The sequence below is a fragment of the Sus scrofa genome, chromosome 11 (assembly GCF_054392235.1).
Source record: "Sus scrofa isolate SSC_HxYL_T2T_F1_AM1 chromosome 11, Sscrofa_HxYL_maternal_Yorkshire_Landrace_v2.0, whole genome shotgun sequence".
Taxonomy (NCBI): Eukaryota; Metazoa; Chordata; class Mammalia; order Artiodactyla; family Suidae; genus Sus; species Sus scrofa.
This window is the reverse complement of record NC_139393.1, coordinates 30989889-31134067: the sequence shown is the minus strand read 5'-3', so window position 1 is coordinate 31134067 and position 144179 is coordinate 30989889. Positions and strand designations below refer to the sequence as shown.

At 34.5% G+C, this 144179-nt stretch overlaps 1 protein-coding gene and 1 long non-coding RNA gene across 12 annotated transcripts; one reads left to right on the top strand and one right to left on the bottom strand.

The window, feature by feature from the left end:
• Positions 1 to 24204: 24204 nt before the first annotated feature.
• Positions 24205 to 125138, bottom strand: PCDH17 (protocadherin 17). 8 transcript variants are annotated; one of them, XM_084982454.1, is made up of 5 exons: positions 124588 to 125138; positions 120071 to 124477; positions 87060 to 87118; positions 86753 to 86925; positions 24205 to 28913 (listed from the first exon to the last, which is right to left on the bottom strand). In XM_084982454.1, exons 2-5 carry the CDS (start codon positions 122639 to 122641, stop codon positions 28231 to 28233), a joined length of 3486 nt encoding a protein of 1161 aa, XP_084838580.1. In that variant the 5' UTR covers positions 122642 to 124477; positions 124588 to 125138; the 3' UTR covers positions 24205 to 28230. The 8 variants fall into 8 exon arrangements, 6 of the variants coding, with proteins under 6 accessions (XP_084838580.1, XP_084838581.1, XP_084838579.1 ...); XM_084982455.1 differs by having other exon boundaries at positions 86753 to 86922; XM_084982453.1 differs by having other exon boundaries at positions 120071 to 123187.
• LOC106505305 (uncharacterized) lies at positions 88072 to 108870 on the top strand. Of its 4 annotated transcripts, none has more exons than XR_014820044.1 (3): positions 88072 to 88120; positions 99084 to 99179; positions 108743 to 108870. It is a non-coding gene; the product is annotated as an uncharacterized LOC106505305 (long non-coding RNA). The 4 variants fall into 4 exon arrangements; XR_014820042.1 differs by lacking the exon at positions 108743 to 108870 and adding an exon at positions 103053 to 105433; XR_001299590.3 differs by lacking the exon at positions 108743 to 108870 and adding an exon at positions 99367 to 101829.
• Positions 125139 to 144179: the final 19041 nt, after the last annotated feature.

Here is a 144179-nt window from a genome sequence, read left to right as displayed (position 1 = left end):
CACTGCACCACAGAAGAAGTCCAACACTTACACTTTTTTAAAGCAGGTTATCAACTTTTAAAGAGACCAGGACATTTCCTTTTAAATATCCTGTATGCCGAAATTGTCTGATTGTCTGCTTGTTTCTTTACTGCTTTGCTGAATATATTCCTCTTATCACTGGCATTTCCTGTAAAGTAAATGTTAGTTCTGAGGTCTTGATTTACATTCAAATAAAACATTCTAGGTAAGGATATATCATATATAATCTAGGTCCTTTATATTTTATGTACTAGGAGTCACATGCCATCAGATTATCTTACTATTAGTGAGACTAATTTTATCACTCAGTTAAAGTTGTGGAAACAAGATCTCTTGAGAAGGTTTTTTATTTCTCTTTGCTAGTAATAAACAATCTATGAGAGGACATTTTTCATTGTAGAAATATTCTTTAATTGTTTGAATAAACCACTGTATTGCAGATTTTAAAATTGTTTTTCCAATTGTATTATTTCTTCTGTGTATTGGTATTCTTCTGCAGAAAAATGAATTTCTTATACTCTGGGCATAAATTAAAATACTCATTTTTTAAAAAAGGACAGGGGAGGAGTTCCCGTCATGGCTCAGCGGAAATGAATCCGACTAGGAACCACAAGGTTTCGGGTTAGATCCCTGGCCTTGCTCAGTGGGTTAAAGATCCAGAGAGCATTTTCATGAGCTGTGGTGTAGGTTGCAGATGCGGCTTGGATCCCCAGTTGCTGTGGCTATGGCATAAGCCAGTAGGAAGCTATAGTTCCCATTTAACCCCTAGCCTGGGGACCTTTATATGCTGCAGGTGTGGCCCTAAAACCAAAAAAATAAAAGGCAGGAGAAATGCTTAATTATTTTAATGTAATTAGTGATTTTCAAAATTTGTGTAATGCTTATATTTCAATGATAACCATTTTTTCCTTTCTCTTTATTTCTTTACTGTTTTTTGAGGATCTCATAGATTTTGTTTATTCAACATGTTATGCTAATTACTGGAAGCTATTACTCTTTCAGAAGGTCATACTGTCCTGAATTTGGCCAGTGGGTCTAAATCCCTTCGACATCACCTCATTTGTGGATGATGTCTGACATAGTAAAATGATACAATCACCTATTTTATTTACCTTTCCCCAATCTAAAAACAGTAATTCCTTCAAGAAGCCCTGGTTCCTTTATTTAGGAGTGGTGTTTTGAAATCAAGTTCTAGGGGAGTTCCCGTCATGGCTTAGCAGTTAAGGAACCCGACTAGTATCCATGAGGACATGGGTTCAATCCCTGGACTCACTTAGTGGGTTAAGGACCCAGCATTGCCCTGATCTGCAGTGTAGGTCTCAAAAGCTGCTTGGATTCTGCATTGCTATGGCTTTGGCGTAGGGCAGTGGCCATAGCTCCATTTGTACCCCTAACTTGGGAACCTTCATATGCCGCTGGTGAGGCCCAAAAAGACCAAAAAAAAAAGTAAAAAAAAAATAAAAATAAATAAAAATGAAATCAAGTTCTAGGATCTAGAGATTTCAGTGCACACAGTCTATCATTGTTCCCATACTCTTATAATAAATAGCTTTAAGAAATACATATTTTTCCATGTGAGTTATAGACAGTGGATTAAATGTTAAAAATAAAATTATAGATATTAAATTAAGTTTACATATTTATTTGGGTAGAACTGACATTTTTATGAAGCTTAATATTCCTATTAAATAACATGGTATGTCTTTTTCAATTATTCAAGTCTTCTTTTTTATTTCATCTTATATTTTAAATTAAATTTTTAATTGAAGTATAGTTGCTATAAAATATCATGCAAATTACAGTTGTACAATATAACTATTTACAAGTTTAAAGGTTATACTCCATTTACAGTTATTATAAAATATTGGCTATCTTCCCCTTTTTGTGCAACATGTACTTGCAGCTTATTTTATACCTAATAATTTGTACCTTTTACTCCTCTATGCCTCCTTCTTTCCCTCTCCCCATTGGTTTGTGCTCTGTATTTCCGAGTCTGCTTCTTTTTGGTTATATTTGCTAGTTTGTTGTATTTTTTTTAGATTCCACATGTAAATGATATCATATAGTATTTATAACCTGAAAGTTATCCTTGAATCTCTGTCCTCTTTGCTTCATGCTTTCACTTTCTTTCATTCAATCCCTCAATCCCTTAAATTTTCAAAATAGATTTCAATCCTGTCCACATCCCTCAGCCAACATCAACACCAATCTGAGCCACAATCATTTTTCTTGTGTACTAACTATAATAATCTATTAAGTAATGCCCCCGTTTATATTCTCAAAGCCATACAAATCATTCCTATAATAGCATCCAGAATACTTTTTTATAATTTTAAGTGGATCTAAGGATTTGGCCCCTGGTTACATTTTGATTCTTAAACTATATCTTTTATCAGTTGCCTCTTTACTCCATTGACTTAATTTTTTTTTTGACTTTGCCAATATTGTCCCCACTTTGAAAGAAATATTCTAGTCTTCTGTTATTTGGATTATTTTTCTTTCTCTTCCTTCTAATTACAGCTCAAATAATACCTTCTCTGAAAGCTTTCCTTGATCTAACCATCTAAAATGATACCCCATCCCCCACATTAATCTCCATTATAGCACTCATTTCATCATCTTCATGGCATACACCACCATTTGAAAATATCTTATCTGTTTGTTTAGTTATTGTCTGAGCAAATTAAAATGTCAGTTCCATTACAAGAGAGCCTTGTCTGTACTGTTCACAATTTTATCCCAAAGACCTATAACAGTATCTGACAATTTGTAGGCCTAAATGGAGAATGATTGAATAAATGTATGGCCTTCTGAATGAAGAAATGCACATAGTTGGACAAGCAAGAAGTTGAAAAACTGAAAGAAAAAAGGGCCAAAATGGAAGCCTAAAAAAAAGAAAAAGAAAACTTGGTAATTACTAAAAATTTCTACCTAAATAATATTTTAATTCTAGGCAGGTAACACTGAGGCTATTTATAACTTATACTCAATTTATCTCTATGAGTGATATTTTTAGTTTTAAAAAGTTAACTAAAAAGTTACGAAAGTAGAGAGTTCCCATTGTGGTATAGTGAAAATGAATCCAACTAATATCCATGAGGATGCAGGTTCAATCCCTGACCTTTCTCACTGGGTTAAGTATCAAGTGTTGCCATGAGATGTGGTGTAGTTTGCAGACACGGCTTAGATCCTGTGTTGCTGTGGTTGTGGTGCGGGTCAGCAGCTGCAGCTCCAATCAAGTTAACCCCTAGCCTGGGATCTTCCATATGCTTCGGGTGCAGCTCTAAAATGCAAAAAAGAAAAAGTAAATTTACTGTTTATTTTTTTTAGACTTTTGTGTATCAGAGCTCAGGATGACATAAATCTTCATTAGTTTTACAATACTCAGGTAGGAAAGATTTGTTATCCTTACCTAACTATTATACATCCTGCCTGACTCAATTTTGACAAACACAGAGACACCCATGACATACTTTTCATCAAAATCCACCAGTTGCTTTGCTCTATTCTTATCTTTTGTGCATTTAAATGGAGCCAGCCGAGTAGAATATTATCTAATCAGCTTCTCTTCTTAAATTATTTACTTGCTAAAGTCATAATCATAATCTTCCAAGTTGCTACATGTTTATTTAATTTGGTTGTTTTGAAGTTCAAGTTCATTCAACAACTGTTTACTATAGATCCATAATATTCGAGGTACACTATTCTAGGTACTTAGGATACAAAATTAAGAAAGGAATATAAAAGAAAGCAATAAATAGATCCTCTGCCCTTAAAAAATGTATCTTCTATGGATGAGATTAGTCAATAAACACAAGTAAATTTTTTTTTCCTTTTTTTTGCCACCCCACAGCATATGGAGTTCCTGGGTCAAGGATCATGTTCAAGCTGTAGTTGAGACCTGCAGCTTCGTGCAAGGCTGGATCCCTTAACCCACTGTGCTAGGCTGGGGATTGAACCTATATCCAGGCACATCATCAATTCCATTGCACCACAGCAGGAACTCCAACACAAGTAAATTATTATTTTAGAAACTTATAATTCTTAAGAAAAAATAAGAACAGTGTACAGAAAATATGGTATGCCAGAGAATGTAGGTTGGGTGGTAGGATGCAATATTAAGTAGGATAATAAGGATAAGTCTCAGTGACAAGTTGAGAATTAAGCCAAGCCTTTAAATAAGTGAAGGGCTCAACCAAAGTGACATCCAGAAGAAAGAATCCAATGCACCAGAAAACAGAATATGAGAATGGCAGTGTGTAAGATAATAGAAGTGAAGAGAAACCTCATCTTGTAAGCCCTTATAAGGTCTTGATTTTTTTTCTCCAAGTGGCATGGGAATTATTTGCAGATTATGATTTCAAAGGGTCACTCTGCTTTTGGGTTAAGAATAATTGCTTAAAAGAGCAAAGCTAGATTATCAAGTAACTTCGGCTAGAGAAATGGTGTCTTGCACTGGGGTAGTGGAAGACATGGAAAGTGGAAAGTTTATGCATATTTTGAAAGAAGTAGCAACAGGTTGCCTAATGGCTTGAAAGTATGTTTGAAAAAAAAAAATTAAAAGACGCCTCTGTATTAAGGGCCTGAGTAACAGAAAGTTTAGAGTTGGCATTAACTGAAATGCAGATGGTAAATGGGTTCTTTTTGCTTTGTTTGTTCCACTTTGTTTTAATTGTGAAGATTAGACTTCAACTTTTTTGAGATGTTGAGTTAGACATAGTAAGTGGAGATATCAAGGAAGGAATTGGATATGTGGAATTGGGATTTAGAAAGAGAGGTCTAGATTAAATAAATTTAGGAATCATTTTTCTCACACTGATTAAATCCATGAGACCAGAAGAAACCACAAGAGGAATGCATATATGTAGAGAATATAAGTGATATAAAGATTGAATTCTGGGATGCTCCAAAATTAAGAGTTTGTGAAAAAAAAGAGAATCAACAAATGATACTGAAGAATCAATCTATGTCAAACAAACAAAAAACATGAGAGTCCTGGAATTCAAGGTAAGAAATATATCAGTGAGAAAGGAGTGATCAACTCTTGAAATGTTGCTACTGTATTCAACATCCTGGAAATCAGCCTTGTGATCAGCAACCTTCTACAAGAGCAGGACTTTGAGAAAGTAGGAGGGAAAAAAAGCCTAAGTGGATTGTATTTCAGAGAGAACAGAAGAAAAGGATTTGATGAAATAGTATAGAAAATTTGTTCAAGGAAAACAACAACAAAATATGCTAATAGGACAAGTGGATCTGGAGAAATGTGTGTGTATGCGTGTGTGTGTGTTTATAAATAACAACACATTTGCTTGCTTATTGCAATGCTCAACAGAGAACCAACTATCGATAATTCAGAACCAGTTCAAGAATCGCCAATAGTGCAGTCCCTGAGAAGATGGAAATTGGTGCAGAAATGGGACATTGTTTGCTTGGGAGAACAGAGGTCTCAATCATGGTGATATTGGTGGAGTCAGAGATTGCGGGTACATGTCCCATTTTCTCTTTTGATTATTTCAATTTTCTCCTGAAGTTGGAAGCAACATTATGAAATTTGAGAATGTATATTGATATCTGTAAAGGACTTAGATTATTATAGTTTCCTATCAGGACAACTCCCTTATCAATTCATTTTATTTTTTACTCTATCGTGCATTATATTTCTGATGGGCAGTTTCAAAAACCTTTCATTGTCATCTGTAGTAAGAAGAACAAACTCATAGCATTCAAGTTCCTCCAAATCTAGTACATATGAATATCACATTCTGCTTCATTCCTCCCTGTTCCATATTTCAGTCACATTAATGTACTTCCCAATATCCAATGATATATAAAATATCAGCCATATGTCCCTTTTCACTTGACGGTTTCTTATTCTAAAAATTTCTTCCATTTCCCTACCCATTTATTTTCACGAAGGTCTAGTTCAAATGGTACAGGCATACCACTGGAGATTTTTTAGTTGGTTCCAGACCACTTCAATAAGGTGAGTATTGCAATAAATAAGCCACATAATTTTTTTTGGTTTCCCAATGAAAAAAAGTGTTATATTTACACCATGCCATAGTCTATTAAGTGTGCAATAGCATTGTGTCTAAAAAACCCCCAATATTTATACCTTAATTAAAAATACCTTATTGCTAAAAATACTATCATCTGAGCCTTTAGAGAGTCAACATTTTCACTGATGGAAGATTTCAAATATTTTGAGAATTACCAAATGTGACAGAAACACTCATGAGGTAGGCAAATGCTGTTGGAAAAAAACAGCACCTATAGACATGCTTGATGCATGGTTAAATCAAATCTTCAATCTGTTTAAAAAAAAAAACTGCATTTTTTGCAAAGGCAGTGAAGCAAAGCACAAATTAAATGAGGTATGCTTATATATTCTTCAAAATGTGAAGGTGTCCTCTAGCCCCTTGGGTGGAATTCATCCAGACAAAACAACATATTGGTGAGAAGGTATGTATTTCAAAACTAGACCTTGGTTTAATCCTTCAGTTTTCTTACTCATCAAAAAAGGAGGCAGTGGGAGTTCCCATCGTGGCTCACTGGTTAACAAATCCGACTAGGAACCATGAGATTGCAGGTTCGATCCCTGGCCTTGCTCAGTGGGTTAAGGATCCAGCATTGCCATGAGCTGTGGTGTATGTTGCAGACGTGGCTTGGATCCTGCATTGCTGTGGCTCTGGACTAGGCCAGTGGCTACAGCTCCGATTCGACCCCTAGCCTGGGAACCTCCATATGCTGTGGGAGCAGCCCAAGAAATGGCAAAAAGACAGTTAAAAAAAAAAAAAAAGGAGGCAGTGATAATAATATACAACACATTATTTTTTTAAATTAAATGAATTAAAATTTTTTATTAGAAAAATTGTTTGTTGCTTTTCATCTTCCTTAGTATTTCCATATTCCCTCATGTACTTAAGATTCTATTTTATTAGCTATCTTTTTTATTTTACACAGGAACTAACATTTTTCTTCTTTAAAGCCAAATAAGTTTTTTACACTTTGAAGTGACTTATTAAGAAGTAAAGTATTTCTTAATAATCAGCACTAACATTTAAAAAGAAATTAAGGAGTGTCCATTGCATCTCAGTGGGTTAAACCAGACATAGTATCCATGAGGGTGAAGTTCAGTTCTTGGCCCTGCTCACTGAATTAAGGATCCAGCATTTCCACAAGCTGCAGCATAGGTCGTGGATGTGGCTCGGATCCAGTGTTGCTGTAGCTGTGGTGTAGGCTGACAGCTTCAGCTCCAATTTAGCCCAGGAACTTCCGTATGCCACAGGTGTGGCCCTAAAAAAAAATAAAATAAAATAAAGTAAAAAAATAAAAAATAAAAAATTAATATGAGCCAGGCCAGGAAATACATTGTATATACATTTTATCATAACGATTATCACTTTCCTCTTCATAATAACCTAATAAAGTCAGTATAATCATACAAGTGAGAAAATGTAATTCAGATCATTTATAAACTGTCTAAATTCATCCAGATTACAAGAGTTTGAAGATTTGCACATATATACCTCTGGTTTCAAAGCTTATGCTCTTAGCACATGATCTCTAATTACATCTCAAATTTGAAGTGGAGAAATTTTTAGATGAGAATAAAGAAAAGGAATGAGCATTTTATGATGTATTACATACTGAATTTCAAATATATTCATTTTTCTTCTTTGCTTATAGCCTGAGAGTTGGACCTCTGGTGAAATAAATGTATATAGATATTCATGTTGTGGAGCATACATTAATGTGAACTCAATGTTTTAAAACTAATTCTATACAAGAAATACAAAATTTAAAATATGTAGGGCAAAGAGAGAACAGAGAACTTTCCAAAATTTCTATCTCACAAATGAGATCTATGGCACCAAGCCAATAATGGCAAAGGTTATAATTTTGATAGCATATAAATATTTGGTAAAAACCTTCACTCAATGTAACACAATGCACTAGTTTGGCATAAATATTTTTTTTCCTGAAATGTTCCCTTAGGGACTACCAGATCTGTTGTTCAAACACTGCCACCCACATCCATATGTATCGTCTTCCCTGCCAATGTTTTTTTAGTTAGTTTTTGCTTTGTTGTTTTGCTTTTGGCCACTACGTAGACCTTAAACAGCCAGTATATATACATACACGTATATCGTGAGATATATGTAGCACTTAAGACATAACTTCAGAAAAAGTACTTTCATTAAGTGTAATTCGGCAATGCTTGCCATTTGAATTCATTGCTAGTTATCAAGTTTCTTGGCAATATCAAGTAAGACCTTCTAGAATCTAGATAATTAATACGAATAACACATTTGGAAAACACACCAAATTATCACTTCCTTTTGAAGGAAATTAGGTATTTCCTTGGAAAAATATCCATCTTTGTGGAATAACTTTCACTAGTTTTAGCACGTTGTTTTAGCAGTTTATTAAAACTTTAAGAGGGAGTCATACAGATTAGTCGAAATATCTTATTTTCTTTAGCACTAGATTTCTGTTAAAACAGAACTTATTATCTTCATTCATCATCATTTGACTGAAAGGCTGCTGTAAGTCAAAAACAGTCAAAACTTGAGGAATGTATAGTAATTGAGAGCAACAGTAAATTACATTTTAAGGGCTCATCAAGGTGAGAGTGAGACACTTCAATGCCACTTCTTGCTTGCTTGTTAGGATCTTTGCCAAAGTGGAGAAATTTAAAGACTCTCTAAGCAGCGCCTTATCTCATTGACCTTTCTTCATTTGGAAGATTATCACTCCACCTAAACATGATCTCTGTTGTAGACGTTCCCTGGATGGCAGTGACTGTCTTTTTTCAACTCAATCATAAAGTCATTTCCATGGTGCTTTCAGTTGCATCTCACAATTTAATGCTTACATTCTGGAGAAAAAAAAATATGAGGAACAGGATAAGGAGAACAAAAATATTTTGGACTCAAAAATATCCGAGGATAATAAACAACCAGAATAAAATACTCTTTGACAATAATTTCTCTCAAGGCCCAAGCATTCTCTTGGGTATGCACACATATCCTTGAGTGTCAGAATATTTTCTGCCAGAGCTTTCAAAGTATAAGGTTTCATTTTTAAAATCATAAGATTTTAGTTATATTAATTTTTGGCTGCACATGTGGTATGTGGAAGTTCCCTGGTCAGGGGTTTAATACTTGCCACAGCAGCAACCTGAGCCACAGCAGTGACAACTCTGGATCCCTAACCCCCTGAGCCACCAGGAAACTCCTAAAATTTTAGACATTAAATTAAGACCTATCAACATTTAATTTATTTCAGTGGGCTAAAGAGAAAAGAACAGAGATAATTAATATGTAAATGAATTCTTCATTTAAAAGACATCAGAGTTATGTATTAATGAATGTTGTACAATAGGTCAAAAGGATATAAGTGTAGATTGGTGTCATTATAAAATGCACAGGAGTTTAATGATGCCAAACTTGCAACTACCTGCAGTCATTCCCTGAACAGAACATTATGCTGTATTCATACACATGTTTCTAGGGGCAATTTAGTTTCAACAAAACACAATCATTTACTATCTTAAATTAATTGTGGTTAATTTGAGATGTATCGCATTTGTCTTCCTATTTGTATAAAAATTACCAATTTATTTTTTCAATTAAAAAAAATGCATGTTATTCATAGTCAGTTTTGTATTTGCTTTTGTACACAATTAACTAAGATAATAATACAAATAATTTGTTAGTAACTCAGGACTAAAAATAGGTTCTTCTTTAAGGAAGTAGAAGTGCTCCAAGGAAATATTGAGAAATCTTCCTAAATACCACATTTGCCAAAAAATCATTTGATGAGCTGATATTTTTGACAGTAATCAATCATTCTAGTATAAAGTTTCCTATAAATATAAGTTCCTAAATATATATATATATAAGTCCCTAAACAAGTCTGTCTTTTGGGCATCCAGGTTTTGTAGGCAGTGCCTTCATTTCCTAGAATTCCATTCTTTCCATCATTTCTCTGTCCCTTCATTCACTGTACAAAGTTCTACTTAACCTTTAGAATGGTGAGTTATTTCCAGTGGCAACATTTTTGATGGACGTGTCTGACAATCCACTTGTACACGCCTTGGACATGAGACTAATTCATGTCACATTTCCCAACATGGTCTATTACTGTCCTAAACCAAAGCTTCCAGTAAGCACATTAGCTCCAAGCACAGACAATATTATGGTACACCACTTTCATTAGAGTTATCTAGAGAAACAGAACCAATCCTTAAAGACAGATAGCCTATCCTTATAGATAAATAGATGATAGATAGCTAGAAATAGATAAATGGAATTATCACATAAAATTAAAATTGCCCTCCATAACTAATTCAAAATAAAAATATTATGTAAACAACCTGTTTGGAGATCCTGTCTATTCTCCCCATAATCAAATTGATCCTTTAAAAATATTGTGTCACACTTTAAAACTTTTTTTTTAAATGACTGCACCTGCGGCATATGGAATTTCCTGGGCTAAGTGTCAAATCAGAGCTGCAGCTGAGGTCTACACCACACCCATGGCCACACAACCTGTGCTTCAGCTTGTGGCAATGCTGGATCTTTAACCCACTGAGCAAGCCCAGGGATTGAATCCGCCTCCTCATAGAGACAACATCTGGTCCATAACCTACTGAGCCAAGATGAGAATTCCTTAAAACTTACTTTTAATATTTATAATGTTGATGGTCTTAACACAGGCATAATTTATTCGCTGGGAGATCTGGATTGAATGCACCATCTATACCCACAACTGATCTTCCACATTCAGATTCATTATGTTCTCAAACACTTAATATTGTTATAAACTGCGTCAAATTTAGTTATTATTTATCAAGATTTCTAAAATGAAACCATCATGAGAATTCAATAGGTATAGTTTCCTGAGAAAATCCTAAGCCAAGATACTGAAATGAAATCAATAAAAATAGCAAAAGAAACTAATGTTTAATAAAAGATAGTATGTAGGCTTTTAGTGTATGACTCTTAGGTTGTCAAGTATTCAGTTGAGTTTATTGCGGATATTTAAAAACGCAGTAACCTGAAGGGTCTCTTTTTGTCAGGCAAGATGTGGAGCTCTAATTTTTTTTTTTTTTTTTTTTTTGGTCTTTTTGCCTTTTCTAGGGCCGCTCCCGCGGCATACGGAGGTTCCCAGGCTAGGCGTCGAATCAAAGCTGCAGCCACCGGCCTACGCCAGAGCCACAGCAACACGGGATCCGAGCTGCGTTTGCAACCTACACCACAGCTCAGGGCAATGCCGGATCCTTAACCCACTGAGCAAGGGGCAGGGATCGAACACGCAACCTCATGGTCCCTAGTAGGGTTCGTTAATCACTGAGCCACGACGGGAACTCCAAGGAGCTCTAATTTTTAATTTGACACACCCTCTCCTCCCCTCCCCCAATGTTCAGTAACACCTAAATGTTTTCCAGTTGGCAGAAAAGAGAACGTTGTAAGAACTGAAGAAGAATATTTCTGAGAATACTGGTTTTCTTGGGTGGTTTTTTTTTTTTTTTTTTTTTTTTTGACACCCTGCTGCTGGCCTTGTAGGCACATGCACATTGAGACCTTTATATACTTAAGGACAATTTGGTTTTAAAAGAAATTAAAAGGACTAATTTTATTTAATAGAAGTATTACTAAAAATATATATATCTCCTAAACCTAATTTGTATCTTAAATTTTTAGGGTAATTTTTCATACTTGATATTCTTTTGTAAAATACTATTGAAAGTGCATGGCTATATTTCATTTCATTTTGGGATTAAAGAATCTTTCATTTAACTTTTTGTTTTTATTTAAAGTGATTCACATATAAACTGTTCCAGTGTGGACTATGACCAAGATTTCTTCCTGTGGAATCCTAAAAGTTCAGATATGCTAAAAATGCAAGAAAGTTCTTATGGGAATTTTGTTCATTCTGAATAAGATTATAAGAATATTTTACTTATCTATGAAAAACACAATGGAACAGGCATTAGGTTTCAAGATTTAGGTGAAATCAGAAATTAAGTTGCATTATCCAGATTAGATACCGATTTTTTAAAAATAATGCTGATTTTGCCTGTGAAAATTTAACTTAATCCTGTGCCATTATTGCATATAGGCAGTAAAAGCTGTTTTAATGAGCTTTGCAAGAAAAAAAAAAAACTCAGCACTTGCAATTTTTTTCCTTGAATTTTCTCTCATTTAGCATCTTTTCTACTTATTTAAAAATAAATTTATTGACCCCTAGAAAACTTCCTAAACTTTATCTTTTGGAGCTTTAAAAAAAATTCAAAACAAAGAATGACTTATTTTTCTTCTAAAAAATTGTCTCTTCTCTAGTTGTTTTTAACATCCCCACCCCCTCTACCGCGACCCTTCAATTCTAGGCAAGTCTGTTCAAATTCTTACAGTTGCCTCCTCAGGCATTTGTGATCCTGCTGTTAACTTCCAGGTGCTTGGTTTCATCAGTTGCATATGCTACACAAAACTAAAATCACCATAATCAAATACTTAATACAGTACTTTCTGTGGAACACAATTATAAATGATATTGAGCGTAATCTTAAGAAAGTTTGATTCATTATTTTAAATCAGAAATAGTTGCAATGGCAATACATATTTTTCTAAAATTCCATTACAGCAATATTGTTTGCTGGCTGTTGATTTGACTTTGAGAAAAAAAATCCATAGTTTTATCAACTATCAGAGTTACATAACAAGACTCAATTACACCAGCTATTATTGACCGATGTATTTAATAATGTAATAAAGATGCCAACCATGACAGAACTGGTTTGTTTGATATTAGGGCAAAATGTAATTTCTTCCACAAAGTTGACTAATGAAAATATTGCCTACAATATGATGAGACCTGTCAAGTAAATTTATGGTATGTAAAATACATAAGCTCTCAAGTTGTTTTTTTGTTTTTTTGTTTTTTGTTTTTTGAGTCTGGCAGAATGGGCAGCCTATAGTGTAGTTTCTGTGTAAGAAACAAACAAATTGAATGGAGGGTGAGCTGGCTAGCAAGCAGTCTACTTTATAAGTAATTAAGTGGAAATATTTCATGTCCTGTATCCATCTTTTATCTAGAATATTCTTCTTTGGAGAGTTCTATATATCACATTAAATTTTTGTGTTCACGTGCAACTTTTCTCTAGTCCCACAATTCAAAGGGTCTGTTGAAGGGGAAATTAGAGGCTGTGATTCAGAATTCAGTGAGTCTAGTCCCTGTAGAAACTTGGCAGAGGATAGAATCAGTTCTTAGGATGCCAAATTGAGTGGCCCTGGGCCAGATGCTAATTTTGAATGCATGGCACACATCACTTTGTGTCTCGATTAAGCCATGTCTGTGAATCCCATGCAAGCCCAGCAACAGATTTTATGCAACACATGCATTAGCGTTCAACACAACATAGATTTAATTCTGGCTTTAAACATGTAATAGAAATCACTTGTTTTAGACTAGTAATTCTACGTCTTTAGGAAAAAAATGAATAAGGAATTTGATTGACTTTTTTTCCATGATTCCTTATTAAAATATAATAATATCAATTTTGGTAATTTCTTAAGAAGGCGTATTCAAGAAGAAAGAATTAATCATACGCAAATGTAAAAATATGATAGAAATAGCATAAGATTATTTCCCACTTACTTGCTTCTTTGGTACCTATTCGACAGATGTGTATTCATGAATTTGGATTTGTTCATTAAGCTAATTCAATAGTCTTAAAAAAGGCTAATAAAAATTATGGAAGAAAGAAAATGAAATGTCAATGTATAAAACTGGATTTAAAAGGTTTGTTTGATTATCAGTATTTTCACCTTATTTGAATCATTTTGCTATTTTTATCACCTGGCTACCTCACTAGATTTCTCTGTTTTCTATTTGGGAAAGCTAAAGCTGTCAGTGTATATGAGCCTTTAGAACCATGACCCTTGCCATGGAAGCAGTTTTGGCATAGTTCTTATTTGAAGTAAGCTGTAAACAAACAAACAAATAAATAAGTAAATATTAATGTAAAAAAAGTTAAGTTACTAGTATAGATTTTTTTTAAAGATGTGACTTGGAGGTACTGAGTGACGGAGTGGATTAATGTGCTGTCTTAATGTACTGACCTTGAACTGTGCCAACTTGCTCTGTTGTCAGCCAGATTAAAAAAGACTCAGATGAATCAGATACAGCTGGCTCTGTGAGTTACAATAAAACATAATATTCTTGTAAATCTATTGTCTGAGAGGTACACACAAGGGTTTTCTGTCTATACTAATAGTTTTAAAAAATCAACCAGTATATGAGAAACCCTGACCTTTTGTTCAGGGAAAAAAAAGTCCATTAGTTGGATGATTTATTTTGTGCTTAATTTTTTTGTCTGCACCATTTTATTTCCTTTCTGTGTTCCTTTTTGTTTTGCTTAATGCCACTCTGAGTATTTAGTCACCATTGGATACTTAGAGAAAGGAGAGGAAAAAGCAAGGATCAAGTTAGAAAGTCTTTTTGAATTGTTGGCACTTACTCCAGCCAATCTTCTTCTGGAGTCAGAAATAATGCTGCTTTTTTTTCGGGGGGGTGGGTAATGAAGGAAAAATAAAGAGTTTAGTGTAAATTATATCATTATTTTATAGCATGCTTGCTTTGGTCTAAGGGAAACACAAATTGAAATAGAAGAAAGTTTTGAAGCAAAATATAAAAAAAATCTTGTTTTCATCCATCACTGGTTTGATTTTGAATGGATCTGGTCTAAATTGTGGGTACTATGGTCATATATAATGGAGATGAGATTGGGGAGGTCTGACATCTCTTAATTTATTTATTCTACCATCGTAATGCTAGCCACCTCCTGTTTTTATTATACCAATTTAATGCCAGCCATTTCCTGTTTTCATTAGACCATTGTAATGCTAGCCTCCTACTGTTCTCATTAGTGCAGGACTGTGTAATGGCAGCCACCTCATGTTTTCATTATAACAGAGCTGTATGGTGCCAGCTGCCACTTGTTTAACTTTGCTGAGAAGCATTTGACCATGGACTACATACTTCTACAAGCTAGTGGCAAACAAGGTGAAGGCATCTGAGTTCCAGTAAAAGAGTGGCGAGTGCTTAAGGGACTTACTAGCTATTAATATGCAAGGAAACATTGTTGGTGATGACTGGGAAACTACAGTAACTGAGTAAACCTTTGAACTGCTTTGATAGTATTGCTGTTTTGCTGTGCTTTGTTTTATAAGAATCTGACAAAGACTGTCAATAAGATTTAGACATGATGTATTGTGGTTATGTGTGGATAGATTGATATTACTCAGAAGGAGTCCATTTGCAGCAATAGATAACATTCATTGAGATTTTACTATGCATCCAAAATGCTTCTAAGCTTTTTATATATTAGCTGATTTATTCACTACCAATTACCTTAGGAGTTACTCTTACTTTACAGATAGAGAAGCTGATGGATATAGTAGTTATACAATGCACGTTTCCTCTGTAAAATGCCAGATAGCAAATTTTTTTTCATTTACTGGCCCATACAGTTTTGTCTCCACTACTCAACTCTGCTGTTGTACTAGAAAACAGCCACAGACAAAATAGACACATTAGACAATATAGACAGTATAGACAATAGACAAATTAGTGTGGCTGGCTTCCAATCAATATTTATATACAAAAATAAGCTAGGGCTTGGATTTGATGCAAAGGTCATAGTTTGCTTACTCATGATATAAGGTCACATTGTTAGAGAGCAGTAGGTGAGAGCTATGACTCTGAGGTGATTCAGCTGCACAGTCCATGACTTTTAACTACTATCCTCTATTTCCTCTCTGTAGCTCTGTAAATGGAAATACTTCCAATTTCCATTCTTGTACAATGATTAAAGTTTTCAAGGAAAAAAAATACAGTTTTCTTTATATTTTCATAGTCTTGTCCCTAATGTTTTTATTTATGAAGCATCTAAGCATTCTTCTGAATAATCACTTAAATATATACTTTATTATTGAAAATAAATGGAATCCTTCCTGTGGATAAAACAAATTTTCCAATATAATTTGACCTACATTTTCTTCATGCAAAAATTTATGGAATATTTTTTTTTTAAAAAATCCATCACTTCTTCACCCTTAGATCGCTGCATTATTAACTTTACCAAGTAGGGTAATTGACAGATGTGTATGAGTTTGTTGCAATGATGAAAAGCTGTTAAGAATTGTAACCTGTCAGTGTTCCCTGGGAAACAAAGTCCTATCCATCTGTTCAGGGACTCTCTAAATGACTGTAATGAGTCACCTTTAAAATGGCAGCTGTCACCCTAGGATTTGAACCTTGAAGCCCCCAAAGAAAATGCATATATATAATGATGCATGTGCTTCAGTGAAAAGGGAAAATGTATACCCGAGTTTCATGCTCTTGATCACAGAAGGAGGTCAGAAAGCAATGCTTTGTTCCATTAGACTGGGATCTACACTTAGCACCCCCATCTGTCTGAGGCCAATAACAGTCAGGCAAGCAGGAGTGATGTTGAAGTTTGGTAAGACACTCTACGTCTCACTTGTCTTTTATATTTCCCAAAATGAATATACCCTCACAGTGAACTTTGTAGTGTTCAACATCACCTGTGGAAATTAACTTTATTGAACTGCAAGCACTGTCAAGACAGAGAGAAGATGGAACAGAAAGTCAGTGCCCTGGTCATGAGGGTTGAAAGCATCGGGGTTTTGCATGTTCTCTTCGGGTTGCTGGGTTCAGTGTTGCCAAGTGGGGGTGAGTGGGTGAGAAGTTTCTCATATGCATTCTCCTCTTTAACTGTTTCTATTTTTCCCTTAGTTTTGGTGTTTCATCTAAGATGGGGCAGGTGGTGTCATAACATTTGCTGTGAAATAAAATGCAAATTCCACTATTCCAATAGACCATTAGAAAGTAAATTAGTTTGAAATGTAGTGGTATTTCAGTAATTATACTGCTTTTTAATATAGAAAGATTCCTGCATAAATAAAACCCAGCAAGACTGTGTATGGTTGGGAGGTGACAGTTTCCTCTGGAAAGAGCACCTCTGAGGCTGGGGCCACCCCTCAAGTGCTGTTCAGTGTGTTCCTGGTAACACCAGCATTCACTACAGTGTATAATAACTTGGTTTTAACACACCTAGGGCATATTCAGCCCAGTCATACCAAATAAAATCTCTACTGTGGATTGATTAGGGTAACTACTATTTATATTAATTATTCTGTCAATGTGCAGACTTTCAACTTTGCCCCTGGAGTTCCTGTCACCCTTTTAACATATTACCATTATTATTTTTAAACCAGAGTCATTTCAAGTTCAAATTCATAAAATGTGCGTCGGAACCGCCCACCTTGCATTACAGAGGGGTAAAACAGAATATGTGTCAAGAGAAATAAAACTTTTAAGAAACCATTTGCACTCACCTTCCCTTCACCTCATTTAGAAAGTCAATCTGACATTTTTTGGCATTCTACATATTACTTTGAAACAACTGGAATCAAGTAGGAAGATGCTTAAGATCAATAGAGGCATTCATTCTTCAGCATCCAGACATATTCATGGTCACCTAGCTTCTGTTTGAACATTGTCATTCCTTGATCTGACACCTCCCACCATCATCACTTTTTACTTTTTCTCCCACCTGGCCCTCACAAACTCCCAATGCCATGGGAATGGCAGATCCCATATACCTGTTAAGGACAGGTGATGAGATTGGAGGCTAAATTGATATCAATTGACATCTAATGCAATAATAGACCACACCTTTGAGATAGTCCCAGAGGCAGATTCTTCCCTCCGCATACAGCTGGGGAATTTTGTTTTACCGGCTCTTCTTAGGGAATCAGCTTTTGACTGCTTCAGGAGGAGTAAACTGTCATCCCAAGCAATATCTTTCTTTTTCATCCCATGGAGATTTTTTTCTAAATATGTGTGATTGGTACTGATTAGAGTCTAACACTCACAGCTGCAAGAAGACACTGGCCCTGCCAAGCTCCAGAGCAGAATATACCCACAAGAAGTTGGAAATAAATCGTTATGCTAAGTAATTTAGGAGAATTTCCAGGACTCCTCTCAAAACTCAGGAAGAAAACATGCCAATCCATTTAATATTCAATGTCCATTACCCAAAGCCCAATGATATTCATTCCTCTTTTCCTAACTATATCCTTTCTAAGGCAGGATTTCTCAACCTGGATATTACTGACATTTTCCACAAATCTTTATTGGGTGGGGGGTACTGTACTGTGTATTGCAGGGATTTTTAGTACTAACTAGATGCCAGTAGCAACCCAACTCTCCCACCTCTTGACAACCAAAATTGCCTCTATATTCTGCCAAATATCCCTGGGGGGGGGGGGGAGGCAAAATTGTCCCCAGTTAGGAAGCACTAATCAAAGGACATTATTCCCCATTTCAGTGCCTAAGCAGTCAATTATAAGCTCCTTTCTGATATGCATGGGACATTGTGGAAAAACTAAGATAGGACACCTATATCAGCCTGGAGGGCCTTGGGACAGGGGACACAAACATAAAAACTTTAGAAGGAGAGTTATTCTGCCTAACAGAATTCACACAGATACCAGGAGATGCCTGAAAAATCTGGGAATGTTAAAAAGCCACTTTTCCTTGGGATGAAAATCCTCTATGCTCTCAGTCTTCTCCTTTCTCTTCTGTCTCTTTTTGCCTAAAGCCTCAAACATGATTACAGATTTCAAAGGAAGAATTATTTCTGGGAAGCTGGAAACATACACATAAATACTCTGCTGAGGGCTTGAAGCTCAGAACTGCAAGATTCAGCAAAGTTGGCATTGCCTCTAGATGGTTGGACCCGACCCAAGAACAAGGTGCTATTAGGCAGCATCTTATAAAGGATGGATCACCAGGCAGCAGCAAGCTGTCCTAGTGTTATTTTCCTGAATTCACATTCAGCTTGGCAAGACTTTCACAGAGCTCTCTCAGCCAGTGAGGTCTAATTCAGGTACCCTGGAGTTTCTTCTTCCTTAGAAAAGATATTCATAGGACATGTCATCTTAGCATTCAGTACAATCCTCACCTTGATCTAACCCAACTTCTCAACCCCTTCTAGCTTTCTAATCAGAAAATATTCCAACTTTATTTAAACCTTTGCACACACTGCCTCTCTCCCCTTCCAGAATGCATTTCCTGTACACCTCTGCTGCCAAAATACTGTCCCTACCTTAAATGCTCAATTCAAATGCCGCCTTTTTCAGGAAGCTGTTACTGATTCCCTTCCCACCTCTCATTTCCTCATCCGAAAAAATTTTCTCTCTCTCTTTCTCTCTCTTTTTTTACCCACTACAACTTGCACTTCTTTCATAGTGCCAACTACAGACTGCATTAGGGTAACTTCGTTTCCCAGTATAATTTAAATTCTATTGAGACAGAGACTGCATTTTGCTAATATCTGTATGCTCCATTGTATTACAAAACACAATACATGATCCATAAATTAATGTTGAATTGAACTGAAATGTCACTTTCTCAGGAAGTAAAATCGTCAGAGAAGCCACTTTTGACCCACTCATTTATTTCCTTTTCTCCTTTGGATCATGAGCAGAGAGTAAATTTTTGTAGTTATCCAAATGAAATAAGTAATGAAACGTACATAATAGTTGATTTTGAGATGTTTGGAGAAGAAATGCAGATTGTTAATCATAAGCATACAATCTCAGAAGTAAGAATCTTTTCTTACCTTCAGTCAGAGCCAGACATTTCACATGATGAGCTATTAAAATGAGAATTTCTTAACATATAGCTATTAGTAATAAGTAAGATGATTCATTTTTTATTATTTTTCAGTCTTCCAGTGAAGTAACTAGTTTCTCTTGCATAAATATTTTAACTAAGACCTTGCATCCTAACCTATTTACCACTCTGTATACCTCTGTTATGTTTTATTATGCATTTCATTAATTGTTACTCTCTATGTAGGTTATCTAAAAAAGTTAATTTTCCTATAGGCTAAAAAAGCAGTTTAAACATTTTTCACCTTAATGTAACTGTTGAATGAGACATCGCTAATGGATCCATTGATATCCAGACATATGGAAAAAATGTACATATATGAACATATTTAGTGGAAAATAAATAGACAAAGAGACCACATGATAATTGATATTTGGAGATAATGATGAAATTAATATGAACATAAGAGATCAGTCCCATGCAAGACAGCAGATAAACATAGAATGTTTAATTTTTTTAAGATATATAGAAAATATCTAATTTTTAAATGCAAAGAGTAAACAAAATTTCAAAAATATTATGTTAAAGCAAATAATTATATTGAAGACACAGTTTTTCAACTGTAAAATAAAGGAAATAATTTCAAAATATGATTTAATAAGGCCGAAGAGGTTGTGCTGATATATTTAGCTGATCAATAAAATGAAGGAATGACTATCACATCTATTTGAATTTAAATTTCCAAAATGTAAAGTAGCCTATTAGTGTTAGAAGGACATTAAATTTTATTTCTGGACCTGTTAAGAACAAGTTGGCTTTCTGTAAATTGGAGAGATTTTTAAAGATGTTATAGTAAGCTAAATTCAGGCAGAATCAAAACACTTCACTTTGGATTAACCAGCCAGAAAATGACTTTGATAGGAATCACAATCTCTCATTTTCATTGGATCATTGACGATGGCAATAATATAACATTTTATTCAACATGGTTGAGGCAAGTCATAAATTAAAAAATGCGTTGTTCATTCCTCAGCCATATTGTTATTATTTAAATTCCCTCTCTTTATTTTGTGATACTGGCTTTCGAAATGATTGGACTCTCATGCCTTTATATGAATGTACATCAATTTATACGGGTGGATATAACATAGCAAAACACCTTCGATATTACTAGAGTTTATGTAATTATTTCTAAGAAGCCAATTAGTAATCCTATTAATTTAGAAATGTGAAATTTCATGATATAAAGGAATTAAAGTCTATATAATTTCTTGTAGGTGAGAATATACCAAGTTCACAGAAAAACGGATCTTTCATAATACTCTTTTAGAATATTTTGGAGGCCATACCATCAGTACTGTGAAATATTTTTTATACATGACAGTAAAAAATTAAGGATAATCTGAAGAGAGGCTCAATTCTTATGAAGTCTTTTTCTTAGAGACTACAATCCCTATTCTCTTTTTTTCAAATTATTTAATGTTATAAACCCTTAACATAGAGATAACATAAATTATATGATGTGACTGTCAATTTAAAGGGGAAAACATTGCTGGCATCATTTAATGCTTTGGGAAAATAAATTTAAGACACGGGAGAGGCAAGCTATTAAATAGGGCAAGATCACAGAATTCACAAAATTTAGAACAAATAGAGGAACCTATATTCAAGCATGGGATAAACTCTTCCAAGCTAGCTGCCCTTGGATAAGTCCATTTACCCCCTTAACCCTCAGAATTCTTAATTCTATAATGTCTTGTAAATTTGTGAGAATTCTCTGGGAACTGGAAAATTCTCTACAAACAGAATTTATCAGTATTAATTTAGGTTTGTGTAATTATTCTTTTATTTGGCCTGCCTGATGCTATAAACTTTCAGGGGAAATAATCACAATTTTCATATGAGGAGTGCTAAACACCAGTATTTTACACAAAATACACTGATAATCTGTGAAAGGTGAACAAAAAGAGGGTTCCAAACTTGGTTCTTTTTGTTCCTTGACAATCTTTGAAAAAATTCTCTGGATTGTAATTTTAAGAACCTGGATTTTAAAATATAAATCATGATCAAAATCATTTATTAGCATGCTATAGATTATTTACAAGTTGATGCTCTCAAAGTGAAATGTTGCACTTGTAAGACAAAAAATAGAGCATCTATTCAATCTAATGGATGATACAAAAAACTGGGTGATACAAAATTTGTAAAATCTCACAAAAATCTTCCTTCCCTTAATCAAATGTTGTATGTAAGATACTCATTACCATGTAAAATAGTTTGAAAAGACTGTTATTTGGATAATTTTTTGAAATATTGAAAGGGGAAAACAATGAAATAAACTGCACCATCTTTTATAAATACTGAGAATTTAATCCCTAATATACAATGGGTTGTCTCATATTATTAATGTCTAACAGGAACAGAAAACAATATATTTCCTTGGTGAACCATGTGCAACCATCTCCAAAATCATGTAATAAAGAGTTAGAAGATGGTCCATTAACTTGATGATCTATTTCTGCGTGCCATATTGATGCTCTAAGGATGTTTAGGAATTTGTTCTCTTCAGAGCCTACAAATCATTGTTCTCTATGATTGTCAAAGAATTGTACCTTTTGGGCATATCTACTTAAAAAAAAAACCATAATTTGAAGGGCTCTAGTAGCTCACTGACCTGGAGTTGAAGTAAGCCTGTGATACATGGTCCACTCATGACTTCATGGTTACATCCTGGCCAGGCAGGATTCTTTGTTTGAATGACTCCCTGTTCCCACCACTCTGATTAGGTGGTTCAGGTGAGTCAGTTAACAGCTCTCACACTTGAAAGCAATGAATGGCATGATAAACACCTGGTTTTACTTTTTTTTAAAAGTGAAATTATTTTTCCTACAAAAGGGTAATAGTGTCTAGGCAAAATCAGGTCAATTCTTATGTTAGCATATATCACCTAGACACAAGATATAAGTACTCAGAGGATAAAATGTAATTGGCTTAGTCCTTTGTACCTTAGGATCCTTGTATGGCACCTGACACTTAAGTGGTGCTCAATGAAAAAGAAACAGACATGTTAACAAATAAATGAGTAAAATAATGGATAGATAAGCCATTTAGTCTATCCCAGTAAGTCTAAACCATAAATATATCCTTGAATATGAAAAATCAATGCACTCTTCTTGATTTAAGTTATACTGTCAGAAGAAAAGCAAAATTAAAAAAAAAAAAAAAGAGGAGTTCCCCTCGTGGCTCAGCGGAAACAAATCTGATCAGCATCCATGAAAACGCAGGTTCCTTCTCTGCGCTTGCTCAGTAGGATAAGGATCCGGCATTGGGAGCTGTGGTGTAGGTTGCAGACAAGGCTCGGATCCCGTGTTGCTATGGCTGTGGCATGGGCCAGCAGCCCCAGCTGATACCAATTTGACCCCTAGCCTGGGAACTGGCCCTAAAAAAACAAAAAAACAAAAAATAAAAAAAGACATACAGGAACAGGATATTATGTTGGTTTGTAATTTATGATATGCCATTCAACAGAAGCAAGATGGCAGAAAAATGAAATGTGGGGAGTAGTTGAGGGAAAATACAAACAAGCACATCCAATTTATAAACGGTAATATGTATTAGAACTTATCTATTTCTTTCTCCCACCAGGCTGTGACCCAGGTACCATCCTTGTTTACTGTTTACTCCTGAGGCACAACACCCAGGGAAAACACACAGTAGGAGTTCAATAAATGTGTGTTAAATGAGTATAAACAGAGGCTTTTCTACTTAAAACATTATTTTGATGCCACAATAAATATGTATTTACTTTAAAATGCCATTTATGGAGGTCCCATCATGGCTCAGTGGTTAATGAATCCGACTAGGAACCATGATGTTGCAGGTTCGATCCCTGGCTTTGCTCAGTGGGCATTGCCGTGAGCTGTGGTGTAGGTGGTGGACGCAGCTCGGATTTGGCTTTGCTGTGGCTCTGGTATAGGCCGGCAGCTACAGCTCCGACTGGACCCCTAGCTTGGGAACCTCCATATGCTGTGGGAGCAGCCCTAGAAAAGGCAAAAAGACAAAATAAATAAATAAATAAATAAAATGCCATTTATAAATACATGGTTTCACCAGTCATGTAAGATTATGAGAGGTCTTATAAAAATGACTTTTCTGACATCCTTTAAGATTTTGTACCAAATTATCTTCAAACCAATTATAAATAATAAAAGCCACCAATACCATTAGGCTTTGATCCGTGGTAATTATTTGACTATCCAACTTATCTAAGCAACCTGGAAGACTGATAACCCATTCCCACTGAGAACCTTTTGACATTATTGTTAAATAAAACTTTCCAAAATCTTATTTTACTGGCAAATAAAGAACTAACAAAAACAGTTGTGATACCATAGTTGTTTTCCAAAATAATTACGATCAGGGTCCCTACGGTATGCAGTGTAGTAATGAAGTCAAGGGAAGGCACACCACTATTAGTATAAGCTTTTTATTCGGAGTCCTCATTTTCCAGATAGGTCACATTAAACACAGCCATTTAACAATAGCGTTGAGATAAATCCATACAATGTATGCTGCTTTGTTGCCGTTGTCCTTGTTCACCAATCACTTGGTGCAGCTAAGAACCTTATGGAGTGATGGGGCTGATAAATGGGAATAGCCAACCTGCAAAACACTAGGGCCAGGAAAAGTCAGACTTTATTCAGGGCTCATTCAGTTACGTTTCAAATCAACACATCTTGATAGCCAAACCTCTCATTTGAATTAACGCTCCGATAAATGCTGTCTGTTGTCAAAAGAATATAATTAGACAATAAAGAGTGGGCATATATTATGCCAAACCTCAGTCTACTTGTTGACCTCAGCAACTTCTACTCCATTAGGCAACAAACAGCTTTTAACCTGGTTCTAATAAAGCAGACTGTTCTATCACTACATGACTTTTTTTCTTTATGGTGTCGTTTTTTCAATTGAACCGTACCTAGATTCTTTAAATGGAAGTCATGTTTTACAAGATCTCAGCTAATTTAGGAAAAACAAAATGAGTCAATTTCCCTACCAGGCATTCAATTAATTTATGGAGTAGTGAGCCAATCTTTACATGTTGCTTGCAATAAGGATAAGGATGTCAGGTTAAGAAATAATATGAAAGCATTCTTTGAAATTGCATGATACGTCTCTTTAATGTTTACTTTGGTATAGGTATAACTAACACTGATTCTCACTACTTCTAATTTTGATGAAAAGATCTTTTATCACTGACATTTTATGAAAAGATTGTTTTGTTACTGATATTGTTTTAGTTCAACAACAAACAATTTTTAGAACTTTGACTTTCTTATGAAAATTTCTATAAATTATTTTTCTGTGCTTGACTTCAGTTATTTAAGGACGTAAAAGACAAAGTATTATTATTCATTTTGAATGTGTGGGATTTTTAGTAATCGGAAGATGTGAACTAAGGTAATTTTTTCACATTCTGAATTATGCTGAAACCCCTTGACATACATCACTGTTTGATCATGCATCACCCCTTTGAGCGAGCTTCTCCCCAAAGGGGTAATTTTGGCATCTCATAGACTTCCTTGGAAGCCAAGCACCAGAGGTCTGTGATAAAGGCAGTTGTCAGCCAAATGAATAAAAGCGAGATTCCCTCAATTCAACTATAAAAGCTTAGAGTCCTGACTGCTGAATTACCACCAACTTGTAAATAAATAATCACTACTAAATACAGATAATGTATTAAACAGCTAACACTAGTAAATCACTGGTGACAGAGAGCCTAAAGGTAATCCCTCACACATTGGCACAACCAGTTCTTAAAATCTGATATTATTTTAACGTCTTCAGACACATATAAGAAATTGAACAACTGGTTACTCAGCGTTAAGAACATTTTAAAAATAAATCCTACTCTCTTTGTTGATTTCATTTACATAGTGCCTTAGATTTTACTACTTGGCTATCTGGCTAGTAAGAGAGAGGCAATACTTGGTCAGACTAAATGGAAATTAGTTTTCCATCGAATTTCAGCTATCAAGCTAAATCAACCTGTAGTCTCCTGGCAAAAAATAACAGCATATAACAGAGACAACACATTTCAGATACATAAATTGTCCAAAATATAGAGAGTCAATTAGGTTTCACATGTACAAGATCCCTTCTTTTCTAATTTAAACATTTACGAATAAAAAAACCAAGAGTAGAGCTTTGGAAAGGCTGTAACTAGGAACCAAATACAGTTCTCAAGAGAATAAGGCTGATGGGAGTTGTCCACTCTTCCCTTTCAAGCAGTTTTGCAAACGAGGTACAGTCTAAAATCTTGACGGCATTTGACAGAAATATTTTCAGTTGGATTTTTTGAGGTTGAAAATTACAAAAACTAATTCATTTCAATGTTTGTTTTTGCTTTTGTTTTTGTTTTTAATATAAGGATTTTATGACATTTATGCTGTTTCTACACTGGCTTGGTGGCCAGGAAAGAAGGCACAGAATTCTCCACCAGTTTGCAAATAATGCATTTTTCTGCTCCAGTGCACAAACAGCCTTTATTTAACTCAGCACCACATTTTCTAAGGTATGGGCTGGAAACTGTTTGTCATGAAGCTGTAAAATGCCAAAAATTTTAAATGCTGAAGAAAAATGTCAATCAAGGCATTTTCCCATCTGCTGCTACTTCTGCAAGTACTAATTTTATTTTTCCCAATTCCTGAAATTTGAGGTTTCCTAGCCTCATATGGAAGTAAGTTTGAAACTTGCTAAATGTCACAAGGAAAGGTGCAACCAAATGAAGGAATAGGTGTATTGTTCTCAAAGGACACCAATAAAAAGAGGCAGAAGAGCAGTGAAAAAAAAGGCAAACCTTTTGTTAAGACCCAGACCTCTTATAAAACACAACACAATGCAAGTAACCAGTGCTGGTACCACACATGCATTAAAGCATTTTGCATGGTTTTGAAATATAATGGGAACACACATCTTGAACCACTTAAGATACTTTTTAGAACCAATCAACAGTATGATATCTACAAAGGCAGAAGCTGTTATGTTACTGAAAAAATGTGAAGAAGTTTCAGGTATTGGTACAGATGTAATTCTTGTGATATAGCATGATTTTAATAAAAGCTTCCACAAGGACTTGCACGTAACCATGACTGACGGATGTATTTTTTGACCTTTCAGTTAGCTCCATCAGCTCACTCAAACACATTTTGAACAGATTATGTACTGTAGTACTTGGTAGACTATACATTAAACAAGAGACTTTGCTCTGAGGCACTGCTTCCAACACTCCATGGGGAAAAGGAAGCAGGAAAAAACAAAACTCATAGAGTTCGACAGCTACCGAGGCAACACTTGCCATTTACAATATAAGCCCAAATATTTTTGCAACACAACTATATATTAATTTAATAAAATACACAATATAGCTCTTATACACTCAACAATTTGGCTCATATGCACTGAATCTGCAATAAATCAATAAAAAATATGTCATTTGATGTAAACACATTGAATCTTCTTACATTTGCACATTTAAATGGTCATGTGATTTGTGTATGTCCAAGACATTTTCACTTTCCTGAGCTATTTTAGTGTCCACAAATGAATAAAACATATTAATCATGTTAATTGTCTCTGAACATCATCACTCAATGGTAACTGATTTTCAAACTTTTCTAGGTCATATTTAAAACATATCCATGACCATTTATATGTTTGTTGGACACTAAAATGCTAAAGAGCATTTTAAACCTTTAAATCTTCTTCTCCTTTAATGAAGTGAATTAGTCTGTGTGTGTGCAGGACAAAATGGACTATATCTTTTTACATTTAACTTTTATACGACATGAGGTGTTTCACAAATGACCCAGTTTTTAAATTTTTGTTCCGACTAATGACATGGAATGTTCTTTGTGTTTATGTGTGTGGCAGGTAACTTTATACAGAAATGTTTACCACAAATATGTGTTAATGTTTGGTGTAGCTTGGACTACTGCAAGGTCTTTTCAGGACTTTCAGTAGAAGCCTGCGGTGACTGCTAGAAATCCACCACAGATCACAAATTATGACCCTGCTTTGTATGGGGTTTATAGGTAAACAGTTAAAGTCAGCATAAATCACAGAGGACAGTCTCAGAGTGATCAGAATAAACTTCCATTTTCACACTGCATACCTTCCTAACAGATTGTCAAAAGGTAACTCGCCTCCTCATCCTCCTTTTTCTTCTCTCCTTCTTCTCTGTTTTTCTTTTCTCTTTGAGCATCATTAATTCTGTCCTGATATAAGTTTGGTCAAAACAAAACCATTGTTATCTCTGAAATAGAAACAGCAGTGAAAAGAACATACTTGTGGGCACTTCAGATGTTCACTAAAAGCCTTAAAGCAGCATCGGTCTTTCTTTATCCCTATAAAATGGGGTTGTCACCAGGAGGGATCATTTTTAAATTGACAGAAGAGACAAGAAAATGCCAATGCTTTTTTTTTTTTTTTTTTTCTTCACTTTCTCACAGCCACAGGGTCATTTCCCCGGCAGTCCTGCAGAAGCTTATCAATTTCTCTCACGACTTCCTCTGCATCCACCGACTCTCTGCCCAGATCCCTGCTGGGGTGGTCAAGCTGCTCCAGGACAGCGCCCATCTCACTGGAATCCCGGCTGGCTCTTGAATGCACATCTGCAAAGACCCTTGCCATCTGCTCAGAAGCCAGGAAGGGAGGGTCTCTCTGCTGCTTGCTGGGGGACAGGTACTGACTGTCAGTGGGCAAGTACTGGCTGCTTGCCTCGGCCAGGGCTCCTGGTTTTGCTTCACAACCATCCAGGGAGCCTTTCATTGAGGTGCAAGGCTCAATGCATGCCTTGGTTGGGCTGCTTGATGCTGAGGGGACCTCTTGGAGGAGAGGGCTCAGGGCACGTTTGGCTTTTAAATAAGGTTTCACATTGGCAATGAGAATCGTGTGCTCTCGCTTGTCTTTTCCAAATGTACAAAAAGTCTTTTTCCCAGTGGGATTCACAGTTTCGTAAGTCTCAGTCTCAACGTTAGCTTCAACTGTGGGTACAAAGAGATTTGTGCGGTAATCTGCATTTTCAGCCTGATTGGTTGCAGGGAACTGTGGCATCCAACACCTGTCAGAATGACCAAGCACTCGGCATTCATCTGTGCAATTAACACACTCTTCGGGTTCTGCAAAGACAAAAGAGAGAACAGCAAATCCAATCATTAGGTTTGCTTTTACATTTCTACCGAGAGACTGTGATAGGCTCTCCCTGGGTTTGCTTGACCTCTGGTCTCTTAATTAAAAAGGAAAAGAAAACAATAATTAAAACATTTCAGGATGGTTGCATAAACCTGCTGGTTGAGACAATGGTTTTATTTAAGTCTATTCTCTAGATATTAACGAATTCCCATAGCCTGGGAAGAAGTAAAAAGTGGCCATTGGAGAATCATTCTCAGTAGAATAGAGCATCACTGTAAACTAACCTCCTGAGGCTATCAGTTAGTCTTTGTTCTGTATAACCCATCCTGGAAACAGCGAACTTCGAAAAGGATTATGAGGATTAATTTTTCAAATCAAATAACAGTGCAAAAACTGGGTTGCAAACTTCCATGACAAGTACTAAGCTGCTTTTTCTTTTTTTTTTTTTTTCATATTTTATCCCTATTTTGCTTGTAATTGTTATTTTGGTGACAGTCATGAAATAAAAAATTTCCTTTAAAAACCAACTTTTCCCACAGAGAGTAGGAAATGGAATTTTCTATCAGAATGTGTTATGAATAAGCTTGTCAAAAAGTGCACATTCCTATTGTATTAGATTTGCGTATTGATCATGTAATCAGTTTTCTTCACTTCAGCTTTTTGTTTTCGGTGTAAGTAGGTGAAAATGGATTTAGTCAACTGATATAGTTCAGAATGAATGACAAATCATGATTCTTATTCTAAATGATGATGCTTTCTGTGAGAATTTTTGCTTCTCTCTTTTGCAATAAGTGTGGAGATAATCTGAATAAAGCATTCTTCAATGATCACTATTTCAAAGATGCTGAACAAGAACGAAAGAAAATTCCGTCAATATGACAAAAACCACATAGGTCCATGACCTCAATATTTTATATTATAACCTTGAACTACATCTTCCCAATTGTCCCTTTCATCTACAAATGGTTGTTCTCCTTAAGTTTAATGATTGTTTTTAAATCAGAGACTTTTTTCAGGAGAGGATATTTACAATTTACCTCAATGTGATGGGAATAAAATTCCCTACACATTTGGGAACCCTTGGGATTGCCATTTAATTGATGCGAGAGGATCTCTACAAATGGATAGTGTCCTACACAAGGAAAAAAAAATCCTCATAAAGATATTTAAAATAGAAAGCAGTACATTTAATAGCACTGATAAATCTACACAGTTCCTTTTCAAAGTCACATCCCCAATCTGAGTTCATATTTAGAACACATAAATAATTCCTTATCCAGAAAGAAAAAGAAAATAAACCACAAAATGTTTTAGGATAAAATAATTTCCTATGAAAAAAACTCTTTTATAAAAGAGTGAAAATAGTGTTTTAATAGAACAAAAATCCTACGATATTTCATAGTATGTATCATTCACATGTGAAGTGTTAAAAAGTATCTAGAGGGTTTGCCTCTATTTTAATTTTGTCATATTTTTGAAAATATATTTACCTATCAGTGATTAAATACATTAAGTTTATTATGTAATGAAGGTAAGAATGTTTGAGAAATGTAGCCTCAAACAGAACTATCTACCTACAGACTCAAATACTGTCTATGATTTGAAAGGTTGTCATACAGATGGACACAAACGGCAGAAGGATCTAGCCACATAAAATTTTCTAGAAAGCATTCCTGGGTAAATTTAAAGTAGAGCAAAAATTAAGCAACAGGATATCTGAAAAGCTTAATGTCAGGTATCTGTTTATATCACCTAATCTGAAAAGGAATTGTAAATGTTATGTCTCTATATTTCTGTCAGTAAGTGTTGGAAAAAAAATAATATGTATCATTTCACTTAACCAGTTTTACCCTTCAAAAAATACAGTAGGAAAATGTCCTACTTCACTTGGTAATACTTTAAATGTGCTATGAAACTTGGTAATACTTTGTATCTTTTAAAGCTGTGATTTTTTAAAAAATCCTTTATAAGCTATACAGTTTCTTTGAAATACAACATAGCTTTATATTTCAATATTGACTGGCCTCAATTTCAGCAATTTGGGTAGCCCAGCTCTGAATGAATCTGATATGAGTTTAAAGAAGAAAGTGAATGATTTAGAATAATGCAGATATATGAAAGTATAAATCGACCTTGAATTTGAAACCATCAACATAAGATGATTGTTTGCACTTCACTACTGAAACTCTGTGGCTTTTTACTCTGTCACATCCTAGGGAGCGAATTTTGAGTATTGATTATGATACATTACCTTACGATTAGACTGTAATTTTGACAGCAGCAGTTCACAGACAGTGAATAAAATCAGCACTTTTGTACAAGCAGCAGAAACTATGAGCATAAAGTGGACAATGTAACTGCCAAGGGTCATATTAGAATTTATGAAAGAGTGGAATTATTGCTGAAGAAATATAAATAAATAGATAGTAGATAGGTACATAAAAGAGACATAGGCAGTATATAATGAGTGACTAGTTAGGCCAAAAAAAAAAATGTACAAGGTAAAAAAAAAAAAAAAAAGAGAGAGAGGAAAGAAAGAAAACTAAGTGAAGGGAGAGAGGGAAGGAGAGGAGGAGGAAGGGAGAAAGGAGGGGGAGGGAGGGACGAGGGGTTTAAGGGAAGCGTAGTTGTATTGAGGATATTTCTACTATGCATGCCTTCTATTATTTTTTTAACTCCCCTGAATTAACCAAGTGTGTATAATAAAAAATAACAGTGTGGAGGGCTTTCTCAAGCCCTAGAACTAAAAAGGTAGATAACAAATCTTTTTTCTGTACCTAAGGGAAAACTCAATAGATATGTTGAAGTATAAATGATAGATATGAAAAAGAAGCAGATTATATAGATAGCCACTATTTGCACAGATTAGATATTTGCATCAAAAAACGTAATTAGAGATGCTAGGCAGAAAACAAACTTGGAGACCCTTGATCCAAGATCCACTTTTTCTTCTGGACCAGTCTGGGATTACAAAGAAATTATTTACCCTCATTCTCATCCTTTCCTTTGGTATAACAGGATTACCCTTTCACAGAGTGCACCCTTTGCCAAGAAAGGCAGGATAATCCAAAAGGTATATAGATGAGAGAAACTAAGAGATAAGTATGTTTATATTGTAAAATGAAAACAATTCTGAAGTCCAATAGCTGGAACTCTAGGCAGTTCTGTCAGTGGAGGAAGTTTACAGTGTCTAGTCTAATCTTGTAAATCTATAATTTCCTGAAGGATCTTGTGACAATCAGATAAATTTAAATACTTGTTTAGTATTAAGAATCATTTTCTGTACTACTATAATCACATCTGACTATTACACAAGCTGCCAAGAGGGGAGATCTAAACACAATCATCTTACTTGTTTCAATTTTGCATCTTAATTTATAGGATTTTTTTTGCAAAAGATAGAGTCACTCAGATGACTATAAGCACTTGCAATTCAGGTGCCCACCATAAACCACACACACATAGACACACATACACATGTATAGATCTTTACAAGTGTGTAATAAAATTGAGCTTTCTCCAGGAAAGAGTCCAAACAAAATTTAAAAATTCAGATGCAAAGCCAATGTACTCCTAAAAATTAAAAATCAGTAACTACCATAAGAGAAATACAGGTAAATGAATAAAATGCACAGGAAAGTTTCACATTTATAATTGTAAAGAATAATATATATATTATATATAAACATTTATAAATATAAAAACATATACAACTTACATATACATAATTTTTATTAAAAATCTCCAATAAAAATATTTTAATGTTTTTCTTTGCCCTACAACTATGAACGTGAATTCTCAGATTGGATAAAAAACTTGACTACTTCTGATTTTAAAATTTTATATAATTCAAATCGATTTAGACATAAAAATATTTGAAACCTACATATTTACATTGGCTGACAAATATAAAAGCTCTGTCTCTTTTTTAACCTAGACTAAGTTGTTTTAAAAATTTAATCTTTTTTATAATGATTTTTATTTTTTCCATTATAACTGGTTTATAATGTCCTGCCAATTTTCTACTATACAGCAAGGTGACCCAGTTACACGTACAGGCATACATTCTTTTTTCTCACACTATCATACTCCATCATAAGTGACTAGATATAGTTCCCAGTGCTATACAGCAGGATCTCATTGATTATCTATTTCAAAGGCAATAGTAAAAACTTAATATTAAAGATATTAAGAAAACAATTATTTTCTTTCAAAAATATACCTTCAAAGGAATAGTCATTGTGAATGTTACATATATATGAGGAAAAAAGATTTAGGTAAAACATCAAATTATCTGCCCCAACTATATTCAGTTTCCTGGGATACACCATATTGGAAAAGAATATTAAAAAGAATGTACAAATGTGTATAACAGTCATTTTGCTGTACAGCAGAAATTAACACAACTTTGTACATCAACTGAACTTCAGTAAAAAAAAAATTAATTAAAAGTATAACTTCCCTCGAATTATTGGATTTTAGCGCTCTTCTGCAAAGGTTATCAAAATTTAATATTCACAATGTGATCCTAACCCTTGAACTGTCAATATATCATTGAGTGCTCAGTCATTTCAAGATGGAAAAGGGGCACCAAAAATTACTATGTATAAAATTAAAATTTGAAGTCAAAACACTCTTTAAACTAGCAAGGATTAACAGAGATAAAGGGGCCTTTGTTTAACATAGTTATTTGGGGAAAAGTCAGGGAGAAAATCTTTGTGTGTAATGACTCAGTGGTGTACACTGCAAAGGAAACAGGGCGAGGGACCAGTCCATACAATATCTTATTTCAGAGTAAACCATCTCTTTATTCTAATCTATCTCAGTCTCAGGAAGAAATTTATTACAAATCAGAAGATAAGCTTATTTTCCCTGTCTTCAAAGCACTATACCACACCACCCAAAGAGAGATACTTGGCAATTAATTTGTTAACACTTAGGGAAATATTAGAAGACATGAAAGGATTTCCTCCCCTTAATTTCAAATCTGACTAATGCCTCTGGAGCCCACATATTTGTACATCTTAAAACATGCATATAGTTTCTAGAATAAGAGTTTCAAATATGCATCTGCTTTAATTTTTATAATGAAGAAATAAATGTCTGTGTCTTAGAAATCTGAAAACCAACATCCGTAAATCAGAACATCAATGAGGAAGTTCTAAAGTGCTGTGGCCATGGGGGAAGGATATTTGAGAGTTTTCTGTGCTTTATGACAGTCAACAAAATGGTCTTATTGCCGCTTTGTAAATAGCTTTAAATAGCTTCTATTAGTGTGGTGGTTGCTACTGTTTCTAACAGTATCTTAAAATTAGAGTTGTTTCCAGGTAGACAACTCTATAAATGGAAGTTCATTTTTCATTTGTTCTCATTTTTCTTTTTTATTTCTAATTTACCTTCTTTCACCAACGTAAGCTTTCATAACACCTAATTAACTGTCTGGGAAAGCAGAGAGCTGGCACCCATCTCTATTTATGGCTGGCCACAAGTGTTCTGGAGAGTAACTCTGCAGAATCTAAAGTAGATGCCCATCACAGATGATCTACCAGTAAACAATGACAAGCCAGGACCTTAGACTGACAGTTCATGTGTACCAATTTTCTACTGAAAGGTTTTAATGACATAACTGCAGCTTGCTATACTGCCTTTTTTCTATCTTCAGCACACACACAAACACACAAACACCATTTCACACATATATACACAATTTTGTATGAGCACAACAAATTACAATTAGTCTCAATATATTCTAACATATCAGAGAAAAAATACAAATATGAAAACAGAAATCTCATTGGAATACAGTCTACCAAACCTCTAATAAAATGTTGCTTTCAGTAAATTTACATAATTTACAACCTCCTGTGAACAGACACTTTTCTACCATAAATAGTTCTTTCCCTTTTTGGCAATGTTGATCATTATTGACTTCCCTTTACCATCCTCTAAACACCTTACACTTGTCATGATGATAGGCTGAGTCATTCCATATAAATGGCACCTTAACAATGTATATTCATTCAAATGACTTCTATTTATGATGTCTATGTCCCATTTGCGAGTATATTAATTAAAAAGAAAATTTCAGACCAACAAAGACCTACTGTTCAGTGTAGGAAACTACTCAGTATTCTGTAATAACCTATATGGGAAAAGAATCTGAAAAGAATGGATATATGTATATGTATAACTGAATCACTTTGCTGTGCACCTGAAATGAACACCGCATTGTAAAGCCATTATACTCCAACTTAAAAAGTATGCAATAAAAAATAAACCTACTGATTTCACTTTCTCTGACTCTGAGAGGGGTAAACATTTCAGTGTCAATATTGTTTCTAGAGACAGTCTTGGACCATTGTCTCAAAAGTTTTTGCCCTGTATGGAAAAAAACGGAAGGGAGTAACTCAATGTTATAATTTAATCACACACTTTTCTTCCTGCTAGTGTTCATATGACTTTCAGGCTTAATTTTAGCACAATTTTTAATAAGTTTGGCATATCACTTATGCAGGGAAGAAAAGGGAAGGGCAAGGGAAGATATGGCATCAGAGAACAATCAAATTTTTAGCTAAGCAATCTTTTACCTTATATTTCCCATGTATCTTACTTGTACATGGTGATCTGGGGTGTTTTACTAATCAGGAAACTGATACACAAATACGCACATATTTTGTTACAATATACTCATTTGCTCATTTCATGAGGAGGCTTGTACACACACTGACAGTGATACAATGACAAAACTTTAGAGGGTAGAGGACAACAGGAACTTAAATAATTTCCCAATAATTGGCCATAAGAAATCAGAGTTTAGAACCATAGTTCACATAATAAAAATACTGTGAGAGAAACGTATATATTTTTAGGTGAAAGCACTGCCAATCTGGCTTCCAGATTTTACCTTGGTTGTGAAATGCCATTCTATCTGCTGCTGATCGGCGGAGAGCATATTTTGAAGAAGAAGTTATTATAATGCCATCAAATAGTCAAACCATGGCAGCTTTGAAATGCCAATCCTCTGGCGTGCACCTGCAGCACACAATGCTTCTGAACGTGTCGCCACGGCTGCATTCAGACACCAGAAACCACTGCCCTCTATCACATTCAGCTGAATCCAATTGCAGCTGGGTATTTGGAGCGCTTGGAGAATTTGAACTTACAATTCAGTGCACCTGCACACCTTCAGGGATGGTTTCAAGTGTTTGTGACCCTTTGGACATAACAATAGGTGTACCAGAATGAATTTTCTGGCATGTATATTGACAACCATATATAATGCTCTGAGATGAAGGAAAATGAAATGAAATGGAAACATATGTTAAGGAATGAAAGCAAAAAGATATAAGGAAATCTGATATGAAAGCACCAGAAATATAAGGTGAGAACCTAAACCATGCATGGGGAAACTATGGCACATATATAATTGTGTCCTCTGGCACACTGTTCTGAAATTAACATTCAAAATTTAGCGGCTTCCCTCCCACCCCAAACCCATACGTAGACGCAGCCATCACCTGGGGCAGCAGCAGATGCTTGGGAGTGAAGGCACAGATAAATGGGGCCATGTCTTTCTTAACAGGTACCCAGAAGGGAACTGGCTGTACTAAATGGAACAGGTCTCATTATTATTATTATTATTATTTTTGAGAAAGAGACTCTGAAATAACCTCTCAAAGAAAAAATAATACCACCCAATGCCCCACCAGAGTAAAGACAGTTCAGATTCAGTGGGAGAAACATATGCATATAATTCAGCAGTTAAAGAAATTGCACTCAATCATTCACAAGGTAAGGATGAGCTAAGCACCAAATCTGTGCCTGGAAAGTTTTTAAGTAAAGATGTCTTCTATAGAATATTGTGGAAGAGTGCTGTGTCTGGTAAAAAATTGTGGCCAATGAATCTATGTCTACCCATCTCTAAAATGCCTGAGTCTGGAAGAGTGTATCTCTTCACCAAGGAGTTTACATTTTGATAGGAAATTAGAAACTTCATGTAAAACCAGCATAGGGGTATAATTCATGATCAATTACATTTTGAACTGTGTAATATAAATGTCAAGAAACAGAAATACAGAGAAAAGAGTGGACTGTAATAATGTGAAAGGCTTTACATAGGAGGTGGTGTTTGATTTGCAATTCAAAAAATGATTAGGGTTTCAACAGATAGTGGAGAGCAGGGTCAGGGCACCCCAGGAAAAGAGATGAGAAAGTAAAACAGTTGCCACCTAGAAGTGTGCATTTCACAGGGTAATAAAGAGACTAGCTTTATAGATTGAAGGAAGTATGTTGCAGTGCCAAAAATAAAATTATGTAGGGAAAATCGGTTAGAACTTAAAAGAAAATGGAAAAGTTCTGAATAAAAGACAAATTTAGTTAACAGGCAATGGAGCACTAACATAAGTATTTGAGTAGTTCATTGTAAATCTCAGAAGATTCTTGAAATATGCAGGTGATTCATTGGAATATATGCAACAGCATTTAAGAATATAAAAAAACTGGGATGGCTGCAGGGCAAGGAGTATTCAAACCAGCATTATTTCTGGAAACAGATATCTAGAGTTTTGTTCCCAACCATGATATTTCCAACAGAGCACAAAGAACCTGGCACAGTCATTCCAACTCCAGTGCTACCCATTTCTGCTTGAATCTCATCCCACTTCTCCTAAACGAAAGAAAGTCTTAATGTATTCAACTGATATTATACACTAAACAACCTAAGTCCTGCACTTTGTAATTTTGCATTTGAAACAGATTTTTCTTCCTACATCTACTTTACCTGTCTCCCTGCTTTCTTGAGTTTGCCATTATTATTAATCAACCATAAGACTGCATATGATTATGTATGATAAAGATTCAAGGATTCTAGAAGGCCAGAAGAGGGAAAGTCTGGAAGAAAGAAGATCGTTATAGGTATCTGTGAGAGAAGTAATAACTACTCCTACAAGGCAAGGAAAATGGCCACGGTAAGGAAAATGTTGACTCTCCAAAGATTTTCAAAGTTTATTCTGGATATCAAGAAGTATAAATAAAAAAAAGAAAATTCCTGAAAATGTTCCCCCAAATAAGCATTTCCATTGTGGACAAAGATAATGACACCAATTCCCTATTGAATTAGATGTTCTAGTGTTGCTCTCTAACTCTAGAAGTGTTTTTTTTTTTTTTAATCTGTTTGCCTCATTGAGTTCCTTATACCCCTTGAGAGTCAAGATCATGGTACTTCTTTCATGCTCCATTCCTTGAGAACACACATTAATAGTCATACTACTGAATTTGAACAGAATGATCTCATTGATGTAAAGGATGATTAACTACAAATTACTCATTTCAAAACCATTCATTCATGAGGGTATAATATCAGTTTTCAGAATGACCCCAGGACCTAAACAAAGTTATACATAACAGCGCTCTTTTGCTATGAGATATATAACATTTCAAGTAACATCAAATTTGCTTGTTGAATACCATAGTCATATACAAATCCAAAGCTCTCCATTTATTATTGAGGGTTTCATTTTAAATAAGATAAGTAATAAAAATAAATAAATTAATTAAATAAATAAATTAAATAAATCCCACCTGACATGTATCCACTAAAACATGGAGGTCGGACTATTTCCCGCGAGGGAATTTTTTTTTTTAATTAGTGACACGGTTATTTGAAATTGAAGCCTATATTTGAGTAATCATCTTTTTTATAATTTTAAATTATGGAAAATATTGAGTATCCTGAAAACATACATCTCAGCATCTGTAAGTTTCCTTCTTCGTTCTTGGGTTTTCTCCTTTTGTTTTTTTATTTTCTCCTGCATTGTTGGGTCAAATGTGCCAGGTTCTCTCTTTTGTTTTAAGGTAGCTGCCTCTGTATTTCATACTTTATCTGATAGCTGTCATCAATATGTGAATTAATTAAAAGTCTTTGTCATTTTAGAATCTTGTATGGGTTAAAGGAGCTTCCGTAAAGTCCTGACTTATATGCAATGAGAAAGCCATGTTAGTAAAAGCTGTTTGGTTTACAAGGACAAATTTAAAATTCCAGCAACTTAAATAATACTGTGAATTTCAGACTCAAGACTATTTAAATATGCTGCTATGGAGAAGATGTTTTCCTTATGCTTTTATTGCCTGTGTATGCTAACCCCATCTCTGATAATGATACCATTTTTGATGACATGGATGAATACATCTGAAATTCAAGTCATTCTGCTAGCAAAGTGGTAATCCTGTAAGGAAGGTCAATGAAAACATGCCTATTAAGCCAAACTCTTTGTAAGAAGCAAGATTGTGTTATTAGGGTTTTTCTCTCCTGACTGCTATCTGATTTCTGTTGGGATATATATCTATTTACCAGTTTAAATCCCACTGTTCGCCATGTGTTTAGCACTTGTTTGTTTTCAATTGCTGGAGACAAGCAAACAGAAATGGAATCATTTTCAGCAATCTCAGAAAACAGTTAATTCAGATGCAACTAATCCTCTGCTACTTATTATTTAGTAATCAACGCCTGCCAATAGGATTTGGGAGTTCCAGAAGATGGAATTTTTAAAAAGATTTTAATACTATTATATTTTTAATGACATTCTCATCTCCAAAAGCTTTTCATTAAGTTCATAGACCTCTACTCTAGAGATAGATCTAAAGTTTCAGTTAAGTTTCCTTAAATTAAGTGGACATGATTCCAAAAGAACAGATGGGTGCCTCATTCAGATCAGTATTTTAAAAAATGTAATTTTTTTAAAGAAATAAGTAATACAAAAAATGTTTTAAGATTTAAAGAAGTGGAAATATATATATGAAACTCTACTTTTCCATAAATAATTCCTACAAAAGTTAATGTTATAATAATTTTAAAGTAAATGGAATCTAAATATCCTCAGTATGCACTTATGCACGTATACAAATGATAATAAATGCGCATTTTCACCAAAAAATGCCTCTCGTGAAATGAAATATTTTTGAGAGAACTGCTAAAATTGATAGTGTCCCAAAGATAAATTTAGAATAAAATATAGGCTGTTTGAACCTAAACAATTTGACCTTGATTTTACTAAGACAATTTCTACCAAGTTGCTAATACTACCACTATTATTGCTACTGTTATTATAGTATATATGTTTATATGTTTTATATATTATAGTATACACGCACACACACACACACACACATATACATATATATGGAAAGGAGAAATAATTTTGGCATTTTAAGTAAAGACAGTTCTTGTAATTACTTCTCTAAAGCCATACAGTTATTATCTTCACTGTGCTGCATTTATTGGAAGCCAGTGTTTTTTGCCCTGTATGAATGGGTCATCCCAAGAATGAAAATTTAAGCAAAATCAATATACTCAATATCCATGTGCTACAGTAAATATACAGAAGTATATCTTGTAATGGGTTTTACTGGCAATGACAAGCCATTTTTCTAGTAACAGCTTTAATATTTTGCAATCATTAAAACACACCGAATCAAAGAAGAAACTGAGTAAAAAAGGTCAGGAAACCCCCATATAGAAAGAGGCCTTCTGGATCATGCTGCTATGTAATCAAATCAAGGGTCAAAAAGTTATTGGAGAAGACTGTCCTTGAATTAGAGCAAAGATTTTATTAAAATGTGTTTTAAAAGGATATGAAAGCCTATCCATACATAATGCAGTTATAAACATCAAAAGGTGTTTACAATGGTGTGTTAAATACTTTCTTATCTTGGAGAGCATTTTCTGAGATTTAATTGATAATCAACTAGACCCAGAGAAAAGAACAGATGATAAAAATAAAATGCAAGCTCCATGAGTAGTAATAACAGGGAAATAAATATAAATATATGAGAATTTATTTTATTTTCAGATTTATAATCTAAAACTACTTGAAAAGGAAATTCATATTGACATCTCAAGGAGATTCACTGAGATAGTCTTTTCTAATTTGGGCATGCTATATTTGAGTTCTTCCCTTTAAAAATATGTATGCTCAATCTTAGAAAGAAGTGATCCTTTGTGCTGTCAAATCTATTTTTGAGTAGCTGCCTAACGATTTCCATGGTCATAATGAAAAAGGTTATAATCTGAACTACTCAGTTTGTTTTTCAAAGCCCTCCGTAATCTGACCCAAACAAATCTGCTAGATAATTCTATCATTAAAAAAAGAACAAATTGTAACAAGTAAATTTGCATACATTCTTTCATAGAAAATCTTTTTGTAAGCTTTAAGAAAACGGCAGCAATCTTGTAATTGAGCTCTAAAATTCCTTTAGAGCATTGCACAATTGAAGTCAGTTGGAGAATGCAGAACCTATTACTGGATATATAGTTAGGATTACAACATATCTGCTTGAATTTGAGAAAGTATCATCTTAACCTTAAATTTTTAGGTAACATTTTAATTTTTCTGGTTCACATGAGTGTGTTTCTTTATCTAAGATTATCTAGCATTAGCATTAAAATCCAAGATGCATGCTAAATTAAAATTCAATTTAACTTATTTGACCTGCCAAATTTCTCATAAAATATTTATTTTAACATTTAGTCAGGGAATTGATAAAAAGTGTACATGATCACAAAAGAAAATTACCTAACTAATTATTATTGTAAATATAGTAATTGAGATACATAATATTATAAAATGGAAAAACTACTAAGTAAGATGTACTTGGAAAACAGAACTCCTATTTACTGCGTGGTTGTTTTGTTTTAAACATATATATATATATATATATATATATATATATATATATATATAATTTTCCATTAAATTACAAAGATAAATGATGTGAGTTTAAGCATTTATTTAAAAAGTACAGTCTAACATATATAACTCATTGAACCACCTGCTGTCTGTAAATGTAAAAACTGTAGCTATAGAAACCACATATTTGGGAAACAGTGATTTAAACAAAAAGATACAGTTATTCTGATTATTTTATAACATACATACATGATGATTATAATATATAATTATAGTATAATGATAATCAAGGAATAAAATCTATATGCAGAAAAAGATTATACTCGATAAGCTCCAATAATTGAGTTCTAATTGAAGAATTTTTTACAGCATATATGTTAATGGAAAATGTTCACAAGCTTCACTAACTTGATACTTTAAAATATATATATTAGTCTGAAACAGTAAGATAACTACAATACGTCAGACAACTGTCAACAAAGAAATACAACTAAAAAGCAAGCATGCATAACCTTATGCATGCCCCCTTTGTGCATGTGATAAAAAACACATTCCTATACCAGATAGAAATGAATGGAAAGAGCCTTGCCTCAGAGAAAATCCTTTCAAGAATCATTTAGTGGGTATTAAACAAAAAAGGCCTAATGCACTTAATAACACCTTCTGGTTTTCCTCAGCCACAGCTCCCAGATGGCTCTGTATTTCAAGTTGGAAGCTGGCCATGGCAAAGCACAGGTGTGTGCCTGTGTGCATATACACACATAAACTGGGAGTATCAACATGAACAGAAATCGGAGCTCAGAATAGGAGAGGAGATATTTAAGACTACCTAAAATACTAGACAAAAATTGATATTCTAAAAGCTAAAATGCAGAGTTCCCACAGTGGTACAGTGAGTTATGAATCCAACTGCAGTGGCTTGAGTGACTGCAGAGATGTGGGTTCGATCCCTACCCCAGAGCAGTGGATTAAAGGATCTGGCATTACTTCAGCCCCAGAACTTCCACATGCCATGGGTGTGGCCATAAAAAAAATAAAATAAATAAAAATAATAAAAGCTAAAATGCTCTATGGATATAGATATTATCTTTGAGTTTAATTTTTACAGAACTGAGAAATAAAACTCTTTTTCCCCACTAATTATAATTAAGTAAATATGAAATCACAATTATTTAAGGGTAACAAGGCAGATTTTACATAGGGGTGTGTGTGAATGTGTGTGTGTTTGTGTATACACACCCACATCATAAACATCCCAGCTCATCCTCCAAAATCAGAATCATATAAAACTTTTTTGACTCCAACGTTATGTGTCTAAGGCCTTCACTTTTATATTGTCTCCAATCTCCACTCATTTCTACAGAAAATAATACAACTTCTTTTCTTTTTCTGTCATGAATAAAGCTACGCCAGTAAATATAACAATGGTTGTTAGACTGCTATACCAGACATGTATATTTTATAAGCACAGCAATATTATATATATAATGTATACATGAATCTATGTGAGGATGATTTGTAAAGATTTTGCGAAGTACTGTGTAAAGTTGTCTTTAATATACGTCTACAAAATAACAGTTAATGTGAAGTGTAATTGCAGAATTTAGGGAATGAGTTTCTCGGGTGATACAATTCTTCAGGATATAGAGGTTTGCTCTATACCCACAACTAACATCCAGGAACAATAATCAATTCCCCTTTCCTCTTCCAGCCCACTTTTCATTCCATCAATTTCTTCCTTAGCATTTCCTACACAATATCCAAAGTGAAATGAATACAAGTGATAGATTTTTTATACTAAATAATTAAGAACTGAGCCACTTAAACTCGCTTAAGAATAATAAATATGAAAAAACCAATATAAGTGAATATTTAGATTCTCTTTTCAACTCTTAACATTACACAGCTTTTTCCTGATAGACTAATAATATCAACACAGATATAACAGGATAAATACTTATCTACTATGCTAAAAATAAAGCCTACAAGTTCTGCATATATATATATATGATATAAGGATATATGTGTATATATCTATATACGATATAGATATACATATATATTATATATATAATGTATGTGTATATAGTCCTATGAGTGCCATCATCTAACAAGTAAAATTCGGATTACAGAGAAGAAAGCTAGCAGATGAAGAAATTGCTCACCTGGAGGAAGCAGATCAACAGACTGAAGTCTACTTGTGATGGTGTGTAGGGTGAGGATAGCAAAGGAAAGCAAAGTCGGGAATGCTTGAAAAATAAAATATTTTTAGTTAACAAATAGAAAAGCCAAGTGGGAAAATAGGGCCAATTGAATCAGGAATCCTTCTATATAAATTTCAAATTGTATATTAAAATTCTTTAGACTGATCAGTCCCTAAAGAGATGGTTTATTGGTATTTCCCCAGATACAAAAGAATTAATCTTATTGGAAGAAAATTACTTTGGGGGAGTATTTCAGTTTAGATGAGATAAAAACAATGCAAATTAACTATATGAATGCCTGGGTCAATGGGGAAATACTTTCATGATAATGACGGATACATTTTTCCTAAACATAACTTTTCAATAGTAAGTAGAAGTTGTAAACAAGCAGGAACCAAAACTAAACTTGCAAACTGTCTAATATCCCTAGAAAGCAAGGCTTTAATAATTTTTTTTTCACTGCATCTTATTCTTAGTTACACAATGTGTATTGTCTGGAACTTGAAACAACAATTTGTAATTTATTTAGCATTTTACTTAGTTGCCTAGAAACTTTCAATATTTTAAAAGAATACTGACATTAATAATGAGAAATATATATGTTTCTGTAACAACGTCTCCTCTTTTTTCACCAACATAAAACAGTTAAGTAATATGAAATTAAGGGAAATGCAGCATTTTTGGTTTTGTTTTACTTTTTCTGAACCTTAAAGTTAGGTATATGATGGAAGTGTATATGATCACTTTCTTCAACTAAAAAAAAGAACATTTTGTTTGCATTAATGTTATTGAAATGTATAGTGAACATATGAAACCGAATGATGATTAAAAGGCCTGCCAAAAAACACCTCTTGGTGAGCAAAAGTAGATTTCCTAAACAGTCTCCTTTTCTTATTTCCAACCTTGATTCAACATCTGTCCTTTGCCCTTCCCCTGAAATGTAATTATGCAGGATTCCAATGTAAAACAGGTTGAATACTTAATAACAGGCAGCTCAAACATTTTCTCCACACTGCTGCCCTACAGATGTTTCATTTTCTTTTTCTTTTTTCCCCTTGGCTTCGTGTTTAATTTGTTTATGTTTCTTTCCTACTCTTAAAGTATATTCCCATAACAGATAGAAAGACCTGAAAATAAGCCTGCCTCATGCACATGTTTAAATAATGCCTATTGTGGTATTTAACACAGTAGAGAGAATAAAGATACACAGAATATGTGTTTAGGGAAGGAAAATAATTAATCTGTAAGTTACCTTGTTACTATATTCCATTTTAAATTCTGAAGAGAGAATCTAATCCTTGCCAAAGTCACAGGAGAAAAAGTTACAGTCTACAACTTTCATTTATTCATTTATTTTTTTAGGGTTGTACCCACAGCATTTGGACATTCCTAGGCTAGGGGTCTAATCAGAGCTGGAGCTGCTGGCCTACTCCATAGCCACAGCAGGGTGGGATCCAAGCCACATCTGCAACCTACACCATAGCTCAGCGGGCAGGATCCTTAACCTACTGACCGAGGCCAGGGATCAAACCCATGTCCTCATGGTTACTAATTGGGTTCATTACTGCTAAGCCACAATGGGTACTCCCAACTTTCATTTATTTTTATGTTACCAGACTCATTTGTCTTTTTGCATTTGACATGATTCTCTTACATTTTGGGGCCTACCAGAAATTGGACTTTTTTCTCTCCACTGACCATTTTACTATGTAGCAGGTACTTTACATTCACTTCATAATGATCCAATCTCAGAAATCAATATCTCACATTTTTAGATAGATTCAAAACATATCTTCTATTTCTTAAAATAATATAACCAACGTCACATAAGTTGTAGGGCTTCTTTATTTAGAAAAATACATCTCACCCAAACTGGGAAAAAAAAAAAGTGACTAGAGGTCATACAATGGGTTGGATATTGTTCCCTAATATAGAACATCAGAATTAGGGTACTTGCAGATGAAATTATTTAAGATGAGGTCATCCTGAATTAGAGTGGGCCCTAATCCAAACTCTAGGGTCCTTGTAAGAGAAGTAAGAGACACAGAGACTGTCATACAGGGGTAACACTTCCATGAAAATGGAAGTTAAGATTGGAATGGTGGTAACCACCAAAAGCTAGCTAGGGACAAGGAAGAGTCCTTCCCTAGAGCCATCAGAAAGGATGGCCTTGCTGATGGCTTGATTTTGGACTTCTGACCTCAAGAAATGTGAGAAAATAAATTTCTATCGTTTTCAGTCACTTTGTTTATGGTATTTTGTTGTGGTAGCTTTAGGAAACCCATGCTAATTTTGGTACCAGATATGAAATGTTACTATTAACAAACAAATACCTAAATATGTGAATGTGACTTTGGAATTGGGCGATGGCTAAAAAGATAGAAGAGTTTTAGATGCGTGTTTTTTAAAAAGCCGACATTTTCTTAAGGAAACTGTTGGAAGAAATATGGCCAACTTGAAGAGAAAGAAGCAGATATGGAATGAAATGCAGGTACAATGACTCTAAGGATACCAGGATGGTAGGTTAAGGTGGGGAGGGTTAAGAAACCTTAAAGGACAGAGCATTAAAACACAATAAGACATAGAGGATCATTTTTAGACCTTGAAACCTCTAAAATTGACCTTCTGTGTCACCTACTTCCTTCAGACTAGGAACCCCTTATTCCTGTCATTTTCTCTTTCACAATGAGGGTGTCTAGCCTGTGTCTGTTCCATCACTGTATTGTAGAAGCAGGTAACTTGCTTCCTAGTCTGATTGGTCTATGGAAAGAAAGAAATGCTGTCCTAGGATGGACCATACCATACCTGATTTAGATTTGGGACGTAGAACTTATGCTGGAAAGAGTTAAGACATTTGGATGATGTTGAAAGGGGTGAATGAATTTTGCAAATGGGATGGAGGTGAATTGAGGGCCAGAGGGTAGACTGGGTTAAATTAGCATCCCCTGTCCCCAAATTCATGTCCACCTAGAAAATCAGAATGTGATTTTATTTAGAAAGAGGATCTTTGCAGATAGAATCATTTAAGAAGAAGTCAGTGAATATGAGGGGAAGTCCTAATTGAATGACTGGCATCCTTATAGGAAGAGAAAAAAGAGACACTGTGACAGTTAAACAAGGAAAACACCATGAGACCATGGAGGTAGACATGAGAGTGATGTGTCTGGGATGGCCAGCAGCCACCAGAGAGAAGAGGAGAAGAAACGTCCTCCCTGGAGCTATGACAGCACATGGCCCTGTTGACACCTTGATTTGAGGGTGTAGTTCCAGAACTGTGAGGAAATTAATTTCTGCTGTTTTAAGCCACCCAGTTGAGCAGTATTTTGTTACAGTAACCCCAGGAAACTAATGCATAGTCAAAAAGCAAACTTAAAATATAAAATACCCAGATAACTGTCAAAATAGTAATGGGGCAAGTTAAAACAGATTCTAGAAAAGTAAATATATGTATATACAGAGAGAGAGATACAAATGAATTAAAATACTGTCTTCTATATTAAGGTTCATTAATAAACTAAATTTGGTATATGAGATAAGCACTTAAATCAGTAAAATTGATGCTGCAGGGTAGGAGACAACTGAAATCACCCAGGAAAATGTGTGTGTGTGTGTGTGTGTGTGTGTATTTGTGTGTGTGTACACATGTGTGACTTCCAAATCTTACCAAAAACTTTGAAACAGAATATTTTCTTAAAATTCTTGCAAATTAAAAACTCTTTGTGCTTATTTCCTAAGATTGCTAGGATTTCTCTTTACAGTTTGTATTACTCTTAATTTTTATGTATATGTATCACATTTTAATACCATCTGCATCACAACTTTACTTAAAATTTCCATGCATATTAGAGGACTAATAAACCAAATGTGTTGCTGTAGGTACATGGATGCTTGTGCATGAGTATTTGGATTAACAATGAAAAGAGAAACAATGTCTTATAAGACGAAAATACATCTCCATATTTGGCTTCAAAGACATGTATATTTTAGTGAGAAACTTACTGTGGATAATATGAATAGATTATTTAAATCCACAGAGAGTCAGTGTTATCTCAAGCCATATATTAATAAATGTTTTTGCTTTTTGGGAAATGAATATGTAAACATTTATTGAAAGGCATTTGAATACACTTTTCATTTAAATAGAAAAAATAAGGCAGAAATATATTTCCTTTAAGAAATATGATGCTGTTTCACCAAAATATACTGTACTTTAGCAAGAGATATATGCATTATTAGGAAAAGCATTTTAAAGTAAATTTAGTATACACATGCACATTGTGTTTTTTAAGACTTTATGTCCCCATATATTAATATCAAATCATTTTTTGCAGCAACATAGATGGACCTAGAAGTTATCATACTAAGTGAAATAAGTCAGACGAAAATACATATCATATGAGATCACTAATATGTGAAATCTAACAAAAATGATACAAAAGAACTTACAAACAGAAACAGACTCAAAGATTTTGAAACCAAAGGGTTACCAAAGGGGAAATGTGAGGGAGAGGGATAAATAAGGGGATTGGGATTGACACACTACTATATATAAAATAGATAAGTAATAAGAACCTACTGTATAGCACAGGGTGACCTATTCAATACTGTGTAAGAACCTATATGAGAAAAGAATCTACAAAGGAATCAATATATGTATGTGTATAACTGATTTACTTTGCTATACTTCTGAAACTAACACAACCTTCTAAATCAACTCTACTGCAATATTTTATTAAAAATTTTTAAAAATTGCTTTAAAGTGTCATTGGGACTTAGATATAAATTGCATTGAATTTGTAGATTGCTTTGGGTAGTATTAACATCTTAATACTATTAAATCTTCCAATCAATGAAAAAAATATTAAATCATTTTTTATAAGACATATTTCTCAATTTGCTTGGATTGCTATAACAAACTGCTACAGACTGGTACTTATAAATAGCAGAAATTTATTTATCACAGTTGTGGGAGCTTAGAAAAAGTCCAAGACCAAGGCACCTGCAGATTTGGAGTCTGGAGAGGACCTGTCTTCTGGTTCATGGAAGACTGTTTTATTCTCTGTCCTCACATGTTGGAATGGTGCCTCTTTTATAAGAAAACAAATCCCATTCATGAGGGCTCTACCTTCATGACCTAATACTTCCCAAAAGTCCTACCTCCAAACACATTGGGCCTCAAGTTTCAACATATAAATTTGGTGGGGTTGGAGGGGTACAAATATTCAATCCATAGCAGCATTTTACGTCATGAAATAAAAGAAATGACCTGGGAGAGAATAAGATTAAATGTCATAGACAAAACAAGAAATTGAGTGAATTTTTCAATTTGTCTGTTGTGGAAATAAAATATGCAAAAAAAATCCCAATACACTTACATATACATATATTTGTGTGTGTATGTATATATGAATATGTACACGCACATACATGTGTTAGTTATTGAGTATTTGTGTGCCCTTTGCAAGTGCATATCTTAAGAATCAATGCATTTAAGTCATATAATATCTCTCAAAGTAACTGAATCTAAGGATGTGTAAAAAAAGTGACATCAGTACTTTACACATAATGCAAGAATATATCTATTGTTTTGTGATATTGTTCACAGTAGAATCTTTCTGCGATGTTATTTCAGTTTCTTTAAATGAAAAAATCAATGCATGCTTTTTTGTAGCATAGCAAATTACCCCCTGTCACTGTGCTTCAAATAATATCTTCTAAGCACCATATTCACATCTCAGGTTTCAGTGGGTTCTTGATAGGAAATTTGAGTCACTGAACCAGGCTTTACAATAAGGAAACAGCTATTAAATTTTTCCTGATATTTAGCTCTCAATCTTTATACTGACATGGAAATACAATGCAAATTTAGTTTTTAAAAAAACAAATATATTATCAGTACTATAGTCAAAGGGAAAAATGCTTACTACACTTTTACTACAAAGTTTCTGCAGACTTATCGGATTACTTTAGTGAGTAGATTTGGAATCTGCAATGCCCACCAAAAAGTCAGGAAAGCAGGAGATCCAGTTGTGGCTGAGTGGTAACAAACCCAACTATTATCCATGAGGATGCAGGTTCGATCCCTGGCCTTGCTCAGTGGGTTAAGGCTCTAGTGTTGCCTTGAGCTTGGTGTAGGTCACAGATGTGGCTTGGATCTGGCATTGCTGTGGCTGTAGTTTGGGCCGGCAGCTGCAGCTCTGATTCATCCCATAGCATGGGAACTTCCAGATGCCGCACATACGGCCCTATAAAGCGAAAAAAAAAAAAAAAGTCAGGAAGGCCATGCAGTCATCATTATCCTTGACAATGGCTATAGAGAATGGCTATAGACAATTAATATATGTCATCATATATTAATTTGATGACAACACAAAATGGCACACTGACAAGTATAGGTCAGGTTGTAATTAAATCTCAGAGATTACAAATTTACACATTCATTTAGTCTTGAAATCAGAAGACAGGTATCTAAGAGTATTAAAACATCCAACTAAAACAGAATAAATCCTATCTGAAAATTTCTTTGTGAATTTCCCTAACTCAAAACAATAACAGTTAAAAGAGAAAGATGTCAGCATTCTTATGACAGAAAACAAATATCACAGTGCATATCCATGCAATCAAAATTCTGAGCTCATATATATTCCACAATTGCAAATGAGTTATGTTCTGAAAGTTTACTTGTAATTCTCACTTTGGGAATTCAAAAATGCATTCCACTACATTAAAAAGTCATAGTGAAATAAATGTTTAGTTTACAAAGACGTACTAAACTCATAGAGGGCTGAACTATAGTACTCTGAATACTAATTCTGGCTTTAATTTGAAGTCCTAGCAATAGGGAAAATAAAACATAATAGGAGGAGGAAGAAGGATATAGGAAATCAAAGTTGATTTTACTCCAATCTCCTTTGTCCTCCTTTATCTTCCCTCCACTTAACACTCTTTCTCTCATCCCTAAGTTTATTAGATTTCCTTTATTCTCCCAATTGGGAAGTATCACCTTGGCCAATTGATCCCCCCCAATAAGTTCGCTATGCCCCAAATTACGTATAGACTCTTCCTTCCACAAGAGAACTTTCATGCCAAGCAGTTCATATTTGTTATATGTTATACCTAAAAGTGATCTACTAAATTATGTCTACATTCATGCAACTTAATAAACATATAATTATGTCAAATTTTAGGAAAAAAAATAAGACAGCTTTAATGAACTATTTAATAGCTTCCTGGCCAAAGAAATCCCAACTTACAAAACTAGTTAAATGTCTCAATTGTGAAATTTTAATAAAAGTAAACTGGTGATAGAAAAACAGTATCTCTAATAATTAGTGATGTTGAGCAGACTTTCATGTGCCTGTTGGCCATCTGTATATCTTCTTTGTAGAAATGTCTACTTTGGTCTTCTGCCCATTTTTTGAATGGGTTGTTTATTTTTTTGTTGTTGTTATTGAGTTGCATGAGTTTGTATCTTTTGGAGATTAAGCCCTTGTTAATTGTATCATTCGTAAAGATTTTCTCCCATTCTGCGGGTTGTCTTTTGTTTTTTTTTTTAAGATTTCCTCTTCTATCCAAAAGCTTTTGAGTTTAACTTGATCCCATTGGTTTATTTCTGTTTTCATTGGCACAAATGTACCTATCCACAAAACTGAAACAGACTCACAGACATATAGAACATACTTGTGGATGCGAAGGGAGAGGGAGTGGGATGGATTTGGAGTATGGGGGTTAGCAGATGTAACCTATTTCATTTAGAATGGATAAGCAATGACACCCTTCTGTATAGCACATACTGTACTATGGGGTACTACATCCGATCTCTTGAGATAGAACTTGATGGAAGAAAATAGGAGAGAGAAAAAATATGTATACACCCATATGTATACATATGTATGCCTGGTCACTATGCCGTACAGCAGAAATTGGCATGGCACTGTAAATCAACTACATTTTAATGAAAATAAATATATAAAAATAAGAAAAAACAATACCAAGGCAAAACACACAAATTCTCATGTGCATCTGCACACACACATGCACACACACATGCACAACATATGCATATGTATAAGTCAGAGCCAGCTGCACATATACTGCTGTGCCCATTCAGTACTAGGAAGGGAGCACACCAAAGGCAATGACAGAACCATCATACCATATTTCGGGGATTGAAAATGTCACTCTCTGTAGCAGGATTCTTACAAGTGTAAATAATGTTTGGTAGTCAAACTCTTTAGGCAAGGCAGAACTGAATATAGCAAACTCCAGAGCTGGATCTGAAGACTCATGTATTCTGGGAAAAATCTCTTAACTTCTATATTTTTTCACTTTCTCATCTGTGAAATGGGAATATCCTCATGGCGTGACTATAGGGATTAAATGAGCAGATGCATAGCAGATGCACACAAAGCACTTAATTCACAAAAAACACTCAATGAATACTTTTATTATGTTAGAATACTAGAGAGGGGTTGGCGAGTCAAGGAAAGCACAATAGATTTGAGACATAACCTCAATCTGAATGTAGAGTCTCTTTCAAGTAAAAGCCATTCATTTTGACTCTATTTTATCACCTCTATTTTATCACCTCAAAGCAAAACATTAAATTGTCATTTTTGTTTTTAATATGCTCAATATAGTACTTATCATCCCAAATTTAAGCATATGTGTAAAATGCATACTCTTCTGAGGGGGATATTTACAGGGGAGGTGAAAAAGCAATAAATGTGCCCAATTATTTCCCTCTATTTTTGTAATGATGGAATCAGAATTCCAGAGCTGTCAATCATCTATCCTACACTTCTCTAACAGAAAATTGTGTTCAAGATATGCAAAACCAACAGTAGACAATACACATGTTTCTTTAGAAAAATATTAATAGATGGAAATTATCTGTAAAACAAATATTACCGTAAAATAGAAAGCAAAATTATGGATATGTTTAAATTAGAACATGAGAATAAAACACCTTCAGCATTTACATTTACTGTCTTCTGCTTTAGGGATTGTTTAGTGGAAACATCTGAGAAATACTAGAAAGATAAAGCATTTGACAAGGGCCAAGAGCAAATTAGAAATAGGGTAGATAACTAATAGGCACCTACTGTGTAGCACTGGAAGGTCTACTCATTGCTCCGTAATAATCTACATGGGAAAAAAGAATGGAAATGTGTGTGTGTGTGTGTGTGTGTGTGTGTGTGTGTGTGTGTGTGTAACTGATTCACTTTGTTGTAAATCTGAAATTAATACAACATTGTAAATCAAATGTGCCCCAATAATTTCTTAAAACAATTTAAAAAGAAGAAAACCAACCAGTTAGAACAAATGTCCCATAAGTACAATACAGGGTTTTTTCCCACCTTCTACTTCTACAATTTGTGCAACAAAAATCAAAGGGTCAAAAGAGATGAAGCAATACTGTGACAAGGTAATTTGATAGACTATGAAAAGTAGTGCAAGCTTTTGGTCTCTGATTTTTTTTTTTAACTAGAGTCCATTTTAACAATTCCTTTCCACCAGATCTTTAATACTAGAAGAAAAAAATGAGGAAAGTTTATTTTTATGTTGACCTTCTATTCATTATTTACTTACAGTTTATTGACATTCAAAGTAAGAGTGACATAAGAAAACTGCATCTTAACTCTTAATTGAACATGTTGGAAAGAACTCTGTAGAATTGATAGACCTGAACTTTTCCTTAAATCTGGTTCAGGTTTCCATGTGTATGACTGACTGATCACAAACAAAATAATAGTTACATTAATAAATTTATTTTATATTTTGCAAAGTTATCTGCATAATATCAACATAACTCTGAATAAAAGAAAAGAAAATAGTCATTCCTACAATCAGCCTGTCTCTTAAATAAGCACATCCACCTAAGCTTCTTTCCTTGCTACTATTATTTGTATGCATATACAATCTTTGTGCGGTTTGAGTCTCAGACGAAATGTAATTTGGGGGTAGTAATTCATATTTTAGGAACGGGAGGAACTCTAGAGATCATGCAATAAAATGTCTTAATTTTACAGGAAAGAAAATTGAAGTCCAGAATAGCTAATAGCAAAACAAAAATTATTCTCCTGATTCCAAGTACAGTTTTTTTCCCATACTACATGTATCTACTAATTTCTCTTTTTATGTTATTTTGTTGTAGTCACTCATATCAGGGTTACCACATAATCTGTTGTCCAAATAAGGGTACTTTTTGAAAGTGACAGGGGCCACTGCTAACAACCATACCAGACAACAGGTGTAGACAGAGATTTTTTTTTGAGTAAACCATGACATATGATAATCTATTCAGGAAGTAGAGATCACAGGAAGTTTAGCATCCTGTGATCCGTTCCAAGAATGTCTTTTAAAGATATAACATTGATTTCATCCAGGATCCATTATCAATATTTTTTCTAGAAAACAATAGGAAACTTTATCATTTAAAATTGGAAAATAATTGTATATTTATTGACTGCACTAAAATGTTTTTCATCCATATACACAGAAAAATGCAATAGAAAAAATTGTACTGCTTTTGTAAGAAACAGTAGGCACCACCATGAACAAAAATAGGGAAATTCTTACAAAATACTAAGCTAATCAAAAAGCTTTAAAGCAAATTAAAATTTATAAAAAGTAGTAATAAAAACATGTCTCCTAGAGTTGCTGTAGTGGCTCAGTAGAAACAAATCTGACTAGTATCCCTGAGGAAGCAGTTTAAATCCCTGGCCCTCACTAGGTGGGTTAAGGATCTGGCCTTGCTATGAACTATGGTGTAGGCTGCAGACTCAGCTTGGATCTGGTGTTGCTATGGCTGTGGTGTAGGCCAGAGGCTACACCTCCAATTTGACTCCTAACCTGGGAACCTCCATATGCCATAGGCACAGCCCTAAAAAGACCAAAAAAAAAAAAGTCTCCTAAAACATCTACTAGGGAAAGCAGCCTGTAAAGAACACATATAAAAAGGAAAGAAGAATAAAAAGGCATTATATCCAGAATAAAAATGCAGCTATTCAAAAAGACTGTGCCAATCAATCATACAAAACAAAGGGAGCTATATAATGTGCTAATTTGAATCAAAGAATGACAAATCAATAATCAAGGTTAGAAGGATCGCTAAGAAAACAGTTTCTTAAAAATTCAGAAAATGAATGGAAAGAAACTTAAGTACTTTTTTTTTTATTTGGGCAAGAAAGAAACCAGAGATATGAATTATATCACATACAAACCTTAAAACCACAGATCAATGAAACATAACTAAATATAGACCTCTAATGTCTTTGACACAATATCAATGCCTACAAAGGAATGCACATATTACAATAATACAAACAGAAACCATTCAGATGTACCATAGCTAGTAATTATCTAGGACACTAAAAGATCCAGGCAAAAGTTAATCTAATAAATCTGCCATTATCTCTAATACTTGTGCCTTGAGCTAAACAGTTGTCAAAATGGAGCTCTGTTTACATAGAAATGAACCAGAGTGGGGTAAAAAAAAAAAAAAGATGTCAAGACTTTTCTAATATTTTTCCTTTCAATTCTTGCATAAAATGGTTAGCTGGTATATTTTATAGTGATTTTCTACAAGGTGCTGAAGATCACTATTTTTTCTCAGAAATGTACGCTATATAAAATGAAGGTGACTGCTCATTGAGTTCTTTAGCTCTGAAAGCCGGCTTTGGTGGTGTTCAAGGCCATCCTACAAGGCAACCTCTATGATTATTTTATATCTATGACAGGAAAGAATCAGCTTCAGAGTAAGAGACAATATACTGTAATATTATTCGATGATTTCTGTAAAACAGGTTAAGTCATTTCACTACGTAGTGCTCCAGATTGCTAATAGAGATTGAAAAGAATATGCTGTTGGTGTTTTCAATAACTTGAGCAAGAATAATTATCAGAACCCTGCTAACAGCATCTGTTTCTCAGGAAGATTAAGATAAAGCAGTATGATGTCTATAATTCACTGAAGACTAATGGTTGAACCTTGATTTTACCTCAAACCTGTGACTCTATACATGTAAATGCTCTGTAGTCTCAACGTCTCTATCAGGTCAATACAAAAAGCTTGTTCCCTTAAGTGTCTATCTCCCAGGAATGATATTTAAAATAAGCATATAAACAAAGGATCTCTTATCAAAAAATAAACAAAAATGCACTCTCTTCTTTCTATATGTATCCCTCAATTCTTTCCATATTTATATACAAAAAAGCATTCAATTCAATCAATTCAGATATTTTATAGGTCTATGATGCCACAAAATGCATCAAGTCAAGGAAAAATTCCACTTGATGAAATCTTCTGTGTACATATTACCCCAAATATACATTTTATTGCTTTAAAAGATTATTGATGTTCGCTACCATTGAATTCAAATGCTCTATTGCTATGAGTTGGTTAACCATGGAAGCAACTGAAGTATAGTTGGGATGCTAAACTACATTTTAACATATTTAACAGAATGATGAAAACCCAAAGTAAAATTATGATCCATTTGATTTCACATAACAAAAGATAAACTTATTTAGGAGTTCCCACTGTGGGGCAGCAGGTTAAGAGTCCATTGTTACCACAGATGTGGCATAAATCACAGCTACAGTGCAGATTAGACCCCTGGCCCAGAAACTTCCATATGCCATGAATGTTGGCCATTGAACTAATTATTAACTAATTAATTAATTAGTAAAAATAAACTAACAATGTGAAGTACTTCTGACTTGGAATCTTCTGTTTTATTTCTAACCTCCTTTCAAATTTTCTTTGTAGACTTAAAAAAATCACTTTTGTTTTGAGCTATAAGATGAGGATGCTAAACATGTAGATTCTATGTTTCATTTTATTATTAGTATTCTGTGATCATGAAAAATAAATCTAGAATATTTGACTCTTGACTCTAGATACAGAGGATATAAAGACAATTATTCTTATCCAAGCTATATGATTTGGCAACAAGTTGTTCAGAGCTCACTTTTGGTAGAAACATGTTATAATAAATTAAATCAATAGCCAACAGTAGATAACGGAGCTATTCATGTTGGATAGGAGATAATTAGCTTTTTAACTTAATTTCCCATTTTGCTTATTTAGCAAGATCTTTTTTTTCTACATGAGTTGCATATAGTAGACGTTAAATATACTGACTAACATAAATCTAAAAAGACAGGTTAAAAAACTATTATCTCTTCAGGAGTTAAGAAAATATGTTAGATTTCTAGCATAAAACACTCATGCAAAATTTTGCCATTCTGCAACATAGCTAATATGCATAAAATCATTTTTATTTCATGAATACATAAGAACTACTCTGTATAGCCATTAAAGTCTAGAGAGAGTGAAAAACCAGACTGGATTCATGGGGCTTTCACTTAATAAAAATAAGTACATGCAGCTCAATGTAGAGAGAGCCGTCTGAAAATGTAAGCAAGTTGTCTAAATGAATAGAAGATTGCCTCCTGAAAAGATGGATTCCCCACAGTAAACAAACAAACAAACAAACAAACAAAAAAACAAAAAAAAACCACTCTAAAAAAGTAAAATTTTAATAGTAAATAGATAAATAAATGATGAAAGGAAAAAAAATCACAAGAAAAGGATTCCACTTAATGTAAGTATTTCCTAATAATTTCTTCAAGTCTACTTAAAAAATGCACAAAATTTAAGGATTATTTAAACAAATCAAGTGGGTACTTTATCAGTTTGTTGAGAATGTCAATCAACTGTGAATGTGGGAGGAATTTAAGTAGATGAAAACACTTCCAACCTTCTTATTTAACTCTTCTCATTTAACTCTTCTCACATTAACACAGGAAAAAAAGAAAAAATATAGCAGTTTCACTGTCATTAAGAAGGAAAAATGCTTTTTTCTCATTGTGAATTTCAATGTATAATTCCTATCTAATCTTTACTGTTAGTACTAAAAATGTGTAAAATCTTATCCTTTCCCTGTAAATGAGAACCACTAACTTCCTTTATCCAGTGGAAATGATAAAAACAAATTTGTGTCATTATTAATGCTCTGAAACATGTCATATATCTTGCTGGCTACCATTTAAGATAGAATGCAAATAATTAATTCTAAGACACTTAAAATCCATTCAATTATTTTCATGTTTTTTGTTTGCCCAAAGTATATATCTGTATTTTTCCTTTGTTAAAATGATCTATTTGAAGTAACATTGACATTTTCTATAGATATTCTATTTCAATATATTTTCATATTCAATTTTATGGCCTCTTTAATAAATCTTAGGGCTAAATACAACTAGTTTATATAAAATTGCAAATCCACTTTTTTAAAGATGTATAAGAATTTGGCTTCTTAAATCAAAGTTTTAAATAATTTTATACAATCTATGGTTTTCTTTTTGTATTTAAGAATCAAGAGAGTATTTTCATAAAGTGCTAACTGCCTTGGAAAACCAAGGTAATAATTACAAATGAGATACAAAGATCAACCATCTATTTCTATTTCTTGCTGAAAAGAGCTGTTATAATAACATCATATATGTACACATTTTAAACTGTATCTACATATATATGTGATATATTTATCAGTACACTTATACTTCATATTTAAAGAAGATGGGGCAGTTGGTAACCTGAGATTAACACTGAAATTACAGAGGTTTCTACCTCTGAGGACAGCGATGACATATGTAAAGGGTTGGATACAAAGCAAAGAAGGTGGTAAGTGGCAGATACATATTCCACCGCACTGGTCCATAATTCTTAAAACTGGCCTAATTCTCCTTTCCAAAATTTACCTTACTTCTGAAAAGGAAGGTTAGTTTGAGGGGAAAACTGATAATCAACACACTATAACATTAAAATGGGTTGATTTTCATCAAAATAATTGCAGTAAGCACAATTTCCTGGAAAGACAAAATTTACTTTTAGAGACAAATCCTTTCCCTTCCTTCCCCTCCCTCCTGCCTTCCTCTCTTTCTCCCTCTTTGCCTCCTCTTCCTTCCTCCTCCTCTTTCTTTTTCCCTTCTTTCCTCCCTCCCTCTCCCTCGCTCCCTCTCCCTCCCTCTCTTCCTTTCTTCCTTCCATCCTTTCTTCCTTCATCTCAATCTTACCTTGTATGTTTCTACACTGAAAGCCTGTTTCTGGGAGGAAGTCATAACCAAGGAGTTAAATTGCTAAATAAGAGGCAATTATTTACAAACAAACTAAACATGATGCTGTCCCACTTTTTTATGAATTACTTAATTTTTTAAAATATAAATTATCAAGATATTGGAGCCATTGCTTTATACCAGATATAAAGCATAGAGAAAAAACAACTGAATTTTCCCTTCTTCTCCATACACCTGATTTTAATTTATTTGGAAAGGAAAAACATAAGTGATTTCATTTATTGCAGCCAGTGGGAAACTTTTGTAAAAATTATATTCAACTATACAACGAGACTTTCACTTACTGGAACAAAAGGGTGTCCTACATAGCAGGTATATACTGAGCCGCAATCAAGTGGTTAATAAAATACAAAACACTAAAGGCTATATAGCACAAAAGGCCAATATCTTTCTACTCCTCATCAGGGAATTATAGAAACATCCTGACCCAGCTCTTTGGACACACAGGAGTTGCCACCCTGATTCAGATCCTTGATTAATATACTCTAGAATGATACATCTGGCTTGGCCTACATAAGATTTCTCTGAGGACTGGGCAAAAAATAGATTCTATTAAAATAGAACAATTATACTACCATATACTGTGACTATTGTTCAGTTTGCTGCAAAATAAAAAAAAAAAAAGGTTAAAAAATTGTTAAATCATTAAATGCTGATCTTGAGAGGGGAGATTACACTTCAGGATAGTGTGGAAAAAAGATAAAATTTACAGTTGTATAGTTTATTTTAGAGCTGAAACTAGTATTAAGTATATTTAGTCAATAGTAAATGAATTCACCCAGACTTCATTTTGGAAGGTTAAAAATTTGTTTCTAACTTCCAAATTAGTTAAGGCTTCCTACGCTTTTTCTAATACTGGACATGTACTTTCACAGGATAAAGCCCTGCATGTAAGAGGAAGACTAAAAGGAGGCAAGTCTGTCATTCTCATGGAAACCTTTTCAATATTCATTACTTACTGGATTTTAACAATTACTCTCTATGGTAAAGAATGCAACGCACTGCTGACATAAGTCTCCAGATAAGAAGGTAGCTATTATAATGTAGCAATTAAACTGTGCCCTAAAATCTGCTATGGAGATAACCCCTTTCCATCAGACATTTTTAACCACAAACATCTTTTGCTGAGAAAAGATACCATAGGTCTCATACACTTGGGCTGATTCTAGCACTACTTCTAGCACTACCATCTTAAAAATTGAGTCAGTGTTTGCCATATCGAAATAGGATTGGAGTTCCTGTCGTGGCTCAGCGGTTAACGAATCTGACTAGGAACCATGAGGTTGCGGGTTCGATCCCTGGCCTCACTCAGTGGGTTAGGGATCCTGGGGTTGCCGTGAGCTGTGGTGTAGGTCACAGACGCAGCTGGGATCCGAGTTGCTGTGGCTCTGTCGCCTGCTACAGCTCCGATTAGACCCCTAGCCTGGGAACCTCCATATGCCACCGGTGCGGCCCTAGAAAAGACAAAAAGACAAAAACAAAAACAAACAAACAAAGATAGGATTTATTTCACTTTGCATCTAACTTGATCTTGGAAAAAAATATAGAAGTTGGCTATGAACTATCCAAGACCAGTTGCCATCAATTATCTGGACCTCCCTGGTATACCATCCTTAAAAAAACTCTCACTGAATGCTCCAATATGATATCTAAAATTTACAGATCTGCAGTTTATAAATTGGAAGTATCCTTACACACTATTTTGAATTTAATTGGTCTCTGAAGACATGGTTGGAATTGTTATGAAAGAATATAGAATATAAAACTGCAAAAACATAATCGTTTTGCAGATTTTCTTCTTAAATCAGAGGTTTATAAAACTGTGCTAGCTTTTCTCTGACGATATGTAAACCCTCCAAAGACAGTAAGAGATCATAAAATGTGAGAAAAGCAACATAAAAAAAACCTTATATAATTAAGAAAACTACTTTTTGACTGGAGTATAGTACTGTGTAATAGTTTAACTCTTCTTAAAAGTTATTCTGGTGTAGCTGAAAATTTTAAAATAAAGCAGTTACCAGTGTTGAATTATTATGCACCCCACCACAATATTTAATGTAATAAATCCAAATGATTTTAAGCAATTTGATTTCTCACTATCGTTGAATAAAATACATAGAATCCACCTCCACTCTGATTGTTCTGTAATTCCTCTAATAATATGCTGAAACTAAAAAAATAAAACATGAAAAAGCAATGCAATTTTTTTAGTAGATCTGAATCTTGAAATTTGAGCATTATTCTGAGAAAATGCATTTCCTGTCGCAACTCCTTGATGTTCTTATGAATGTAAGTGAATGTATCAGTACCCTTTTTAAAAATTTCACTTCAAATATCATTTCAGTTTGCAATGAGTTATTTATATTGAAATAGAAAAATGTCAATCTGCATTCCAGTGTTCATTTTACTGCTTTAAGAGCACTAGCTTCCTTGGTATCTGAAAACCGTGGAAATATCTTGAAGTGGAAGTGCTGACAACAAGCACATCCCTTGAGATGAGGCTTCAGGCTGCGTCATGGATTTCTTTTTGGCTATGGGAAAGCTGGTCAATTCTAATGTCACTATTTCTTCAATTGAAGAAATCCTTAAATCTCTTAAAAGCATATTTGTTTACTTATGAGAAATAGACATAAAATATTGTGATTGTAAAATAAGTTCATATAAATTCAAAGACTGCATCACAGAGATCATCTTACTGCCAAATATATATGTTTGTGCATATTTTTTAAATTTGATAGTCGTTTTGAAAATGAGATTTACTTTTATAATCTGAGCTAGAAATACTAAACAGTTTTTTCACCTCTTCAAAAAGGGGGACTAGAAAAGAAAAAATATAGAAAGAAAGAAAAGTAAGATTATAGAATTAGTCAACGTTAAAGTAGAAGATAACCTGCGTTCTTTCCTTTTGTTCTAGGTTACTAATTCATCTAATACTGCTACTTTTAGAGCTGTTCCAAACAGATATGAAATACAGCATTTTAGAATTCACAGATGTGAGTCTCATATTAAATAAAATATTTAAATTACTATAGAAGTAACTGAATGAGTTTATGGTTGTATGAACTCACTTTAATAAAAGGCTTTGAAAGTCTTATTTCAATGTAAATAAGATTACCAAATATCAGTCTAGTTAACCTCAAAAGATTCTACAACATTAAAAAAGTAAAAAGTAAAAGCAAACTAATACAGATCAGTTTAACTGCTGGCAAACCAAGAGAACAGCTAGTTAAAGCAACATTCCGTTGATGTATGGACATGAAATCTGCCACTATGCTTCCTGGGCATGGCTGAGAAATGGAGGAAAAATAAATAAATTTTATTTATCCATAAAATTGCAGACAATTAGCAATAAGCATAGAACTCTTATTCAAAGCATGAAAGAGCTAAATATCAATATCTGGATACCAGAAAATAGAGGATGAAGCAAAATGATAGGAGAAAATTTTATCAGTCTTCATCATGAAACATTATCAAGCTGAAATTATCTTCCTGAATTTTACAAGCCTTTTAACTTCCTGTTCTCACTGGCATTTATTAAACCATAAGTCATCTTATATTGGTTTATTTGTATTAAAATTTAATAAGCTCTAGTATATATTCAAAGAAAGACGTAGTCTAATATGCATTCAAATAAAGGTTTGCTTTTAGTTCAAAAAGAAATTATCTTTATTAGCTGGCATAATATTAATATGTTTATTGATTTAGGCAAAGGCAGTATATGTAAGAAGAGTATACTTTCACTTTGCTATCAACAAAAATTATTTTATACGTTACATTTTATCTAAGAATTAAACTCTAAATATTTTTTTCTCACAGATTTCCTCTCAAACCATTCATTTTCCCTTCTAAATACACAGTAAAATGGGTAAAGCTTTTCACAAAGCTGTTAAACTTTTAATTAGTGTGTGCATTCTACATCTATGAATAACAAAAACAGTTTTCATTCTTTTTAAAAATTAAAATGCAAATATTTAAAATTTTAACATTAAAAAATAGTCAAAATTATCATAGAGGAAATTAAATAGAACAATACTATTTTTTATTCTCATTTTGTATCTCTCCATTCTACTTATATTTCAGTTTTCCATAATCATTTTTTATCCTATTATTTTAAAAATTCCTATGTATTAGGTTGACCATAAGTTCAGATTTGCCCTGAAAACTCTGTCTCAGTGAAAATATTAAAAGTGCCCCTTTCATTCCCCCCCCCAAAAGAAAGGGCCATTTTGGATAATAAATTGTATGGTCATCCCATTAAATTGTCACTAAGTGCTATTAAAATGGTTATGAATCAATGAGCAAATGAAGTTCATTTTCAAATGAACAACGTATTTGTTTCAGTTTCTATTTTCATTTAATAGAATTTTGCTGACATAATTAAATATTTGCCATAGTTTCTTCATATTCAACTTTGAGAAACATTTTTAATTAATGATTTGGCAAATAGTCACAAAGAATTATTAATACACTATAATTCCAATAAGAAAGAGTAGATGGAAATAAAAAGTTATTGAAGACCATTTTTTTTCAGAAGATGTAATTTTTAATTCAAATGCACTGAACTTAAATGCTTAGAAAATGATTCTGCCAAAATATTGATGTCACATTTAAAAATCACAAGGACACCATTTTCAAAGGTTACATTGTTCTACTGTCTAATGAAAAACATGCAATATAACTAGTGAGAGGAATGCAATTAGTGAAATTGATGTGGTTAGATTATTTTGTAATCTAACCACATCAATTGGTTAGAAAATTGTACCTGACACAAGGTAACAACTACACAATTTACCCATCACACATCAATATGTACTATAAAGATTTGTATTATGGCTCATGTATTGATTCATTTATTTTTGTCTATGCATGAGAATTTTCAGTTGTATTCAGAAATCAAATACTCTGATTGTAGCCACATACTAAATATATTATTTCACCTACTAAAAAGTCATGATTTTAGTCACCTTCCCCCTTTTCACTCAGTTTCAGTTGCCTAATTTGATAAAATAAGGCATATTCCTTCATGAACATTATAGTATTAATTTTAAGTTTCCTAAACTGCTGTATCTAAAAACTAAAGTTGTTTATTTCATTAAATGATCTCTTTACATTCTAATTGAATAAAGAATCTTTGAACACAATCCCCTGAACACTATTAAATTAATTTGATATTATAGCAATTCTTAAAAGTAATTTGTGAAAACATTTTGCCCAGATAATACCAACAATTGTAATAAAAACCCAGCATGAATATGGTTAAGGTGCTGGCCTAAAAATTAAAATAATTATTTTTCATACATGATTTCTGAAACCTAATTAAATATGAAATATGAAAAACTAATTATATTTTCTTCAGAATATTTCCTTTTTGGATATTATGGAAAATGAGCTGATTTTTGCATGTGAAAAATTTGAGGACTCCATAGCATACTAATTTTGCTTTAAATCCTATGGAGTTTTAATTTTTATCAAGAACCTTAAAAAAAAATTTGTATTCTTTGAAACAGCAATTATGCCCTTAAGATCACTTCTCAGGAAAAAAATAAAAAATATTATTGTAGAAGATATCTTCAATAGCATAATATCTGTAAGAGTCATTAGAATATCCCATTATTTATCAAAATATTTATAAAATATAAAGTTTAATTTATAAAATTATGACATGTATTTGTATTATACACGATTTTCCCCAAATAGAAGTATGCTTCAATAAAGAATTATTCAACCACAGTCTTGAATTTTGAGTTTAAATACTGAGTTGAATCAGACTACCACTTTTGAAAAAATTAAGGGATCAGAGATTTGTTCAAGATATAATATTAAGTGTTAAGAGAAAGTCACAAATTATGTATTTCGGACACACCCAATTATGATATAGATAATAAAAATAGAGGCATATAGATATATTCAAAGACATCCCAAGGAGTTCATATGCAAATATGTTTACAGAGGTTATCTTCAGGCAAGTTTGATTGTAATCTGTTATCCCCACAAAGTATGGTATTTTACTATGAGAACTCTATTTCTATGATTTGTTCAATAAGCAGATAAGCACCACCAGTAAAATAAATAGAGATTGTGTCCTTTCCATTTTCTGTGCCTGTATGGTTTTAATACTATCCATCTACACCTCTGCACCTCTGCTCTTCTCTCTTCGACAGCTCTTTTGCCTCAGACTCACCTTCTCTGCCCCCAACATGTTGGATTTGTGCTTTTTTTTCAATATGGCAGACAAGCCAGGATTGCACTGGTCAGCCTCTCTGCTTGAAACTCTTCCCCAAGAGCTACCTGGTTGTACTTCCTCACTTCCTTCACTGCTCTATTGCCCCATTTCCTTCATATGTTGACAAGAAAGCCATATTCTCCTGTCTACTCTTTATACAATGTAGCTGTTTTATTGTATATAGTCAGTAAAAACATGTTACTGCTCAGAAACATTTATTAATATATCATCTTCTTCATAGCAACAATAGGATTGCTGAAAACTTGGGACAGCACAAATGAATTCCCTCTCTAATGAATTCTTATTGTTCTAATCTATGCAGAATTGATCATATTTCTATACTGAGAAAATAATTGGCAGAATTCAAGTAGAGGTAGCAATATCAGTCTTAACAATGGCGAAGCTTTTCAGTTTCCATATGTCTTTATATAATATAGCAATATAAGGTGGTAAGGCATATTATAGATAATCTGGTTTGGTCCTTTCCCTTATAAATAAAGTATTTAAGACCCAGGAAGTTAAGGTCATAGTCAAAGACACAGATACTAGTATTACTACTGTGCCAATACTAGAACTGAGTCTACCAATTCTTGATCTAACATTCATTACAATGTTATAGAAAGTTTTAAGTCTTCTTCTGTGTTTTTTGTTTGTTTGTTTGTTTGTTTGTTTTGGCTGTGCCCATGACATATGGACGTTCTCAGAGCAGGGATCAAACACAGGCAATAGCAGTGACAAGCTGCTGCAGTGACAACAGCAGATCATTTACCTGCTGCACCACAAGGGAACTCCCTTACCTCTATGTATTTGATGATATATGAAAATGACATTATATAATATATAACATTTCTACAAATACTTAGGCAACTGCAGTTGATAATTAAACATCAGTCATTATTTGTAAAAAGAAATTTAGAATTAAAGAAAAGATCAGTCTCAGATATGATAATCACTAACCTTGCTTTTTCCAGATAAAAAATAAATGAATAAATAAAAATTGTGTGAGTATGTATTAATTAGTATAAAGATGGAAATTTTATTGTACTTGCTGTGTACAAACACAACTTTTCCCAAAGAATTTTTAAATGTACTACCTACCTATCCAAAAAGAGGAACCCATGATTTCTAAAGACTTTAGAGGAAATGGAGTGGGGGAAGGGAGTAATTGGATTAAGCTTTTTTCAGCAGAGGAAATTTTCAAAGATGTCTGTACCCTATAACACGATAAGTGATCTAAATGAACAATCTCTCTCTACGCAGTTTATCCTGACCAAATACTCTCATGGGATTCCAACCACTCTGATTATATTTGCACCTGGTGAGGGAAAACAATCTATCATACTTTAGGATTTCCTCCCCTGGGGGGGATCCCTCCACAGCTTCATCCTTAGACATATGGAAGGTGGATCACATGAGTCTGTGCTCTCCATCCTCCTGTGTGGACGAAAATCCCATTCTTCTTTTTAGGTCCTCATGGTCAAATTCACAGTCAAATGCATACATGTTTTATCTATTTCAATCATAACATTAGGTCACACTTTACTGAATCCAAATGAAAAGCACTAGGTCAACCATAAATGAGCCCTCTTCCCCTACACTAAGAACTATTTCAGAGCTAGTCTTGTGATGATGCAACTTTAGAATTTTTGTTAATGAAGAGTTGGTTTCTTTAACAAGAATGACCCTAAAGAGCCAGTCAGGTCTGTAAAATGTAAATTTAAATCCAATCGAGATTGTGTTTAATCAAACAGTTATTTCTAATTCAAACACTTCAAATGGCCTATCCAGACATTCTAGGAACCTACATTGACATCAAGGGGATCCTTCCACACAATGGGAATGAAGTTTCAGCTCTCTATCTGTCTTTCAAGTCATTACTGGTGTTTTGTGGGTCACGTTTTCTTTTTCTTTCTTTCTTTCTCTCTTTCTTTCTCTTTCTTCCTTTCTTTCTTTCTTTCTTTCTTTCTTTCTTTCTTTCTTTCTTTCTTTCTTTCTTTCTTTCTTTCTTTCTTTCTTTCTTTCTTTCTTTCTTTTTTTTTTTCCTTTGGTCCTTTTAGGGCCATACCCACAGTACATGAAGATTCCCAGGCTAGGGGTCGAATCAGGGCTGTAGCTGCTGGCCTATGCCACAGCCACAGCAACTCGGGATCTGAGCTACATCTGAGACCTACGCCATAGAACATGGCAAAGCCAGATCCTTAACCCACTGAGCAAGGCCAGGGATGGAACCTTCGTCCTCATGGGTATTAGTCATATTCATTTAGGCTGAGACATGACAGAAACTCCTGTGGATCACTTTTCAAATTCAATAATTCTAACCATTTACCCTTCTTTAAAAGTGTCAGAAGAAATTTATTTTCTACTTGTGTAATACAGAATATAAAATGCCTTTTAATAATCAAAAGTAGAAATGTAAATGAGAATTTAAAAAGTTAACTACCTCAAATTTCATTTTATGAAATGAATTTGGAATTGCAGTTATATGCCATTCTTATACTTCTATTATAACCATTAATTAATATTCTGAATACATATTAGAGATTACTGATTAAGAGATATCTTGCAACTGGAAATCCTCCTATTTTACTCCTAATTTTTAGTTTATACATTAAGAGGATATAGTTCACTATGTGCTTATGAGGAAATATTAATATTTAAAATAAAAATGCAATCATCATCATAACAAAAAGGTTGTGAAACAGACCACAGTGACATTCTGGGCTCAAAAATTCCAAACATCCCTTGTTGATTGCACAAGAGATTTCAAATTATTTAACCATAGGACATTCGTGGAGGAAATGATTAAACTTTCATTTAACCTTGAAAACTCAAATATATCTTCTTTTGCCTTATCTAATATAATAGCATCAGCAAATCTAGTTTCTAAGTCTAAAATTTATATGACTTTCCTATTCTATATCTACTTTATCACATTATACATCTCCTTTCTAAATCATCCAGACTTTGTTCTCAGATAGGTTTTACATCCAATAAATTGCCAAATACTGCTAATTACTTATTTGCAGTGTATCATATCTTTATCTTTCCATTCAAACTGACCACCACATGACTTTTGTCTTTATTACTTTATATGGACATTACTGAGTTGAACTGGTTTCCTGGAAGTCACCGCTCCCTTCCTACAATTTGTGCAGTCATGGAAAGAGTCTTCCTAGTTATGTTACGATCCTGCCCACACATTTTCAATGGCTTCCTGCCGATCACTAAAAATGCTCAAATACTTGAGTTAAAGTTCTGCACAATTTTGCATTCTCAATTTATTTTCTTCCAAAGTTAATAAATTTTAAAAGAAACTTTAAATTTTTAGAAAGTTTTTATTTATAGAAAAATTTTAAAATAGACTACAGAGTGTTCCATATGCACACCCAATTGGCTTATTTTTAACATCTTACATTCATATGGAACATTTGTCATAATTAAATAAATCAATACTGATACATTATTATTAAACCCCATTTTTAACTCAGATTTCCTTAGTTTTTACCTTATGTTATTTTTTCTGTTCAAAGATTCTCTCTGCGGGATATCATTCCTCAATATTTTCATCTGTATTAAGAGGATAAAAATTCCATCCTCAACTTTCACAGCTGCAGATAAATTTTTACCTCACCTAATTTTGAAAGTTAACTTTTCCATAGTCATTGATTTTCACATCTTAGATCTAATGTGTGTTTTTCAGACGAATATGTTTCACTAATAAAAAGTCAAATCAGATGTTGTTCCAAGAGCTTTGAATAAAACAGACACCTACTGAGGCAAACAAAAAATCAGGTTTGTTTTGCGCATAATTTCTTTCCCTAGTGCCACTTACAGTATATGGCCCAAATAACTGTTGAATTATTTAATGCAAACTATATCTGAGAAGACGAAAAAAAGCATATACCACTTTGAAGCACCAGTAATGCTTTATACATCAGTATAGTTATTACTAGGTAGATTAGTTTTTTTTTACCTTGCCTAATATTTTTAAGAGCATAAACATAATGATAAAGAAATACCTATAGTACCTAGGGACTAAACTACTTTTATTATTACTTAAAATAAATTAGAAAGAAATTGTAGATGAGATACTAATTACTATCTATCATATCTATTTATATTTGAAGATGTTAATAAGGATTTATATGGCAACATACTATTGACTCTTTTGAATTTCAGTATGTCTTTGAATCAAAACAAGATAGAAATATGACTTCTTTTTAAAGTAATTCATGATGCAGATATGTTCCGCCAGATAGAATTAATGACTGTGTTGCATTATTAAAGTGAAATTAAGTGGTTTAACATTATTGAATTGATATCAGAGAAAAACTGGTTACATCTGAAGAAAATGACAGTGTATCACTCAAACACTGATGGTATTAACACATTACCCAGAATGTTCAAATGAGCTGATAATATGTGAAGAATAAATATATTGAAATTAATGTATTTATAATCATAATATAATCCAAAAAGGAAATTAAGCAAAATATGTAACCTCTATTTATGAAAACATATTACTTATAACCTAAAAACAAATAACCTGACCTACGGCTTTTTAAAAAGCTGCTACTTGCACCCTTTTCAACATTCAAAAGTTTTTAAATTATGGTTAATAAAATATTGTCATGTGAACACAGATATAATGAGGTTGCTAATGCGTTTTGAATACTCTTGTGCTAATAAATATGTGTGAAAATGCATTATTATATATTGTTCATACACTTTGTAATTTCAAGGACAAGTCTCTAGTAACTTGGTATAATTTCCAGGCATAATTGCAATACATTGGAGAAGTTAATGATATTCTGATGGATGTAGGCTAAGTGTAATTAAAATAAATTTTTAAAGCTTTTGTCATTCAAATTATGAAGATAAATATAGCCATATAAACAAACTCCTGTATGTTTTAATACATATTTGTGTGGGTATAAAATGTAAAATAAGTTTATTAATCAAAATACAGAACTTCAAAGTTATATCTCCTAAAAACGGTCTAGAAGGAGAAGTATTTCTTAACCTCTGGAGTTTTGTAAAACCTAATTTGTTTTTTTTTTTTAATCTCAATGTTTTATCTTAAAAAAGGAGCAAAAACATAGCATTGGTGTCCTCAGTAAAATGCAAGGCAGAAATCTGGAAAACTTTGCTTTCTGAAGTGTTGTTTCTTGAATCTTTATTTTTTAAAAATATATGTTCTTCTTAAAATATTAATTCCAGTGGATCTCATATCATGCCCTGAAGAGGCACACTCACCCTTCTTTTTAGTAACTCTTCAGTGTATGAGTACCTTCAGATATTCCTTTTCTTTCACTTTTGACAGTTTTCATTTTCACTATTATTTTCACTGCATTACTCTATTCCTTTGGATAAACTTATATAAATTGACAGTTTTTAAAATATAAATTGACAGTACGTGTTGGAGTTACCTTGTGGTGCAGCAGGTTTAGTACCTGGTGCTGTCACTGCATCAGCTTATGTCACTACCACAGTGCAGTTTCCCTCCCTGGCCCGGGAATTTCCACATGCCCCAGGCCTGGTGAAAAAAGGAGAGAGTGAGAGAAAGAGAGAAAGGGAGAGGGAGAGAGGGAAAGAGAGAGAGGGAGAGGGAAAGAGAGAGGGAGAGAGAAAGAGAGAGACACAACCTTTGGAGTTCTCTTGTGGCATGGTGGGTTAAGGATCCACCATTGTCACTGCAGCAGCCAATGTAGCTGTTATGTCGTGTGTTCAATCCTTGGTCAGGGAACTTCCACATGCCATGGGTATAGCCAATAAATTAACTGATTCATTACAAAAAATTAAATAAAATCAGTACATGGATAATTACAACAATATTCGTATTTCACAAGTAAATAAACACCATTTGTTGGATTCTAATCTATTTTCTTACAAATCTTCTCAGCCCAGGAATATGAAGGACCAATTCTGAGCCCTATGGACTCTTTATCTGCCTCACCCAAGGTTCATTATTGCATTTACTTACAAGATAGACTTCCATTGTACTGATGTCTCCTGTGTATCATAGTAGCAATTTGCTTTACTATTTTTCTGAACACGTCAGTTTATCTACTTGCTTTAATTTTTTGTATACTGTATAGTCCAATATTAAAAATAGATGCTCAAAAGCTAACCCAAATTTATCCATCTGTCCCTCAATATGAGAGTATATTCTGAGTGTCTACACATACTTCAAATACAGGAGTAATATTTTTCAAATAGATTGTACTTGCTTATTGTGTTGTCCATTTCTCTTTTCACCCATTCCTACTCTACCACGTACTTTCTCTGCACCTTGCTTTAGATAACCTATGGTTTTCAACAGTCCAACCATATTATTAAGACTTGATGGAAGTTTTTAATATTGAAAAATTTGATGACCCTCTCTTACTCGCTACCAAGATGTTAAGGTCTTTATCCTCCAAATATTATCACCCTTTATTTTTCACTATCACTTAGACTAGTTAGAATTTTGTTGCCTCTCATGTGGGCCACCGCAATGTGACATAATGAAATGACTCATGAAATTAGAATCAGATCCCTAGGCCAAAATTCTGGCTCAGCCACATAAAAGTTCAGTGACTTTAGATTGGTCATTTCCTCTCTTCAGAATGGAAATGACAATGACTATCTTATAAAATTATTGAAAAATCATCAAAGTTAAATGAGATAATCAATTAAATATGCAAAAATTAACTTATGAAGTCATTAAACATTTGTGGGATCTGTTTCTAACCATAATAGAATAGACTTCTCTAAGGATTAATTCAGTGTCATGTCATTTACCAGATTAAAATACTCTAGGATTTATCCAATGACTTTGAGTTCCCTAAAATCTTAATCTGTAGTTTTAAATTTTGATAAATCTTTTAAAAAAACTAAACATTGGGAATACCTTGTAGAATAAAAATATCTCCTTCACACATAGAGCATGCAGACTCCTCAGGGAGGTAAGTCACCTCAAAGAAAGTTTTCAGCACTAGATTCTCTTTCTCTAGTAAGAAAAGAAGAAACTGAAAGATCTCCCAGGCTGGTTTATAGTAAATTAGCAGGAGAATGACAAAAGGGGGGAGTTTATAGGCCATAGTTAAAAGTCCAAATTTTAAGTACTCTGCGAAGCCACTAAAGAGTATTTTTTTTACCTTTTTTTTTTTACTTTTTTTTATTACTCAAATGAATTTATCACATCTGTAGTTGTATAATGATCATAACAATCTGAGTTTTAAATGAATTTACATCTCAAACAAACAGAGAGGGCAGCAGGTAGCTATCTACCTTGGAAGGTATTTTGATGTGATGGATAAATACACTGGAAGTAAGTGAATTGAAAAAGTGGAATAGACTGGTGGTAACAACAGGATTAATGACACATGCTTTGATGAGGAAAGAAAGGAAATAAGAGGAATTCCTTTCTTTCTGACTGGAGTGCCTATGTAAAACCCCAATTACTGAGATTACAAAGGAGCTGGTTGGAAGAGATTGAGAAAGAACTGTATGGGGGGGGGGAGTGTTGGCAGTTTGGGGGTGGAAAAAATGAAATAAGTTGAATTTTTTCAAGTTTTTTTGCCACATTTTAATTGCACAAAAACATTGATTAATGCTGGAGAATTGTAAAGTGTCTTAGGTATACCTATGGACTACAGTGTCTTATAAACTGTAGATTACGAATATAAGTGGAATTAAATTTGTGTATATAACAAATATCTCTGAGCAGTCTGTCACAGTTTTAAAAGTAAACTAATGGTAGAGCTTAATACAGAAAGCATTTTAAGAACAAAATTTACTTCATTTACTATTCAAAAATAGCAAAAGCACCTTTTTATCTAACTTAAGAGAAATGAATGGGGAGATAGAATATACATCTGGAACTCTCTTGTTTTATTGTTTTTACCAGTGATTACATATTAATAAAATTACTCTCACATAGGAAGATGACTTTCAGATATATATGGAAATTAAAGTATTTTCCAAATGGTATCGACATATTAGAAAAACTTGTGTCTTCTCTCCAAGATTAGGGTTAACTGCAGAATACGTAGCCATGAAACAAAGATTATTCTAAGTAAAGGCAAATAATGTATATAAGGGTAAAACAACAACAGTCTTAATATTAGCGCTTCAGGAAAATGTCAAAATGATAATAATAATAAAATAACGGCAATTAAATGTGGTACTGAAGAACCATTCATTAAGCATCAATAATCAGATTCAACTCTACTTTCAAAAGTAAGACATCCTATTTTTGAACTTTGAAATTCTGGTATAACTTCCCTGTGAGCTCTCTTTTTCGCATTATTGTTGAAGACTGTAAATAAACAAAAGGAAGTAGGATGGAGAAAGCACAGACATGGCATCAGACAGACAACTACTACACTGCCGAGGGCAGCAACCATGGGCATGATACACCAGTTCTTTATGATCAGGTTTTTCATCTATTAAGGATAATATCATTTTTAGCAACATGGATGGACCCTAGAAACTATCATGCTAAGTGAAGTCAGCCATACGTTGAGACACCAACATCATATGCTATCACAGGTGGAATCTGGAAAAAGGACAGACTGAACTTCTTTGCAGAACAGATGCTGACTCACAGACATTGAAAAACTTATGGTCTCCGGAGGAGACAGTTTGGGGGGTGGGGGATGTGTTTGGGCTATGGGATGGGAATCCTGTGAAATCAGATTGTTATGATCATTATACAATTACAGATGTGATAAATTCATTTGAGTAATAAAAAAATTTAAAAAAAAAGGATAATATCCACCTCATCAGCCTGCCATGAGGACAAATATGCTCAAAAGTGCTTGGTATGATGTTTGACATATAGTAGCTGTTCATATTTTTTTTCTTTTTAATTCCCTATAACTTGTAGCTGTTCTTTTGTTGTCTGATTAAATAGGTCCATGCAGCTTGTTATATGTTCATAATCTTTTAGGAGTTTCATTCAGATTTATATTTAAGATAGGGTCATCAGTTCTGCTGTGAATAAATATGAAAGGAAAAATCAACTTTGATCATAACTGAGAAATACATAGAGATGGTATTTTGAAATGAGTAATCCTTCTTTTGAGTTACGTTTATTTCTCAGAATGATTTCAATAAAAAACTCTTGGCTCAGAAATTAAATTACATTATGATATACAAAAATTAGAATATATTAAATATGCTTCTGTCCTTTTGAAACTTGATGAATGATCAGTTTTGGCCATTGGACTTCTCTGATTTCCAATCCTCCTCTGGTATTTTATTAATTAAATTTTCTAAAACAAAATTCTGATCAGGGAACTTTACTCAATAATAAAGTTTTTAATGGCCTATAGAATCAGATTCGAACTTTGTGGTACGGCATTTAAGGTCTTTCATAATTTGACTCCAATCCATTCATAATTGGGTCCAATCTCTCCCCGTTCCAACTCTCCATATCATACTCCCATAAAAATATCCCTACTTATTTGCCATTCCTGAATTATGTTATGACTTGCCTCATCTTGGATCATGTTATTTCCCAACTTTGAATACTCAATTCATCTGTATCTTGTAGTCCTGCTCTACCATCAAGACCCTATTAAAAGCATATCTAAATTATAAAGTAATTCTCTAGTGGAATTCATTAATTTTTATTTTTTATGTATACCACAGTATTTTAAAAATGTAATTACAGCTAGATGGATAGAGGGATGACATCCTCAAGAGCTAAACACCTTGAAGGCAGAGTCATATACATGGGTACTGAAATAATATGTATTGAGTTAATATATTCATATATTAATGGTAAAGAGAGCCACTCCTGAGCAATACAACTCCATGAGTAAAAGGAAAAATTATCAGATATATTCACTTAAGATTCAATCACCTATGGTTGTCTAGCAGTGTGGAGTAATGTACCTCATGTACATCATGAAGTCATTCTGCATGCATTAAAATTTTCTAAAGTTTTCTTGCCATCCTTCTTTGAAACAACTTTAAAAATGTTATTTTGTAGGGATAAAGGGTCAGATGTCTATATAGAGGATATTATGTAATAGAGTAATTAAAATTAAGAAGGAAATGACTTAGGACAAAAATAAAACAAAATTTCATCCCTCAACATGTTTTAAAAACCTCAAAAAATAAATAAAATAAAATCCAGGGAAGATGAATCAATCTCCATGAAATATGTATTTTGTTTCAAAATTATACCCAGTATCAGAGGTGGGAATGCATTTGTTACCTGTTTGCAAATCCTAAAACTACTACTCAAAATGTTCTTATGACATGATTAAGCATTTAAATGTTCAAGGATTAAACACATAGTGTTCTTGCCAAAGTAAATACTCATCACATAAAATGATTTCAGGGGTAACAGAATATTTTGGTCTATGCTGGGTCTTCAACTACAGATTTCTGTTATCGCTTAATAGGAAACTAGATTGAATAATTTCTCTTGGTGGTAAACAATATTTTTTCATTAAGTTACTATGAGAATTGTCATCAATATAACTAGTTCCCAAGAATTTAAAGAAGGAAAAGCCCTAATATACAGACTAAGTAAAAGTCTGCAATTTCTTACACATTTTAAATCCAAAAAAATTTTTCAGGAATTTTGTTACTCATTTGGTAGTAAAAATTGACTTGAACTGACATGGGCTATCTATATTATTCACTTATTCCCATTTAATATAAGTATTTAGACTTTTTACTACAAAATTATTCATGTACTTAATTGTGAGTACTGGCACAGATCCCAGTGGGCATTTTATATATTGTATATGTATTACATCATTTACCTAAAATATAAAAAATTCTTAAGTCTGGAAAACATCTAAATTGTAGGCCTACACATGAAAATATCAGCTTTCAAAAATCCATGCAAGCTACAAAATTGAAAGGAACTAGTAGAGTTAATTTAAACATATTTATGTACTTGGTTTGATATATTATAGGTTCCTACTTCTGTTTTTTTAACAATTATAAATATGAAATAATGGCATATCTGTTTCGACAGATATTAATCTTGCAGTAGAATATTTTGGTAACTTTCCAAGCTCCTGTGGCTTTTCCCAAATGTTTCATTTATATAACACCAGTGTTTTGTGAAATAATGAGATTGATGAACTTTGCTTTCCACTTTATAGAGAAGATTGGAACCACCTATTATGAGCTCCTGATAAGTATTTTCCTTGGTCTCCACATTGCTGTTCATCTCCTTAAATTTATTTCTCCTTTCTTTCTTTTATGGAAAAAGAGTTTATCTTCACTTTAAAGCTAGCATCTCCCTGAGTTCCCTGGTGGCTCAGTGGGTAAAGGACCTGGCATTGTTACTGCTGTGTCTCACGTCACTGCTACGGCTGCAGGTTCAATGCCTGGCCCAGGAACTTCCACGTGCCATAGGCACAGCCAAAAAAAAAAAAAAAAAAAACAAAACCTAGCATCCCCAATATGCTGGAATAACCTCTACCTAATTCATACTGTCCTTTATTAATTCCTTATAAGTGGATCATTTACCTCTGTGTACTGATACTCAGTTAGTTTGAATAATTAAAGCATTCTTCTATCTATAATTCCATCTCCTTTTAAGTATTTTTTCCACTTTCTTTTCCTTATTCCATCATTTGGGAGTTTTCTTGGAATAAGAAAAATGTCTGTCTCCTATTCCTGACCCTGCTTCCCTGGTGTATCATTTAAAAATCTCCTTCCTTTTTTCATTATTCCATCATAACTCCTCATAGAAACCAAGAGCAACCTGTTAGTTATCAAATTGAAGTGTCCCTTGAGCCTCATTTCTTGCATTTATCTAAAGAGTCAACATGCTTCTTTTTATCTATCTTTGAGTATGTGACAACACCATGGCTGCTAGTTCCTCCTATCCTTACTGACTACTTCTTTCCTGTTTCCATTGTCATCCCTTGTTCCTTCTGTCTGTTCTCAGCTGGACACAGTAAACTACTATTTATCCCCCAACATTACTTCCATAACCTATGATTGAGTTTATGTATTTGTTGTGTTTCTTCTCAGAGTAAAAACCTTGTTCATTCCTTAAGTCCCAGCTCAAACTTAATATTATGTATGAAGTCTTCCTTGAATAATTATTAGTATTTTATCCCTCCTTTTCAAACTCTTATATACTTTCATTTATGCATAATCAATAGCATGTTACATTCTACACTTCATAGTATTTTCAGACTATAAGTTCTGTGAAAATGGGGTTCATGAGTCTCAAGAAGATTCACTTGAAAATTATATCCTTATTCGAATATAAGCAGCACATGAACAGGAATATTTATTTATTCCACCTACTACTCAATCCTTAACACTTGGAGAAGTGCCTGGCACATACCAGAAGGCCAACAAATATTTCTGGAATAAATATTCAACACAGCATCTAAGTTAGTGCCATATACATAATAGATGCTATGTACAAGTTACTGAGTTATATTAAAAATTCAAAACATATGATTCTAAGTAAAGTTTTTTTTAATAGTGAGCTCTGGAAGTCACACATTTAAGCCAGTGATGCCAGATCATGTATTCAGAAACTGTTCTCAGGACTAGTTTGTGAACCAAAAAATAGAACCAGTTCAGTATCATTTTGTTTTAAATAAAAACTGTTACCCAGCTTGATTGATGAATTGGTTTAATTTGGCTCTCAATTACACTGGCTGGAAATGAAATTAAAAAGTCTAGACTTCAGTCAAATAATTCATCTAGAGGGTCTCCAGATTTTGGATTGTCACAGAACATACTGATTATGTTTCTTTGCCAATTGAATTATTATTGAACTTTTCTCCTTCTCACCTCCTTTTGCAAGATTCTGTCCTGGATTCTACTCTCTTTTCTTCTCAATAATTGCTATCATCTGTTTACTTTAAGTGTGATCCTATGTCAATGACTTCCACATTCATACCCGCGACCTCCCCTATAATAACCAAACTATCATCTCCAGTTGCTTCTTCTGATGCTAAACTTTTTCACTTCTCATATGTTTTCCCCTTTTACCTCCCACATGTTTTCCCCATGATGACCTCACTCTGTCTTTCCCAGCTTAGTAAACTGAACTCAGTTACCCAAGTCACAATTCTGAGATTCATTATCACAAGTTTACAACTACCTTACTGCTTTCTGAACCTTTTCTCAAAGGTCTGGTGAATTGAAGGTTTTTTGTTTTCTGTTTTTGTTTTTGTCCTAGCATCTTTGAATGGTAAAATGTCTTTATTAAGTCATTTTCAGTATAGAAATAAACATTAATCATTTAGAGAAAATGTAGTAAGTTTCAAATACTGATGTGTTAATTTAATATATGTAGTATATATTACATAAAACTTACTTAAATTCATTAAAGGACATTAAATATTTCAAGTCATATCCAATTTACTTGGGCATCAAATTATATTTTTTTCCTTTAGAAATCCTTACATCAAAATCAATTTCAAATGAATACTGAGTAACATTATAAGCAAAAAAGTAGTGGCATACCTTAAAAGAAATTTTTAATCTTCCAATCTGTTCCATTGTTGCTATCTATTCACTACTCTAGGCTTCATTTTTGCCTTGCCTTTATATTACTTGCCCAGTTTCTTAATTGTATCCCCATCTATGGAGACATTGCCATAAAAATCATCCCTTGAAAATCAAAGTTTGACATGCTACCTCTGAACCTCTAAGGGCTGCCTGTCAGTGGTCCCATTCTGGGCTTCTCCTTACCTCCTCCATTTCACCTCTACTGACCATCATTCCTACTCCTACACATCACTATTGACATGCCTCTGACAGTGGCTTGACATACACTGCTTCCTTCCGTCTATGTTTCTGAGAGTACATACCAATCTCCCTACTTTGACTTCATGCTGACAAGTGAGCTAAACATGTTCTGAAAAGTCAGCTCTGAAGCCTTCTTCTCCTCCAGGAATTCTTCCTTAATCCCCCAAATCTGGCTATATTCCCCTTCTCCCAATTCCGTTAACACTGAAGACAGATTTCTTACTGCACCAGTCGCATAGTTTGTCTGTCAAATTCTCTTGCCACACCGTGAACTCCTTGAGGACCCAGGCTGTGCTTTAGCTCATCCTTGCATGCCTGGCACATTTATTCGAAGAAAACCTAAGTGATTGAACAAATGAAAATCTGTCCTGGCACCACCATTCCTTACATGCTAAGAAAGCATCAAGGACCCATAGGTAGGAGAAGTGTAGGTATTGTGTCCAGATTGAAGAAATTTTTACAATCCTAGTGCTTGGTGACAAATAATCCAGTAGTATCAATGTCTAACTTCTGGAATAATACATTTAATTGACCTTTTTGGAGCTTTTATTCAATATCATATATATGTAAAATGTTTATTCAATGAAAGAATCAAGTTCTGAAGCATGGCAGCTGACATCTTCAGATTAATAAGGAAATGAAGTGTGATGACAAATCTGAAGTACCAGTTTGAAGACTTCGAGGTATCTCTTAATATGTTAGAGGAATTCCTAGAAGGATGGAAAGGGCCTTGGACAGAAAATTATAATTAGAAATCTGGAACTAGTTCTACCTCTGCCACCTACTTGAAGACTCCACGGAAGTCACCTAATCTGTCTGTTTTCTTACCTCCACAATAGGGGAGTTATATTTCAGGGATTCTTGCCCTCATGTTTTGTAATATGGTTTTCAAAAGAACAAAGAAACTGCGATATTGGAACATGCTCTTAAAGTGAACTAACAGGAAATTGCTGGGAGAAATTTTAAATCTAATAACAGTATTTTCTTACAGTTCTTAATTAGGAGATGAATTGATAATCATTTAAAATTTTTGTAGTTAATGGGCACACTCCTACTTTCACAAAAATGTATATATTATTACAGAATTGTATCTATAAAAAATGAAAACATATTAGCATTATAAAAAAAATACAAAAAGTAAAACCCTCTGGTTCTTTGATTTGAGAGAGAGAATGATTCTAAGGCTAGGGAGGGTTCCCCTGCCCTAAGGATAAGACAAAACGAGTTTCGAAAGTTTGGGAAATACTGTCCCAATGTTTCCCAATTGGAATGTTTCAGCAAAAGTCATTGCTGTGCTTACTAAAAAAAAAAAGAGAATCTCAAAATCACATTGAGTCTATAGTAAATCATGCAACACTTGTTAGAGAGGCTTTACTTACGATGAGCAACAAATGTGAGGGTGATAAAATCTCTCTATTTTCATGATACCAGATGCTGGATTCTAGAAGCAGATGTTTGCACACGAGTAAAAGAGATGTCATTGAAACTTTTAAAGTTAGGTGAACTATGGGACAGTCGCAAAGCCTGGTAAGCAAAAATAAAGCTGCTCACAGTTTGGGAAATATTTTATCTGTAAAATGTAAAGCCAGATGAATTCAGCAAGTCCTAAAAGACAGCTCAGGGAGGTGGCACAATTGATATTACAGTGCTCTTGGATAGACAAAGCCTAATAAAAACTTACAGGGCTTGAAAAGAATATGAATTCTTGGCAAATAATGAAATTTCTTAAACGCCATGTGTGCAAATCATAAAGCGTCAGTGCCTCTAAAAATCCCTAAATGATTTTTTTCTCTGTCACTAAATATTCAACAGTTCCTTCCCAGCCCCCATATATCACAGTCATTTTCCATTTTCTCTCTAAGAAAAATGTACTATTAATAAGTGTACAGAAATACTTCTTTTAAAAATTATTTTCAGAGATTGCCAGATGGCTGCTGAAAGGATGGACACAGTCACCACCTTTATGGTCTTCCTTCCATAGAAGGGGATTTGCTGTTGCTTGTTATGGGTTGGTCTAGGAAAAGACACTGCTGATTGGGGTTCAAACTGCAGTAACCAGAATGCAGAATAGAAAACAGAACAGAAGCCTGAGAATATAAAAGTATTGCGCTAGCACTTTTTGAGTCAGGGTCAGTTCTAGGGGAAATTGCAAAGTAGGTCACGTTGTTGGACAATGTCCCAACCCTCTCCTTAAATCTTGACTGTGTGGCTCCACCCTCAATCCAGTGGACAACAGCCTCAACTTCTATTCTCCCATTCTCCTAATGCTACACTTTTGTAAATAGCTCCTTCATGGTGAAGTATAGGTTGTGAAAACCTTAAACTGTTTCCTTTCCAGACATACTTAGAAATACGGCAAAACTGCCATCATTATACAGTGAATTAGGGAGAGAGATGAGAAGGAGTGGGGCTCAGAGCCTCCCCAACCTCTGAAATCATATAACAAATAATGCAGTTGTTTAAATCGGCCTGATTCTGTTTGGAATATGGGGCTCACAAGCAAAATTCAAACACTGACTTAAAGGAAAAATAAGGAACAACAACAACAACAACAACAAAACCCTTTAGCTTTAGTTTCTGTAGTTTTCCAGAATGTCCTCTGGGAAGAGGGAAGGCAACCTTTAAGAATGTAATTTAGTTTTAAAACTGAATTCATTGGAGCAAATCTAGCTTATTTGACGTTTCCATTATTCTCAACTTTCTATTGATTATATTTTTATTAGATTTTAATCAGGGATTCCATTGTGAAATGTTTTGAATCCAGAATGTAATTTAAGAAGTTAGATTTTCTAGCAGTAGAGAGAACAGGAGTGGCACAGAGCTGAACAGAGTAAAAGAAATTATAAGGCAATTAAATAAAATGAGAAATGAGAAAGAATTTGAATGGAGCAACTCCTGAAGCTGGAAAACGTCCTGGAATCCAGGCACAGGGGAAAGGGAGATTTGGCAGTGGTGATGCTTCCACTGCAATCCCCAACATAGGTTGTCAGTATTCACAACTCACAAGGCTATTCCACTCACTTCAGACTTCAATTCAAGGACTTGGTTTCAGTCAATTATAAAGATATCAGAAGACGATTATCCTTAGAAAATTGAAAAATTCACTGAGCTATCAATAAGAAGCTCAGAAAGATCGCCGGTCAGCATTGATAAATACTGCACATTTATTACCTGGAAATCAATAGAGACTACTGAATTTTAGGGCAAGCTTATTAAGCTTTTTAAAAGAAAAAGTTATTGCTAACAATCAAAGTCCTTTACAGGGCTTTTGATGGATAGAAATGCAAAGGGATAGTACTTCTTTAAAGTCATAGTATCAATAATATTTTGAAGTATAAAATGTTAAGTTACTTTCAAAATTTTTTGAAAGAGTTTTTTAAAACAAAACAAAACAAAGCAAAACAATTTTTCCTTCTTTTTAGGGCTACACTTAGAGCACATGGAAGTTCCCAGGCTAGGGGTTGAATGGGAGATGCAACTGCTGGCCTACACCACAACCGCAAGAATGCTGATCTGAGCCATATCTGCAACTTACACCACAGCTCATGTCAACGCTAGATCCTTTAACCCACTGAGGGAGGCCAGGGATGGAACTTGCATGGATACTAGTCGGGTTCTTAACGTGCTGAACCACAACAGGAACTCCCTTTTTTGCTTTTTGCAAAGAATTTTACTCTTTACCAAACTGTGACTCTTCTTTATAGAAATAGAAAAAATAGCATTACATATTTTATTAGTTCTTGACATAGTTTTTTTCCTTACTCCAAAATATGAAATCAGCAAAATAAGATTAAATGTAAATTTTCTGTGTCATTTTTGAAAAACATGATTTATTATATATAAATATATACATTTGCCTTTTTAGGTAATATGCTACCATGGCACCATACCAATTCTGAAACATTTGGATTGTTTTATCTATTCTTTCTCTCTCTCTTTCTTTCTCTCTCTCTCTCCACCTACCTACCTATCTTTAATATTTTATGAAGAATATATGGGGAAAAGTCCAACTGACAAATTCAGAGGCAGGGCACAAGAACTGAACTCACAAAGAAATTAAGTATATTCTTTGAGATTTTTTAAAAATTACATTAAGAGAAATTAAAATAACTTCTTTATATTAGAGGGGTTTTTTTAATATAAAATCCTTAGAGCTTATCTTCAGCTGTAGTATAGTACATAACACCTTCCATTATTTTTCAAATATTTTTCTAAACTATACTTGTACTGTATATTTGGGGGTGATTAAACTAGTGGTAGCAAAAATACACAAATATCAGGACCACAACAAATGGAAAAAATTTAACAGCATAAAAGAGAAGGAAAAAGGTAACAATGAAGCTAATAAAATAAAATCTCAAAAGACTTACGTTATTTGCAGAGGAAAACTATTATTATAATAAAGTTCCATTGAAAATTTGAAGATTATTTCTAAATTGATTTTTTCTAAGTTTAAGAAATAGTGTAATTTATAAATAGAACATTATTTTCCTTAAAAGAGATATTTTAAATAGGGAAAGAAGCCAGCTAAATTAATATAGAAATGTAAAATACAATATGCTTTTTTTTAATTGAAATCTATTAACATTTTTTAGGATGAGAAAAGGACTAATAAAAAGGTTTCTTTTTCTTTAGCTTCTCGTTTAAGAGGAAATTTACTTTTGTTTTTTAGGAGATTTTTTAAGGTGTTAAAAATTAGGGTTTAACATATGAAATCTGACATGAGATAATTGTTTGAATACGACTGTCATCTTCTTTCATCTGTGAAGAAAATTATTCTTTATTGGTATGCATTGAATTAATTTGGCATTGGGTATCATGACGCTTTTCAAATAAATTAACAGAGTACACTGACCAAGATAATAACTGATTGCTTCTTCAAACATTTTAATTTTTTTCTGAGTAAACCATTCATTATGTGAATGGTATAAAGCATTGGTTAAGAAGGCAGGCCCTGAAGGAGTCCTATTTTATTTCTAATGCTGACTTCACTAATTACAGCTGTAGAACATTGAGAAAGTTTCTTAACATCTATTAAATGTGAGAGTAACAGTTCTTACCTACCTATAAATGAAATGAACATGAAACAGGATATTATGTTTTAACTATTGAATAATTCATTCAATGAATATAAACCATTTTGATGTTTTCCCTGAGGTTTGCACACATGAACTCAGGTTTTAACTTACTCTTCAATGTTTATTTGCTATATAGTCACAGCAATGAACCAGAATTCTCCCATTTGGAGATAAAGTTGTATAGAAAAGATACAAGTTCTGGTCATATCTAGATCTAAGATAAAATTCCAACCTGTTCTGCAGGTTAATAAATTTCCCATAAGCTCACTTTTCTTATATGTAAAATAAAAAGGATAATTACTTTAGAGTTTGCAGGTTAAATAAGCTATGCTGAAATGAAGCTAGCACAGCTTACAGTAAGTAGTAAAAACTCAATAAGTACAGTCTCCTCTGAATCTAATTAAGTGGCTAGATAGTTGTAAACATAGACACATAGACAGAAGAAAGATAAAGAAAGAAATGAAGGGAGAAAGAGACAAAAAAATGATCTAAATAATGGAAAGAGAAAGATAGATTGGAGGTAGATAGAGAGTTAGATGACATATGAAGGTAAATGAGAGGGGACTGTGAGAAAGACAGAGACAGAGACAGAGATCTCCCATCTCTACTAGTTACATAGTTTCTTGAAGGCTGGCTTCAAGTCACATTTATTTTTGATGTTGCTGAAGAACCTAACTTTCCTTACATATTGAAAGCATTTAATAGCTATTTACTAAATAAATGAATTAATGAATCAAATCAATCAATCAACAAAAGTAATTAACCCTTCAATATCCTGTTTTAAAGCAAAAGTCAGTCTCTCTCCTACATAATTCATAGCTTACCTCCTAAGTGTGGCTTTCAGATTCATGATAACTTCCCCACGTTTGTTAACAAGGATGTATGGAAACTATTTGTTTTACAGGAGACATTTCTATTGGCATTCTCACTCATAGAGTAGCAATTATTTTATGCATAATATTAATTAAAATGTCAACTATATATTCTTTTAAGAACAACAGCCACCCTTCTCAGATACTACTTTTTGATAGCAAAATAGAAAAAAAACAGCTTTTCACTATATATTATATTTACAGACATAAATTTCCTTTCTCTAAAGGGATCTTTTTTCATTCCTTTCAGATACACTGCTGAGTCAGTGGCTGAAAAGGAATTAAGGAGTTAATATGAGCAGTGGGCTTTTTTATATTAACTAAGTTTTTCATGAAGTTCTGACAATAAATGCAAACTTTTTACTTACTCTATGCAGCTTTACAAGTAGTAGCCAATAAATTGGTTGTAAATCACTTTATCACACACACAGATGAGTCTGTTAGACTATGCATTCACATATCAAGATCCAACAACCTATCACTTAAAATGTGCCTAAAATATTCATATCTAATAACATTGGATAGTCAAAATTCATCAAGACCATTTGTCACTTCAGCATTTCAAGTAAACATTCAAAGTTGCAGAAACTATAAATATCAGATAAGCATTCAAATAGCTTTTTTAAAAATAATTTTTAAAACAATATTGCACTGTTACACAAAAAAGCGGCTATGATATATCCGGCATTTACTACTTAGAAAAGAAGGCTTTGGGAGAGGTTACCCTTAAAATAAATCCAGCATAATTATATTCAATGCAGAAACATTATATGTATGAATTTATTTCTTACTGAATTATCTGTATGTATATGCATGTGTGTTTGAATTGAACTTTCAATAAGATGAGAGAAATTACAAAGCATTTTAGCTGCTGATGTATATGTGAGAGGACAGAATGTGCTAGAGGCAAAAATTGACTTTTTATGAATCACTAAGTGACTTAAAAGACTAAATGTGCACATAGTTTAAATGCAGTTTCTCAAAAAGTGGAAATAAATATTCAATATATTTTAGAATGATTAATGTTTTGAAAACTAATATTGAGTAATATATCATGTATTTTTAATTCTGAAATTTAATCTACATAACAGTTCTTTGCATTTTTTTATAAGTGGACATAAAAAAAGCCTATTGAAAGTCTAAATCTTACACATAAGAGTGGCTCAACTCTCTTTGGGTGAATCACTAGTAAATATCCCATTATGTTTGAAACAACAAAAATATCAAAATTAATAAAGAGGCATATCAAACTAATAAACCGAAGATAGACTTTTAGGAAAAAAAACATATATTTATGAAGAAGTATTACTTTTTTATCTGTATCAGGGTAAACAAGTTCATGTTTATTTGATAACCAGGAAGACTTAGGTGTAAATCAAAAGAAGAAGCCAGAACTCTGGCTTAGCTGTTACATGACTCTTGAAAAACTCCTTTTAAGCTAAAATCCACATGAAAAACAAACCAACACTGCTGAGAGCTATATAATTCCAATCAAGTTTTCATCTCACCTAAAAGTGCTATATTTATTCATTTTAACCTGTATCTTAATATGTTAAGATGCACATATCTAGGAAACATATGCCTTATTTTCCTTGTTAACGAAACACAAAATAAGATTCAAAAATGTTCATAAAGATAAGTAGCATCTCGTGACTTTGGCCAAGTTTTCATCCTAAAAGGATTACAGATTAAAATCCATGACCGTCCTTTTGCTGTGGTTACTAGGGTATTGAATGATGGCTTTTTGTCTGGGGCAAATTTGCTGCTCCTTTGGCAATATTATCAATGATTCATTCCAAGGTGATAAACTACAACTCTAGTACTATTAGGTTTATACTGATTGCTTAAGCTGTACACTCGGTAAGCATCAGAAGGCTTCACTCACCTTGTTCAAGTGGTTGGCTTTTAGTTGAAGTAGTTTTCATCTTGAGTGCCTCCCTAACAGACATGTCACAGCAGGAGCCTTTGTTAGTGTCTTGGTCACTGTCAGCCTGATCACTGTCCCCGTGCCCACTGTCTCTCAGGCTGGCTCTTTCTGGGTCCTTAAACGTGGAGCTACTGAAATACATATAAAGAAAAAAGAAGAGAAAGTGTTGTCTCTACAAGTTTGAATCTGAAGTGTAGTCTCTCGCAAAGCAATTTTGACACGAATGCAAATGGGGAAGCCGAGAAAGTTATTTAATAGGCCTTACCTTTGAACAAACTGCTGCCTGCTGCCCATGTAATTGGGCTCTGCGGGAAAATTGTCTGTCTGCGAAAGAGAAGGAAAAAAATACGTATAGTTGTACACTGGACAAATCTCCTGCAGAGCAACAAGATTTCCTAGTGGAAAAATGATTAATAATTCAAAAATTCCCTTAATCTTCAGATTTGTACATTTTAATTAAATTGGAAATTGCTGACATGTAATTATGTACTCAGAACAATTAAGTGATTCCGGTCCACAAATTACCTGTTAAAGTAAACAATGAGCCTGTCATAACTGGCATTCTCTGTTAGTAGCAGGATGGATAACACTGTCTGTGCTGTTTCATTACTAAGATATTAAGATTGAATATTTGTGGGAGGAGTGAAAAAATGACCTAATTTCTCCATATTAAAAGCGTGAATTATTTAATAATACTCATTTTTAAACATAATTACATCATCTGCTGGGATTCCATGCCCTTCTTGATGTAAAATCATTTAAAGTCATCCACTCCTCAACTAAGGGAAATAGGGCCTTTCCTTCAAATTCTTTCAAAGTAACAAATACGAGCTCGGAACGTAAGGTTGAATACATCTCTCTACTGCATTCTCATCTGTCTCCCTCCTCTGGAAATTGTCCTCAATACAAGCGAAAGGGGGACTTCTTCCTGGTTATTAAAATCCAAATAAAATAAAAATAAGAAATAAAATGTCACTTAAAACATTGAGAGTAAAGACACTGAGAAACCAGGCTTGTTTTTGTGGTTGTTTTTACTGCTTCCAAACTGCCATGGAGGTCTGCCAAAAAGAACTGAATTCTCCTTGTACCATGGAACAGAGTCTTTTGGGAAAAAGAGAGTAGATCTTTCATAGATCTCCCTATACTGTACATTCATACACATTACTTCTTCTTGCAGCTGACTCAGCAACAAAGGTTCTCCTGTTTTCTGCCTCACTTCGTATCACACCATTGTGCCCTGAAGCAGCTATGGGTTCTTACAAGATCATCCAGCACACAAGTATCAGTGAGACAGGAGCGTGCAATTCATGAAGCAGAGGGCCCAAGGTAAGTCTTAATGTAGAGCAATATGTGTTTTCCTTATAAATAAGGCTAATTTAGACTAACAGTACTCTTTTTTTGGTCTCATGTACAATTTAAATTTTTTGGTTTTTTAAACTATTACTGGGTGGGGAAAGACACGTTTTAAAGTGCTCACTAAGTTTCACTGTCTGTTGTTAAAAGTTGGGCGACAAGAAAAACTCTCACAAATGTCTTAATCTGAAATCTTTTGTTGTTGTTGAAATGACCTCTGGCAAAATAAATGATAAGATGAAGGTAAACAAGGTAGAATGATTTTGCACTCCTAATCCACTTTAACTAGTGGTTGGTAGTAGACCTTTTTTTTATAACACGCTTTACAAATGTCCAGACTCTGTAAAGCACCTTAGTTTTCGTTTCCATAACAAACGACTAATTTATAAGGATAACTTTATCTTCTAGTAAAAGTCATAATAGAAACCAACACCAAGGGCAAAGATGTTTGCAAAAAAAATTTTTCCAATTTTAAAAGTTAAAATTACTTAGAAACGTCATCATTTAAACTAAAACAATCTAGTTCATTTTTTTGAATTAGTCACAAATATGTATCAATCCGTTACTGCTGCCAGTTAAAAGCTAAGTCTGAGTAACTTAGAACACTTCAGAAAAACAGAATGCAGGGAATTAATGACAGAGTAAAATGTAAAGTGAAAGTGTAAAATATTAAGAAAATATTAAAGGGCTTTTATAGTTAATCTGGTGATTTGGATGGTTTAAATTAGGTGGAACCTCATACGATGTGGATCCCTATTCAGTTAGACACAGGGAAACAGACTGGGAAAACGTTTCTTCCCTGTTCTAATAGAAACAGTATCAAAAATGTTTGCATATTATCAAAATTCTAAGTTCTAATAAAAGAAATTTAAACTAAGAAATAAAATACATTTTCCCTTTGAGTGAAGAGCTATTTTAATTTATAAGTGAGTGTGTGTGCTCACATGTGCCTATGTAGGTTTGTATGTATATATTGGAGTGGGCCATAGCAATGTTACTGAATGTTGTTGTGATGAAAATAGAAAAACAGGAGGAAATTATAAAAGAAGAAATTTGGGAAGGAAAGGAAGAGAAAAAAATAAAGGCAGGGGGAAAGGCGAGTGAAAAATAGAAAGGGAGGCAGAAGAGAAAAAAACAGAAAGGTTATTACAGTGGGAAAATAAAAAAAAAAAAAACAGAAAGGACAGCGAGTGAAATAAGAGTGCAGGGTGGCAGGAAAGGGTAAAGAAGTTGTTTTATTATTATAAAATTTCACAAAGTACAATTTTAGAAGTCTGCAACTTAACCAGTAGAAGAGTATCAGAAATTTACTAATAATGTCTGTCTGCATTCATCCGTCAAAACAGGTAGGAATGAGAGATTGTGGTGTTTATAATTATCATTCTGAAATAGCCATTTGGCCTTTAACAAACATATGACTAATTCATGATAAAAAAAAAAAAAAACACTGGTTTTAATATAGAAAACAACATTTTCATTATCCATGCTCCAAGGGTGTTTGAAAACTCATTTAAAACAATCTGAATATAAAACAATATTTACATAGAAAAATGAAAAAAAGAGACAAAAAAGCCATATGTATCATAGCATCATTTAACTTAGAAATTGAAGGGCTTTCAGATATTTTCCAACACGGTATTCTAAAAATCGAGCTCTATCTTATGCAATTATAAATCTTAACTTTTAAGTCTAGGAAGAAAGTAAAATTTGAGACCAGAGACTTGTTGATTTTTCGACTTCTACAGAGTAATTTAAATAAATATGCTTAACTCTTAAAACTTTATCCTCTTCATACAAATTAATCACTAGATTGTTTTCCCTTCAAACACAATGAGAACACAGCAACTTTTAACTTCTATTTTTAAAATGTGTAATTTGTTTATTATTAAAAAATGGATACCTGGAATTGGTGGATAGTTACAGAAAAGTTCTAAAGAAGACACTTCAAAAACTTTGGAACATGATGATATTTTTAAAATATTTTACTCAGAAAGGAAAAGACAAAAGTTTGGGGGTTTTTTTGTTTTTTTTTTTTAAGTGATAATTTGCTCATAACAAAACAGACCTGAACTAATTTATAAAACTTAATGTGCCCTCCCAATTTGACTTTTTATGTTTTTTGCTATTTTGTTTGATGAAGGTAAAAATTTAGATATTCTTTCCTTTGTACAAAAAATCATAAAGAAATAAACAAGTAATCAAATAAACACACAAAGTGGATAAAGTCTGTATGATATGAATAGTTTCCTTATTTGCCTTTATGCATTTATCTACTAGTACTCAGCAAATTGTAGTCAATTTATAAATGATATACAAAATCAGAATCTTTATCAGTAGTAGTCAATAATAAACTGTTCCTAAGATACACCATTTTCTATTATTCGCTCATCTGTTAGAACTCTTAAAAAACAAATTATGTTTTTAAAATGAGTATCACTGAAAAGGACTAAAAGAAAGCAACTATTGAAGCTGAACCAAGTTGCCTGAAATTGGGAAAGCTCCTTAATTGTGGAAGTAGATTAATGACCACTTACATGTACCTAAAGAAGCTGAGCTGAAAATGAATAGTAAAAGGAGTCAAAATAGATGTTACACTATTAAAATAGAAAAAAAGAAACTTTATTAATACGTCCAGCATTTGACAAAATTCAGCATCTATTAACGATAAAAATTCTCAGTAAATAGGAATAGAAGGAAACTTCCTCAAATGTATAAAGAGCAAAAAAATAAAAACTATAAAGAGCATCTACCAAAAAGATCACACTTGAAAGGCTGAAAACTTTCCTAGCTTTCACCACTTCTATTCCCCATTGCTCTGAAAGTCCTAATATATTCAATAAGGCAAGAAAAATAAATAAAAGACATACAAACGGGAAAACGAGGAAAAACTTTTTCACAATATTATTGTATTCACTGATAATAGTATTATTTAAGCAGAAAATAAGAAGGAACCATGACAACTAAAAAACTTCTCAGAATGAATAAGTTGAGCAATGTTCCCAAATTCAAGGTCATCACACAAAAATCAATCATATTTCTATATTCTCACAATGAACTGATATATCCAAAGGAATGCATTTATAACATTCCCCTAAAAATCAAATTCCTAAGAAAACAGATATTTAAAAACAAAGTACAGCATTTGTATGCTGAACATTATAAAAACTGATGAAATATATCAAAGAAGGCCTAAATAAATGGAGAGATATATAATGTTTATGAATAGAAAAATTCAACATGATAAAGATGTCAATGTTCCCCAAATAATCTATACATATAACATAATTCCACTAATTTATGATTTCCTGTAGCTAAGACAAGAGGATTCTAAAACTTGTAACAAAAAGGAACTATAATACCCAAAACAATTGCAAAAAAAGAAGATTAAATTTGAAGGAAATACAGTTCCCTATTTTAAGAATTACTATGAAACTATACTAGTAAAGACAGTATAATACAGTCAACGAAAAAGACACATAGATCAATGGGATCGAAGAACCTGTTCAAATGTAACCAAATGCACCTGATTTTTTACAAAGTTGCAAAAGGTCATTCAATAGAAATGGACCTTCGCTATACCTCACACGTTATTAAAAAAAAAAAATGAAAAACAGAAAAGCTCAAAATGGATCATAGATGTAAATGAAAAATGTACAACTCTAAAACTTTACAAGAAAGTACTTTAGAAAAATTTGTGTGACCTGGTGTTAGGCAGAGTTCTTAGCCGAGATACCAAAAATATGATCCATAAGGGGGAAAAGAAGACCAAAATTAACCCAGTAATTTGATATTTACTTTAAATAAATGAAAACCATGCTCACACAGATTTGTACATGAATATTTCAAGGGCTCTTTCTGCCCAAACTGGAATCAGTCTAGATATTTTTCAACAGATGAATAGAGAGACTATGGTACATAAATACAATGAAAAGCTAACAATAAAAAATGAACTCCTGATGCAACAACTTGAATGGATCTCAAAAGCATTTGTGTTAAGTGAAGGAAGCTGGTTTCCAAAAAATTGCACACTGTAAGATTCCATTATAAGACTTCTCAAAAAAGCAAAAACTACTAAGACAAAGAACAGATCAGTGGATGGCAGGGGTTAAAGTTGACTATAGAGATACAGGATGAGGAAGTTTTTTAGGAGGATAGAATTGTTTAGAGTCTTGATTGAGGGGTTGGTTTCAGGAAGCTATACATGGAAAAAAAAAATACACAGAACTCCACATTCAAAAAAAAAAGAAATGTGTCATTTGACTGCATGCTAATAAAAGGTAATTCCAAATATATATAGGTCATTATCTGCATCTCATATACACTGAGGATATTTTTGTCTCACACAGAATTATAAAACAACAAATTATTTCATTAGTCTCAATAAAGAGTGTTTCTGAACTTTGTCTTTTAAAATTATACAGAGCCAACTTTCAGAATGCAATGTAGAAATCCCATATTCATTTGGACAGGCTACAAATGGATTCAAAATATAAAGCTCTATTTAGCCATACTAACAAACCCAAGCAACACTCTATAAGACTGTCATCTTAAATATGAATTATTTAGCTCAATTTTCATTTTTTTCAAAGATGTTTTTCTTGTGTGCAGTTCCCATTTACTGAGTCATAAAATAGACACTTTAAATAAAGATTTCAGACTGCACTTATTGCAAAGAAGTAGGTTTTCCATTCAATGCATGAAAAAAATAGGGCCACATTGTGAAAAACCAGGATCCATCCACAGAAATGGTGAGTTTTTGAATTTAGAAAATATCTTATGGAATTGATTCTACATCTGGAATTAAATGAATAGGTTATCACTGTAAACACTCTAAAAACATTTAAAAGAAAGCATTAGTATCTAAGTTGTACAAAAGTGTATGTAAAATATTGGCAAAATAATTTTACGACTTTGATGGTAAAAATAGGATAATGCTACCCAAAATGTCTGGTATTCTATTTTATATGAGATATTATATGAAAATTTCTTAGGTGTACAATGACACTCCTGTCATAACTTTAAATTTTTTAAATATTATAAGCAGCACTGTAATGATCATGAAATAATGATAACTGATGAAAGTTTAGTAAATTATAAAACAAGACTTGAATTTCTAGAAAATGAGACAATTGTGGGATGAAAACAACAAAAACCTCATCATTTTAAGTCTCATTTTTAAGGAATTTCTAAGAAGACAATTAGAATATTATTCTGCAAAAGGAAAAGAGAAAAACATTGTGAGCATTAGGAAACTGGATTCTGTGGTTATTTTTCACCGTTATAAATACCATTTAAGTAAACAATGCAAGAATTGATCCGTGATTAGTGCAATAACTATGTGATAAATATATACACAATATCTTTGTACTACTCTGCCGGTATTATCTTACATTTCCCATTATAGAGCCATGAGACAGTCAGGAAATTTCCTATGGAGAGAAAAATTTTGACAAACCAAACAGCTCTGGCATTTCCAGAATCATTTTTGTGGAAACATAGAAGACAGTGGTTTATAAACTGCTGGCATTTTTGATATGATTTTGCTGTTCTATGTCTGTTTCTTTACTGAAGAGGAGACCTTTGGGACAGAGGCTCAGCAGGTAAATTCATTCCACAAAAACGCATTTAACTCAAATCATTGGCAATATTAAAAAAAATCTATCATTCAATAATGTAAAATTTGTAATATCTGAAACTCGATCAAGAATTACAAGTCGGGCAATAAACCAGGAAAATATAGCCCATACCTAAGAGAAAATAAATCAATAAAAACAGATCTAGGCATGAAAAAGATGACAGAACTATCCACAAGGACCTCACAATCTATTAGAATATTGAAAATATGATCAGGAATATAAAAGCAAAACCCTGAGAGTGAGTACCTAAAATTTTGAGCCCTAAGTATTTCCCTCACATCATCCTACCTTGGGCCTAAAGGAGAGAAATAGATGACCCAAAAGACATAAAATGGAACTTCTCAAAATGAAAATTACAATATTTGAAATAAAAAATATGAATAAGACTGACAACAGATTTGACAATGAGGGAGAAAAGATGTAGCATTTTGCACTAAGTTCTAGAATCATTTGCCTCAACAAATATATGCATAATATTAAATATATACCTTGTATTTATCTGTATAAGCTTTATGTATTTTTGTCACATCCTGTTTATAATTTTGTAATATACTAGAGAGCATACAGATATGTCAAATACAAAAAGGATCTCCCAAGGGTAACAAATATGAAGAAAGTTTTCATTCTAGAGGTAGTTGTCATTCTAGAATTGGAATTGTTGAAGAAAAATGAATCTTTGAAGTCATCATTAAAAGAGAACTTCTCACAACCTAATTTTGGTAGTTATGGTGTTGAATCATGGCTTCAGTTATACCTAGATGATCAGTGTTTTCCTAATCCAGAGGAACAGGGGAGTGAAATTTTGAAAATTCCTTTGAATTAGGGGCAGAAGATTGAGTGCACATATTGATGCCATTGGGTCGCAAACAAAACAAAACAAGTTGAAAAGCATTCTCTTTGAGGCAGACTGAGCCCAAGGGAGTGCTAAGAGGTGAATAATTCACTTTAAGCCTTTTCATACTGACATTGCTTCTGATAGCTTTGCCTCCAACAGAATATATGGTGTGGTTCTTTCCACATTGCTAAAGTAGGCAACAGCATTTTAAGCCACTACTTATAAAATTATCTGACAACACCTACGGCTTTGGAATTTCTAAAGTGCATGAGGTATGGCAATAACTGTATTTATCAGTGATTTTCAAAATAATACATTTTATACAAATATAGCATGGTGTACTTTAATACATTTTGTACAAATATAGTGTGGTCCATATTTGTGTTATGTAACTAAAGACATAATAAAAACATGAGAAATCCCTACATTTACCAAAAACTAACATTACTTTAAATTAAAAATGGGAGGACAAGAATAGTGCCATCCTGTAAGTGAGAATTCTATGTCTACAGCTCAATTCAGATGACTGAGAGGAATTTTTAAAGGCATGTGGCTGTATTTGAAAACCTCTTGCAAATGTTAACGCTTTTACATGTGACACTGATAACTTCAATAACTGGTATGCCAGAATTTAATTGTGTAATTTGTGAACCTTAAAGAAAATCATCTTTGACAAGAAAGAACGAAGGCACCACTGAATACTAGCTGAGCTTTTCCAGTGGCAATGGTGGTGCATTGCACCATGAGTTAATGTCTTAGGGAAAAAATCCAAACTTACTCAAAGGTTGCTCATCTCTACATCCCTAATTAGTCAGTTCTCTGCAGTGAGGTAAGCCTCTCCATCTCAACCCTATCCAATGCCAGGTCTTCCCTCTTCCTTCCAGTGGTGGTAGTGACAGGGGGAGTTTGGAGTTCTTTTACATTTTACTGCCTACTTTAGCCAGACATTTAGTCTTAGGAAACTCTCTTCTGTTTTTCTCCCCTCTTATTATTTTTCCATCTCTCTAAAGAATGTGGAGGACGCACATAATATGCAGAATTTACTGATTATCTTTTTGTCCTTAAACATAAATTGGATTGTATTCTCACCAACTGCCTTCTAAATGATTTGACTGTGAAAGATAAAATTCTAATAACCCTTGGAAAAAAAAAAAAAAAGAATGCAAAATGCAGAAGATTATCCCCCCTGGAGAGAATATCCGAAACTAAATGCTCTACAATTTGGTATCCAAGACCACCAACTCAAAGATTATACATTGCCAATAAAAATTCATTACAAGTCTGGATTTCTAGAATGTTCTACCTATAAAGAGAAAGAACAGAAAGGGAAGAAGGTAGGTTGGTCATAATCTTATTAGCACTATGAATGCTGAATCTTCTGCAAAATACATATTCTTAAAATCTTATTTTATCAATTTTAAGAATCTTGCTCATAAACAAATGAATTTTTTACAAATTGAATTATTTAGATTCAAACCAGTTTTTAGTCTAATTCTCTTAGCTAATATAGACATGCTTTGGAACTATACTTCACTGAACCCAAATGCACCCAAATAGTGACTGTGTCTATTCTGTTCTTGGAGACAGGGAATATGCTCTCCTACATTAAGATCTACAAAACAGTATTATTGATATTTATTACTCATTCTTCTCAACTGCCATAGGAGACAATACTGTTACTGTCCACATTTTTTTTAAAACAGAGAAACTACAGCTAACTGGCTTTTATAGAGTTGTTTGTCATATACCCAATTCATTGTAGAACAATAACACTTGCCAGAGACTGCCAGGACTGGTCGGGTAATGTACTGCCTCTCTGAGAAATAGAGAAAAATAATGATCCATCCCAATATTTTCAAAAATAAGTTAATGAGAAATTAATGTGAATTGCCTCAAAAGGCTTTTAAAAAAATATTGTTACAGACTAAGCAAAAATAGTATTACTATTACCCCTAGCAAAAAGATGGCTCTTTGTGCACTTTTACCTTGCTTTCCATACTTTCTTGTTAAATTATGTTTAATATACTGAATATTATATTTAACTCTAATAATGATCTTTTTTCTTTGGGCAATAAATAAAAAGCTAATAATGGCTATTTATTATCAAATTTACTAATGCAGGCAGTAAGCTTAACTATATGATTACTTACCATCATTAAAGTCATATATATGAATTGTCAAAATAGGTAACTCTGAACATTTACCTTTTAAAGCTCAAATTTAAGGTATTACAGTCAGTCAATCATTAGGTTAAAATGCCCACGAAACAAATAACTAATTTCAAAAGTGAAGCAAGCTGTGTGCCTTTATCCATTTCATCAGTTTATTTTTTCACAATACACTAAAATTAAAAACATTATGAATGCAATGATTTGTTAATCACAATTGACTAGTCTTCCTTCATAAAATATTAAATTGTTTATCAGAAGATAGTTCATTATTATTTAGATAATAGATTACATTTTGCAAATGCAAGAAAATAAAATGACCAATAAGATCAGTTTCCTATCTGATTTTGCATCAGCCTTCCAAGTCATCAGTTGTATAGGTGCATTCCAATTCCAAATAGGATTCAAAATTTGAGGAATTCAAGTTGAAATTGAATGATGCAGCATCTTTTTAATTTTTTTTTTCTTTTTTTGATGGCTGCACCTGTGGGCCATGGAAATTCCCAGACTAGGGGTGAATCGGAGCTGCAGCTGAGGCTAACATCACAGCCGCAGCAATACTGGATACCAGTCTTATCTGCAGCTTTTAGCAACACACTTTAACCCACCTAGTGAGGTCATGGATCAAGACCCGCATCCTCACAGATACCACATCTGGCCCTTAATCTGCTGAGCCACAATGGGAACTCCCAGAACCTTTCTAATTTTTCCTTCTTCTAATTCTTGACAGGCATAGAGAATTTTTAATTCTTTATAAGTAATGATTCGGTGAATCAGCTAAATAGCCAATGTGCTTTACAATAATTAGTATATACTTGGGGGGGGGGGTTGAGTCTCCAACCTTTTTTGCATGTGTTTCAAAGATAATTTACCAAACTTTCCAAAAAAATACATAAAAATATAAATTTAATTTAAAAATTACCTACTGGACTTGAATTTCTGGCTCAAAAACAAAACAGTTATTTGAAAGCACAATTATGGAATTTTAGGGGATAACATAACAAGGAATTTGGAACACGCATCCTCAGAAATGACTATTACAAGGGAAATGGTATTCCTAAATTTGAGGAAAAATTAATTATTAATCAAATTTATGAGTATTAGATTACTAGAATATTCTTCATTTTCCCTCTGAAATATAAGTATCACATTTAAAATGTATGGTTCAATGGAAATAGTCCATTTTAGGTTGGTGTTCATACCTGAAATTAAAATGAAGCTAAGTGTCTTTACTAACGTTAACATATTTTTAATTAAACATTAGCACAAAGGAAATGAAATATCTCTACTCTTTATCAGACCGTCACTTAATACCTAATTCACACATCCCCAGTTCATTCTTTGTTTGAAGACTGTAATTCTAAGACTTTTTATCCTCTAGTTAAAGAAGCAATCTTTTCTAGAGAATCACTTCATGAGACATTTGTTGATATCTTGTTTTGATATAACAGATAATCATTTTGATTTTGTTAGAAACTATTTATAGTCTACATAGTGCACTTTTTAACAAACACTCAAATAGGAAAAAATAAGACATATTAACAGTTAGTCATGACTTACAAAATTGGTTGGTGAATTCTGGCTTAAGAGCTCACTCTTGGTTTTTGAAAATAAAGTTTTATTGGAACTCAGACATGCCCTTTCATTTCTATGTCATCTAAGGCTGCTTTCATGTTTCAGTGGCAAAGTTGAGTATTTCTGAGAGAAAACACATGGTCCACGAGCCCTAAAATATATACCATCTCGTCCTTAATAATAAAAAAAAAAAAATACGTTACAGGCTCCTGGCTTAGAAAGACTGTCTCAGTTTTTAAATATATAATTAACATATTTGCTCTACTTACTCCCGTAGATAAAACAGTAATGAGGCATTTTCACATATGCACTATGCTAATTAGGTCATGGTTTAGGAAAAAATACAAGTCATTTTCATCCTCTGAAGGACATAGACTTCTTCACAGAGTATGGATTTGGAAGGTACCGGATTGAAAAACTGTTCATACTTTTAAGTGGATTAGGTTTTAGGTGATTTGTAGCATGTTTATATTCAATTGCAAATGATTTAAAACTGCAGAAACAGCACCATTATGGGAACCCCTGAAAACAAAATGCACTTAGATAGATGCACAAAATTTTCTGAACTGTATTACAAGTTCCTCTAGAGTGTACTTAGAATCAGAGTAACCCATTCTTTCCCAGGGAAAATAACTTCAGTTCTCAGTCCTTTGTCTCCTGTGCTTCCTTGCATATTTTGCAGGGTGAAAATACAACCTTTCCAAGTCTATTATTTCTTTCAGCCTCACCAGCTGGGGTCATTACAAATATTTCTACTTTTTGGATGGAGAAACTGAGGTCTTGAATTCTTGAAAGACTAGCTGGAAGTCCCAATATGAGTAAGTAATATGAGCAAGTTTCATTTGACTCAAAAATTTTGTACTCTTTCAAATAAAAAAACTGCAAGTACTTTCTGATTCATCTTGTTTCTGTATGTACTGCACTTTGCTTTCTATTCTATTTACCATTGTCTAACTCTACAGATTATTTTCATTCTAATAATGCTCATTAATCAACACTTTACAGAGTTCTAATACAAGGTCACATTCCTTTGGATGGCTTCGTTCCTCTAAATGCTCAGCTCTGAATAAATACAAATGAAAGCATTGATGTCTTCGGGAAAATTTTGATGAGAATAAAAGAATCAAAACCAGTTCTCAGATCAATCTAAGAATCCTGAGCTGCTTTGGAGTCTCCAAAACTTGGAAGAATTTTCACGATACAGGACCAACTACAGAACTTCTTGACACTACTGCTGGTTTCCCGTTTGAAAGACCCTGTAGCAACGTGTTACATGTAGGTTCCAGCAGAGTTTTTGAGGCTTACTATGTGGAGACCTTAAAGAATTTTCTTCCAAATTGACCTGCAGTCTAGTTGCATTACTTCGTAGCAGTGATTTTCTGGCTATCGGATATTCTCATCCTCTATAGATACCTCAATAGAAATGCATATCAGCATGATACCCAACTGGTGTAGGAGTAAAAACCCTAACGTCTGAGTCAGATGACATTAGTTCTCTATTCCTGGCAAGTTATGGTAGCATTTCTGTGCTTCAGTTTTCTCACATGCAAAGAAGTGTAAATGAAATCAGATGCTATCATATGTCTCTAACTTTCTAGTGTTCCTTGCCCGACAGCAGTTCTTTTGTGGAAACTTCTCTTCAGTTCCTACCTGATGTGAGCTTTTCCTCCCACAAGGTCTCCCTGTATAAAAAGCAGAGTTCTTAAAGAAGACTCAATAATATCTTTCCACTTAAGTGTTTATTTGGGTAGCTTAAGAAGTTTTAGATACCTAGAAACCAATTTCTATAAGATGGTATTCCAAACATTGGTCACATTTTAAAATGTCTACTTTACATTAAAACAAAAGTGATCTCCCTTGGCTTAGAGGGGTCTAAATAGAAATTTACAGTAAAACAAATCATCATTCCAATCAAACTACTTTTTTATAATCATAAATAATCTAGAATAAAAGTGTACTCCTGTATAATTACAAACACTGAGGCAATTAAAATATTGTTTTTACAGGGAATATGTCTATGTATCAGTACCCTCAAGTTTAACTGTCCCAAACTGTTTTGTTTCTTCTGCTATTGACAAAAATAATAATATATGTTAATAATTATTCAGAATTTATTGTTGTCAATATTCTATATAAGCATAATCATATGTCATCCTTAACAATTATGACAATCTTGTAAGTAGCAAATATTATTAGACCTAAGAAGAAAACAGAAAAAAAAAAAAAAAAGCTTAGGTAACTTGGTCTGGACTGAAAAGAAAGTTTTTTGTTTTTGTAAATCAAGCCCTCGGTAATAGAATCTTAGTGTAAATATCTGTCAATCAGAGAGTAGCTGATTAAACAAATTATAATATAGCAATTAATGGGCCCAGAATTCCAACACTGGTATGAAACCACATCATTGACATAGAAAGATATCTAAGTTAACTATTTATATAACTTTAAGTAAAAAGAAGTTTAATATACCACGTTTCATATATACCACTTTTTAAAATTGAAATATCATAGGCTACAATATTGTGTTGTATGTACCACTTATTGTAAAAAATCTAGTGAGGTATATGTTTGTGTGTGTCATGTATTACCCATCCCAGAAGGGACTGATACAACACCCTGAAATCGAACAGATTAATATTACTTCGGTAAGAAATATTGATAGGAAACACTAAGTGTTTTTAACAAAGGTTAAAAATAGCCTCATATCAGTTCATGTCTGAGTCCTTCAGATTTTAGAATTAGAGAAAGGATGGTGAATTTAAACCAAAAAGCTGGCAACAGCTACCTCTAAGTACTAAATTATCAGCAATTAAAATGTTTTAAATGCTACTTTCTCTCTTCAGTTCACAAATATGTAATGTGTTCTTACTAAACACCAAGCACTGATTTTTTTTCTTAGTGAATTTTTCCAATCAGTAAGAAATCCTCTTAAAATTAAGGAAAAAAATATAGTCACTTATTATTTAAAAATGAAGAAAAAAGTCAAAGACACACATACTGAAAAATAACTTGGAATTATTTTAATGAAAAAATGATTTTTTGCATATTAAGGTTTTGTAATAGTTGTTGTTTATCCCAAGAGTAAAATCTCTTCTTCTAAGGACACTATTGACTTAATAAAAATGAAACAAGAAAGGCCCTGAGGTCAAATATTGCCAATTCATCCCAGGAAGCTAATTGAAATTTCCAGTTCGATGATAGAGTAGTTGAAGCCAAAAGGCAGTAGACCAGCATTACCTGGATCTTAACCACACAGTCTCAGTGGAGCAACTTCAGTTTTGGACTATGTCATGAAAAAATAAATAAGTATGGCGTAGGCTGGCAGTTATAGCTCTGATTAGACCCCTAACCTGGGAATATCCGTATGCTACAGGTATGGCCCTAAAAAAAAGGCAGAAAAAAGAAAGAAAGAAAGAAAGAAAGAAAGAAAGAAAGAAAGAAAGAAAGAAAGAAAGAAAGAAAGAAAGAAAAGGAAAGTCCAAAAATCTTCTTATATATTTATATCTCAATTGTCCTTGAAGAATTCTTTATAGGTCACCTAATTCTAGGTAGGGTTTTTTGGGAAGTATTAGCAAATTTATTTTATTAAAATGTATAATTATTCTCAGAACTTTATTTAATGTCACTATCTAAATAATTTCTGGGTATGCCAGAGCTTCTGGACAAACATTCTCTAGTTTTACCTTGACAAATACCAGTCACTTAGCTTTTCAGAATACATAATATAGGAGTTCCCACTGTGGCTCAGTGGAAACAAATCTGACTAGCATCCATGAGGATGCAGGTTGGATCCCTGGCCTTGCTCATTGGATTAAGGATTGCTGTGAGCTGTGGTGTAGGTCGCAGATGCGGCTTGGATCTGGTGTTGCTGTGGCTGTGGGTGTAGGCCAGCAGCTACAGCTCCTATTCGACCCCTAGCCAGGGAACCTCCATATGCCTTGGGTGCAGCCCTAAAAACAAACAACAAAAAGAATATATAATATATAAGCTGTTTTCAGATTTGTGCCAGTTAATATGTAAATTAATTTTCAGTGTCTTTGGCCTTGAAGGATGGTTAGCTGCCCCTCCTAGTAAAAACAATGAATTTCTTTTTTTTTAAGTTCCTTTTTTTTCAGAACTGTTAAATTGTTGTTTTTTTAAATACAATTTTAAAGGTCACTTTCCATTTACCACACAGTCTCAGTGGAGCAATTTCAGTTTTGGACTATGCCATGAAAAAATAAGTAAATATGGCGTAGGCTGGCGCCATATTACAAAATGTTAGCTATCTCTTCATGTTGAACCATACGTCTTTCAGCCTAACTTACACTCAATACTTTGTTCTTCTCACTCCCCCACCCCTATGTTGCCCCTGCCTTCTCCCCACTGGAACCACTAATTTGTTCTCTATATCTGTGAGTATGTTTCCTGTTTATTGTATTTTTTAGATTCCATATATATGCGATATCTTATAGATTTTGCCTTTCTCTGATTTATTTCACTTAGCATAATGCCCTCCAAGTCTATCCATGTTGCTGCAAAATGGCAACATTTTATTCTTTTTTATGACTGAGTATATATCACATCTTCTTTATTCATTCATGTGTGGATGGACATTTAGGTTACCTCCATATCATCTGTGAAATTATAAATAATGCTGCTATGAACACTGGAATACATGTATCTTTAAATTAGTGATTTTGATTTTTTTTCAGATATATAACCAGGAGTGGAACTGCTGAGTCATATGGAAGTTCTATTCTCAGTTTTTTGAAAACTTCCATACTATTTTCCACAGTGGCTGCACCAATTTATATTCCTGTCAACAGTGTACAAGGGTTCCCTTTTCTCCAGATCCTGGCCAACATTTGCTATTTGTGTTCTTTTTGATGATAGCTATTCCGACAGGTGTGAGATGATATCTCATTGTGGTTTTGATTTACATTTCCCTGATGATTAGCAATGTTAAAAATACTATGTGTCCTTATTTTTGGTGCATTAGACACATTTTTGTATAAATACAAAACACAAAGTAGATAATTTTCCCAAAAGAGATAGAAAAAGAAAAAAATTGTTCTCTTCACTGATAGTCTGTTTTCTCCTTCCTTCTTTATAAAACGGGGAATCTGGTTGTCAAATATAGTTTGAAAAATAGGTTTTTCTTCTCTCTGAAGGAACATGAGTTTATTCAAGCAGAGTCAGGTAGTTTATAAAAGCTGTGCACTTAATATAAAAACGACAATGTATAAAACTCTTCCTAATCTGATTTAAGGATCCTGATCCCCTTTTTTCTTGGGAGGACAGAACACGAATATGAAATGGTGCACCTAGTTGCATGGTGCATAAACAGCTCAAGCTGAAAGCATAACAATAAGCTCTCCATCTATTATTGCAGAACCAATAAATAAGCATAATGAAAATCATGACACATTATTACATTACTTTGTATTGCCTCTATTCATTAAAAAAAAAGGATGAGTGCATTTAAAATAATTTCACATGTCAAATAGTATGCGAGACCTTGCAACTGAGATGATGCTGAAAAGAATGCTTGTAAAGGGCAGATGTTTGATCTTCAGTGGCTTATAGCAACATTTTGATAGAAGTATGAGGAATCTGAGTAATAATTGCTTCACACCAAAATGGTAGTATCATAGTAACCAAACATTTATATCATTCACCTGCAACACATATATTCTAATATTAAGATGTCAATTTAAAAAAAAAATTGAAAAGCTTCTCTGTCAATTAGCCCTTAAATGGATTCTACTTTTTCAGTGTCCATGTTAATTTAATATACCAGATTATATTAACAGCACTGGCTTGTAAATAAGGAAGCTCTGAATCCTATTAATGGAGCTATGCTGCCAAAATAATCAGCTTCATACTTAACAAGTTTCCAAGTATTTGGAAAAGCTGTGAAATGGGATTATAAGGTTAAGCTGTGTACATCTGGCTCGTCACTATGCAAATATTTCAAAAATTTGATCTCCTAGGCGGAGGAAACACTTGTCTAACCATGATTCTCTTCCAAGTTACATGAACTTCAGTAAGCAAAGCAGTACACAGATGCTTACAAGAAATCATGATCAATCTACATAATGCATTTCTCGTGTGAGGCATAAAATTTTATCATATATCACCCTTCTGAGTAAAGACCTAAGAAATATTTGCAGAAGTTTCTGTGGTATATTTATGTTGGTTGAAAGGGGCTTGAAGAGTGCCAAAATTTTTGAAATGAAGGGTGCTCACCTGAAACACTGAATGTTGCTTTTTTTTTCCTGATAGGTTATTTAGCATAATTGGATGTTAAGTATAAATGTAGTATACTATGGATCCAGAGAATAGTTAATGAGGAATAGGAGTTTGTGAATGAAACAGCAGTGAATCCAATTGTCTGTCAATGGACATTTGGGTTGTTTCCATGTTTTGGCTATTGTGAATAGAGCTGCAATAAATGTGTGGGTGCATGTGTCTTTTATAAGGAAAGATTTTTCCAGATATATGCCCAAGAGTGGGATTGCTAGATCATATGGTAGTTCTATGTATAGATTTATAAGGTACCTCCATACTGTTCTCCATAGTGGTTGTACCAGCTTACATTCCCACCAACAGTGCAGGTGGTATATATACACAATGGAATACTACTCAGCCATAAAAAAGAATGAAATAATGCCATTTGTAGCAACATGGATGGAACCAGAGACTCTCATCCTGAGTGAAGTAAGTCAGAAAGACAAAGACAAATACCATATGATATCACTCACATCTGGTATCTAATATATAGCACAAATGAACCTTTCCACAGAAAAGAAAATCATGGACTTGCAGAATAGACTTGTGGTTGCCAAGGGGGAGGAGGAGGGAGTGGGGTGGATTCGGAGCATGGGGTTAAAGGATACAAACTATTGCTTTTGGAATGGATTAGCAATGAGATCCTGCTGTGTAGCACTGAGAACTATGTCTAGATACTTACAACAGAGCATGACAATGGGAGAAAAATTACATATGCATGTATGTGTAACTGGGTCCCCATGCTGTATAGTGGGGGAAAATAAAAGTGTTGGGGAAATAACAATAAAAAAAAATAAAAAAAGAGAAATACGTAGGTACAACCCACCAAAAAAATAATAAATAAATAAATAAATAAATAAATAAAACAGCAGTGAAAAGTTCACCAGTCTTTCTAGTTAATAGAAACCTTAATTGAGTTGAACATTAGTTGCTTTAACCAATCCAGGATTAAATAACTATGCTGATTCTTTGTCAGATATGCACAAGACCATTAAGCCTGATTTTATTTTTTGAAATTTTTGTTCAAAAACGTAATTGTGTTAAAAATGTACTGACTATGTCCTTAACAAATTAACTTCAACTTGAAAACCATGATCCAAAATGGCAGTTAAAGGTCAATGAATCAAATTTCCAATTATATTTCCTGGGAGCAGATGGGTGCAATAAAACCTAATGATTGAATTTTAAATGCTTTCATGCACCTTTTATCTGTTTCCCAACGTGTTGATTCTATCTTAATGTTCTAACAAGATAATAGGTTTATTACAATTTACCAAAGGAAATAATATCTCCATTTCCCAATTATTTATATCATATTACCTGCAGATATCGAATCAGCGCTCCTTTCCCTCTTCTGCCCCTTGTGCCTTTCCAAGACCCTCCCATACTTTCACCAAACAAAATCCAAACTACAGTATCATTATGTAACAGATGTGTCCTTGGACATTTAATTTCTCTAGTTAAACAATGAATTTTTGAATAAAGCTCAAGTTCACTGAGGCTTAATGGGAAATTCCACATGAAAATAATTTTAATGAACTCTAACTTTAACTAAAAATTTTCTTTGCTAATGTTATGAATGGATTTGGTCTTTTCCTCTGACATGCATAGGCATAAATATATAAAGAAAGTTTATCAAGAGGTAAAAAAAAAATTAAGTATTCTTTTTGGAAAGTGTCAGGTGGAGGATTCTAACTCTTCCATATCTCAATAGAGCACATTCTTGCCTAAAGAACAGAAAGAGGGAATCATGTGGAGAGGTTTATTTTATTGTTTTTATATAAAAAGAAAATCAACACTTCTTAAAATATATACCCAAGTCTAAATTAATGGAAATCCAAGAAGCTTTTCAATTTTAACTAAATAAATATATTTCTAGTCTATTGAATGGATTTGAATAATGCCAAATACAACACTAGCAACCCAATCCATCTGAAATCCAGCCCACCTTGATATAGTGCCATTATGTAAAGTCAACTATATGAATCTCAAGTCCAAGATTATATAGCCGACTCTCCATATTCTCAGGTTCCACATTCCCAGATCCAACCAATCGCAGACAGAAAGTATTTGAGGGAAAAAAATCCCTAAAAATTCCAAAAAGCAAAATATGAATTTGCTGCATGCTGGCAACTATTTACCTAGCATTTACATCACATTTATAGCTACTCACATAGCATTTACATTGCATTTGGTGTTGGAAGTCATCTATAGATGATTTAGAGTGGATGGGAGAATGTGCGTAGGTTATATGCAAATACTATGCCATGTTATATAAGAGACTTGAGCATCTTCAGATTTTGGAATCCACAGGGGTCCTAAAATATATCCTCCACAGATACTGAGGTATAAGTGTACAGTTAAATATTAATCTGGTGATAAATGTTACTATGGTCTTACTAACATATATATCTAAATTTTAAAAACATATATAAGTTTTTTATAGATGTGCAAGGTTCTTGAGGTATCCCTGATATATTTTCTGAATGGATATCACAGAAAAGAGATCAGAGAGCAAGAGTACGAAGAAAAGAATTAGAACAGGCCTGTATAAGACATAAATAATAATTCCTTTCCATTTTCTTTACTCAAATTATGTTTCAAGCGATATTTTTCAAATATTTAAACAACTTTTAGAAATGTTTAAACAAATGATACTTGTGTTTAGATTATGCAGTTTTATGCAAACACTAACTAAACACATGAAAACTAGTATATTTGCAAAGCATTCACATTTGTAACATTATTTGGAAGTCACATTTCTCAGCTGTATTCTTTGTTTTAGGCATGAGAGTTCTCCTTGTGCACAGTGGGTTAAGAACCTGACTGCAGCAGTTCTGGTTGCTGCAGAGGCATGGGTTCCATATCTGGCCCGGCACAGTGCATTAAAGGATCCCATGTTGCTGCAGCTGCAGCTTGGATTCAATCCCCTGGCCTAGGAACTTCCACACTCGTGGCCATTAATTAATTAATTAAAAATCATGTATGACAGTTTAAGAATGAGTACACTCTGAGAAATAAGTAAAGTTCGGACAGATTATGAACATTACAGGTCCAGTTTCTGATCTACTGTGTCTTAGAGACTATCTGCTCCAGAGATATAGGTCTCCTGCAGTGACATGAAACCAAGATCCTGCCTGACTTTCTGTCTGGAGAGAGCAACACTCACTGCTGATGGGCTTTCTTTCCCAAATGCCAAATATTCCAGGCTGAATTTCCAAATGGATCTGAACTATAATGTTTAGATAATGGTGTATATAAATGTCCTCATTGAGAACTTATTTGTAGGCTAATCTTACATAATATTTGGCACTATCAGTTTAATCTTTCTGAAAATCTCTTCTTTATGAACGTTAATTGACAATGAATCCTAAACTTCTTAGATTTATATTTCTATGCTCCTTTTCCATTATTTTTTCCATCATTTTGAATCTCAGCTACTCTAGCAAATAAGAATAATTAACTTTTTAAACATGGTTTGAAAGTTCATTCTACTTGAAGCCTTTATTCTGACAACTCTCCTTATGGTTTGACATTGGTTTTGCAATCAAAATTTACAATTCAGATACATAGTAATTAACATTAATAATACCTTAAAAGTAGTAAAGTATTTCAATTAAGATTTTAATTATTTCATTATTTATTCTTGATTTAATGATTGTGGATTGAACAACTCTGCAACCAGCAGATTTTTATTTTTTTATTGTTATTTCCCCAATATAATTTTTTTCTACTGTACAGCAATTGTGACCCAGTTACATATACATGTATACATTCTTTTTTCTCCCATTATCATGCTCCATCATAAGTGACTAGACATAGTTCTCAGTGCTACACAGCAGGATCTCATTGCTAATCCATTCCAAAAGCAACAGTTTGCATCTATTAACCCCCAGCTCCCAATCCATCCCACTCCCTGCCCCTCTCCCTGCCCCTTGGCAACCACAAGTCTTGTCTCCAAGTCCATGATTTTCTTTTCTGTGGAAAGGTTCATTTGTGGCATATATTAGATTCCAGATATAAGTGATATCATATGGTATTTGTCTTTCTCTTCTGACTTACTTCACTTACTTTTTTTATTATTTATTTATTTATTTGGCTGTGCCTATAGCATGCAGAAGTTCCAGGGCCAGGGATCAAACCTGTACCACAGCAGTGACTTGAACCACAGCAGTGACCCAAGCCATAGCAGTGACAACACCAGATCCTTAAGCCTCTGAGTCACCAGGAAACTCCTGGATGTGTTTTAAATAACAATAATGATATGGGAAAATAGCATTTATATGAAAATATATCTTGTTTCCCCAATATGTGAACTGAAATTTCATATCATCTACACAAGAGAGATTCTGAAACTTTAAGTTTTGTAAGTTGGGTTATTATTAATAAATACGTTTGAAAACTACCCATGGTGATTTTCTTTTCCCATTATCAAATGGCAAATGGCTGGTATCAAGGTGATTAAATCAAAATTATATGCCAACAAATACAAGCAAATGTAATCCTAAAATTACTATTTAAGGTTTATCTATAATTTCATTTCATTAAAAATTCATAGAAAATATGTATTTATATTTTATTGAGTCTCTAAAATACAATTATCTTTAATTTAATTAAAACAAAATGAAACAATAAAGGAAAAATAATCAAAATTTAGAAAAAAGGATCACATTGTTTCTTAATTTTCCAGAGCTGTGTGATTTTTAAAGGCTTAACACATAGACATGATATCTGAATTACACAGTTTCAATATTTTACAAACCATACTAAGTAACAGAGTAAAAGATGAAAGGTATTCCCTTACTGACCCTATTTTCTCTTGATACATATACTGTATATTATATATATAAATATAAATACATCTCTGAATTTTTATATACATGTATATTTCTACATTCTGGAAGGCCTGATGCTCTTAATTAATTATAAACCTTTATTACCCTTTTTTTTTACTTTTTTCCCCCTGAACTGGTAATATCATCAATAGAACTCTATAGAAATTTTCATTGCAATAATTAAAAAGGCAACAACTATAAATAAAAATTATCAAATAAACTACTTTCAAATAAATTATTTACCAACAGATCATTATTTCAGCATATTTCTAGAAATAATACCTTACATTTGAACTTAGTAACTTCTAGATTTGAATCCAAGTTCCAGTTCATATTTGATCAGTGATCATAAGACATTACAAATAATTCATATTTTTAAGTGCCCACTATGTATTAGAAACCTGGCTAGTTTTGCCTTAACTATAACAACAAAGATGTGGTCACTGTCCTCAAACATTTTGCTCTGTGACAAATTAACTTCACCAGTAGTTACAACATTGACCCAGAGATTTAAAACTGTTCCGACTTAATAACATTAATTATTTTGTACGGAGATCAATTAGATCTTTATTAAGAATAGAATTTACATACCACAATGAAAAGAAGGAATAAATGGAAATTTATAGAGTGTTAAACCTCCTGTTAGCCACCCAGCCTCAAAACTGGGCCTTCCACTCTCAAGAATTTTAAAATTCTCATGCATTAAGGATCTTTAATCAAGCATCATATAAAAATATTTCCACTGACTTCTGTTGATTAGATATCATTTTATAATTCAAAAGACAACACTTTCCCTTTTTACCTGCTTTCCCAACCATGCCAAGTGGTCCTACTACCATTTACCACAAACTTTAACCAGGCAACAGAGGAGTGCAATGGAAAATATTATCTACTCCTTTGCTGAGATGTTATATGTCAACTTTTCACCTAACGCAAAATTTAATGGCTGACTGGTGGATCTTCATTTCTAGGGATTTCCTATGGAAACACTGACATAACCTTTAACCAGAGCAAACAGAGAAACTCTAATAAGCAGACAACACCAAACCTGAAAATGCATGAGGAACAGAAAGATCCTGGTAGGAATTAATCTGCCATTTTCACACATCTGCCCAAGGGAAGTATTGTAATTGCAAAAATTTACTCTAAGACTGCTGAGACTCGTGGTAATTATGTTTCTTTTTTTTAATAGAAATAGCCACAGGTGGTAACAAATTGGTTTTTGAGATGGGGAACTGGGCATGCATTCTAACCCAAACTACTATGTAATTGTCTTGGTTGTGCAAAAAAAAAAAAAAAAAAAAAAAAAAAAATGTAGAAAACATTGCTCAAAATCAGGACGAGGGGAAGGTTGCCTTAAATGTATTCCCTGTCATTTAGTTTCTCCCAATTTTAGCCACAGTGCTTCATTTGGTATTGGCATGTCTGCACTCAGAGCCACAAAGCAGAATAGGCTTTTGTCAATAACCCTTATCTTGCCTGTGCGTATGATTTCTTTAGTAGGATAGTTTTCTTATTTCCTGCCTTATTATCATCTAGGAATAAATAGTAGCTTTCCTAGAAGGTCAGGATCTGGAAATTTAGCTAATAATTACTATCCGTGCATCTACCAAACATTACAAGTGTAATGTAAGGTTATGAACTACTTTTTTCAAACTATGTGTTCTATTAAAATATTTCCTATGGTTCATATAATCTCTGCTACCAATAATTCCGTCTTACCCTACACTTAGGTTCATGCATGAGCACTGACATATTTCATTGTTCTTAAAATTACAAATGCATCCCATGCTTTCCATGCTAAGTAAGAGTCATCTGTATCATCTCCAAACCTTTCTCAGTAATCAGAAACTTTCCGATTTAATCTATAAGGATTGAAATAAGAGGTTAAATGTTGGCATAAACAAAAAGAAAAACAATTCTTTAATGTTACACAAAGTCCTGCAAAGCTAAAATAATCACAGAAAGAATGCAACCGAATGTCTTGACTTGAAACTATGTGAAGGCAAGTTTGTATGTAATCTTTAATTCTACCTTAATGGGAATGCTAATAATGATGATTGATTTCTCTTTCATTTTGCATGACTTGTAACTCCTCTTATTCACATTCTTAATGCAATTAGTTGATTTGGGATAAACTATATTAAAACAGATGTAAAATTGCCAAAGCCAAATAGAATTTTGTGCCTTAAGAAGACACCATAACAGAAGTCACCAATATTTAGAAGATCTGCTGGCTTCTTGATGACAGAACTATGGAAATCAAAGCAAATCACGTTTCAAGCTGCTCAGAAAGTTTTGATGACTAATATTTATATAAAGATGTATCACTAAGGAATTATCAAGTTTGAACTTAGAAAATGTCCTATTTTGAAGTTAAGTTCTATTTTTCCAAATACTAAATAACTTTTTTTCTTAGATTGCCAAGATTTTAAACATACTTTTTCTCAAGCATTTTTGTTTCTTACTGTTACCTCATCTATTGAAATGGATACCTCAATAAAATTGCACTTTGCCACTTTACACTGTGGCTAGATAATCTCCTTCATAATAACTGTAGATCAATTGCTTTTATAAATATGAGCTCTGCATATGCAATTTCTCTGGTGTAGTGGAAGAATAGCAAAAATCTTTCAAATTCAGTCCTAAAATAATCTCATTATATTCTGGTAAACTACGCTGTGGGTAAAACAAAATGAAGAGTTTGTAACAAGGGATTTTGTATTGGGGTCTGTAAAGAGAAAAGGAATAATGTGTCATAAGGGTTAAAAACTAGTTTTAGGTTTCAAAACTGATACAGGTGTTTGTACTACAAATACGTAAAAATTTAAGAATTTTTCCAAGACATCAATAATCTAAAATTGGATTACAAAAGTAAAAATGAATTTATGACCCTATGACCATTTCTGCCTACAATAAAATGCCTGTTGCAATTCTGCTTTGTAAAAGAAATCTATCAAAATTTAGGATTTATATGTATATTTCAATTTGAGTTTACTGATTGGAGGATATGAAAATTCTAGGCATAAGTATAACCCAATTATTGCTAAACAATGCTTATTAAGGATTCAGATAGAAATACTATAAAGAAGTATACCAACTGTGACTTATGCTTAAATTACATTTTTAAATTACCACCAAAAAAGAGCAGAAGAAATATACCTAAGGCACCATAGTTGTTGGAAAGAAATTAAAGTCACATTGCAAGTTAAATCTGTTATTTTAAAATATATATGCCATTAAAATAGCAATCGAAACTTTGAGAATATAAAGTCATTATCTACGTAATTTACAAGCATGCATCCATTGGTTCTTAAAAAGAGTACATATCTACAAGACAATAATGAATATATAGCTTTGGAAACTTGAAATAGAGCTTTAACGCTTATTCTTTCATATTCCACAAAGGCTGCTCTGCGCTGATAAAGGAAGTAAACAAGAAATTGTCCTTTAATGTGTCCCACTAATTAAAAATCAATCAAAAACACTACAAGTCAAAAAAATAATATTGTTTAGACAGGGTGTATTCCACCAAGCAGAAACTTACAAGATTTTATTCATCTTCAAGTTGCCCATTTTTCATTTAACATAAATACAGCTCATGCTCATTTCATCAAATAGAAACATAAAGAAAAATAGCTCAGATCTTTAAATATTTCAAAATGACTGAAATAAAATGCATTTCTAATACTATTAAATTATTTCAATATATTCCATTCCGCTAATCAGACCAAAGTCTATTTATGCAGATTAGTAACATCTAAAGTTACATTTATCCAACCTGTATTTATCCTTTGATCACAAAGCTTGTTAACTTAAATGGTCTTTTATTGTTATGATTTGTTTTCCCATAATTATGCTGTTTAACTGCCTTATTTTTTGAATAAATATATGCAAACGTGCCAATCATATTTAGCACAGTGAGGCTAGATGCTCAATGAACTGTAAGAGTCATTTCACTACAATAAAACAAACTCCCCAGACTAGATCCAGGGCAGAGCCTACAAATACCAGTTATGAGAATGTCACTAGGACCAGAACAGACAAATAGAATTGTGTCACTTGTGTATCAATAGATTCTCTCAAACACTGCCTGAAACCAATTTTACAGTCTATCCCTGGAAGAACATGGTACACGCAAGTGAAAAATGCCACCCCCGCTGCCACAATTTTGCATCTGTATCATATCTCTCTCTCTCTCTTTTTTTTTTTTTTTTTTTTGCTTTACCTTAAAAATATTAAATTTATACTTCTACAGTAGCAAGGAAGTAAGAGCAAGGTTCTGCTTAGTCACAGCAGGGGATGTTGATGTCATTAAGAACTACTTTATTATAGATAATTTATTTCAGGAGAGCAAAGGATAGCAATGCATCACTGTCAAAGCTAGTGGTGAAAGCTATGACTAACTGTAAAATACTGTGCGCCATTGAAGGGAATTCTTGTCAATGTCTCCTTTCCTAGAATAGGTTGACAATAGATCAGTGTAGTTCTGATGAAGATTTAAAAGTATTTTGGAGGTAGGTGGCAAAAGTCACACCATCTTCAAACTGCTAGGCAAAACGACTTTATGCCATTTTTTTAAACAAATACACAGTCACTGGTTGAAGGAATTTAATACAAAAAAAAAAAAGAAAAAAGAAAACCTTTCCCTAATGGCTTTACTAAAATACGGCTTTAAGATAATGCCCTGTGGGATTTATTAAACAGAAGCATCACTGAGGGGAATACATTCTGGAGTAATAACTAATATCATAATTAGCAGGTAAGAATGTAAGAATGCACCCACTATTGAGTAAGAATGTACCCACTATTGAGTGTATTGCCAGAATGAGCAGAGGGGAGCTAAGTTTCACTTCTTAACTGTCATGAGCCCAGATCTAGTGGCTTCATCTTCCTCCTGTTATTTCATCATCAAGCTATCAGCACATACTCTCATAGTGCCTCCAGCCATCCCGCCATCCTCCCCAAAGAACCAGAAGCTTGGATGAGATTTTGTTTTCCTCTTAATCTACGTAAAACTCCAGCCTACTGCCCATTGAAAGCCAGTTGTTCCTGAACTGCTTTCCAATAGCTGGCTCTGCTTTAAGGAACTTCAAAATGCTTGAAACTTTAAAAGAGTGAGATGATCAAGTTTTAACATATTTTCAAAGAAAAATAAAGGTTTGAGCTCATCCTTAAAAAGAGAACTACCTTTGAACTAAAAAAAGTATAAAAATGGGCTAATGTTTGTGCTTGAGTATTTACATATATTACACTGAAAATATAAAGACATGTATACATGTATACATATACTCTAATTTTGCCAGGAAATATTATTGCTCGCATTTTCATAAATATGGGCAGAGCCAATCTTTACTGCAATAAATCTTTAAAAAAAATATAAAATATTTTCTTAATGCACATATTTTACTTTTATAGATATATTGCTACTGTATTATATTACTTAAGCAGCTCTAACAGTGAAAAATGTGAAATCTGACAATGGTAGTGAAACATGGTAAAGTATTAATATTACATTTTAAAACAGTACTAAATATCTGGAGGTTTTTAGGGCTTTTTCTTTTTAAATATGTATATTTCTTCATCCTTTAATGGAGATGATATTGGGTAATATTTACTTATTTTAACTTTATATATAAATGTGTATCTATGCACCAAAAAAAATGAATAATATGTATTATAACATCAGTTTATAGGGAAAAGTTCCTAGAAAATATGTTTGTTTTTATCTTTATTTGGTGTGTGTAGTTTGATCAGAGTAGTCACAGGCAAAATATAACATTTTAGAACATGCAAATTTTTTTTGCTTGACTAATAAATGTGTTCAATTAGTTAAGATAAGAATTCTAAGGCATACTTCTATGATCCAGTATTTTTCCTGATCACACTCAGCCTTAAATAACATGGAGATGCCAATAATAATATTTCAAAAATCCTCCATGCAGATTTATATATGGTAATACTTATTGAAATTATAAAATTAACTCATATAACTCCAGTAAATTATAAAACTCACTCAAATAATTTAAGTGTAATTAAAAATTATCTTACTCCTACATTTTTAAAAGACTGATAATTACCAGTTCAGTGTAAGGATGATAAAGTATTACCTAGCTAATGCTTTGGAAATGTTATTGAAAATTAAAAACTAACGGAGAAAGATGCTACTACCTTATAAGTAAATATTAAAAAATGTGATTCTTGGAGTTTTTGTTCTATAATAAAAAAGTTATATTTTCTGCGTTTTCATTTATTATAGAATAGGGAAATGCACATAGAAATTAGGCTAGAGCTGAGATTTTCACAGGTGCACAAAACTAAAAATAAAAATAACAGTATATTTAGAAAGATGATAATGATTTGGATTTTTCTTCTCCTAAGAAATTCAAAACACCTTAATCATTGACTTTCTTTTTAGTTAAGTTTATCCCTACTTTATTTGTACTACTTTTAATATATGAAAAAACAGAAAATGTTTTATGATGATGTACTCTTCTTAATTTGAAGTACGAATTAATTCTATCTTTAAAAAAAAAAACTTAAAAAACAAAGACTAGTTGGACAGATTGTCCTAGGGGCAGGCAGTAAGAAAAGGATATCCTTTCCAACTCAGCCTATCATAACCCCTAGAAAGAGGACTTATATCAAATTTATGGAAAGTCAAACTGAACAATCATAGACTAATACTGCAAAAAATTCTTCACAATCATAAATGACAAAAAATTGTTCACACCCTTTGTGTTTGTTACTGAATCTGCTAACATACTCGAGTACGAGGTTTGAAGGTCATGGTTCATCTGAGTCCCACATCAAGAATCCCCTCATTTTAGAGAAGTAGGAATACAGGCAGACAACAGATAAGGTTTCTAGGAAAGATATGTTTTTCTTTCATCTTTTCGTTCTAAGACACTGAGTTTATTGTCTACACTACAGTGCTTTAGTCTTCTATGCCTCAATCTCATTTTTATATATTTGGATTGGCTGTAAGTATTTATCATGTGTTTAATTTGCTTTTACTGAAAAGGCCATCCAGGGATATCAAAAGGATTCTCTCTTCCAGATTAAAGAACCTAATGTCAACCAAAATGTGAATATTTTAAAATTCAACAGTAAAACACTGTGTAAGGACGTATTCTTTTAAAATTTTATTTTGGTAGATGTTATTCTGCTGGCTCAATATATTCTCCTATGACAGCATATTAAGATGACTACATTTTACATGTTAAAAAAAATTTTGAAAACACAGATGTTTAAACAAAATCGGAAATTCTCCCACCAGTGAGAAGTCCCCAGCCTCCTCCCTCTTCTTAGCCAGACCTTCATAGAAAAAAACCTGTTGAAAAGTTACCCTTAGACTTAAATATTTCTTGATAAGCCACAATTAGCAGTTACTTATGACAATTAGTAATGATCGCTGCTTGATTTTAGATTCTCATAATTAACCTATGAAATAGCCCACATGAAAATTGTTCTTATTGAAGTGTGCTTTTATAAATTTGTGCAATAATATATTTGCTTTTCCTAGCACAAAATGTGTTCTTATTTTTCAAAATCACTTTTATAGCTTTCAAATAAATAAAATATTTCATTATAACAATGTTGTGTTATGATTCCACTAATCATAATTTAAAGGCTATTTTAATCATTAGTCAATTTTTAAACACTTCATAGACTGACTTGACTTGGGCTGAGAAACTTGAAGAAAACCCACAATAAAATCCTTTCTCACAAATCACTGTTTCTACACCAGCTCACATGGTTGTTCTGCATCCAATTTCAATAAAAATACTCTTATGACCAAGAACCTATAACTATGAACCTTAAAATTTTATATCCTGTCACTCACACAAAATCATTTGAGAAATAGTTAGCTCCAATCGTGAGTCTTATAAATGCTAAAGTTCCTCAATTTCATATCACCATTCCTTACTAGTGTATCTCAAAACAATGATGGTATTATTTTCATTTTGGCAATGGAAATACACTGGCCACATTCTAAACAGCACACAAGATACTGGAAAATAAAGATAAACCAGAGCTAGCAGCTACTAGTCCAATCGTACTTTGTGGATTAAAATTCTTCCTCCAGAAATAGGCCTGACATTAGTAGTGTGTGTCCTCAGCAGGCTGTGTTCAATAAACACACACTAATAAATGCACTTGAAACAAGAGCATAGGATACCTGAACACCTTAATTTGAACATGTTGCCTCAGCGCAAAGTGTTTGCAGCACACTAGTTTTAAAAAGAAGGAAAAAGCAGCAAGATCACTGTAGTCAATTTACTCTGTTCTCCATAATAGGTACTGAGGAAAACCTGACACGTTCAAAATGAAATTAACATATTATGAACTTAAAAACCATTCCTTATAGGACAGCAGAAACTTAACAGAAAAAAGAAAAAAGTGCCTGTTTTAACATTTTATTTTGAGAATATTTCCAGGGCAGGAGAAATATGGGAAACTGAGCCCCTTTGGAAAAAATTTTCAGGAACTTAAACTTTTTCTGGGTGTTTATGGCATGAATTAAGATTCCAGAAGAAAAGGGATAGCAAGGAAATTTGTCTTTTTGGTTTTCTGCTTAATATCTCTTTCCGTGTGTGTGTGTGTGTGTGTGTGTGTGTGTGTGTGTGAAATTTGCTTTGGTTCAGGTTTTAGTGCTAATGAGAGGAATCACCATTATCATCATCATCACCCTTCCCTTGGGTAATGACCAGCTTCAAGAACAGTTGTGGGGACCCCTATCTCCCAAAACCTCCTGGATCCTTCGCAGCCAAGATTGTTCCTCACTTATCTTATCAGGAATCAGGCTTGCTGAGAATTCTACTGCACAAACTTCATTTTGATTGGACCCTAAGGAAGAATTCAATTCATAGCACTTGAAGTGAAAGATGAAGCATTAACCTTCTGTGATATCTTTTTAGCTGTCAATGGGAAAAATATGAAAAGACATACAACATGTACACTTAAAAATGATCGCAAATGATTTGTGTGTGTGTGTGTGTATTTTACTGTATCTACTTCTAAAGAAATTTTACTGTATCTCCCTCTAAAGAAAACATAAATGCCAGTTTTACATAGTCACAGACTTTCATAGAAACTAAAATTTTTCATGGGAGGAATTTCTTGTTCAATTTCGTGTAGCACTCCAAGAAAATCATGACTACTGGTATATAGAAAACACTGTAAAAAGTGGGATTTAATACTACGATTGATACTTAAGTATTCAGGAGCATAAAGTATGAGTCAGTTTTACAAGGGACTTTATACTATTATCAGAAAATGTTTTACTGAGTTTTGATATTTGTTATACTTATGTTAGAAAGAATAATATTATGAAATTTCACTACTTTAACTATAAAATCATTACTGAGTCAAGTGTCACTAAAACATATTTGCTTTTGCAAAGCACAAAACTCTGAATTATTCTCATTTGTTCCAAACTAATCTTCCTCCCAAAATGTCACTTTTAGTTAATCTCAATATTGAATTTCAAGTATTGCTCATCCAGAGTAATTTGTAGTAACACACATTCATAATAAGCAAAAATTAAGTTTTTCTGTGACACAACTCAATAGTGGATAAAAAGAAACTAGGCAGTAAGTAGACACAGTACAGTCACCTGCTATTAGAGTCTATGGTCCATGCTGGATCAGCTAGTTTTTTTCATATATCGGTAACTTTAAATTATACTATCTAGTATATATTAAATATCACTTAAATATACTGAAATTACACAGTATGCAAACTAAATGTATCCTGGAATTCTTTTTGGCACAACTACCTTTAGTGCAACTTTGCCTCCTGTTTTCAAAAGCCCAGAATAAGTCCCCTCTCCACTGTACTCCGTTCACCCCTAAATGACTACGTGAAACAAATTAGGAGAATCACAGGACGAAGTAAATAAAAACTTCATAGTTATTTGTCATTTTCCAAAGCCAATATTTTTGTCAAACTGTTGAAAGATCTTTACAGCATAATTTACACTTCGAAAATTTAATCTACACTAACGCATTATGCTGCAATTTCAACTGAAGAATAAACAAGCATATTGTCATTTAAAACACTTTTTAAATATAAAACTGATTTGGGGGGGTATATGTGGAAAGGTAGCTCAAACTGACTCAGGCTCTGGGATTCTGACCGGTTGCTCTACTGTACTTCAAGCAGTTAACTTAATATCTGCATATACATTTCTTTCTTTTGGCATCAGACTTTTATGGAATCAAAAAAATTAAAGTGAATTAAATAAAACCATTTTTTTTCCTACTCTAGTAATCCTCTGTTGTGGAAAGAAATTCAGACCAACAAATAAAGTAAAATAAACTATGAATACTGAACCCTGGAAACATTTTAAAACCTATAAAAATAAACTTTAAAAATGCAACAAAAGACATTTACATCTTGTAGATTTTAGACAATTTACATGGGAGGAGCTTTGTATTGAATTTGTCGTACAGGCAGTGGCAAAAGTGTAAATTCTTTTCATTTAAAAATTTTCCCCTCTCCCTGCTGCTGGCACTGTGGCTTGTCCTGTTCCAAAGATTTCAGGACAACTCCCAAACCAGCAAAACAGTGAAGCCCCAGTTATGCTAAAAGTCTCCTACCTGAATTATGGACATCCGAGTGGCTGGGGTCTCGCTCGCATTAGTCCCTTGTCCGGTGAAGCTGGTGTGGCAGCCAGCATGACCCTGAGGGACAGTCAGGTTGTTGGAGGCCGGTTTGAGATACATCACCTCCGACCGAGGTGAGCTCAGGGGCAGGCGGGTCTGGTAGTCGAAGTACATGGGGGAGGTAGCCAGGGAGGGGCTGCTCACCACGTTCATGACGTTCATGGCGTTCCTCTCCTCCACCTCGCTCTGCACCAGCATGATATCATTTTTGTTGATCTTCTTCTTCTTGCCCTTTCCCCCGCCCAGCTGCGGGTGGCTGTACTCGGCGATGCGGCAGTTGTAAGTGCGGATCTCCTTGTTCTCGCGCTTGCACTTGACGGCGATGGTGATCATGGCCGCTAGGAGGATGATGGAGATAGTGCTCAGAGTCACGATAAGCGGCAGAGACATGTCCCAGTGGTGCTGTTCGCCATTCACCCGGGGGACCCCCTCGGGCAAGGAGCCGCTCACCGAGCGGATGATGAGCTTGGCCACCGCAGACAGGGTGGGCTTGCCGTGGTCCGTCACCTTCACTACCAGCTCTACCACCGGTGTCACGTCCTCCCAGAAAGGGTGCAGCGTGCGAATCTCGCCGCTGGATGGATCGATTTCAAACAGGTGGTCGTCATTACCGTCTACGATCTCATATGTGAGGCGCCCGCTCTCGCCAAAGTCGCTGTCAAGTGCGCGTACAGTGCTTACCAGGTAGCCCAGCCCTGCGTTGCGTGGCACCTGCAGCTCAGCGGTGTCGTTCTGCAGCGTAGGCAGCACGATCACCGGAGCGTTGTCATTCACGTCCAGTACTGTCACCCTCACAGTGGCGTTGCTCTCCAAGTGTGCGGGCGCCCCAGAGTCCTTAGCAAGCACCTTGAACTCGAAAGCCTTGGTCTGTTCGTAGTTAAAGGAGCGCAGGGCGTAGATGGCCCCGTTTGTGGGGTTCACAGACACATACGTGTAGATGGACACGTCGCCGATGTGTGAGGGCAAGATTGAATAGGACACCGTGCCATTTTGGCCCAGGTCGGGGTCCTGGGCGAGCACAGAGCCCAAGTACTCTCCAGGGATGTTGTTCTCATGAACCTGCAGCACATAGAGTCCCTTGGTGAAACGAGGCGGGTTGTCATTCTCGTCCAGAATCTTGACGGCAAAGGACTTGGTGGAGTTGAGTGGAGGCGATCCCCCGTCCCGCGCCACGATTGTCACGTTGTACTCGTCCTGTGTCTCGCGGTCCAGCGGGCGGTCCGTCACCACCGTGTAGAAGTTGTCGTAGTTCTCCTCAAGCTTGAAGGGCACGGACCCTCCCGGTCCTCCCAGGCTGCCGCCGCCGCCCGCCCCACCTCCGCCCAGGACCCTGCACTGCAGCTGCCCGTTCTTGCCCGAGTCTCGGTCGGTGACCCTCACTAGGGCGATGACGGTGCCGGGCGGGGCGGCCTCGCTCAGCGCCCCCTGGCGCACGGAGACGAAACCAATGGACGGCGCGTTGTCGTTGCGGTCGATGAGCTTGACAGTAACCTTGCAGTGGGCCGGGATGGGGTTGGGACCTAGGTCTCGGGCCTGCACGTCGATCTCCAGCATTCCATTCTCCTCATAGTCCAGGTTTCCCTTGACACGTATCAGGCCAGTCTTGGGGTCGATGGAGAAGAGCTCCCGCACGCGGTCGGGCACATAGCTGCTGAAGGAGTAGAGCACTTCGCCATTGGGACCTTCGTCGGCGTCGGTGGCATTCAGATCAATGACCACGGTGCCCAGCGGGGCGTTCTCGGGCAGTTCAACCAGGTAGGAGGGTGCCTCGAAGACCGGGCTGTTGTCGTTAGAGTCTATCACCTTCACGTTGATTTGCACGGTGGCTGAGCGCGGCGGTTCGCCGCCATCCAGGGCAGTCAGCACGAGCGTGTGATGGTTCTGCTGCTCGCGGTCCAATGCCTTCTGGATAACCAGCTCTGGGAACTTGGTGCCGTCGCCGCGGGACTTGACGTCCAGCGCGAAGAGGCCGTGGTCGTCTCGCGTAAGCAGATAGGTGCGGAGCCCGTTCTCGCCAGCGTCGGGGTCATGTGCACTGGTGAGGGGGAAGCGGGTGCCGGGGGCCGCGTTCTCTGAAATGTCCATCTCAATCTGGTCTGAGGGGAAGGAGGGAGCATTGTCGTTGATGTCCTGGATCTCTACCTTGATCATGCAGATCTCCTTGTCGTTGGCAAACACCTCGAGGGATAGCTGGCACTTGGCGTTGTGGCGGCAGAGAGACTCGCGGTCGATGCGTTGCTTGGTGTAGAGAAGCCCGCTGTCGGCGTCCACGTCCAGCAGGTGCGGCGCCGAGTTCTCTAGCACCCGGTAGCTACCGGACTTGCTTCGCCCACCTGCACCGCCGCCGCGCTCTGCGGGAGGAAGCCCCGGCTGCAGTCGAGCATCCTTGCCGATGTTGCCGATCACCGTGCCGGCCCCTTGCTCCTCCGGCACCGAATAGTTCAGGTTTTTGAGCGTCAGGGCAGGGGCCCATAGGAGGAAACAGCAACAGATGGAAAGGTACATCCCAGACCGGTGGGGTGTTGGCAGGAGCAGCCGGACTGGAGGGGCAAATGGATGGGTGCGCGCCAGCTTGTGGCCCGGGCGCAGCGTGCGCGCGCGAAGCGAGCTACAAGTCTGTGGGTCCTTCTTTCCTTTCGCTCCCGGGCTGCGGCACCCCGCAGTCTCTCCTTATTCGGTTCAAGTTCCCTGAACCTGTTGATCTACAGCATCCGCACTGGGCGAGAAGCAGCGGCGCAGCGGAGCTGCAGGGGCACAGAGCAAGGCGGCGGCTCCCTGCGGCTGGGGACAAGCCCGGGGCTTTGTCTCTCCCGCCTGGACTTCGGGCGACTCAAACTTGAGCGATGAGACCAGCGATAAGAAGGAAATCGCGTCTGAGAAGGATGATAATGAGCTAAAGAATCCGTAGGTTTTCCTCGCTCCCGCTAGGGCGCTGCAAATCCACTCCTGCCTTTTGCCTCCGGAATACTCTTCACATCGGGTGGGGGAGGGAGCGGGGAGGTGTGTCTCCAGGCAGATCGGAAAGTGAAATCCTTACTTGTTTCTCGTCTCCTGTGATGAAATTGATGGGGATGAGGAACAACGAAGAGAGAGTCAGATATATTTTGAAGCTTCCCCGGAGCCCGGTGAAATGTCTGCTTGCCTCGCGGGTTGGTCTGTTTTCAGGCAGTGTTTTGCTGCATTTAGAGATCTAATCTTGCTTTGCGGGCTGAGGCAGCGGTGGCGGCGGACTGCATCTCCCAGCCAAGGGTTTTATTTTTCTTTTCTTTTTTCTTTTTCTTTTTTTCCCCCTCTCTCTCTCCTTTCCGAGCAGCCAAAGGGAGGGGAGGAAATGCAGCGCAAAAAACTAGTGTCCCGATTTGTAGTTTCCTCCCTCCGCCAGGCTCCTCCCTCTCTTCCTCGGAAAAGGCTCTCCCCCAAGTCAGGAAAGCCACCGCCTGATCAGCTTTTGCGGTGTGAGTCTATTGGGAGAGGGGAAAATATATAGATATATCTCCTCCTCTGAGAGTAGAACACACTCTCTTGAGATTTCTCTACGCCAAGCCAGTAGCCGCTGCTACCATCCCATTCTCTCCCCGCGAGCAAGGACTTCTCTCGATGCAGTTTAATTCCAGTTTGCTTTTCTTCCCAGGCGAAAGGAAATCAACAGGCAACTCATGGTTGGATGTGCAGATTTGAAGGGGGAGGGGGAGGAGGAATAAAAAGGAAGGGGGAGCCACCCTCCCAGTCCTCGCACACACACTCTCCCTGTCTCTCACTAGAAGGGAAACAGTCTCTGCATTCACAGGGCTGGGCTGTCAAGTGCCTCTCTTTTCTTTCTATTCAGCATCTCCTTCCAGTGGCCCTGCCTCCCAGTCCTCTTCATCTAGAAAGGAAAACCTTGGCGAGGAATAAAAGTGGTGAATATTTGAAACGAATAAAGTGCGGGCTTTTTTTTTTTTTTTTTTTTTTTGCTTCAATTTTTTCTATAGTAGGAGGAGTGGGCTGGATGAAAGGAACACATCAAGGTTTGGCGTGATACATTCTGCAGTCTCGCTCTCGCAGTCTCTCCGGGCTACTCGAGAGGGCAGCGGGAAAGGAGCTGCGGCCGCGGCGGTCCAGCCCAGGGCGCCCACCCCGGGGAGCTACCACCCAGAGGCTGCTAGGCACGGGTCTGTCTACACATTATTTCGGGTTCTCGCGGCGCCTCGACAAACGGGAATGACACATCCAGAAATGCAGGTGTTCCGATCTGCCGGATGAGTCAGAAGCAGCGGAACGAATCGTATTCACTCTCGCCTCATGGTCCTCCCTTCACAGACATTAGTTGTTGCTTCTTCCTAACGCTTTCTCTGACTCACTCTACGGAAAGAAAAGCCAGATTCATGTTTTGGAGCAAAAGAAAAAGCGAGAGAAAGGGAGGGAGGGAAGGAGGAAGGTGAAGCTGAATCCAGCAGCACTTTTTACTCTACCTCTTTCTGCCGGAGTCCGAGGCTCTGGAAAGCAAGGCGTCTGTTTTGCTAGATGTATTTATTTATTAAAAAAAAAAAAAAAAAGCAAAACCTTCCCTTTTGGTTAGGCGTGAGGAACCCCCAAATTTTTCAGTCTTGGGGGGGGAAAAATTAGGATTACAGTGACTGTTCACAGCTTAGCCCCGCATCATAGTTCACGATTTTCCTCTCAATGTTCTCTATTCACAAAGTCCAGCACCGGTGTGCGTAGTTAATTGTGCAGTCCGATGTGGAGGGCTTTTTTGTTTTTTGTTTTTTTTTTCCCCCCTTTCCTTCTTTTCTGTCACGGGTGGTCTCTTTCAGTCTGGTGCCTGTCAGGATCAGCTCACAACCTGCGAAAGACATGCGGATTTCAAAGCAAATAAATCCATCTCCGCAAGCAAAGCATCGGTGGAAATGAAAGGTGAAAATTCAACAGTTGGAGTAGCGTCTCCCCAGCCGCCCTCCGCGCTGCCGCATCCGAGGGGCTCGCAGTCCCTGCTCTCTCCCCAGCGCCTCTTGCTGACTGACTCTATTCACCTCACGCCGCCGCTTAAACATTGATACTGATTCCCTGCCAGCCAATCCGCGTGAGGAGCAAGGCCCTGCCTCCTCGGCCCGCGCCCAATGGAAGGCAGAGGAGAGACTGGTGGGGGCGGAGCCTGGAGCCCGGAGCTTCAGGGCCATTGATTAGATCAGTTAGATGGGAGACCGGCCGGGCTTGCGGAGCCTAGCGCTAGCTTTGGCCGCGGAGCCTAGGGCCTCGCCGCAGGGTCTCCTGAGTTTTTAACCACCGGAAGAAGCGCCTCCACCGTCTTCTTCTGGAAAAGAGAAAATTAAAAAAAAAAAGTTTGACAGCGATCTGTTTATTGCTTTATCCAATGTACACGGAACCGGAATCGCAGCATGCTTGCAGAATAAGGTAGCTGCGGTCTTCCTGATGGATTTCAGTACACACACACAAGCACCACACACTCAACCATACCAAGGGAGGCGCACATCTTCTGGTTGCGCATGGACCCATCTAAATGAGGTGCAGAAGCGTGTGTGTGTGTGTGTGTGTGTGTGTGTGTGTGTGTGCGCGCGGGGGGGGGGGTGCTGCGCGTGTACGTTTCTGAGGCGGGGGGGATGTGTTGTGTATTTCAATGAGTGTGCGTAAATGCGAGGGTGCTAGCGCGCCCGCTTCTGCCCGCGCTGGTGCAAGCACACCGCAAGCAACAGCAATCAATATGTAACTTTCTTTATCCTCAGAGAAAATAGGTTGTCCCCAGGCACCCTGGCAAGGAAAGTCACTTGATTATGAAAGCGTTTCAGAAGAAAAGCAGAAGCCCTGTGAAAGAAAGGCCGCGTCTCTCCAGAGAAAAAGCGCCTCCCCTTTAAGGAGAAAGACTGGTCAATTCAAGCTTTGTAGCTTGTTAAAACTCAAATATAGCAGAATAATACTTAGGGCTTTACCCTTTTCAGTCACGAGCATCCCAGCCCAGATTCAAAGTAAAACATATACTCATATACCAGCTCATAATTATTTTGGTGTTATGTTTACTTCTGTCTTGTCATTAAAGTTCCCATTGGAAATTTGAATGTTAGACCTTAAGACCAAATAAGTGTCGATGGCCACATTTGCCAAAGCCCCTGTGACTAGAAATTGAACACCAAATACCAAGACAGATCAGTGGGAGATCTGTTAAGATTCATGCTTTCTAAGTAATAATATTACCACCATCACTACCAACACACACACACACACACACACACACACAGAGTTCTGATTCATCTATTTCCACCACTACAGTTCTTAATCTCAGAGATTCTTTCTCCCCAAACTATAATCACAAACATCCACAAGCAAAGACTGGTTTTGTTCGTGATACAGCTGTTCCAGGAAAGAGTTAAGAATGAAAAAGAAAATTGAAGTATTGAAATAGAAAAGGTGAGTGTTTGATTGCTAGACTATTGATCGCTATTCATAAATACTAAAGTTAAGTTGCCATTTATAAATTGTGAATGACTAATGTACAAGTCTAACATGAATCAGTGAAGATTCAAAGAAAATCAAATCCAGACCGATTACAAGAAAGTTCCGATGATTGTTGCTAGGATAAATTGCTTAAAGATTTAGGTAAAGGAGCTATTTATTTCCTAGAGGATTCAATGAGATTACCTATAGTCTGAATTGCAATCTGATCTGGATCCTAAATTCACCATTCCCTTAAAAGACTATCTTTAACAGTTTAAAAATTCAAAGAGGAGTGCTCTGGAGCCAGACCTTCAAATACTAAAATGTCTTTGTATTTTCTAAATAGAGAGATTCCATGCACATGCCTTTGCTAAACAGGGGAGCTAGAGCTTTGTAGAGATCTAGGTTGTTTTCCCTGAGTGGATGTCTAACTACCCTGACCCATGGAAACTCAGGTTTACATTTCTCAGGCAGGGGTTCGTACCTCTGTCCCATTGTGTGTACCTTGGTTTGTACCTTGGAAAATGAGGTTTAGAGGTTTTATTTATTTATTTTGGCCATGCCCACAGCATGTGGAAGTTCCCAGGCCAGGGATACAAAACCAGCCACAGCTGTGACAACACTGAATCTAACCACTAGGCAACTAAGGAACTCCTTTAAAAGTAGCAGCTAACTTACATCATGAGTAGAGATTACACACATATATTAATCACCACTTCATCAAATTTGTCCTATTTATAATAAATCTACGATTTTTTTGCATTATATTAGTAATCCAAGGAAAGTCATAAAATATCCTTACCTGAGGTTTGCAGTAAAGCAAAAACAAGAAGATGAAAAACTTCCAAGGAAAGGGTAAATATGGTTTATTAATTATCTTTAGTTAGATGTGCTGTTATGCAAATGAGGGGAAAACCACAGCGTCTAAGAAGAGATCAGCAAGTGACATGCAACACATCATCAGACACTAATTTGCCCACCAACCCTTCAGAGTAATTGTGTCACACCTCCCCCTAGTGTATAGAAAGAGAACTACCATGCTTATGGTGAATACCGCAGGGTTTGGGTCAAGGGGAGCAGACAGAACTGCTACATAGCAGATATATTATATATTAATTTGTAGCATTGAGTTCTGTTGTTAAAGACTGACATGTACCCACAATAGTTGATTTTAATCTTTACATATCATCCCTCTTTCATTTTTAAAGAAAATGGAATCAATTGATATTTCCAATTGTTTGTTTTCCCATTAACCAGACACAATTTTTGAAACTGTACTCACTCCTGATTTGTAACCCTCTCTTAAATTATATTTTTCCCCAAACATTTTTCTGTTTACTATATCATTTTGAGAAATTTCTTTTTGACTATTCTTAAAATGTTAAGCTCATTTTTTTTTAAAGAGATGATATATTATTAAACAGTTCAGAGTTACTACTGGTTTTTATACCATAGTTGGCTATGGATATATGATATCTAGCTGAGGAATTTACAGTCTCATATTTCTCAAGAAGAGACTGGTTGATAATCACACTATGTAATTACAAATGATAGTCTCAACTTTAAAGCAAAATTAGATTATTCTTTTCAAATTACATAAATACTGAACATCCAAAGATCTTGTGTGATTTAATCAATACATATATATGTGGATGCACACCCACTGAGAAAAAGTACTTAGAAATATTTACTAACATGACTTTATTTAATTAATAAGATATGCTAGTTTTAAGATAAATTGATTATGTTTAAACAACTTCAAACAGAGAAATACCATGGTCCATTTTTATAGACTGGTAAAGGCTGATTAAATACTGTTACATTAAATCAATGATTAAATATCTTCATTGTTAAGGAGTAAACTTAAAATACCATTTTATGAATTTTTTTGTTATTTAAGTTATTTAATTTTATCTCAGAAAAGTTCTTTAAATTTCTTATTAACTAGCTGTAGTAGTACATCTGAGAGTTTATGCATGCAGCCACAATGGCAGCAGTTATAACATTCTTCCAAAATTTGTGCGGCTTGCTGTCTTCTTGAGTTCAATAAAATACAGTTCTTTCTTTACTTATTTTAAACATGCTACCTTTATTTTTTTTTTAATTAATTTATTTATTTATTTATTATTGTCTTTTGCCTTTTGAGGGCCGCACCCACAGCATATGGAGGGAGGTTCCCAGACTAGGGGTTGAATCTGAGCTGCAGCCGTTGGCCTATACCACAGCCACAGCAACGCGGGATCTGAGCTGCATCTTCGAGCTACACCACAGCTCATGGCAATGTGGGATCCTTAACACACTGAGCAAGGCCAGGGATCGAATCCACAACCTCATGTTTACTAGTTGGGTTCGTTAACCACTAAGCCATGACGGAATTCCTAAAATACATTTCTTAAGAAAAAATTTTGAGGCAAATATCTCCAATACAGCAGCTGTTTATATGACTGAAAAATTCTCTCTCTGCTAATATCATATTGAAATATCTTATTTAAATCCACAGGTGTTTCACTCAGAGCTAGTTCTAATTTCCATTGTGTATTACAGATATCTGAGACTCATCTCCAACACACAGCTATTGGCCAATTGCTGACTTTTAATTAAAGCTTCCCATTTTAACAAATGTCAAATTCACACCACCAATAGGACAATCACTAAAACATATCTTTTTCCTTTATGACAGATATGAATTTTAAGAAAGTAATTCAAGTTAACTATAAATTTTAAATTTCAAGAGAAGTATTTTATAATTTAAAAACTTTTTGAGAGCAAAAATCTCTCTTCCATAACAACAAAAATAAGAAAAATGTAAAGTATCTTCAGCAGTAAGCAGTATATTAAACTGAATGTTAATTTTTTCTCATTTTTTAAAAATTATTCAATCTTGCTATTAAAAATATTTGTCACAAAATGATATATTTTGAGTCTCTTCTATTATATGTATGTTATGTTACAATATAACATATTCATATACATGTGCTCTCCTTCCACCATGGGAAGTAAGTTCCTAGCAAAGTTAAAACTCCAGGATTAACCCTACAGAAATATGGAAGTTCTATGAATTTGAAATTCACACAATAAATGAACTAAATATGTTCATTTATTGAACTAAACATGTCCAACTGGTGTTATGTATTTTCCGTATATATCTAAATATTAAATCAGAAGGAAAAATTTATAAATTAGTTGCCAATGATGAAATTTTGAACAAGGGCTCTTATTTCAGGATGTTTAAGTATTGAGACTCAAATTTAACAGGCAATTTAAGATTTTTATATTTGGGTTTTACAATGGAAAATTATATGGTACAGTTAAAATAAATTGTGTTTGTGTACCTGTGTGTAGAATACCTGAAAGAGAAGCCAAATAGAAATAGAAGTTGTCAGACCAAAAAACACAGGTTACATTATATTGAATGTATTAGCATATATTAATAAGGGGAGTTGGATTACATTGTGCAAAATGTAACTGAGAAAAATTATCTCGAGCTTCATAAATTTCAAATGGCATGTTTATGTCGTTTCCTGCCTTAGCCAGAAATAAAAGTGTTCAATTAATTATGAAATCTCAAAGATCCTGCCCCATAAGAAGTTGCGTACTCGCGCCCCCTTGTGGCCACTTTGACAATAAAGAAAGACAGGCATTTGGTTTGGAAATTCCCTTCATAAGAACATTAGGTTTGTTCAATCTTGGTGTACTAGTTTTCAAAACAAATGAAAAGTTTATGAATGAAATAGTTAACTTACAGAAATTACTACTGGATTGTTAAAGTGCCTGAAGTTGGGGACAAAAATAATAAGTATCTCATGCATAGTTCAGCGTTCCCATTATTTCTTAGAGTTAAGTATGTTAGGACAATTCTAAAGCTGAGAGACCAGCCCAAGGAGGAAACCCAGGCAATTTGATTCAGTAGGTGGCACTCTTTCCTCAGAGTCAGTTTTGCTATGATGACCTGAAATGATGTTTCAAAAAGCGATGTCACTGGAGGTCCTGCCTTTCAGGTGAGGCAAAACCCAAAATCTTATCATCACTTAGGGTTATAACAGGTCACACGTTTTTTTCCCCATTATTCTGAGGTATTTAAACATCCTGTTGTATAGCTATCGCACAGAGATCAATAGAGGAGTACACTGAGCTCTTCGGAAAGCAAATAAGTGCTCTACAAATCCTCTGCATTTTAATTATCATCATAATCATTAACCCTCCCAAGTCTCTGTGACAAGGTCTTACTTGGATAATTATGTTCTACTTATGTAAATTCTTCTTTTCAGTGAGCTAGGCATATTATTTCCTCTTATCTTTTAAAAATTCGGAGCAGTTCAATTGAAAACCAACCACTGTTAAACAGCTATTGTCTGTCACCCTGGAAATAGCAGACTTTTGTTTTAGGTAAAGCACCTTTGTTTAGTTTTTCCCTCCTAAACATACGTAAACAAGTACATATCCAATAAAATCATGTCTGTTCCCACTCAAGTGATGTTTTTGAAATCATGTTAAATGTTAAATAAAAGGAACCATTGGCAAGAATCGTCTTTAAATTTACCATGGCCGGAATGATTTTTGGAGCTGCTGAAACCTAATCTCTAAAATCAGATTCTCAGAGAGTGTCCACATCTTTCTGAGTCAGTATCACTTGTTTCTAGAAAAGATGAGAGAAAAAAATCCGTGGTCACTTACAAATTGCCAATACTAAAATATAAATATAAAGATGTATAATATTTTAATTAAACACTGAAAAATTAAGTCCAACTTTGGCTTTGTTTCTGACATAGCTTTATTTCTCACTAAAACTGGTTATTGCTATATAAGTTTGATATGTGACAACCATAAGCATAGTATTAAACACTAGGAATTTAAAGGCTTGAGGATTTATTTAAGTACTGGCCAACTCATCTTAGAAAATCACAGGTTAAATTCTGAAATTTTGTTATTAGCTATAATAATTAGATGAGTTGGGATTACCTATTTTTTCCTTCTAAATTATTTGATTGAGGCTTAGAAACCAGAGAAAAGCAGAAAAAAAGAAAGAATATTAAATGTATTGTACTGTTTGGCCATTTATACAAATATAAATTAACACTATTCTGAAGGTTTATTAATAAGTTACAGTGGTAATCAAACCCCTTTGTGACAAGAATCCTTTCAAGAATCTATTAAATGTTATGGAACTCCTTTCCAATAAATTTGATAGTGATCTATAAATTCAGCTTGTACACATTTTTTTCATGAATGCTTGTAGAAATTGTATGTACTTGATTAGCTTACTCATTGTGTACAAATACTGAAGTAACCATGTTTTAGAAAATGATCCCAAAGCAGCTTTGCTCTGCTAATATTAAAATTTTAAGAGAGGTGAAATGAATTTGTGTGATGCACTATACTATATGAAATATCTTTTAATAATTGAAAAAATCTATTTTTTAAAAGAAAAAGCTTCCTGTACTTTGATCAGAAGCCTCATTTGCAGTGGGATGCTTAACTATTGTAACACAAGCAAATCTCAGAAGTAGCAGGAAAATAAGAAATGGCCCAGGGAGCAGCCTCTTTATTTTACTACCCAGGTTCAGCAGCTAAATGTCTGTTGAGATATAGAGATCTTTCTCGACCTGGCTGGTGAAAGATGGACATATAATTCCATCTAGTTAGAGGTAAAGGGCACAGCTGCTGTGAACAGGCAAAAGCAGCCAGAGAAGGGCATACCAATGGTGAGGGTTGAAAAGTTTATTTTATCACTCAGCCATTTTGACAAGTATACATTAACAATATTACAGAAGTGGTTACTAGATTCTTGAGTCATGGACACTTCCAGGAATCTGCTAAATGCTTTTGAACTGATTTCTGGTACATTTATATCTAAAATTGTTCCTTGACAACAGTACATTGTTTTGCGGGAGTATTTCTGAAGAAGCAACCCATAGAATTCCCTATACTCCATGGACTCAAGGTTAGAACACCCTTCAGCACTTTGGACAGCAGTTCATCACTCCAAGTAGTTTGGGTTTAGAAAGAAAACATTTAAGGAAACCAAAGTGCTTGGTTTGAAATGTACACGTACATTAAAAGAAATAAATATTTCTGATTAATCAAGGCCTAAAATACTGCCTTAGTTTCAAAGTAAATTGGCGACATGTCACTTATCTCTCCCTTGACTCAAACTTTGCTAAATTGTCATTGAAAATATCATTAGAAAATTTAAGGAAAAAGAAAAAAAAATGTACATCATATGAAAAGGAAATGATGACATATTTGAATAGTGAAGAGTTTTTTATAGATATGCTTGAGATGGAATTAGATTGAAGGAAACTTCTTGAGTCTTAACTCCCCAAAGCTGCTTCCCTGGGAAGAAGAGGAAAAGATTTGAAAAAACATAAATATCTTATGCACTGGAGAGAAGTAGAGTGAAGAGTAGGGTGTGGGGAGTAAGGTAATTGTATATTTTGTTTTATCAGTAGTTCTGGGAAGTGCCCCCAGATAACAAAACCTTTATATTTGTCTGAATCTGATCAGAATCTGCACAGTCTCTTGGGGAAACTGTCTTTACCCTCAATGATCTCCTTCTGTGAAGATGAACAGGGTGAGTGCATCTTTCTGACACACAGGTAACTGCAGAGAAGAATTTCAGCACCACATTCAGGGAACATATATTCTCTTGTGAAGTGGGATTAATGTAAAGTCTTCTCTGAAATTGTAGTTATATTCTCAAAAATGGTTTCAGAGATAGTGAATCCAAGAAACTTGAAGAAGCAGCCATGAAAGAGAAATAATATAAAATTCGAAAAGTCATGACTGCAAAATGTAAAACCACAATAGGTTTGGTCGATATCAAAAGGCATACTGCCAAAAAACTTAGAGAAGACAGGGAAACAATCAGCTATTTTTTTCTGTAATTCAAAGGAAAGGGGCCTGTGAAGAGAAATAAAATCAGAGAAAAATAAACATGTCGACAGGTGCAGAGTATCCATTAACAGACACAATAATAAATAACAAGCTGTAAAGGAGAGAACAAAATAGAATGTGAAAATGTGGAAGATCTATAACCATAAAAATAAGAGGGAAAAATGTTTTAGGGGTGAACAAAGGCCCACTTTTGTTCATTAAAATAGCTTATTGACTACCAAGAAAAATGTAGAGGCCAACACAGAAATAGCCCCTTTAATTTTTGAAATTCAAGGATGATGAAAAAACACTGTTAAGTATTATCTCCAAGTGATGTAACCCTAGTTATAGAGTGAGAGGGAAGGCCAGCAGCAGCTGCTGCATTTTCTCAAGTCCCCAACTCATTGGTCAGCATTAGGGTGGGCTTTACCATTGCCAGGGCAAATGACATTTTTAGGGAGCAAGCTGATGGGAAGAAGAGCAAGATAGCATGGAAACTGAATTGCTTGACTTGTGGGCAAATATTGTAGCTAAACCATGGTAGAAAGAACAGCTCTACAGCACCCCAGCATCCCTTTAGCATTTGGACTCAATTTGTGTTTTTTATAAATAATACGCCTTTCTTCCTCCATGCCTTCTTTATTATGCAGACTCATTCTACTCTTCTCTCTGCAACCAGGAGTGATTCTTCAGTCTTGAATAAAACCTTAGCTCTATATACCCAAGAAGCCCTGCATTCTTGCTTCTTCCCTCCTACACCAGAGACAATGGGCAGTTTCCACACTTCTGCACATTTTTTTTTTTGTCTTTTTTTTTTTTTTTTTTTTTTTTTTTTTTTTTTTTTTTGGCATTTCTTGGACCACTCCCGTGGCATATGGAGGTTCCCAGGCTAGGGGTCGAATCGGAGCTGTAGCCACCGGCCTATGCCAGAGCCACAGCAACACAGGATCCGAGCCGCGTCTGCAACCTACACCACAGCTCACGGCAACGCCAGATCGTTAACCCACTGAGCAAGGGCAGGGACCGAACCCGCAACCTCATAGTTCCTAGTCGGATTCATTAACCACTGCGCCACGACAGGAACTCCACTTCTGCACATTTTTTTCTCCTTATTTTTTTTCTCTTTGTATAAGATTAGCTGAACAAGACAGTGGTCTTCTGATTTTATGAATGAATTATTTTTTATTTCTAGTAACTCACTTTGGTGCATTTCTTTCCACCTACAAAATAGATTCCTCTTCTAAATTTCTCATTCTAACAATATTATGCTTTTTTTTTTTTGTCTTTTCTTAGTGCTGCACCCGCAGCATGTGGAGGTTCCCAGGCTAGGGGTCCAATCAGAGCTGTAGCCACCGGCCTACGCCACAGCCAAAGCAACACCAAATCCAAGCTTCATCTGCGACCTACACCATAGCTCATGGCAATGCTGGATCCTTAACCCACTGAGTGAGGCCAGGGATTGAACCTGCAACCTCATGGTTCCTAGTGGTATTCGTTTCCACTGTGCTACCTACAACGGGAACTCCACAATACTACACATTTAATACAGAACCTCTAGCTCCTTCAAATCAAGAAAAATGGAATCATCTCACAAGAAATCCCTCCCAACTGTGCAAGTGATATTAAAGAGCAATCTACAAAAGCAGAAATACAATTCATTCATTCACTGACTTAGCCAATAAGATGTACATTTTGGGTTTGGAAATTATAATAGTGAACAAGGCAGACAAGGAAAGTCCTTTGTCTGTGAACCAGGGTTGTTGGCCAAATTCAGTTCTGTGTGCTAATTAAGAATGAGGACACCATTTCCTTGCTGGTTGTCAGCCAGTTTTTCTCAGCTCCTTAAATCTGTCTTGTCATGTTGCCCTTTGGCATATCATTGTTGTGAAACCAATCAAAGCCAAAGGGAGGTATTAATTTCTAGGTACATGGTATGCTGTCATATAACATATCAAAGGGAAAAGATTTATCAGTGCTTTCTACTTTTATGATTTAAGTCTTTAGATAAGGCATCTTAATTGCTATGTTTCAATATTATTATAGGGGTAAGGTCCAATATCTGATAGGTTTCTTTAATGAATCAATGAGATGGATGCCATATTAATAAATTACTGTTTTCTTATAAAAGTGTGGATTCAGTCACTGAAACTCAAATTTGTCCTCATATCTGTTCTTTTGGAATACACTCATCATTCCTTTTGATGGGCTTAAGATTTCTATGAGGCGAGAACTCAAAGCTAATACCTGTATGTGGACTTAGTGAGCATTTGCAACAAAACCCGTTAGTAAATATATTCATTCAATACAACATTCATAAATATAACCATAGTGAATAATAAAGTACATAGGATCATCAGCAGTCTTAATCATGCCTACTAGCTTCTGACAGTCTTGGTTGTGGTGGGCTCTTCAGCATAGACTGTAGTGTTAACGATATTGAAAATGTTGTTGGGAGACATAGGTTTCATCTGGTCCAGTAGACAAGTCGGTAAATGTCCCAGAGACTAAATTTTAACATCTCAGAAATACTAATAAAATATCTGATATCACTCTCTCCCAAATTTTTGAAGACCAGATGACATTTGGAAAGGATTTTAGTAAATCTAAAAAATAGCTGCCACTACTATTAATAGTATAAGCCCACTGTGTAGTTAAATGGTAACAAAATGGCTATTGTGACCATTTAAGAGTTATATGTGTTTTAAAATATACAGAATGGTATTTATTTATAATTACTAATCCCTTGATCATCCTACAGGCCATTTGTTCTCAAATGTTCCAAATGTTTAGAAATATGCTTTCTGGGTTGTAATTTTATTGGATCAATTTCCTAAATGTTTTACCTATTTGAAATTAACTTGCTTTTGATTTATGTGTTTATCTGTTAGTAGCTAACTAGGTCATGCTTTTCCTTTTGTTTACTTTTTCATTTGTTTGCTCCTGAATGTGTGGCAGCATAAACACAACTGTAAAGAGCACAGATAAGCTCTCAAAATGTTACATGGCATTTTACCCAAACATCTGTCAAGTAAAAGGTTAGAATTTTCACTTTTAGGAGAAAAACATATACCAATTAGGAGCAATATTCTACCACCTATTGCATGATTTTTCTTGGGGGGGTTGGGAATTTACATGCCTTTTGATTATAGAGTATATTTCTACATGGGGCTTTCTTTTCTGAATATCTACAAGTTGATTCAAACAATAACTTCTACACACTATTTAGATAGCCAATTAACACACAGACATTTATCTTCAGTATGTAATAGACTATATACTGGACATGTTATCAAAATTATCAGTTATATTAATTAATAATAACCTTACATACTTCAAAACACTAGTGGACACTGTTTTTCTGAATTTATAAAGAGAATTGCAGGAGTTCCCGTCGTGGCGCAGAGGTTAACAAATCCGACTAGGAACCATGAGGTTGCGGGTTCGGTCCCTGCCCTTGCTCAGTGGGTTAACAATCCGGCGTTGCCATGAGCTGTGGTGTAGGTTGCAGACGCGGCTCGGATCCGGCATTGCTGTGGCTCTGGCGTAGGCTGGTGGCTACAGCTCCGATTCGACCCCTAGCCAGGGAACCTCCATATGCCGCGGGAGCGGCCCAAAGAAATATAAAAAAGCCAAAAAAAAAAAAAAAAAAGAGAGAGAATTGCTATTAGAAATCCTAGAGTGAGTAAAATACTTGAGGTTATAATAATACTTTTAGATGGCACTAAAATTCTTATAGATGTCTAATGTAAGAAGTTGATTAGTAAAATTTCTAAATTTTTTAAATAAGAGAGATTTTAATGATTTATATTAGAATTAAAATGTAATTTGAAAAACATTCTACATTTGTGTGCTGGATAGGAAAAATATTTAGTTCAAAATAATATCAATATAAAATTTTTCAAAATGTGGTTCAGTCATCATACTTATAGAAGCAACAATACCCTATCATTTTGGTAATGTATACACATTGGTAAGGTATGCATGTGATTACAGTACTAATCATACTTTTATATCATTTACTTTTTACCCAGTAATAATGAATCAAGCATGTCTTTCCATTACTAAAATATTAAGTTTTTGAATAAATAGGTAGTGTTTCAATTACGCAGACACAGAATCGTGTATATAACTAATTCTCTCTTAATAGATATTCAGATTGTTTTTGGTGTTCTATTTTTAAAAAGTTGAAATTTACACAATTATTAACATTTTTATATACATGTGGAAGTATTTCACATAATATTGATTTATAAGAAACTAATCAGCTTATCCAAAGAAATGCATATTTTAATAACAGATGTAATGCGCTAAAAAGTTAGAGGAACTGTATTCTTTATCAATGTCAGTGTCATAAGAGACAAAGCAGGGCTTTGGAAGTACTTAAGATTAAAGAAGACTAAAAAGACAGGACAGTTAATTGTAACACCTGATTCTAGATGGAATTCTGTGCTGAATTTTTAAAATGCTATAAAGGACATATTAGATAAAGTGGCTAAATTGGAATACATGTAGTCAATTAGACAAAAGTATCAATGTTACATTTCTCATGCCAGCAACGACACTAGAGTATGTAAGGCAATGTTCTTATTTTGAGCAAACATACATTAAAATAGGAGTAAATAGCTGTGATATATGAAACTAACTTTCAAATGATTTTTTTTTTTTTTTTTTTTGTCTTTTTGCCATTTCTTGGGCGGCTACCGCAGCATATGGAGGTTCCCAGGCTAGGGGTCCAATCGGAGCTGTAGCCACCGGCCTACACCAGAGCCACAGCAACGCGGGATCCCAGCCGCGTCTGCAACCTACGCCACAGCTCACGGACACACCGGATCGTTAACCCACTGAGCAAGGGCAGGGACCGAACCCGCAACCTCATGGTTCCTAGTCGGACTCGTTAACCACTGCACCACGACGGGAACTCCTCAAATGATTTAGAAAGGAAAAAGTTTTTATGTATACGCAGAGTCATATATATACACATATGTGTTTATGTAGTTGCATAGGCTTATCCACATGAGCCATATAAGATGGAGAGATGACGGGAGTGAAAGAGTGAGAAAGCAAATGTGGCAAAGTATTTACAATAGGTCAGTCTAGTAAAGGATTTATAGGTGTTCGTTGTACTACTTTTATTTATGCAACTTTTCTGTAAATTTGAAATTATTTGAGAAAAAATTTCTAGAAATCGCTAGACATTTACAAATGGCTCTCACAAAGGTAGAGCCGGTTCCTCTTCCCCCCACCCCTTCCTTCCCCTTTTCTTTAAACAGTATTTACCACTTTCCTCACTCTGGCTTCCACTCTCCTTGCCTCCTTCCTTCCTTCTTCCTTTGCAAAGATCCACCAGGCAAACGCAAATCACGTCAGCAGCCCTGGGCTAGACCGGCTTAAGGCAGTTAAGGGCCACACTTGTGGAAATATAGCAGCCTGGCAGCCATGAAAATTGGCTGTGTTCAAGAGGATTGATGTGATGGGAGCTGTATTTCACACTCCATCAAGGAAGACAGACATTTAGAAGTGGGTGGAGGTAGTGTAACCCTATGTTTGCAGTGCTGTAATATGCTTATGGTTATCAACATTCATGCATAAATACAGGAATCAATAGGGGTGTGTGTATGCATGTAGATATATGCATTTCTCTTCTGGCTTTTTTCACTGAAAGAGCCCAGGGCATAGGGCATGCCAGTACCAATGAGCTCTTCTAGTTCCTACTTATTTCTCATGTATCACTCTCCAATTAAGAAATCTAGGGCTGGGGTAGAGAAAAAATAAGGTGAGCCTAATAAATCTTGTTTTGTAAGAAAGTAAACAGATGGTCAGGGAATGATAGGGATTCAGTAAACAAGACATAGAAGTCAAGTGGAAAAGATTCCCACAGGCCAAATAGACAGGTTGGAGAATCAAAATAATGATAGTAGGAAATCATAGACCATTGACTAAGACAGGAAACTGCAAGTACACATAGATATAAATGTACTAATAATAGAAAAGAAAGTGCCACTTGGATTAGTAAAACAAATAAATATGGGAAAAAATGATGGTTTTGAAGAGCATCATTCAACAATTACTCTGAATGATCATTAACTTAAGAAACATACATCAGTGGATCCTAAAAGTAGTGACTGAAATTGGGGATGGAGGTGGGATATTCAAGACTCTCACCACAAAAAGAGCTATTAATGTTCCTAAGTAACATTACAGTGCCAAAACTTGGCTGATCTATTATCATCAAGTGATTAATGTTAATACCACTAAGAAAGCATCCAAAAGATATGATGTGCTATGCATGAATGTGCAATGAAATGAAACAGCAGCAGTGATATTCCTGCTCAAAAGACTTGAGGAGACATTGGAAAAACCCAAAATGAAAGGCTGTGGCAATCAGAATAATGACCTCCCTAAAGGTATCCATATCCCCAGAATCTGTCTATATGTTTGGTTACATGGCCAAGATGAATTAGGCTTACAAATGAAATAAATTTTGCTAATCAGATGACCTTGAGATGGAGAGATTATCCTGGAATATTTCTGTGATACCAATGTGATCACAAGAGTCCTTCTAGGTGGAAAAGGGAGCCAAAAAGAAAGAGAATCATGGAAGTAGCTGTGTGTGAGAAGACTTCACCCGGTGTTGCTGACTAAAAAGATGGAGGAATGAGGCCACAAACCAAAAAATGAGAGTGGCTGCTAATCAAAATAAATAAATTTTAAGGAAGGAAGGGAGAAAGAAAGAAGGAAAGAAAGGGGAGGAAGGAAGGAAGGGAGAAAAAAGAATAGAAGAGAAAAGAGAAGAAGAGAAAAGACAAGAAGAGAAAAGAACAGAAAAGAAAAACAGATTCTCTTGTAGACCCCCTAGGAAGAAATACAGTCAGTTTGGCACCTTGATTTTAGCTTAGTGAGACTCATTTTGTTCTGACCTCCAGACTTAAAATACTACATTTGTGTTGCTTTAAGCCACTAAATTGTTGGTGATTTGTTACAGCAGCAGTAAGATATTGATATAAGGAAATCTAAACAATGACTGATTTGTAACACGCAAACATGCCAAATTTGGGGAAGGGAAAGAGAAATTGAGGAGCTGTTCCCAATTCAATGACCAGGACATATGACTGGGTTCAATAGTGATCTCAGGCTGGATCCTTTACTACAAAAGACTTAACAGGACACCTGGGCTTCCTGGATGAAGTATACATGAAATTTCTTTGCATTATTTTTTGCAGCTTTTTTTTTTTTTTTTTTTTTTTTTTTGCCTTTTTAAGGCCACACCCTCAGCATATGGAGGTTTCCAGGCTAGGGGTCGAATTGGAGCTGTGACGGCCAGCCATAGCCACAGCCACAGCAATGGCGGATGAGCCGTGTCTGCAACCTACACTGTAGCTCATGGGAATGGCAACGTTAGATCCTTAACCCACTGAGCAAGTCCAAGGATCAAACCTGTGTCCTTATGGATATTCATCAGATTTGTTTCCACTAAACGACAGCAGGAATTCCTGAAGCTATTCTTTACATTTGAAACTGTCAACAGTTATAGAAATAAAACAAACCCAATTAGAATCTCACCACAGCATTTTTACTCTCTCTGTCTGTGTATCTTCTCATTAGTGAATATTATCAAATATTTTTCTTCATTTAAAAACCGATAAATGAAAAATAATTTGATAATTAATGTAGTTTACATTTTATGTATAAAAGCTTGCATTTCTAAAATCAATTATATGCTTGATTTTTTAGAAAGCTTGTCTTTTTTTAGTAAAAACATTTGTCTACATAAGACTGAGTACCTTGATAAAACAGCGTGACAGCTTAAATCAAGTGTTCTGCTTATACAACAGTAAGTTCATTGAAGTAAATAAATAAATTTATTGAGTTTAAAAACATGAAGTAAATGTAGGAAAAGTTTAAAGGGTTCAAAAATAGGCTAACTTAAATATATGTTTAAGTACATGCATTTACTTTTTAAGGCCAAAATGAAGTATTTTTTCCCCAATAGAGAATTGGTGGTTAAGTTGCAACTTTCTGGAACTAGTGGCCTAATTTTTATTTTTATTTATATGTGGAGAAAATAATGACAAATATGGTATTAACTGAACTTATATTCTAGCTTTCAGTTTATAAAACACTATCATGCTTATTTTTGGGGCCATGTCCATGCTGTGTGGATCTTTCTGGGGCCAGGGATTGAAACTGTCGCAGCACTGACCTGAGCCACTGAAGTAATGATTCTGGATCCTTAACCTGCTGCACCACAAAGGAACTCCTATGCTTATTTTATGCAATAAAATTGCCTATTTTATGCAATCCTCTTCTGAAATAAGTATGTCAGAAATTATCATTGTCATTTTTCAAAGAGAAAACTGAGTTTCAGAGTGATTAAATAATTTCCCAGGGTCAAAGATCTATTAGATATATAACCAAAGGATTCATAATCTTTTGAATCTATTTTATTTTTTCTTACTGTGAATTAATAATGCAAGATTGGCAATACTTGTTGGGGCAGCTGAGTTTTGCATTTCAGGGTGAAAGTTATGGCAAAGCCAGGTTTCTCACTTCAAATCCTGTTTCTACCAATCACTTGCTGTGTTACTGTAGGTCATTTTTTATTCTGCCTGTGCTTTGTGTTCTTTAAGTATTTAATGAGCTATTAGATGTACATGCCTTGATACAAGTCTTGGCAAGTAATAAGTGACAAATAAATGTCTATTATTACTATTATTAAAATATAAAATAAAAGTAAATGGTATTGATCTAATGAAATACATGAAATCAACACTACTGGGGAAAAAATGGCTTATGATGAGATCAATGTTAAATCAGCTATTGAATGCAAACTACCTAGTCCTGGAGCTAGGTGATAATAAGCCCAGTCTTTATCATCATAATGTCATTATTTTCACCTTGTAAAGAAAACATATATGACATAGCCTAATGCAATAAGTCAAATCCATGTAAAGAAAAGATTTATACACGAGTGCTATTTAAATTTCTTTTCTAGTTTTCTGTTTTCTAAGGCAAAAAATAAAAACAATGTTCCAATTTTTCTTTTATCAAAGTATCTCTGATTTATAAAATTATATTAGTTTTAAGCATACAACCAAGTGATTTACTATTTTTATAGATTATACTCCATTTCAAGTTATTACAAGATAATGGCTATATGTCCCTGTGCTATACAAATATATACTTATTGTTTTACTTATTTTATACATGATAGTTTGTGTCTTTTAATCCTAAACCACTACCTCACCCCTCCCCAATTCCCTCCCCCAACTAGTACCTTTAGTTCATCTCTATATCTGTGAGTCTGTCACTATTTTGTTATATACATATATTTGTGGTTTTTGGTTAGATGTCATAAACAATAAAAAAGTCTTTGCCTTATTTCACTAAGCATAATACTCTCTAGGTCTATCCACATTGTTGCAAATTGCAGAGTTTCATTCTTTTTATGGCTGAGTAATATTCTATATATATATGTATATACACACACACACGTATATACCACATTTTCTTTCTTTATTCATTCATCTGTTGCTAGACAGTTGGGTTGCTTCCATATACTGGCTTTTGAAAATAATACTTTTGTGAATTTTGGGGTGCATGTATCTTTTTGAATTAGTGTTTTCATTTTCTTCAGATATATACCCAACAATGGAATACTTCAATCACCTGGTAGTTTTAAATTTAGTTCTTTGAGGAACCACCATACTGTTTTCCATAGTGGCTGCCCACCAAGAGCATACTATTGTTCCTTTTCTCTACAGCCTCTTAAAATTTGTTATTTGTAGATTTTTTGATGATAGCCATTCTGATAGGTATGAGGAGAAATCTCATTGTGGTTTTGATTTGCACTTCTCTGATGATTAGAGAAGTTGCCATTCATGTGCCTATTGGCCATCTGCATATCTTCTTTAGAAAAATGTCTATTCAGATCTTCTGCCCTTGTTTTAATTGGGTACTTTTCTTTTATAATATTGAGTTCTATGAGCTGTTCATATATTTTGTTTATTTTTTTATTATTACTTTTTTTTTTTTTTTTTTTTTCTTTTTGTCTTTTCTAGGGCCGTACCCGCGGCAAATGGAGTTCCCAGGCTAGGGGTCTAATTGGATCTGTAGCCACCGGACTACACCACAGGTCACAGCAACGCCTGATCTTTAACCCACTGAGCAAGGCCAGGGATCGAACCCTCAACCTCATGGTTCCTAGTCAGATTCATTAACCACTGAGCCACGATGGGAACTCCCACATATTTTGTTTATTAATTCCTTGTTAGTCATATCATTTGAAAATATTTTCTCCCAATTAGTAGGTTGTCTTTTCATTTTGTCACTGGATTCTACTTGAAGCGCAAAAGCTTTTAAATTTAGTTAGGTCCTAATTCTTTCAATTGATGTTAATATCATCATTGAATGATGATGCTTTTAAAATTAAGCCCAGGAATGTATTTGCTTTTTTTGTACAGTAATCCTTTGGTATCCCATAGGGATTGATTCCAGGACCTCTTCAGATACTAATATCATGGGATGCACAAGTCCCTTATTTAAAGTGGAACAATAAGAATTCCCACAGTGGCACAGCAGAAACAAATCCAACTAGGAAACATGAGGTTGCTGATTTGATCCCTGACCTCGCTCAGCAGGTTAAGGATCTGGCATTGCTGTGAGCTGTGGTGTAGGTCTCAGAAGAGGCTCAGATCTGGTGTTGCTGTGGTGTAGGCAATATAAGTTCTTTCTCTGACACTTTGAG

What these genes read in the sequence shown, in the direction of transcription:
- PCDH17 (XM_084982454.1), bottom strand. Translation starts at nt 122,641, where the DNA reads ATGTACCTTTCCATCTGTTGCTGTTTCCTCCTATGGGCCCCTGCCCTG. An exon ending in CTCGGATGTCCATAATTCAG is followed by an intron (nt 87,119 to 120,070) that starts GTAGGAGACTTT and finishes TCTCTTTCGCAG; the next exon opens with ACAGACAATTTTCCCGCAGA. An exon ending in AGGCAGCAGTTTGTTCAAAG is followed by an intron (nt 86,926 to 87,059) that starts GTAAGGCCTATT and finishes TATGTATTTCAG; the next exon opens with TAGCTCCACGTTTAAGGACC.